At 34.4% G+C, this 142166-nt stretch overlaps 1 protein-coding gene and 1 long non-coding RNA gene across 2 annotated transcripts; both read left to right on the top strand.

Annotated features, from left to right (window-relative positions):
- The first annotated feature begins 47063 nt into the window (after positions 1-47063).
- ZNF292 (zinc finger protein 292) lies at positions 47064-139990 on the top strand. Its single transcript, XM_031964550.1, has 8 exons — positions 47064-47364; positions 105141-105295; positions 105465-105543; positions 108158-108293; positions 114692-114894; positions 120821-120957; positions 124298-124439; positions 127759-139990. Exons 1-8 carry the CDS (start codon positions 47197-47199, stop codon positions 135037-135039), a joined length of 8301 nt encoding a protein of 2766 aa, XP_031820410.1. The 5' UTR covers positions 47064-47196; the 3' UTR covers positions 135040-139990.
- LOC111720654 lies at positions 80444-83622 on the top strand. The gene is made up of 2 exons (XR_004233649.1): positions 80444-80869; positions 82367-83622. It is a non-coding gene; the product is annotated as an uncharacterized LOC111720654 (long non-coding RNA).
- Positions 139991-142166: the final 2176 nt, after the last annotated feature.

Below are 142166 nucleotides of genomic sequence, written 5' to 3'. Positions count from 1 at the left end.
GTATTTTCATCTTAGGACACCTCTGTGGCCCAACCAAATTGTGATAGTTGTTTTTCTCTGTAGTTATAATAATAGCTTCAGCACAAATAAATCAGCCGCATGGAAATCTATCTATTGTTAAGATCATCTGGAACACTCAATTATACTATGGCCACAACACCTAAAGTATATAATTACCTCTTCATCATAGAGATATCATTTTAATCAGCATCACCAGGTAAGAAGGTTAATCATAGAAGAAGGCTCCAATGTTTTTCCAAGACATCAACTTAATTATTCTCACAAACTTAATATCTTTAATGAAAAACTCATGAATATGAAGGGGAACAGAGTGACATGTAAATCAGTCCAGAGATTTTTCTGTCATTTCAGTCAAAACAGTAAATCCTGATAAATCCTGCAAACATCCTGTTTTTCAGGCTAACAATCTCTGTCACTTTAACCCACACAAAGAGAGGAACTGCTGTTCCAATTATATATAATCTGCCTGCAGTCTAAAATGTCAGTAGCCTAAGCAAATAAGACTGGGAGAAGACAAAGAAAATTCTTGAGTTAAAAATAATTTGCTTAGCCTTTTTCAGTTTCTTTTTTTTCCCCCAATGTTCATACAAAGCTCTTCCTACTTCCACTTCATAAAGTCTTCAGTAATGGAATCTCAATGAATGGCTTCACAGAAGAAATGGGTTTTCTGGAAAAACAAAAAGGGAAGCAGGCTCATAATGGAATAATTCCTATGTGTAGTAGTACATAAGAGGAGACAATAATGATCTCACCTCCAATGTAGTAAGAAAAGAGCTGTGAGAGATTAGAAGTCTCCCAGGGGTAGATTCATCAAATGTCTCTCCTTTCTAAAAGGGGAATAGCTGGTCACTTTAAAGAGGCAAGTAAAGATGCTATCATAAGGAGACTCCATGTATTTTCCCTTTATGTCTACATAGTGAAAAGATGGGACTAGAAGTGTGAAAGTTAGGCAGCTGCCTGGGGGAGGGAGAGGAGAAGTTAAACAAGGAATGGTTTTTAATACTATATTTTATATCTGTACATATTTTTAATACCAGAAAATTCTATCTATTTCCCAAGGCATGTGGGTATTTATTTTGTAACAATTTGCATGTGTTACAGTGACAATCCAAATCCTCCCATATGGCCAGAAGCACAATTTTCAAATGCAGAAGGAGCTACCATTTTCTATCTTTACCCAGGGTATACAAACATTTTATCTGGGCTGTAGTATAAAGGGTTATGATTTTCAATTTCATAAAAATTTTCACCATCACAAAATTTCAACAGTAACTCCACTACCTCCCAAGATTTATAAAAGAATCATTTCCTCTTTCTTTTTCTTCTTGATTTTTGCAGGTGTCTTTTCTTCTCACTCCTAGTGTCCTCCATTGACCTTCAAGGACCTCTCAAATATACCTTGTCACGAAGGGGGAAAAATTCTGAATAGTCAACATTTACATAAAGCATTAAAATTTGCAAGGTTCTTTACAAATATTAGCTCATTTTATCTTCACAACAATGTTACCCTCATTTTTCAGATGAGTAAATTGAGGAAGCCAGGAGTTAAGTGATTTGCCCAGAATCACACAGTTAAAAATATCTGAATATAGATTTGACTTAGTAATATGCTTTGTACCATGGAAAGAATACTGGCTCTGGAGTCAAAAGACCCGAATTAAAATTCTATCTATAATACTATCTTTGCCTCCTCAGGGCAAATCATTTAATCTCTCTGGACTTCAGTTTCCTTATGTGTAGAAATGAAGCATAGGGAACTAAGTGACTTCAGATCTTTTCTACTTTTAGAGCTATGTTTTTATAAATTCCTTTAATGAGAAGCCATATTCCCCGATCTCCAGTTCTCAATATTCTATTTGTTGTTTATATAGTGGGAAGACCCCAGCCTTCACAAAGATACCACCTACCCTTTCCCAGTATTATAAAGATGGTATGAATTTACAATCCCTGAATAGATCCCAAACCCTATTCCTAATGTTAAAAACACAGTAATACTCTTAATATCTCTGAGTTTCCTTTTCCTCAGTGATAACAGCACTTATGTCCCAAGGGGTTTGTGAAAATTGTATGAGAGGATATACCAAAAATGCTGTGCAAACTTCAAAGAGCTATAGAAATATGAACTATTATTATACTGTGTATCATTATTTTCATTGCCTATCTTATGCATAATCATATTATTTTTGCCACAGAATTCAAATCTAGAAGGGATCTTATAGTTTAACTACAAAAATCAACTGCATTTAGGAAAATCCAAAGTGATTTTCCTAAAACACTGGTCTAATCCTCTCTCTCTCTCTCTCTCTCTCTCTCTCTCTCTCTCTCTTTCTCTCTCTCTCTCACACACACACACACACACACACATATTTCCCATGGTTTCCTATTACTTCCAGGATCCAATCGGATTTTAAAGCCCTTGAGGTATATGAAGTGTTCAGGGAGGATTAGTACCTCTGGTATGAGGGCTTGCCAAGCCCTTTTCAGGGCTGTTCATCCACCTTTGGGGACAATCTGACACTCAACTTTCATCTTGTTGTAACAGCATGAGCAGTGGCCATACCCTGATAAATCACCTTGACAGACAGGTTAATTCCCCTAAGGTTGAGGGTGACCAAAAGGCCTCAAATCCATTGATGAGTTAAGGTGATGTCTAGCCAAAGCAGGTGAAGACTTGGTGAAAAAGGTAGATGAGAATAATTTATTCCAAAACCCATAAAGATAGTTGAAATAGGTACAAGTAGAATTCTTAGAGATTGGTCAGATATTAAAGATGTCAAGGTCATTCTCTGTCTCCCAGGTCATCAATTGTCTTAGCTTTTAGCTTGCCACTGAACTTCTATGACTCAGGAAGAGAGAGTGAGACTGATGACTGTGCAATTCTAGCTCAATTAAATCCAATTCACACACAAATCAGGATGTCACCGGTGATGTCATTGGTCCTCTTCAAAAATGAAGGAAAAATAACAAAAGACTTTCTTCTGCAAGGGTGCCCTTCTAGCTCATTTCAAATCCTAACTGCTAATGCCTTCCCTCTGAGATTACATCCCATTTACCCTGTACATAGGTCAAAGGTACATAGCTGTTTATATATTTTTTTCTTTCACTGAAGTGTGAGCTCCTTGAGTACAATGCCTGTGATTTTGTACTTAGCACAGTATATGGCCCATAATAAACACAACTGAAGCTTATTGATAATGATCATAGTGATGAGACCTAAAAAATTTAAGTAACTTGCCTACTAGCTCCAGGATTCAAACTCAAGTCCTCTGACCCCTTTACTAGAGTTTTGCTATTGTTTATCATACAGTGTCTAACACTTAGAAATTATTCTCTTCTATATTATGTGTGGTAAATATGCTACAGAGATAAAAAGGACTCAGAGAAGCATAAAATAAATTGATTTATTTACAGTTCTGGCAAAAAATGAGCAATCCACCCAGGCCCTAGGTAGAACTGTCCCTGTAGACACAGGAATGAACCTTTTATTTCCTATCCTAAAGTGCAAAGTCCTTCCTTTGTCCCTTCAATTAGCTGGGAATGATGAAATTAACAGATTTCATGGTCCTACCATTAAATGTTCCTCTTTGACATGTTTCTCCTCCCTTATCATACAACCCACGTTCAAAAATGACTGAGAACTCCTCCTCTGGGGGAAAGTTAATATTAATTAACTCATTAAGCATGTACACTCAGTGCTTGCACTTACCTTTAATCCATTTCTTGTTTTAGAATTTTTATCAGTTCAATGTCTCAATATCTTGTTTTGTACAACTAACTTAATCAGCTGACATGACCTTTCTCTAAGTCCTTGTCCTTATATGGAAATACAACTCTATAGGTTGCTCACATTATGGTGGCTACAAAATAAAATCAGATGAAAGGTTGGGATGAGCAAGGTAGACCTAAGAAAGTGATGAAGAAGACTCAAGGAAAGAAAGATATATTAGATAGGCTTAAGGAAAGATTGTTCTGTTTCTTCCTTTCTTTGTGCTTTGTATATAATCCCAGATATAGATTACTGATTTTCTAAGACTAAAATGAACTGAATTAACAAAGTATTGAAAAAAGCCTTAGAAAAAGATTGTGACAATTAAGAATTACAGCTATTCAAGATTATATGATGATCAATTCTGAGAGAGATGGAGAGCCATCTGCACCCAGAGACAGAACTGTGGGAACTGAGTGTGGATCACAAAATAATATTTTCACTTTTTTTGTTATTTGCTTGTATTTTGTTTTCTTTCTCCTTTTTCCCTTTTTATCTGGTTTTTTTATGCAGAACTATAATTGTGGAAATATGTTTAGAAGAATTGCACGTTTAACATATATTGCATTACTTGTCATCCAAGGAAAGTGGTAGGGAAAAGGGAGGGAAAAATTTTTGGAGCACAAGGTCTTGCAAGGATGAATGTTGACAATTATCTATACATGTGTTTTGAAAATAAAAAAGCTTTGAGAAAAAAATTATTTTGCAAAGAGAATGGGGGGGGAAACTATTGAAAAGAAATAAATGGAAATTTGAAACCCAGTTTGAAATGCATTATAATAAACCTGTGGATTAAGGTTCTTATGTGGTAATGGTACTGTCCAATACAACCTTTGGTATCTTACTAACACAGGGGGCTTCTATACACAAAACAGAATAATGCTGTGAAGAAGACCTGAATAAGAAGATGTTTGTGTTCAAGGGAAAGAGTGGTTAGAAAGGCTGTCAGGGTTTCTCTGGATTCTGTATCTGACTCAGTTGCCATTGCTGCTATTGGCCAGTCAGGATAGTGAGTTTGCCAATCATAGACATAGATATAGATGTAGATATAGAGATAGATATAAAATTTTATCAATAAAATTCTGAACCCCCCACTCGAATCTAATAGTCTGCCTCTATCTCATGATAGTCAAAGCTGTTCAGCTGAAGTTTAATAGGCTTTATAACATTTTAGTATGGTGAACAGTATGAAAAAAAAGAGAAGATCCAGTCTCCATTCTCTGAAAGGATATTCTAGGAAATATGTAGGCTATACATGCTGATCTTGGTAAGAAATAAAAATATAGAGGAGCCCATTTTGGGTTTTTGGCCTGACATGAAAGGCTCTTAAAGAATAGACAGAGAATTTTTGCTTCCCTAAGGGGAGGAATACTCCAAAAGGAAGAGAAAGGGGCCTGGTTGCCAGGCTAATGTTTTGTCTTTGGAGACCTTTGATCTCAAAGTCAAAAGAATTGTCTGGAAGATCTTAGAGAATGGGTTATGTAGGCTTGCTACTATAACAAGAAACCTCAAAGAGGAAAGGGAAAGTATTCTGGTTATGGGAATCAGTGAGATGGATGACTATGAGCAGTTATTTTTGAAATTCAGAGGTTGCAAGAACTATCTAGAGGGTATGTATGGTAAGGGTGTTGATAGCAAGAATATTAGGAAATGGACAAAGGGGTTGTCTACAAACCTAATATGCAGTCCCAAAGGAGGATAATTGAATTGTTTTATAGGTTCTATCAGGGACAGGAGTATTATACTTCAGAACAGTGATCTATTTATCATTCATTCACCCATCTCTGAGAGCACACGTATAATAAGCTGTTGTATCTTAGAAAAGAGGTAGAGAGATTTTATAAACTTTTCATAAAGGTGAGAGCAAACCCCAAAGGGGAAAAAGAAGAGAATCTCATTAGAGATCCTAGTAGGGAATAATTGTTTCTTCCATGAGAACTGCAGATATAAGCTAGAGGACTAAAGAATAGATGGAGAAAATCTTACCCAAAGGGAAGAAAAAAGTAATTTTCTTACCAGCCATAAGAGGTGAAAGGAGTTGAAGAAGGCAGTGCTTTGTGGCAAGAGATCCTGGCCAAATCTCTGAGACTATAGTTATAGGCTGGAAAACACAGGTGAGCAACATATTCTCACATATCATTAGATTATAGAGATCACAGGGAACTCTGGGTACTATCAGAAACTGACCCAGGTAGAAGAGGAAAATGAACTGGAGTTTGGTAAGGCTGGCTATCCTTACATTCTGAGTGAGACTCAGAAAGTCTTATATAGTATGCTATAAAATTCATACAGCTAACTAAAAAAGAGGTGTATAAAGTAGTGAGAGAAATCTTGGAAACCTGCAAGATTTCTTAATCTAAACGGACATTACTGGGATGGTGGTAAGATCCCTAAGGAAAAATTCTGATGGATGTATCTAGGCTTCCAGGGATTAGCACATCCCTGAAAAAGGGAAGTATCTAATTCTTAAATAAGATAATGTAGGTAAAATGCTTTGTAAATTGTAAAGTGTTTAGACAAATGCCTGACACATAGTAAGTTCTCAATGGATGCTTACTGACTGACTGACTAAAGTGTTATATAAATGTCAGTAATTATTAGTATTAAATTAAATTACTATTAAAAGATGTTGGTAGGATTGGTAGTGATGGTTGTATGAACCTGTGAACTCTATCTCATAGAGTAGAGGAGACTGAGGACCTAGACTTAATTAGTGGAAAGAGCTCCCTATTCTCCACCAATTGAAATTAGAATTTTCTCTGCAACTTCTAGATTTTTGAGAAGCCAAAAAAATTGAGAAGTTAAAAGACTTGTTCAGGATAACATAGCCAATGTGTGTTAGAATCTTGACCTCAGGTATATATTCTGAAAGTTTTATGTGATTAAGTGGTAAATCTCTTTTGTGTGTAAATGTGCTTTATGTATATATGCTTAAATGTTTATACATAACATTGGTATATTTGGGGTTAATGTGGTTTGGAGAGAGCATTTTGTTTTTCTTTAACAATGATAAAGTAGGAGTGAATTTAGGGGAGTTAGAAATCACATCAGGCTCTCTGTGGGGGATAGAGGAGAGTGAGTAATGTTGACACTTTCGGGAAACAGGAGGAAAGCAAAATCCATCATGAAATTCCACCAGGTTTAGTTCGGGTGGAGAGAGGAAAATGACCATTGATTTAAATTGAAATTCGTGATTCCTGTGAATTTAGTGATGATGCAATTAGTTTTTAATTATAAAATTTTAGTCAGTTATGATTCATATAGTATTCTATTTCAGACCCTAAATTAAAAGAAGTCAAAGGCTCCACGGATTAAGTAAATTTGAATGTCACAATGTTTATCTGTGGGGAGCATTTCTCTTTATAGTATAGGAGAATAAGACATACCTGAACCTTCTTTTTCTGATGATAGGAAAGTTTGGTAAATGGTAAAATGCTGTTTTAATCTTTATTTTATATTTTACATTTTGTCTTTAATTGTATTTCTTTACAGACTAAATTTGGTTGAATTTGTACTTAGAGAATTACAAATTATAATGAGATAAGCATTGGGCTTATTAATGTGGTTTTAATTAAACATATTTTATCATGAAACCAATTATCAGGGGAACATTTGGTAGGTGTCCTTGGTGGAAAAAAAAGTCTTACCTATGCAGAGGAGGTCAACACTGAATTTTTAGCCATTCTTTGAAGAAGCTTTCTGGACAACCAATTTGGACAATACAGACATGGAACAATTATTGAATGTACACTCTATACATTTGATATTAAAATGCAATGTAGTTGAGGCAATAAATTGGGGGTCTGGAAAGAAAGAGAAAGAATAAGTATCTGCTGCCTATAATGAATTCTGCATTTTCTACTAACATGTTAGTTGAGTCACTCAGCAATTGGGGAATGGCTGAACAAATTATGGTCTATAAATGTAAAAAAGAGTGTGTCTTAAAAATATGAATTTAAAGAATTTGAAGAAACATAGGAAGACATATATGCATTGCATTGGACAAATAACAAATGCAATGACTGCAGTAATGTAGCTGGTAAGAACTACTTTTATGATAATTATCAAACCTGCTTAGGAAATGAAGAAAGGTTCTCCTTTTTCTTAGAGAAGTGGTAGACTATAGATGTGGAATGTTAAAATATACTGCCATGCAATAGCTGTGTTGATAGGTTTAACTTAAATGTTTTACTTTGTTTCAAGGAAAGGCTCACTGTGTAGTAGAGATTAATAATGGTAGTATTATATAGCTACAAATGACTGAAATAAAAAAAGACATCAACAAAATCTTAAAGTAAAATAAAATGCTAGTTTAAAATATTAAGTAGACCAAATCGAGAAACAGTGGTGGAAACTGTCAGGTAGATGGAATTTTGAATAACCTGTGTGCTCAGATTAATTTTGGGTTTCCAGAGGATTGATTGAGGATCACTTCTGAGTCGGACTGAGACTTGGATAGTCCAGGCCTGAAGTAATATTATAAGATAGAGTACTATCTGGAGTACCAAATGAGTAAATAAGGTAGGAAAACATCAAAAAGTAATAAACAAAAGCCATTTGATCTTGAACATACTGGGCTTTCCTTCTCCTCCCTCTCATGCTATAGTACAATGAAGATGCATATAGATTTATGATGGCTTGAAGGCTGGTCTAGTAAATTGTGAATTATTTTTAGAGACCTTATTTTTTGTCTAAGAGCTATTCAAGAAGGTATTACTGAGTATTAAGCAAGAGCATATGGATATGGATACCAGATCAAGTCAGATGGCCAGGAGAAAAGGCAATGATCCTTACACAGTTGTTTGCATGGATTCAAAAGGTCTGGCCATCAATAGAGGAAGAAATAATTTCATGCACCTTTAAATTATTTGGTGACCATACTTGAAATGAAATGAAATGAGACCATTTTTACCAGGGTACTCAGTATAGGCACAAAGCTCCAAATTAATTTGGGTCTTTGAAAAGGCATAAATATAGAAAAACTGGAAACTAGTTATAAGTAGGCTATAGTAGTCTCCTCTCCCAAAATCAAAAATGATAAGTGGTTCCTCTTGGGTTTTTTTGCAGATTCTTATGCCCAAGGAATAAAGATGGTCCTGAAAGATATGGAGGGTAAGATTACTACTACTCAAGTTTTTAGTAAACTTTTTTACCTGTGTCAGAGCTTCTCATGTCATAATTTACCTAAGAACTACATTCCACTGCAAAGATGACACAGAAACTTTCAGAAAACATAGTATTTAGGTAGCAGCTTTGTGTGGACTAACCATCCATATTCATCCTGCATATATCTCAATAGATGATTGCTTAAGGAGAGCTTCTTCTGGAATTGGACAAGGCAAGTACATGGAGGATTATGTGAAAACAGTAGTTTATTTGTGATATATCTATGAGGAGTTCTTAACTACATTGTGTTACAATCTCCTGTTGAAGTTTGTGGACTCCTTCTAAGAAAAGTACATATGCATAAAATAAAATTACCAAGGAAACAAATTACACCAAAATTTTAAAATATATGATTTATTTAGTTCACGGACCCCATGTTAAGAACTCTGATTTAGACACATCCTCTTTCTTTGGTCAAAGAGGAGGGACTCCATGTGATTATGTTTCATCTAGGGACAGAGCATTATAGTCTAGAAAATCTTAGATGGAAAACCATCCTTCCTTAGGAGGAAGAAAAATAATCAGGCTCCACCAGTTATAATGGTTGAAATTTCCCTGGTAAAGATGGATGGGTGTACAGTAAACAAACAGCTGTCTTTGATTCTTAATTGTTCCCTAATTAATAAAAGAGGATAAAATTATTAATTTTATTTGGTTTCCAGGCACAGTTTGTATCTGCAGCCACTATTGAAGAAGAATGTACATGAAAAAGTACATACATTGAACCTGGATGTATTTGTGATGAAGTTAGTACTGATTTTAGCAATTCCTGATATATAAGAAGAATTAATAGAGGGAGGCCACTGAAGTCAAGAAGAATTAATGAAGGCTTCCCGTAGAAAATGTGATTTTACTTGAAACATAAAGGAAGCAATATAATTACTAGTGGGTACAGGGATCCCCAAGGCAGGGATGCTTAGGATCTGACCAGAGAAAATGATCACAGCAGAGACATGGATTATTTTATTTGTGGAATAACCAAGAGACCAGTGGATCAAAGAGTACATGTTGTAAAATAAAGTATAAGAAGACTGGAAAGGTAGGAGGGAGCTAGGTTATGAAGGAGTTTGAATGCCAAACAGAGTACTTTGTATTTAATCCTAGAAGCAATAGGGAGTCATTGAAGTTTATTGAATAATGGAGTGATAATGGACTTTAGGAAAAGTTTAAGGGAGAAAGAATTGGAGAAGGAAGAGGTTTGAGGCAGGCACACTATTGCAATAATCCAAGTGAGGTACATTTTAAAAGTCTAAAAACAGATGCAATATGCAACATCTGTGGACCTCCTACCTCCACAAAGTGATAGGTTGGGGATGTCTTCTCATATTTCTTTATTTGAGTAATAGTTAATCTTTATATTTTGTTAAATTAACTTTGGGTTTTTTGTCTGGTATTTCTTTCCACTGAATTGTTGTAGAGGTGTATGGGTTGTTCAAATAGGACTAGCACCTCTGAAGTAAGGGCTTGCTAAATACTTTTCAGGGCTGTTCATCCACCTTAAGTGTCTACCTTTCACTCAACTTTCATTTGTGGCTCCAAGAAGCTGTAGTCCCAATAAAACTGTCTTAGCAGAAGGGCTAAACCAGCTGGAGGGGAACCAACAAGCTTTAAACCTCTAGGTGAGTAAGGGGGATATCTACCCCAAGCAGGCAAAGACTTCCTCAGGTAATGGACATTGTGAGAACATTTTGTTCCAACAGCCATGAAAGACTGAAAGCAGGTGTTATGGAGTTCCTACATCTTGGTCAAGTATCATAAACGCCACTACCATACACTGAATCTCAGACCATCTCCAGTCATTTTTACTTTTGTCTTGACACTGACCTTCAGTTATTCTGGAACAGAATAAGGCTGATGACTTTGTGCAATTCTGCCTAGCTTAAATCTAATTCACATACAAGTCAAGACATCATCCTATAATATCATTGATCCTTATTAAAAACAAAGGACAAACAACAGCACTATTATGCTTATTGTATGGGGCAGGTAGATGATACAGTCAGGCACCAGGCCTGGAGCCAAGACGATCTGAGTTCAAATCTGAACATTACTAGCTATGGAACCCTAGGTAAGTCACTTAACCTCTATTTGTCTCATTTCTTTGTCTGTAAAATGAACTAGAGAAGGAAAGGACAAACTACTCTAGTATATTTTCCAAGAAAACCCTATGAACAAAAATCCATGGGATCATAAACAGAACAACAATTATTACATATACTGTCTTATTGGTTCTGCTTACTTGCTTACTTCATTCTGCATTAGTTCCTATAGATTTTACCAAGTTTAAATATATATATATATATATATATATATATAATTTCTTATATTCCATTACCTTCACATACCAGCCATTCCCCAAGTCAGTTTCCTAATTTGGAAAATGAAAAGGTTGAATTAGAGGACTCTTCTAGGTCCCTTCTAGCTCTAAAGCTATGGTCCCCAAATCTAGTATTCTTTCCACTGCATCAAATCATTTTCCTTCCCTAAAATCATGTAGCTAATAAGTGGCAGAACCAAGATTTGAAGCAAGATCTACTTTTCCAAATCTTAAAATCATGAATCTAGGGATAGCTGTGCTTGATCTAGGAGCAAAAAGAAAATATCAATAGTCAATGTTGGAGGGGTTATAGGAGGGGTTATATACTTTCATATTGTCAGTGGAACTATACTATGGTTCAACCATTTTGGAAAGTAATTTTGAATCATGCAAATAAATTTAGTAAGATGTTCATACCATTTGAATCAGAGACTCTGTTATTGAGTGCCAAAAAAAAAAAAAAAAGATGACTTAATTAGTCCAAGGTCACACAAATAGTAAGCAGCAGAACTATGATTCAAACTCAGCTTCCCTACCTCCAAATCCAGCATCCTCTCCAACTCACACCTCTCCCTAGATATGTATATGATTGGGAATTGAATAAGGAATAAGAGAGCAGTAGAGAATTTTAAAAGAGGCAGTTGTAAAGGCAGCATCTACAACACAAATTAAGGCAACATCTGATGACTCCAAAGCTAGGGCAGCCCATTGATATCCTCCAAATAATAAATAGCATGGGGGAATTCTAAATATAATGATCTTCAGGCAAAGGCAGAAGAAGGGAGTCCTTCAAAATCTGAGAAGCTGCTCCCAGAACTTGTTGCATTGTTACACATTTTCCCCAGAACTCTTGGCTCCTTTTTCATGTCATGCCTTAGGAAAGCACAGGATGCAAACAACTCAGGGATCAGGACAAGTCAAGTGTTTCACAGAGAGAGAGATGAAATTCCTCTCTGGCAGGTCTCATTGGTTTCCTACCACTGAGGTCAAAGGCAAAGAAGCAGCAATCAGTTAAGGAGCTAGCTAGTTTGAAGTCTCAAACCTGAAAGTTTTGAGATGGGGCAGAGAGGGGCACCAGAAAGGCATAGGACAGGAAGGTGATATACCAAGCAGGAAAAAGGACTGTGACTAGGACATAGATGGCTTTTTTTGAACAGAAAGAATTTAAATGTAAATTTAAGAAAGGATTTAAATGTAAAAAAAAAAAAGAAAAAAAAAAGAAAAGAAAAGAAAAGAAAAGAAAAAGAAACCCTTAAATCATAGAAGAATCTGGATTCATAAGGTCATAAATGAAGAGCTGGGAAAGACCTTATCTTACCCAGTCTCCTTATTTTACAAATGAGGAAATCACTGAAGTTCCTGTATTGCCCAAAGTCATACAAATAGTGAGGGTCAGGTTTTTTGTTTTTTGGGGTTTTTTTTAATTTTAGCTTTTGATATTTCCACTGTATATTTAAGGCAATCACATAATTAACAGTGCGTTGGCTATTTTTTCTTATATGCATGCTTAATCTGTTAGATTGTATGTTCCTTGTGGGTGAGAACCAAATCTTAGTCTCCTTTTTTATCTCCACGGGGTCTGGCACAATTGTATGAATAAATGAAAAGGGAGCAGGGTCGTTGGCGTAAGATTGGCTTGCTATATAACAGCAGGATCTAGCCTTCAATTGACAAGTACAGCTTGCATTACAGTCTTGCCTCTAGGGAAGATTTTCCTGCATTCACCAAAGGGCAGAATTTTACCTAAGCAGCCAGCCCAGCAAACCAACAATAAGGGCACAGCTGGGAAGCTCTGCTCTCAGCACGTACATGTTGCCATTGCTGCTGTTAAGAGCTGCCTGTGTGGGAGAGCACACTGCTGGGTAAAACGGGGAGTTAAAAAAGCATTTATGCATATTTTTAGAGAAAAAGAACAATTAGTACTAAATGTAACTCAAAATCTAGTTAGTAGAGTTGGCATTTAAATTGGTTGTTTAATTAGTCAAATTCTATATGATTAAAGTACTCACTTCAGAATATTTTTTTTAAAGTTAGGAATTTGAATATGCTCCAGTTCTTAGATGAACCAAATAACTTAATCCTTCTGTTTCCCCCTGGAATTGCCTTGTATGCAGTTCCAGTTAACAAGCCCCTGAGCCAGGATGCTGAAAGAAGCTTATTCTGTCAGAATAAGGACAGCAGATGACTATTGAGGGTTGTTAGCAGTTTAAAAAAATACTAGGCCTATATATGCATGTGTGTAGGGGGGGTTATATATATATATATATACATATATACATATATATTCATCTGTGTATTGTGTATGTGTGTATGTATATAATATACAAAATATATATTCAAGTATACTATTTTAATGTTTTATCAGTGCTTTTGGTTTTTTACAACAGTCATTTTCTAATAATCTCATTTCCCCATGACAGGCTAGTTTTTCCCATACATATCTATAAAATATGAGAGAAAAGTAAGGGGGAAAACACAAAAACTTAGAAACCAATTCCTCACATCCTCATAATTGCTTCTCAAAAAATTCATCCACTAGAAAACAGAAAAACTATGATGTATGTGGATGGAGGACAAAAATCACTGATCTTTATATCTATTGGAATAGAATAGGTCTGGTCCCCATCTAAAGGCAAAAGAAGAAAAATTTTCTAGACTCTAGACAACCTGATACAAGGTTTAGTCTGTTGCTGTACATCTATGGTTATCAAAGGAGATTCTATGTTAAAAAAAATCCATAAAGGACAATGTGGGAAAATTATCCCAAAAGGTTCTTAAATTCTTTGTTATTAAACTCAAGGGTAATTATGGAGCCAATTACTCAAAATAAATAGATGCAAGATTGGAATCGTAGACTTCAACTTGAGGGGAGGTTGTTCATTCCCACACTTGGCTATCAAATATAACAGCAACAAAAATTTGGAAGCTAAATGAGTATCCATTGAATGAGGAATAGTTGAATAAATTGTACCATATGAATGTAATATTATTGTGTCATAAGAAATAATCATAGATTCAGAACTGGAAGGATCATAGAGGCTATCGAGTCCATTTTATTTTTAAAGAAAGTAAGACATAGAGAGGCTAAATGAAGTTCTCACAGTTGATATATAAAGCAGGATGTATCTTCATCTTCTTGACTCCAACTCTAGTGTCCTATCATATTATATCCTGCTGCCCTTCGTGAAGAATACAGAGAACCATGGAATGACATACATGAAGTGATATAGAGTGAATAAAGTAAGACCATAAAAACATTCTGTACAATGACCACAATAATGTAGATGAAAACAATCTAAATGACTCCAAAAATTATATTGGATGCAATAATCAAAGCTCAGTTCAAGAACTAATTCTTGCAAGAGTTCTTCTTTCCTAATTGCTGCCAGTTGGTCATGCTTCTCCCCACACCTAAAATTACTTTGAATTTTGGATGAATTTATCTGTGAATCTTTCATTTCTTCCAGCAAAATATAAGCTTCTGGAGAGTACTGACTTTCATTTTTGTCACTGAGTCTTTGGCATCTAGTGGTAGTAAGTGCATAATGAAATGAATTGAATTGAATTTTGTGCCAATTCCCTCTTAACCATGTTTGTTTCATCCTTTTCATTTTATAGATCATTCTCCTTTACAGAAGATGAAATTAAAAAAAACACGAATTAAATGTTCTGCTTTCTTTCTGTGATATCTATTTCTGAATGATATGACATTCATCTTTAGCCATCCTATAGCTTCATTCCTTCTTGTTCTGGTCATCAATCCTATATGCAGTTTGTGTCCTGGAAATATAATTGTTCCCTGCCTAAGCATTTAAAACTCTCTTCCTTCTTTGATATTCTCCCTGGCCCCAAGAGAAATTATGAAAACATCCATATATTTCTGCTCTTTAGGTAAAAATATTTAACTTTTTGACATTGTTTTTCATTTTCAAGACAAAGATGCTAAGATTTCTAATATATTTCTAGTGTCCCTCCCCATCTTTTTCTACATGAAACAATAAGACCAAGCAGAATTAAAGTTAAGTTCAAGATTTTATTTTCCCATGGCAGAGTGAGATGGGGTAAGTGTTTTAGGAAGAGAGAGAGAGAGACCAACAAACTTGATTCTTTTTCCCTTTATGCAAAACAAGGATTTCATTTTCTTGTCAGGATTTGAAAGGGAAAACAATTAAGTGTAGGAGTAATGAATACATAGACCACTGCAGCTATTCAGTGCATTCATACATCCCTCATGTCTCCAAGGTGGTTCCATCTTTTTCAGTTCTTCATCAGCATGTTAAACACACACACACACACACACACACACACACACACACTTCACAATTTCAAAGCTACAATATTGTTTCAACTTCTATCTTTCAAAAATCCCTTGATTTAACAATAGGGAGTATTCTCATAGATGTGGATCACAACTTTTCCACACCTTCGTTGATATTTTCATTCATTAGCTACCTGATAGTCAACCTTGTAAGAAACACTTCCAAATTTAGTGAAGCTGATACTCAAAAATCAGTCACAGATTATATTGCTCAAAGCTCATACTTGAAGTCTTTTCAGTTTGGTGGAACTGGCCAGTTCTTGAGCTCTATTGGAATAAACTTTGAAAACTTATGAGAGTTTTTTGCTTTAAAAGAAAATTTTTAAACATTGCCTCACTTTCCCTGCAAGTTTCATGAAATACTGCTAAATTTAAGTCCCGAGTTTACCTAAGGAAAAAGATTTTCCCCCTACCTGTCTGAAAACCCTATTTGTATCATGTATAAATATAAAGCAAATGGTTTTTGAACCAAATACTAAAATTTATACATCAAAATGAAGGTTATGCTCTTCAAAGTAGTCACCTTGAAGGCTATACATAAATCTCAATGGTGCTGCCATTGCGCAAAATCCTGTTTTGTGATTGCTTTCAGTGTCAATTTATGACCTACACAACTCTTGCTTTATTACTCTAATTACTTTATCATCACATTGCATTTTAAACCCAAGCTTGATTGAATTTGTTTAGTAGATTCACTTCAAATGGGTTCTGTCTCTCCAAAAATCAAATTCAGTTTCAAAAGATTAACAAGCTATTGATGTTTTTATGATTTTCTTTTTTATTTGAACTTAAAAATCATTAATACAAATATTTCAATACATAAACAAGAAAGGGAATTGTATAAGGAAATGTGAACTTCTGTTATATGTAGTTTGTTTTTAAAAGTCTATTTATATATTAAATAATAAGACCATTCTGTGCTGCTTCTCTACTTTTTTTATCTGTGAATTTTTAAAAGTTTCATTAATGCTCTTTTTAAAACATATTTATCACTATCTACTAATTACTATTAATGGATCCCTCGGTAGAAATAGTAGCTTATGTCAAATAATGTGTGAAGCAAAGGCTCTATAGCAAATCACACTACAAAATCAGGTCCTCGGATTGGGCTATTATATCTCCTCAGGGCTCTTGGGATATCCATGAGATATAGGTATGGCTTTTCTAGTGATCACAAACTCCCAGAAATGTACTTCCCCAAGATTAGTTGAGAATCAATTTAGTTAGCTAGATTTAAGTGGCTTTTAAAAAGGGTATTACTAAATTGATACCATAATAACAGTTTGTATCAAACATCCCCCAAACATCTAAAATGTATTCTCTCTAAAGTATATACCAAGTCTAGGAGAAGGTAGGATCAAGTTTTGTTTTGTTTTTTTTAATTAAAGCTTTTTATTTGCAAAACATATGCATAGATAATTTTCTTTTTTTTTAATAATAACTTTTTATTGACAGAACCCATGCCAGGGTAATTTTTTTTTACAACATTATCCCTTGCACTCACTTCTGTTCTGATTTTTCCCTCCCACCCTCCACCCCCTCCCCTAGATGGCAAGCAGTCTTATATACGTGTTGAATATGTTGTAGTATATCCTAGATACAATGTATGTGTGCATATCCAAACAGTTTTCTCGTTGCACAGGGAGAATTGGATTCAGAAGGTAAAAATAACCCGGGAAGAAAAACAAAAAATACAAACAGTTTACATTCATTTCCCAGTGTTTTTTCTTTGGAAATTTTTTTTTTTTTTTGCTTTTGGAAGCAGGAACTTTCATCTTCTGTCCATCATTGATCAATTGAAACTGAATTAGGTCTCTTTGTCAAAGTAATCCACTTCCATCAGTCTACATACAGTATCATTGTTGACATATATAATGATCTCCTGGTTCTGCTCATTTCACTTAGCATCAGTTCATGTAAGTCTCTCCAAGCCTCTCTGTATTCATCCTGCTGGTCATTTCTTACAGAACAATAATACTCCATAACATTCATATACCACAATTTACCCAACCATTCTCCAATTGATGGCATCCATTCATTTTCCAGTCTTTAGCCACTACAAACAGGGCTGCCACAAACATTTTGGCACATACAGGTCCCTTTCCCTTCTTTAGTATCTCCTTGGGGTATAAGCCCAGTAGAAATACTGCTGGATCAAAGGGTATGCACAGTTTGATAGCTTTTGGGGCATAATTCCAGATATGCATAGATAATTTTAATGTTCACTGTTGCGAAACCTTATGTTCCAAGTTTTTTCTTCCTCCCTTTTCCCCCATTTCCTCCCCTACATAGCAAGTACTCCATTATACATTAAACATGTGCAATTCTTATATACGTATTTCCACAAAAATAATGCTACACAAGAAAAATCAGCTCAAAAAGGAAAAAGACGAGAAAAAATAAAATGCAAGCAAACCATAGCAAAATGCTATGTTGTGATCCACACTCAGTCCTCACAGTTCTCTCTCCTGGGCTGTAGATGGCTCTCTTCATCACAAAATCATTAAAACTGGCCTGAATTACCTCATTGTTGTAAAGAGCCATATCCATCAGAATTAACCATCATATAATCTTGCTATTGCTATATACAATGTTCTCTTCACTTCACTTAGCATCAGTTCATGTAAGTCTCTCCAGGCCTCTCCTGTTAATTGTTTCTTATAGAACAATAATATTCCATAACATTCATGTACCATAATTTAATCAGCCATTCTCCAACTGATGGGAATCCACTCAGTTTCCAGTTTCTTGCCACTACAAAAAAGGGCTGCCACAAACATTTTTGCACATATGGGTTCCTTTCCTTTCTTTAAAATCTCTTTGGGATATAACCCCAGTAGAAATACTGCTGGATCAAAGATTTTGCACAGTTTGATAGCCCTTTGTAGATTCCATATTGTCCTCCAGAATGGTTGGATCAGTTCACAATTCCACCAATAATGCATCAGTGTCCCAGTTTTCCCACATTCCCTTCATCATTCATTATCTTTTCCTATCATCTTAGCCAATCTGAGAGGTGGGTAGTGGTACCTTAGGTTCAAGTTTAAAGATCACATGTGACAAAGGATAACTTATAGCTCCTGGTTTCTGGTAGTAGTATTGATGAGGTACAAATGATGAGGTTAGTGGCAGTGAAGAGGTGCGAGAATTGGGGTGAGGAATCCCTCTGGTCAGCACAGGTCCAATGTGAAAGAATTTGCAAACCCAAAATCTGAATGGCAAAAGGGATTTTTATTGGCACTGAGAAGCCAGCCTGTTAGGAAGACAGACTTCTCAGTCAAAAGGTCCTGTTAGGGAGATAGCAAAGATTAACCCTGAGAAGAGAATATCTTCACAGTGAGCAAAAGTCCTGGCAGGCAGCTTTGCCAAGAAGAGAGCTTCATTGATAAGCATAATCCTATTTAGGACTTCTGCAAAGGTCTGGGATTCAGAGTTATCTTTTATTAACCATTTGAGGCTTGGGCTTCCATTCAAAATTGAATGAAATTCCCTAGATTGTTGACAATGTCCTGGGTGTAGATCTCTAATAGAAAAGAAATCACTTATCTTAGGAGTTTGAGCTACTGGGAGTGGTCCCAAACTAATCTTCAACTCAATAGAGGGTGCCATCATATCTCTGGCCAGATCTCCAACTGAATGAGACCACTTAACTGGGAATTTGCAAGGTTTTCCCAGGGTCTGGGAGATCCCCAGAAGGGGATCTGGGACCCCTAAAAGATCTCATTTTATTTCAGTATTCCCCCCTTCATAGAATACTCAAGAAGTTCCTTTCTTTGAGCATAGTGTAGTTTTTATTTTATTTTATTTTTTTGTAGAGTTGTGAATCTAAAGTGATTGTTGTTGGCTCCACACTACTGGAAGCCACTATTGTTCCAGTGGGACAATGATAGGACATCTATGAGAACATGAGACATGTAAAATCCTCTATACCCTTTGAAACTTTGAAGGCTTCTCTAGACTTACTTTAAAGATGAGTGGAGGGACAAGGATGTAGGTCTAGACCCAAGACCTCTCCTTGCCTCCCAACATGGTTATTCCTCAGGGAATGAATGGATAAACTGAATGTAGACTTCTCATGGGAATGTGGCCTTGACCTATTCCCTAATTGTGAATAGAGACTTTGTAATAACAATTAACCTATAGCTAAAAACTGCAGGTATTTGATTATCTTAGATAAACAAACATTTCCCTCTTGCCTCCCCACCTGTTAATTAGTATTTAAGTGCTTATTGGGTAAAGAATTTGTTTTTTATTAGTATTATTTTGCTTCTGTGATAGATTTCTGCATTTAGGATGTAAACCTGGATTCCCCCAGACAATGGGAGAAAAGGTGTGGGGGTGGAGGGACAGGATTCGGGTTAGGGTCTATATAATCTTGTGCTTTGCACTTTGCACTTTGCATTTCTCTATTGACACCTTGTCCATTGGGAGTTGCCTTTTTCTTGAGATTGTAATAAATTCCTTTTTGCTTTTTACCTTGACAATCTGTCCTACACAGGGATTATACTAGAGTGTCACACTTGCTCTAGAATGACTCAGGTTCTCAACTAGCTTGAAAATTTATAGATGATCCCTGGGGCAAAGACAAGTTTTTTTGACCTATCTAAATATTCTTCCATTGCAAGGTCATTCTGGTTTCAAGTATCAAAGTATATGATTGATTAATTGAGACTTGTCCTTATCTCCATTGATGTTCATCCTTCATTCTTGAACATGACCAATGACATCATAAGGGATTTTTATTTTTGAGTGAATTGAATTTAAATGAGGCAGATTTGGGCAAAGTCATCAGCCTCACTCTTTCCTCCAGTTATCGGAGGCAAGTGAAAAGTGGCAAGACAAAAGTTAACATAACAGACTAAGAACCAGAATGCAATAAGTAACCTGAATCTTTCTAAGGTAAGGATTTTCCCAGGTCTCAGTTTGTCTGAAGCAACACCCGTTCAATGACTAAGGGCTAAATAAGAATTGAGATACAATATCTCCTAGTTTACCATGGCAAAAGTGTCAGAGGAGAAAAATCATATAAGTTTTGGACCAGACAGAAAAGAATTGCTATTTAGATTCATTCTAAGCCAGCAAAACCATCAATGAGCAACCAAGGCTTGGGCTGGGGGCTATTGTTGGTTATTTATTGAAAGCTAGAGGGATTTGGGTTTAAAGGTATAGTCATGTAACTTTATTTGAATCAAAATGGGATTTTTTAGAGCCTGTTTCTTTTTCAGAGGTATATTTTAAGAAATAATAAATGAAAACTGTGCAGAACATAAAGTAAATTATCCCAACTATTTAAAAACAAAGTAATAAATAAATACTTTTTAAATCTAGCCCTCAACCCCCAAAATGTGTTATAAAATATAATCAACCAAAACTTATATTCCTATGGAGAAAGCAGCCACATATAAGGGTATAGCATTCCTAATGGGAAGAGGATAACAGATAATATATTATTAGTCTTTCATTCTTGAAGATGCTAAACAATGATGTCATGATGTGATAGGTAAAGTCTTCATTTGAGAGTGAATTGGATTTAAGTAAGGCAGAATTGCACAAATTCATCAGCTTCACCCCCTAGATCACCATTGGATCAAAATCCAATGAAAAGACAAAAGTCAAGACAACTGGTTATGACTTGAGATGCAATGCATGATAATTCTGTTTTCAATGTCTGACCAAGCACTAAACACTCTGTAGAGCCTGCTTCAGCTGCCTTTATGACTACTGGAACAAATTGTTCTCATCTGCCCATTCTATCAGGAAAGTCTTTATATGCTTGGGGTAGATATCCACCTAATTAAATGGGTTTGAGAATTATAGAAAATCCAGAACCTGGCTTAAGTCTCCCTGTTGAGATGAGCTTTACCAAGGTGCAGCCACAGAACATACTACAATTTCTTGGAGCCACAAATGAAAGTCAGATGACAAGTGAACACCAAAGGTGGATGAGCAGACCTGAGAAGGCTTAGAAAGCCCTCCCTAAGAAGCCCATATAATCCTATTAAGCACTCTATTAAGCATCTGGATATATTTCCCATATTGTTGTTGTTTCTCCTTCTTTCTTCTCCTTTCTTCTTTTTTTAGGTAAGGCAATGAAGTTAAGTGATTTGCTCAGGGTCACACAGCTAGTGTTAAGTGTCTGAGGTTGGATTTGAACTTAGGTCCTCCTGACTCCAGAGCCAGTGCTCTATCCACTGGACCATTTAGCTGCCCCTTAGGAGTACCCAAGGACATTCTCAAGGTCTCTTTTAAGAACTTTAGAATTAATTTTATGCCATGGGAGATACTGGCACAAGACTGCCATGTCATGCCTTCATCAGAGAAGGTGCTATGCTCTATGAGCAATGCAGAATTGAATTAGCTCAGAAGAAACACAAATGTTTGTAGGGACTATTTGTGTCCAACCTATTTTGTGTCCAAACCCATATTGTTCTGATCAGCCCCAGTCCAACACACTATAACTTGACTCTAATATAGTGATATCGTTTTGGTCCTCTTGGAGAACAAAGGATCCAAACATTTAGGCATTTAACCACCTGATATTAAGTAAAGTGGAGTGACTTTGTCAAGTAAATCATTTTTGCTGTAAGTACCCAAAAGAAACTAATGTGAAACAAAACTAGAAAGATAGAATGGAATAAGGTCCCAAAGTGAGCAAAATCATGTAACCATAAAAACGTTAGGTCAAGGTGTAGCATATGAAGGGGGAAGCAATGGGCTACATTTTCTATATTAGAATACAACGGATTGTCTATTGAAACAAAGACATGAAGGAGGATTTAGTAGTAAATTAAGAATAGAGAGCTTAATTGAAATAGGCAATAGGGTGCGTACACACCGCCCGTCACCCTCCTCAATAAAGTAACCTTTAATATCTAATTAGAATACACCAAAAAGAGGAGAAAAGTCGTAACATGGAGAATAGCATGGTGAGGAATTTTCATTTTATGCTAGAGGTAATAGGAAGCTTTGAAAGGTTTTTTAAACCATTGGTTGGGTTAGGAGACTCACATTAGTCTTGTGACAGTTTTGATCAATATTGGAAACCTCTATGGCATTAGCAATTAATAAAAGTAGATTTACTATCTATACCTACCATAGTAGGAAAAGGAGATTCAACAAAGATAAGTAGTGAAGATGCCCAAAATTGATTCAACTGAGCAAGCCCTTTTACCTGAATTGCTTTTTAGGGTAGGCTAGTCAAGCCTTGGGGAACACCTGAGGTTCTCCATAGATGCTTTGTATTCAGGGGAAAAGGAAGTGATGTCAACAATCTGAGACTTTAGTTTCCAGAACAAATCAAGTCTGGAACATGTTTTCATCACCTATACAGTGAAAGTCACTGAGATTGCTGATAGGAAGGTAAAGATAAAAATAAATGACAAGCAATTTGTAATCTAGTGGAAAAGAAAAAATTACAAATAGTTATACAAATTAAAATTTGCTAAGTAGTCCAAGGAGAATGTATGTTGAAAAGGTCACTTTGGCTTAAAGAACAAGAGATCATGCAGAAGCTAGATTTTCAGAGATTGCTAAATTTTTAGCTGGTAGAAATAAGCATGTTGGATAGAATGTGTCAAATCAGTATTTAGTGATATATATGTAGCATTCCTTTAATAGAATGTAAACTCTTTGAGAGCAGTAATTTTTTTTTTTTCTTTTCTCAGGGCCAGTATATAGTAGATACTTGTTAAACTGAATTTTTTTTAATTGAATTGTTCAATTGGGTTTTAAATCCAGGAGATATTTTGTACAGAATGGCATTAGGAATTTTGAAGCAAGTGATGAGGTCCTGAGTAACTAGGCATGGTTGGTGGAAAAAGCCTGAAATATGATAAAAGTATTCCCTGGAGCAAGGAGTGAAAGGCACTGGTGGGGATTAGTTCAGCTTTACAATTCCACCCCTATAAAGGTCTTGTGTAACCCCACCTTACTTTATCCAGTAAAATAGCCAAGGTTTGTCAAACTCCTAAGGTTAAATTTCTCTTATAAATCTGGGTATGGCCCACACTATCTTTGCTGAATCCCTTTTGGATTAATCCCCAGTTCTGCCTTGTAGTATCTTCCCCTTTGCCTTATGGTATCTTTCCTCTCCACTCCCCACCCTACATGGCTAATTCTTTTAGAGTGCTAAATCTCTCTTAGGATTTAGCCTAGTCAATGGCATTCTCCAACCTCATCTCCTGTTCCCTTTCTCCTGGTTAATCGTGAGTTCCAAGAAGGAACTTGTCTTTTTCATAGTAAATTGTTAAAACCCCTTTTCTTGCTAACTATCTGCTCTCCCAACCTATTTCATGTTTACCACTCCTAGTGCATATTTTACCTCTTCATTTTGTCTGTAACCTCTATCATAAAAAAGGTAGGTTTACCTTTTGTCAAAGAGAAAGGCCATTGTGATTTCTTCACAAGCTTGAACTCCAACATTTGGTGCCATTTGCTCTCCTAAATCCTATCACTTGGTGTCTGAAAAGCACATCATTTGATGCTGAACCCCAAACACATCTCGGGAACTCAGAAATAGATTGAGAGAAAAAAAGAATGAAGTTTCAGCACCACTTATTAGTGAAGAGAGAAGAGGATATTGCAGACTTGTAGCTATTATAATAATAAGGGAAGACTGATTTAGGGAAAGTGAACCTTAAATAGAAAAAATGTAAAAGAAGCCCAAGAAACTTAGTTAAATATTAAAGAAGTTTTATAATATTTTTTTAAAAAACTAAAAGAATCAATGGGGAAAGTTTAAGAGTTATCTGGGATGCCAAAATAAATTTCACTGGTTTCTAAAATTATTTTTCATGTCAGCAAACTCATTTCTCTTTTTTCCCTTTAATCTCCTTCTCCCAATCCACCCCTAAGCTGCTCCCACCTTCCCTACACACACATACAATGAAAAGTCATTAAATAACTTTGCCTGTGGTATGAAATTTTGGACATATGATTGCTCTGCAAAGCACAAGCTTGCTTTCAGCAATAGTGACATTTTGCCCCTAATCAAATGTAAGAATAGCTGTGTTAGGAGCTGTTATCTCAGTGTTTAAAAAAAAATTGAAGCTGTATGCCTCTGACAAAGAATATGTTTTATGAGTTGTTAGTCTCAGGAGGAATATAAAGAAGGAAGTTAATATTTTCTTACAAGACTCTCCATCACTGTAATGCCAGTAGATTAATTGTAAATAATGCCAGGTTTTGTGCAAGAGAAAATTGGCCACATAATGAGAGGTTAAGGAAAGTAAAAGTTGGCGGCTAGAAGAGAGGTATATGTTATAATGCATTTTATTAAGCATCAGTTAATATAATATTCTTTTTTTTCATTCTCACCATTATTCTTCAATTTTATGTTACACAAGAAATTTACTCTTTGTTCTATAGTATTCCCACAAATCTTTTTTAAATCAAAATATTTATTGCTTTTCCATTTTTTTTTTTATTTTGACTGCTAGTGTTTGTATTCTCCCCTCCCCTATGCAATGATTTCACCATCTGACTGAAATCAATATTCTAGTAACAGGGAGTATATACATCATTCATTATCAGTCAGAACAGTAAAGACTAACTCAACTCTTAGGAAAACTGAACCTGAAAGCCATCTTGTACTGAACATTATTTGTTTAGGGTTGATTTTTTTTATTGTTTTTTTTCAAGGACACTAATATTTCTCCAATTTCAAGAGTATCATATAATTTTCAATACCAATTGGCCAAAAATTTCAAGGGTAACATCACATTGATGGTAAATAAATATTCTGAAGATATTTTGTCCCTGCACTAATCTTCTTTATGGGCCATTGATGTTTCAAGTTTTCTAGTGCATTCAATTATTTGGGGAAGATCATGCTTAAATTTTCAAGTATTCAGAACTCAATGTGAATATTCCTATAAGTAATGTAGATTACACACTTGCTGTGCTTGGGGAAGGTAATCCTTGTCTTCTCATAATTCACAACAGCCTGGCAAACATTTTGTGAGCCATCCTAGCTTTCTCATGATATAAGAGGTGGCAGCAGTAGTAGCATAGCTCTCAAAAAGTTATCAAACTGTGCATACCCTTTGATCCAGCAGTGTTACTACTGGGCTTATATCCCAAAGAGATTATAAAGAAGGGAAAGGGACCTGTATGTGCACGAATGTTTGTGGCAGCCCTTTTTGTAGTGGCTAGAAACTGGAAACTGAATGGATGTCCATCAGTTGGAGAATGGCTGAATAAATTGTGGTATATGAATATTATGGAATATTACTATTCTGTAAGAAATGACCAACAGGATGATTTCAGAAAGGCCTGGAGAGACTTACACAAACTGATGCTGAGTGAAATGAGTAGGACCAGGAGATCATTATATACTTCAACAACAATACTATATGATGACCAGTTCTGATGGACCAGGCCATCCTCAGCAACGAGATCAACCAAATCATTTCCAATGGAGCAGTAATGAACTGAACCAGCTATGCCCAGAAAAAGAACTCTGGGAGATGACTAAAAACCATTACATTGAATTCCCAATCCCTATATTTATGCACACCTGCATTTTTGATTTCCTTCACAAGCTAATTGTACAATATTTCAGAGTCTGATTCTTTTTGTACAGCAAAATAACGTTTTGGTCATGTATACTTATTGTGTATCTAATTTATATTTTAATGTATTTAACATCTACTGGTCATCCTGCCATCTAGGGGAGAGGGTGGGGGGTAAGAGGTGAAAAATTGGAACAAGAGGTTTGGCAATTGTTAATGCTGTAAAGTTACCCATGCATATAACCTGTAAATAAAAGGCTATTAACTAAAAATAAATAAATAAATAAAAAAGTAGTAGCATAGCTAATATTTATATAGCACTTATTATGTGCTAGGTACTATGTTAAACACTCTAATTATCTCATTCCATCCTCACAACAACATTGGGAGGTAGTGCTATTATTATCATCCCCATTTTACAGATGAGGAAACTGAGGCAAACAGACCTCCCCTCACCCCCTCGCCACACAGTACATATATATATATATATATATATATATATATATATATATATATATATATATATATATATATATATATACTGTATATGCAGTGTATATATATATATATATATATATATATGTCTGAGGCTGGTTTTGAATTCAGCTTCCTGACCTACAAGTCTTGCATGCTATTCACTCCATCTAACTGCCTTTTATCTGGTTCAACAGAGCCTAAGGTTTACTGCAGTTCAATCCTTCGCATTCAGGTCAAAAGTCAAATTTTGTCAGGTAAAAATTCAAGTGGGTCTCTGAAATACATAACACACTAAAAATTTCTCCAGTAGATTCCTACAATACTTTAGGCTTTCCAAATGGAGTTTTAAACCCATCCAGATAGGTAGCCTAGCTTTAAAAGATTTCAAAAAAATTCAAAAGAGTTTAGGTGTCCCAAATAGTTGTGTGATTCTTCAAGAGGGATTAAGCACTTGGTGTTGATTATTCAAGAGTTTAAGGCCATTAGGCAAACTTCATTCTACAAACCCTAAATTCATATGAACCGCTAGGCTTTGAGACAAGTTGTCTGGACTGAGACTCCAATGAGGCAAGCAGTCTAGATCTATTAAAAAGAAAAAAAAAAAAAAAAACCATCATGAATTCTCATAGTTTGCTCTAAATACATTATTAGGTGCCAGAATTCTAGAAATGTGGCACCTGTACTTCTTATATAGGCTTCCATACTTGTTGTGAGCTTTCTCAGTTGAAAACTTGATTGTCCAAATACAATCTAAAAACAAAATTACTAATTTTTTCAAATGGTCCCTGCAAATACATAAGACTCCACAAATATACCTACATGATCCTCCACAATGTGATACCTTATGGATCTATGAAATTGAAAATTGATTTTAATTCTATTAAGATTTAGTCAAGTTAGATTTAATATTCCCTTTCAAAATTTCTTTCCCTTGTAAATTTTGCCCGCCATCCACATTCAGGGTTCTGAAAGATCAAGGTTTTGTCTTGTAATTAATTAAAATCAATTTTCAATTTTATAGATCCATATTCCTAAAACTATAGCACATTAGATCTAGTGATATTTTAATAGACAGTCCATTGACAGCTCAAAGCAAAGGAATTTAATAAAATGAAATGGTAAGAACAGTAGCAATACAAAACATTCTCCCTTAATCCTGGACTTTACTCTTCCAAAGCCTGTTTAACTCCTTGGCATTCAGGGTTAGTTCTGTCTTGACTCTTTTCACTAGTTTTCTTTAATCACACCTGTATTCTACTCTACCAGGTACACACAGGTAATGTCTCCCTAGAAATATTTCTAAAAGCTGTTGTCTCATTTCCATAGAATCTATTTTGCTTTTTAAAAGCCACTTTGAGTATAGCTGATCTTAAGTCAGCTAGCTATCCTATTATTCCATCAAGTTTGATTGAAGGACTTCACATTTAAATGTGCTCAGTAATGGTGACTAGGAAGACATGGAGACCTCTCTTAGGCAAGATATGGTATAAGCTCATCTTATCTCAGAGAAATTTTTAAGGACAGAGACCAGAAACCCTGGAAGCTCACTCAACCTTGGGATTCCACATACTGGAAGTACCCTTTGCCCCTAGGGCCTCCCCCTTTGGCTAATTCCTCCCAGAATACCCATTTTAAAGAGGAAGCTCAGCCCAATCATGTTTTCATTCCTCTCCAGGCTGTACTCATGATTCTCCTGGACTGTCTTTATACTGACACTTCACTGGGTACCTTCATCCTTCCCCACTCTTTTTAGCTTCTTTTGGTTATTATATTCCCCCAATGGAATATAAATTTCTAGAGGGCAGGATCTTTTTTTCTGCTTGTATTTATATTCCCAGCACTTAGCACTATGTGTGAAGCACATAGTAAGTATTTAATAAAGGCTTATTAGCTTAACTTGACTTGGTAACAGTGAAAAGAAGGTGAGGCAATTAAGGACATATATCAAGTCTTTTCATGTCAGTTCAAATACAATCAATTTCATTTTGGGTGATATGATTCATTTCTTACCATATCCTGTGACTTCTAATTCCTTTATCAAAGCAAGTATTTGTGATATATGTATGAGACCTCTGTAAAGTATACAAGTTTTGGGCCTCTAATTTTTATTTTTGAGTCATATTTTCCAATATTTTCACCAATTTAATCAATTCTTAACTCTGCATTGAAATCACCAAGGATTAAATTACATATTAATTTAGTTTAAAGAATCTTAAAGAGTTCTCAATAAAATTTCTCTAACTTTTGTCCTTTGCATCAGAAACGGGTATATAAGATGCATCCATGTCCTTGTTAACTTTTTGTAAATACTGATCATGAGCATTATAATATGAGATGACCAAATGTCCCATGAAGTTATATGTTTTATTATCTTTGAACATCATAAAACCAATTCTGCTAACTCTTTTATTTGCTTCTTCTAGGGTAATTTTTCCTTCATTTAGCTTCATTCTTTTTTCATTTACAACCATATACAATTCAGTCCCTACAGTAGCATGAGTTGCTGTTGGTTTAATATCATATTTAGAGTACCAACAGTTGTCAATGTTTGTTGTGGGTGACAAAAAGATATAATTCTTGGCACTTGCTACGATTATTTTTATACCTGTGTCATCTTCGCTGCAGAAGTAGCAGGGAGCCATATGAGACTGAAGTCCAGTTTATTTATATATTTCACTGTTTGAAGGTTACTATGTACAAAGAAATCATCACCAAGTTACCAATCTCCCAGTCATGAGCCTTTCCATATTTACTGAGGCAGCTCCACAGAAAGTAGACAGTTTGCCGCTGGACTGTATTCAAGGCTTTCCAGCATAAAAGAATGTGCTGGAGTGGTTGGTTCATTGATTTAGACTTTAAGAACCCACGATTATTACCCAGGAAGTCATAGCATGACAAATTTAGAGCTGAAAAGAGCTATAGGCTATTTGGGCCAACCCCCTCATTTGACAAATAAGGAAAAATGATGTCTCAAGGGGTTAAGTAAGTGATCTGCCTAAAGTTACACAGGTAGGAAAAAACAGTCAGGATTTGAATTCATGTTCTCTGACTACAAATTCAGCACTTTCTCAAGACTACTTTATTTTTGGTACTTTTTTTATTATAGCTTTTTATTCACAAGATATATGCATGGGCAATTTTTCAGCATTGACAGTTGCAAAAGCTTTTGTTCCAATTTTTCCCCTCCTTCCCCCCACCTCCTCCCTCAGATGACAGGTAAACCAACACATGTTAAATATGTCAAATACAATATATGTATATATGTCCATACAATTATTTTGCTGTACGAAAAGAATTGGACTTTGAAATAGTGTACAATTAACCTGTGAAGGAAATCAAAAATGCAGGCAGACAAAAATAGAGGGATTGAGAATTCTATGTAGTGGTTCACACTCATTTCCCAGAGTTCTTTTGCTGGGTGTAGCTGGTTCTATTCATTATTGAACAAACGGAACTGATTTGGTTTATCTCGTTGAAGAGACCCACGTCCATCAGAATTGATCATCATATAGTATTGCTGTTGAAGTGTATAATGATCTCCTGGTCCTGCTCATTTCACTCAACATCAGTTCATGTAAGTCTCTCCAGGCCTTTCTAAAACCATTCCGCTGATCATTTCCTACAAAACAATAATATTTTTGGTACATTTTTACAAACAAAAGCTCTACTCAAAAAAATAACATGTAGTTTCAAGTGGATGGTTACAGATTTTCCCTTGAGACACACACATAATAAACATTTAAAAACCTCTTTGGCCCAATTGTTACAGCCAGTATATCATCTAGGTTGGCTAGTGCTTCTAATAATTTTTAGAAGCAATTAGTCACAGGCAGGGAGAGGAAAGCCATATGCTGTAGAACAAAATTAAATAGGGAGGGTCCTTTTCTGTCTTGTACAAATTATGGAAGTTTGTGTCTGTTGGTGTTTAAAGGAGGAGGGCATGGCCTTTCAGAGGCCATACTGATTGCCTTAGATGCCAGATTGAGCTATTCAGCAGTTCTGGGTATGTCAAAATGCAGGCAGAGGTAAACCAGTTCTTCAGATAATTTAATGTGCCTTTTCTGTCTTTTCATCACTGAAAAGTCTTGAAGGCTCTAGCAGATCATTGAGAGGACTATGATTGCACAAGTCTTACATATGAAGTGAGTGCAATGTCTGGCAAAGGAATCACTGCAAATCTTTCATAGAAGTGAGAGTCCCTTTAGTGCTGTGACACCTGCCCTTGGGTGGGTTCATGCAGACAACCCTTAGCCTAACATTTGGCTCAGAAATTCTGCTTCCTTCTGCTCAGATTAGCATTTCTCCACTTTATCAAATAATTAGTGTTGGCATAAGTCTGGGGGGATTGTTCTGACAAAAGGAGGAGATGCATTCCAGACATTCAAGACAGACTGTGCAAATGGACAGAGATGGGAGATGGACTGTCAAGTACATGGAACAGCTAATAGGCCAGTTTGGTTGAAACTGGGAGTACATGAAGGGGAATGATAAAATAAGCATGGGTTAATGGCAGATCCTTAGGCTTTAAATGACAGGCTAAAGACTTTATATGTTATTCTAGAAGCAGTGGGAAGCTACAGAATATTTCTGAGTAAGGGATTAATGTAGCAATATATGTGTTTAAGGAATATCATGGCCATGGCCATGTAAATGGATTGAAGAGAAAGACAAAAGGTGAAAAAAACAATAGGGAGGGATTGGAAAGAAAGACAAAAGGTGTAAAAAACAATACAGAGCCTGCTGCAACAGTTCATCTCTGAGAAGCTGCACCAGGATAATGTCAATGTGAGCAGAAAGATATAAGGTTAAAATCAACTGGACTTGCCAATTTATTGGATAAGGGGAAAAGATGAAACTAGATATTTTGAAGGAGAAGTAAGAATCAAAGACTGAGATTAATCTGAGAGCATTTCTAGATGACCCTGGAAGAAAGCAAATAAGTATAAAATGGAATTAATTTTTATATGTATATAGTCTCCTTTCACCAATAATCACATTGAATTAACCACAATTGGATTCCACATCTTCAGAGCAACAGCCAGGAACTAGGATGGCCTAGAATGCTGTGGAGTAAAGGGCTGGGGGGTGGAGGGAAAAAGATGGAGACATATAATATAGTGGGAAAAGTAGAATCTGTCACAAACTAAGCATGTGGCATTTGGTCTCTCTAGGCCTCAGTTTGCTTCTTCATAAAATAAGGGAAATAAAATAAGTTGATCTTTTAAGTCCCTTCAAGCTTTGACATTCTCTGATTTCAAGTGAGCATCAGGGAGCCTAGGTTCCTCATCTTGGCCTTACTGTGAAAGAAGGACCAGAAAAAAAGACTAAATCAGAAAGTGTGAGGAGATTAAGGTACAGAGGTAGTTCTGCTTGCAATTCATAAACCAATTCAATCCAGAGAGCTAGATCTCAACTGGGAACTGGGAAGCCTCTGGAATTATTTCCAATGAAATGAATGACTCAAAATCTCCAGATGTTACCTAAAAAGGTGGAATATGATAAAGAAGATAAAGGCAAAGATCTACCTCACTGCTTTCTAAGGCACTGGTGCTTTATCCCCTTTTGCTTGGATCCTTGATAGATTGACTTTCAGCACCTTATTCCTTCCCTTGCTTCCTGATTCTCTTCCCTTAGCTTAAAAAGGCCAAGGTTTCCCCTTGCATCCAGAATCATCTCCAGTCATCTTGATCTATATTTTGCACTGGATCCAGATGGCTCTGGAGGGAAAAGTGAGGCAAGGGACCTTGCACAGTCCTTTCTCACTTAAATCCAATCCACTTGCATGCCAGGGCATCACTTCCCTGATGTCATGGTCCTTTTCAAGAACAAAGAAAGGACAAACGACTCTTTTCCCAGTATCTTATCCTGGCCCCCAACCTCCTGGCTCTATGCCTACTTTAATCTAGAACTTCAATAATCACCTCTATATGCAATAATATAATAGAAAGAGCAGGATATTTGAAATCAGGATACCAGAATTTGAGAAATCGGTTCTGATCATTAATAGCTTTATGACTATGAACGAGTCATTAATCATTCTGAGATTCAGTTTCCTCATCTGTAAAATGTGAATAATAATATTGCTACTTACTCTACAAAATTGCTGTGGGGAAAGTGCTTCATAAAACTTAAGACTCTAGTTGAATGTAAATTATTATTACTATCCTAGTTTTGCTACCTCTGAGATTCCAAAAATTTATGAAATATCTCCATTTGGATGTCTTGCCAACACCTGAAACATGACCTATAAAAAATGAACTCAACTTCCCTCTAATCCCTGACCTTATTGCTAATCTTCAAATTTCTGATGATGACACCATTTCTCCATGCAGTTAGGTTCTTGATCTTGAAGTTTTCAACTTATCCACAGATAGCCACTATTTTCAAGTCTTCATTATCCTTTCTCCATAAAAGATTTTTCATTAGCTCCTTCTTTTCTTCTTTCAATGAAATCACCCTAGTTCAGAACCTTCTCTCTTATCCTAGAGGAGGGTTTCTTTACCTGGGATCCTGAACTAATTTTGTTTAAAAACAACAACAAAAAAGATTATTATCAGATTCCTCTGTAATTCTCTATCTTATTTTATGTAATTAAAAGCAACATTCTGAGGAGTCCATAAACTTTATGTCAAAAGGGTTTATAATAAAAAAAAATTAAGACTCTCTTACCTAAAGTATTGTAATAGTTTTCTGCCTCTATTCTCTATGCCCCTCCATACGTTATAATAAAATCAATACATTGTTGTCAAGATGATGTTAATTTCATCACTTTAATCATAACAGTCATTTACTCAAAAATCTTAAATTATTACTAAATGTCAGCTGGTTAAAATATGTACTCTGAACTCAGGGATTACAATCTTTTTGACAAACTGTCTCTAGACTGCTTTTCTAGTTTTTTATCACACCACGCCCTACAATATAGTCTATATAAGCTACTGTCTCTTTAAGGATTATTGATGACTTAAGCCTGTTCAGAATTCTAAGCAAAACAGTTTTTGAAGCAGTTACTCTGTCTCATGTTTCTGAGTCAGTTCCTTTTGAGTTTATGACAAGCTGCTATAAACTGGGGCAATATGGACACCAAAATTATGATTATAGGACAAACATACTTTATCTGATTGTAGTTCAAACCCAGAAACAGAAATATAAGAGAGGTGAAAGGACAGATATCAGAACTGTAACACCTAAGCTTGAAACTGGAAATATGGATACAATTGCTTTTAAGGAGTAAATTAAATGAGCAGAAAAATCAGAGACGCTGACCGGAGAATTAACTAATCTTAGCTTTGATATCATAATCAGTGAGATATTACTCAAGTATAGCATAGGTCAATTCATCTAACCAGTGGAAATGTTTATTCAATGCATAAACTACACTCATCATAGAATCTTTATAAACAATTCCTAAAAATAGAGGATAATGAAGCTTATATTCCAGAGTTATGAATTATCCTGAACATGACTTTTCCTCACTTGTGTACTTCCCAGTCAAGTTTCTATTCACGTATACCCACTTTCCTCCAAAAATATTGAGTATATTGGTAGGAGAGGAATCAGATTTATATGTGAATTGAAATGTACTTACTATTACTATACTTTCCATTAACTTACAATTTACTTTTCTTTATTATTAAATGATTATGTTTAAGATGTAAATATGTTGTTGGGTTTTTCTGTGTGAGTGGCTGGTGGTGCACATAGAAACACATAGAATCAGTGTGGGTTCAAAGCTCTAAAATGACATAGAAGAAACTTATTTCTTCATGGCAAGATTATCCCTAAGATACTGAAATAAATTGAATATAATTGCTTATTATTCTTTCTATGAGAATCAACCATCTGGTATGAGAACAAAGTGAAATAAGCAAACTAGCTTAGAGAATAAGAGATATCCACAAACTTAGGTGAAAGGTGGGAAGTGCTACAGTGTGGTGTCTACCTATCCACTCATTACATTCATAATTCTACCAGTCTGTGTAATACAATTGTCTCCATTCACTTCCTATCCTTTCATAGACTGAATGAATTTTTATTCTGTCTCTTATGGCTAGAATGGCCCCCACCCTGTTTATATCCATTGAAATCCTTTTCTTCCTCCAAGGCCAAATTTAGATGCCAATTTGTCCTAAAAGTCTGTCCCATAATTGACACAACTAGAAATGATCCTTCTTTCTTCCAATTCCTTTTGCCACATTCTTTGATATTCCTATGCATTTACATTTTAATGAGTAATGTGACTATTTATAAATATTTTTTAATCAATTCTATTTCACAAATACTTGGTTAATGTTTACTATGTATGAAGCTATATAGGGACAAAAATGGCAAAGGTCAAATAGTGTCTACCCTCAAAAAGCTTTTATTTTATTTTTATTATTATTATTATGAAGGCACGGTCTGTGTCTTTTATTTTTCATCCTTTGTATCCCCAGTTCCTAGATACATAATGTTAGTTTGCACATTATGAAATGCTTAATATTTATTTAACTTAAAAATTTGAATCTATATAATCTCTACTCTTGAAGCCTCATCAGTTTCAGGGTAATTGAGGTACATCCCTATGTCCCAGAGGCATTTTTCTTGCACATAAATAGGCACCTGTCCCTTATTTTTATCATCCTCTTCTTCCAATATAAGTCATCCTGTCCTTCTCCCTTGGATTCTATGGCCCTTAATAGATCTATCTGTGAAGTAGAACTATATGTCTTGGTTTGTGCTGAAGAATTGTGCCAGAACAGCACTCCACAGAGATGGAGAACTTCTCTGCACCCTAAATAAACTTATAGAGGTCTTTTCTCTCAATGGTAACTTACAATCAATCTGTGTTTAGTATTACTTGAAATGACAAATAATGCATGAATATATACAAGGAAACAAAGGAAAATTTTGTGCAGCTGTTTTCAAAGCTCCTTTTAGGGACCTGTAAGATTTCAGTTCTTTGAAGGTATAATCCAAGGAGAAGTGTATTTGAGTGAGCATAAGTATTCTTTTCTGCCCAGAAACTGTGAGAAGAGTCCCCACTCCACTGTGGCTGTAAGTTCTAGTGCACTAAAGCAACAGAGCCCTTCCTCGGTGCTAGGAAAGAGACCTTCTTGTGACCAGTTTGATGCCCTCCGGAAGCTACTACCACAACTGTTACCACTCATCCTAGTGAGACAAACCTTTCATTCTGATCTTCCAAGTTGTCTTTGGTATCTCTGGACTGAAGTCTGGAAACTGCCAGTGCTGCTGCTGATTCAGAGGCTCTAAAACTGGCTCCTGGTTTGTTAGAACTAGGGCTAGGACTGTGCTGGTAAGGTCTATGTTGAAGACCACATTGGACCCTCATTCTGGTGCAATATACCTTATGCGCAAAATATAAATTGTCTATATTTATAATTCTTTAGGAGATATTAAATGCAAAATTTGAGGGGAAAATGTCACACCATAAATTATTTCATATTATTCCCTTTGAGGGAAGTAGTTTGTAGAGTTCTAAATGCTAGCAAAAGAATATAGCTTTTTATGAATAAAAATAAGATGGATTCTTCCTAGATCAATACTTTGTTTTCAAGAGACTAGGTTCTCATTTTATGTAACTATGGAAATCAAATTACATAGGAAGACAATGTGCCCCAGGGGGAGCTGGTTACACAGTTGAAATTTCTGATATTGCTAGTGAAATTGGAATTCTGTATGCAACTGTGTCGATCGAAGTCCACACAAGCTAATGGACACACATACACTCACACAATTTTAGTAAGATGTGCACTCACAGAAGGAACTGAAGCATAAATGATAGGTTTAAAAAAGGCTTATTGAATTTGCTAGCATATACCAAGCCCTAGTGCAAAAATCTCCTCTGTACCAATAACTTTTTTTCTGTTTAATTTAATAAAACTTTAAATGCTTTTAGCATTGACACTTCAGCTATTTTTGATAAATTCTTATGTTATCCATGTCTCCTTATTGATACTTTTTCTTCTATATGAATCTTAAATTTAAACATTTTTAAAGTAAGGTAAGGAATATACCTTACTTTATTCCTTTATATTCCTTTATTCCATATATTCCTTACCATGCCATCTTTGAGTAGCTGAAGTAATTATTTTCCCCCTTTCATTATATTAGCAAGTAAATACCAAGTATTTATAGTCATTTATCTCTCCCTCCCTTTTCTTTCTTTCATCTGTTTATCAAGTTTTGCTTAAGACCAGTTCATATGGGAAATGAGTGTGGACCACAATATAGCATTTCCACTCTTTCTGTTATTGTGTACTTGCATTTTTTTTCCTTCTCATGCTTTTTTTTCTTTCTTTCTAGATCCGATTTTTCTTGTGTAGCAATATAATTGTATAAATATGTATACATATATTGGGTTTAACATATATTTTAACATATTTAACATGTATTGGACAACCTGCCATCTAGGAGGGGGATGGGAGGAAGGAGGGGAAAAGTTGGAACAGAAGGTTTTGCAAAGGTCAATGCTGAAAAATTACCCATGCATATGTTTTGTAAAGAAAAAACTAAAATAAAAAAGACCAGTTCATAGGGCTTATAATCTAACTTGTTTGGGGTTTTTTTTAAAAACCTTCTTCACTGCCAATTTTGGGACTCTTTCCAAATCATCAGGCTCCCACAGGACATAGAGGGTTTACTACCAAAGCTGCAGTATCATGCCTTGTCATTTCTTTTTCTCAGTTCCCTTGTTTAGAAAAATTCTCAAGAATTGCTTTTTCTTTGGCAAAATACTCCATCACATTGTGAATGCTTGTCTAGCTTTTGTCAAGTCTGGATCTCTGCAGACTGAGGAGATTGTAAATTAACCTTCACAGTTGATATCAGGCTTGTTTTCCAGCAATCTCCCATTTTAAAATATTTAGATCGTTTTACTATCTCTAATTTCCATTATCTTATAGATCTGAAATCCTGGTGTCCAGGGAAACAAAAGACAATTTAAAAAATGAAAATTTAAAAAGTATGATTATTTTCTATGTGCATTATAAGGGAAGAAAAATATGATATAATCCTTATCCTTAGCAAGCTTACAATTTAGTAAAGAAACAAGAAATAAGTACATTAAAAATGATAACATGAGATTTAAGCAAGACAATAATTGGGAGATTGCATAAGTATGTGATTAATAAGCAAATGACACGTATAGACGATAATTGCTACAGGGGATTAGCAGAGGGAGACTTCATTTTTAGCTAGATTGGCCAGAAAAGGAATGAAGCATGATAATACCCATGTTATAGATTTTTCTGACAATACTGTAGTAAAAGAGTTGCTCTGTTTAGCCCAGAGGACATGGCGTTATTATCAGTATAATCTAATCCATTGTGCCATAAGGCATGAATTTACAAAAAAGGTTTAACTATGATTTTGTGGTTGGTTTTGGAAGGAGCAGTGTAAAGTGTCCAAGCTTGCACTTTTAGAAAGAGAAAAGATCCTGAAAATGGGGACCAAGCAATGATATGCTAGAGTCAATTCAAACTGTGTCACAAGAGCTGATTGCTAATTGTTCAGTGTGGTCTTAATGCCTCCAAATTGACAAATGCTATAAATCAGGGCTTCATTTATTGTTTGTTGATTGTCTAGTCTTAACAAATGGAGGAAAATTAATAATGCACATTAAATTTAAAAGTGTGTCCAGAATACAATTTTAATTACTAGAGAGTCAGCTGTTAAACGTTTGTTAACATATCCCTGAAACAAAGGAAGGAATTCCAGTCCTGCTATTTAATACCTGAGCAACCTTGGACAACTATATAACTAGACAACAGTTTCCTCATATGTACAATCGGCTATTTTGATGTAAGGCAGGATCTCTTCACCTTTTATGTATATGTCATGGGTACCACTCCTTTAGTCTGGTGAAGTCTGTGGATTCCTTCTCAGAATAATGTTTTTATATGAATAAAATAAAATGCATAGAACTACAAAGGAAACCAATTATATTGAACTAGTTATTGAAATAATTTTCTAAATAAATTTGCTGACCTACAGTTAAAAAGTCCTGCTAAGGTCCCCTTTGCTTCTAAATCTGTGTTCCTGTGCATAATGGTTATACCCTTTTGCTTAACCATTAAATCTTCATAAAAGTAATGGTTAACATAAAATATTCAAAATATTCTACAAGACTGAATATGTCAGAAATTGACCTTCATTGTCAGGATCAGTCTTGTTAACTAAAACAGATAATTTCATAAATCACTGGTATTAAATTCTATGAAAAGCAGCTAAAACACTTCACGGATCATTTACAGGAGCTTCTTGTGAATTGCTTTTCTTCTATCCTTAAGATTTCACTAATCCTTTTCTAAGCAATATTTAATTAATTTCAAAATATTCAATTCATTTAAAAGTTCTAGGACTTTCGGCATTGGACAGAAAAAAAAAACAAACAAACATAAATCTCATGGTTTTTCTTTTAGCATTTCTCTCCTGCTGAGTTTTACCACTTAGTGTTTTCCAGAGATAGAATTCTTGCTTTCTAAATGATGCACCAAGGCTGCAGACAGTTAAGTGCTTATAAACATTGTTACTGTTAGTACATGAAGCAGAGCAAGGGTGATAAAGAAGGAAATCCTTCAATGGAATAGAAATGACATAAAGACATAGAGAGTTTGCCTGTTGCAAATAAGAAGACAGTCTTTTTCTATCTCCCTTCTTTGGCTCACTGTGTCCTCACTGAGCAAAAAAAAAAAAAAAAAAAAAAAAAAATTAAAATACTATAAATCTACTCATTTTGCAGACTCCCCCCCTCCCAAATCAAAGGAAGAAAGTATTTCTGGAAAGATAATTTATAAACAGAAACATTATTAAGTGAGAAATAACTTACTTTAAAGGCAGGGTTGCTCTTCCTTTCTTTTCCCCCAACTCCTCTGCTCCCCATATTCATACTTTAATTTGAATTATTAGGAACACAGATGTTAAAAAAAAATTTTTCCCCTTAAATCTCCTAGCAAGATGCTGGCAAATGGATCTTGATTAATAACTGCTTATCAGTTGAGTGATTTGAGGTTAAGTATGAATGGAAGTGATATATGATTTCAATTATGGTATTATTATAAGAAAGAGGAAGAAAGAGAAGAAGAAAAAGAGGAAAATAATAATAAATAATCAACTCCCTAATTCTTGGAGAATAATGTTGTGTCTATATTTCTAATTTTTTTTCTTTTCCTAGAACTATTCTTAACTCTAATAATTCAGAAGCCTAGATAATTAGGCTTAGAAATTGAGGTTCTACAGACAATTTTCAGATGATGAAACTGAAATTATTTCTATCCATATGAAAAGGTGTTCCAGATCACTATTGAGCAGAAAAATGCAAATTAAGACAACTCTGAGATACCACTACACACCTCTCAGATTGGCTAAGATGACAAGAAAAGATAGTAACGAATATTGGAGGGGATGTGGGGAAACCGGGACACTGATGCATTGTTGGTGGAGTTATGAATGGATCCATCCATTCTGGAGAGCAATTTGGAACTATGCTCAAAAAGTTATCAAACTGTGCATACCCTTTGATCCAGCAATGTTACTACTGGGCTTCTATCCCAAAGAGACATTAAAGAAGAGAAAGGGACCTGTATGTACAAAAATGTTTGTGGCAACCCTTTTTGTAGTGGCAAGAAACTGGAAACTGAGTGGATTCCCATCAGTTGAAGAATGGCTAGATGAGTTATGGTATATGAATGTTATGGAATATTATTATTCTATAAGAAATAATTAACATTTATATTTTAATATATTTAACATCTACTGGTCATCCTGGCATCTGGGGGAGGGGGTGGGGGGTAAGAGGTGAAAAATTGGGAACAAGAGGTTTGGCAATTGTTAATGCTGTGAAGTTACCCATACATATAACCTGTAAATAAAAGGCTATTAAATAAATTTTTAAAAATTAAAAAAAAAGAAATAATTAACAGGAGAGGCCTGGAGAGACTTACATGAACTGATGTTAAGTGTAATGAGCAGAGCCAGGAGATCATTATACACTTCAACAACAGTACTATATGAGGATCAATTCTGATGGAAGTGGCTATCTTCAACAATGAGAGTATCCACATCAGTTCCAATTGATCAGTAATGAACAGAACCAGCTCCACCCAGTGAAAGAACACTGGGAAATGAGTATGGACCACAACATAGCATTTACATTCTTTCTGTTATTGTTTGCTTACATTTTTATTTTTCTTCCCAGGTTATTTTTACCTTCCTTCTAAATCCGATTTCTCTTGTGTAGCAATACAACTGTATAAATATGTGTACATATGTTGTATTTAACACATATTTTAACATATTTAACATGTATGGGACTACCTGCCATCTAGGGGAAGGGGTGGAGGAAAGGAGGGAAAAAGTTGCAACAGTGGAAACAAACAGTGGAAAAAGTTTTTGCAAGGGTCAATGTTGAACAATTACCCATGTATAGGTTTTGTCAATAAAAAACTATAATAAAAAAATTGAGGTTCTATTGACTCAAATTTATAAGAATAAAAGCCATTCTCCAGTCAATAAATGGTCAAAGAATATGAACAATTTTCAGATGAAGAAATTAAAACCATTTCTAGTGAACATATGAAAAAATGCTCTAAATCACTATTGATGAGAGAAGTGCAAATTAAGACAACTCTGAGGTGTCACTACACACCTCTCAGATTGACTCAGATGATAGGAAAAGACAATGATAAATGTTGGAGGGAATGTGGGAAAACTGGCATACTAATGCATTGTTGGTGGAGTTGTGAACTGATTCAACCATTCTGGAGAGCAATATGGAACTATACTCAAAGAGCTATCAATCTACATAGCCTTTGATCCATCAATGTGTACTGGGCCTGTATCCCAAAGAGATCATTAAAAAAAAAAAAAAAAAAAAAAAGGGAAAAGACCCACATGTGCAAAAAATGTTTGTAGTAGCACTTTTTGTAGTAGCAGGAACTGGAAATTGAGTGGATGCCCATCAGTTGAAGAATGGTTGAATAAGTTATGGTATATAAATGTTGTGGAATGTTATATTTCCAACAATGTTATATTATTGTTCTATAAGAAATGATCAGTAGACTGATTTAAGAAAGGCCTAGAGAGCCATACATGAATTGATGCTAAGTGAAGTGAGTAGAATCAAGAGAACATTGTACATAGCAACAAGATTATATGATGATCAATTCTGGTGGATATGGTTCTTTGGTTCTTTTCAACAGTGAGGTAATATAAGCCAGTTCCAATAAACTTGTGATGGATCACAACACAATATTTTCACCTTTTTTTGTTATTTGCTTGCTTTTTATTTTCTTTCTCATTTTTTTTCCCTTTTTGATCTGATTTTTCTTGTGCAGCATGATAGTTGTGGAACTATGTATAGAAAAATTGCACATGTTTAATATATATTGGGTTACTTGCTATTTAAGGGAAGAGGTGAGGACAAGGGAGGGAGAAAAAATTTGGAACATAAGGTTTTGCAAGGGTGAATGTTGAAAACTACATATATTTTGAAAATAAAAAGCTAAAAAAAAAGAAAGAAATTGAGGTTCTATTTAATATAGTTTCTCTGAACGTACTAATTGGCTGTTAATTGTTCTCAGTATTATTTGCTTTTGCATGACGATTTTCAAATGGAAACTGAGGAAACCTATTTTCCGTGAGGCTAAGTGGAAGTTAATGACAGCACCTCATCCTATTTTCTCAGTTATATATATATGCTATGGAATCTACTCAGAGAAATTAAGGACTTTAGCCTTTAGAAATTAAGAATTTTTCAAAATCCCTTTGTGCTATTCCAATACAAATCAAGACATTTCTGTTGGTGAGCAGGAGGCAGCCATATAACTTTTACCTATTTAACATTTTATTTATCACCCTATTTTTCCTCTTTGTTTCCTTATATGTCTTTCTCAGAAAGTACAATGCAATGTTTCTTTCCAAGAGTTTCTTTAACATGCGCCTCCCTCTTTGATCGGGTGGACAAAATACTGGTTCCTTAATATCTTTGGTGGCCTTCTCCCGGACTCCAGAACATTACTGTCACCAGAAAAGGAAAGATGGAGTCACAAGGATTTAAATCGTCTTTCCCTGTCCTTTGGAAGCTTGATGTTCATGCCTGCCCCAAAAGATGAGGCAGCTGAGTGCCTCGGCCCCAGTTTGCAACTGAGCCAACTTTGGAATGCTATCTGCCCCAGCTGCTCCCACTCTTCCTGGGGCCGAGCCGGATCCGGAATCTAGAGGCCGAGGAAGCCCTCTCTTAATCCAGAGCCAGCCCCTCCTTACCGCTTTCAGGTTCGATTCCAGGTTTTAGGAAAGACGCTATATTCGAACGAGACTGCAGTGAACATAGAATGCTCTGCAGTCGATGCCTTGTGCCGGCATCTGCAACCTGGATACGTGGGCCCCTGCTAGAGCCGCGGATGCTGTGAGTCGCTGGACGAGGCCCACTCAGGCCAATCTAGGGCTGCTGACGCTGCGGCGACTCCGAGACAGCCGCAGAACTACAGGCCGACAGCTATCTGGGCATCCCCCAGACCTGAAGCATTCGGCTTTCCGCGCTGGTGGAGAGATACTAAGGGCAGTGGAATGGAAAGGCCAGCGAATTCTGGAATAATATGCCCAAGCCTCTCTGACACCTGTTACCCAGAGGAATTTGTCCAGCTCCCACCCTCGGAGCAGCTGACAAAGGAGATTTGTCTCCTCCCCTTCCCTCCACCCAGTCCGGGACAATATTCGTATCCGACCCCTTAACCCTGCCTGATTTCCAGGGAGCGGGAGGCATCTTCTGTGGCCTGTAAATGGATGTGGAAGAATTTATCTGGCCGTATTTTAGCTTAAGCTGGAATTATCTTCACAGTTTGATTATTATCATCATTTTTCTGCACTGCATTGTATCTGGAAACTTCGTGCTTGGTGCTTTCAGGTACCTCACCAAGATACAGGGCCTTCCTTGCCAAGCAAACATTCAGAGTGAGCTACTCCCTTTATTTGGATCTGTTCCTCTCCCTGTGTAGGAAAGAACCAGCGAGAGGAAAATTCCTGGGATCAACCCCTCTTGCACTTCAGAAAGCAGGCGCTGTCCGAGGTGCAAGAACTTTCTCCTTTTCCCTTCACTATATTACTATCCCCTACCACTACACCTTTAGCTCTCCAAATGCATCTTTAATGCAGTGAATAACTTTAGGATTGGTGAAGGAGAAGGCTCAGTGTTTCCTTCTGCTTGGTAATGTCGGAGATGGATTCCATCTATGGAAAGGCGCCTTAACATTCTTGAGGAACATGACCAATAGGTAGGTGTGTACCTGTGTTTATTGATCATTTAAAATTAAAAACAACAGGGGCTCAATTGGGGCATAGGTGTCAGAGGTCCAGCAAACCTGATTATCCATCTTTATTGTGGGATAGAAATCTGTTTTATATTATTATCAAATAAAAGGTTAGATAACCCAATTACAAGGTCATGGGATTGGTCATAATTTAAAGCTTAGGGGTCTTAATGACACTTCAACATTCTGAAAATCAGTGCTTTTTTTCCATTTCACTTCACACCACTTCCTCCTACATTTTTTCCTCCTTTAGATTAAGATGTCCTACACTGTTCTCATTTAGATTCCTATCCAATCAGAAATTCTCTATATGTTGTAGACCTCTGGTTGGAATGCTTAGTCACACTTTATCGAGATTTATTTGCTTGTTTTGATTAAAAGCTTTTATCTCTTTCCTCCTCACCCAAGTGTGTTTTTTACATGGGAGGACAGGTAAATTAGTATGTGACTGGCAATGTTGTTTTTGTTGTTCTTAAAGAAGCACAAAGTTGTGGAAAGATTGCTCCACTTGTAGTCAGAAAAACTGGGTTAAGTCAGATTGTAACATTTGCTAGCTGTATGACCTTTAAAAAAAAAATCACTTTGTCCCTTTGGGCCTCAGTCTCATCTTAAAAATAGAAACAACATAACTTGTACTCCCTAAATGTTGTTTTGAGGATCAAATGAGACATTCTTTGTAAAATTCTTTACGAAAGGAAGCTATCATGAAATCCTTTGGATATCCATCAATCTATATATTGGTTCAACATCCTCAGTACTACATACTACTACATACTATACTATACAGTACTACCTACACTCTTTCTTCATATTACTCATTTAAAGCAAATATAAGTCATCACCCAAAATGCTTTCTTAAGCCTTTGGTTTATTGATACATATAACATTTGACAATGCTTATATTTGTTACTAGATGTCTAGACAAATGAAACAAATTTGGAAGAACTGGTTTTGGTTAGAAAACTGAATTACTAACAAATTTCATTAGCTGTATTAGACATTTCTAACTTGAATTTCCAAAGGGACACCATAATTTTGCTCTACATTTATTTCCCCTGCCAAACCATTTGTTTGACTCAATATTTGAATTTGCAGTCTTATTGGTATTATCTATTTATAATATGCTAATCATACTTCTTTGTTATTCTGCAGATTGATGCTTAACCTATACTAAAAATTGGTACCCTATTCCCAGAAATGGTTTAGTTGTCATCTAATCTATATATGCTGATTCACTGTCATAATTTGTTGACTTCTCTTTAGTACTTAATTCTATTGTCCTATAATTTCCAACAATTCTGACAGTCACGGGAAACCAGAAACTTCTTAAGATCCAGGCAAAGCAACAATGGAACTAATTTTTATTTTTAGATATTTGTGTTGAAATAATGGTTGACATTTGGAAAATGAACGTAAAAAACATTTTTCTAGATATCTTGATCAAAATTTTGCTAATGAATCACTTGACAAATAAAATTGAAGTCTTGTGGTGAAATGACTTGACCAAGGTCACTTTAGAACTCAGTATCTTCTCAAATTTGTGTTGGACCCAAAATTCTACAACTCTTCTGTGGCTGCCTTGGCTTGTAGATTGACATATTACCTGATTATGACAATATTATCTGATGATGACAATCAAATTAGTTTATCCTAATTTAGACTGGAAGATTATAAATCAACATTTTTGGAATATCATTTTGTGAAAATACTGGATAGTGTTGGGAATAGTGCTATTATTATTTATATTCCGTTCAAGAATGTATTTCTTTTACCTTCTCCATAATTCCATTCCCATCACTGTTTTATTCTACAATAGTACGTTGATTGATAGGTTTTCTTAAACTTTCTTTACATTCAAGAAATTCCTTTATATCTATTGTCAGAGATGAACTTTGTACAACTTTATGAAATTTAAAGGGCCAAAGCAGAGTATGTTATAATTATTTCTTAAAATGTCCAAGAAAAGATTTACTACCGCTATTAATTCTAAGTGCATTCAGAATCTCACAGTGCCTTTTGAATTTTTTATCCACCTTTTTGGGATCTTGAGTATACCATATTCACTCTAAATATTGTGTTTTAGCTTCGTTTCCTTCTTCCCTTGCTGTGACATCGAATTGCGATCATACTGTGACTATGCCCTTCGGGGTTGTGGGCAATGTGCTTTTCAGAGGATATGTGTATGTTTTTATGTGTTTTGGGAAAGGCAACAGAGATAAGGAGCCTGAGCCAACTCTACACCTGCTCCTGGAAGTTAGCTTTTCAGTTGGAGCATTTATTTATACCACTGATATGCAAATGCTACCAATTAGAGTTCGATTTGTTTTGTTTATCTCCAGACTTAGAAAAGTAACATAGAAAATTAATTATGCAGGTTATTCTTGTTTCCAGCCTAAGGAAGGCCAGTTGTTAAAACATTTACACTCTAAACATTCTAGAATAATGTTCAGAATTATTTGGAATGAATAGAATAAAACAGTGATGTTCCCATGGAATTATGGAGAAGGTAAAAGAAATACATTCTTGAAGGGACTATAAATAACAATAGCACTATTCCCAACACTATCCAGTATTTTCACAAAATGATATTTCCAAAAATGTTGATTTGATTGACCCGGAATTTTCATTGCCGCTCATTCCTTCCCCTTCCTGTCCCAGGGCAATGTGTGGTGGGCATTGTCAGACATTAGTTCATTTGATCTGGGCCTCAGTTTTCTACTCTTTAAAATGGGAGGCCTGGACTAGCCAGCCTCCAAGGCCCCTTGGAGCTCTACACCTGTGCTCCTATGATGCTAAAGGGTCTGACTCCTGCACCACGCGGTTCGCGCCTTGGGGTGCTAGCCAAGGGCTGTTTCCCTTTGTTTATCTTCTTTGCCCCTGGCTTGCACATCATTAAACCGAACCCGGAGGCTGCGCACAAAACCCTCTCGGACCTCGGTGGCCCCCTGGGCCTTCGGGGAGGACAAGAAAGCGAAGCCCAGCTCGTGGAGCTAGCGAGGCAGGCTCTTTCCCCCTTGGGGCGATCACGTGGTAGAGACGCGCGCCAAGCCCAGCTCGGCCCCTCCCCATTCCGGCCTTCAGGCCCCGTCAGCTAGAAGAGCGCGGGGTAAATCAACCGCCATCCTCAGCCTCCTCCCCCGCCCTTTCGCTTTCCCCTTCTCTTCACCTCCCGGCTCCCCCGCGGCTCCCCCGCCTCCTTCCTGCCAGAGTACGTGCTCGGCAGCGTGCAAGCGCGCCCGGCACGTGACCCCGCCGAACGTGGCATTGTGTTATCACGTGACCCAGGTGCGTACGCGACGGAGCGGGGTGTGAAGATGGCGGACGAGGAGGCCGACCAGGAGAGCCTCAGCCGAGGCGGCGGGGGCTGCGCCGCGGAGCTGCAGCGCCTCGGCGAGCGGCTCCAGGAGCTGGAGCGGCAGCTGAGGGAGAGCTGCGGGACAGCCGTGGAGGCAGCCACCGAGTATTGCCAGCAGCTGTGCCAGGTGAGAGTGCCCCGAGGGCCCCCTCCCCCTTCTCCCCGCCCACCCCCCGGGCTGGTGGGGAAGCGGGTGAGCGAGAGGCGGGCTCGGAGCGATCCGCACTGCCCGGGCATCTCCGTGGCTGCCGCCGCGGCTTGAGGGGGAGGCGAGGCGGGAGTGAAGCTGTGGGGAGAGCGCCTTTGTGTGGCGGTGGCGGTGACGGTGGCGACGAGGGCTCGCGGCCGTGTGCTGATGCCTGGGGCGGGGGGGAGGGGGGGAAGGGGGCTGAGGTCCTGGCGGAAAACGTTTCCCGCTCCCTCCCCCCCAGAGTTCGGGAGTGCGCGGCGGGCTGGGCGGGAGGTATTGGGACCGCGACGGTGGGGCTTTGCCCGCCTCTGAAAGGGAGAAAGAGGCAGGGAGAACGGGCTGGGATGCCTCCGCCGCTGCCGCCTCTCCCGCGACCACTATAGCGCTGCTCTTATTGTGCTCCGGGGATTACGGCGCCCCCCGTTTCGGTTTCCCTCCCTCCCGGGCCTCCGCCCCCTCGGTCTGATGGGCGCCTCCACCCCCCACTCCCCTCCCCGGCCCGCCCCCGGCCCAGTCCTCGCCCGCCGTCTCGGGGGCCTTTGTTGTGGGAGTTTCGCCTGCGGACTGAAGGGGCCTTTGTTGCTGGTCTGAGGAGCTGTCCCCACCGACCCCTTTCAGCTCGGCCTCCTGTTGGGTGAGCCGGTGAGAGGGGCGGGGGTTGGCCCTCCCGCCCTGACTGGCTGTGCTGCTGCTGCTGCTGCTGCTGCTTAGCGCTGCATCCCCTTTCTTGGACTGGGGCACGTAGGGGAATGGAGGTGTCCCAGAATGGGCTTTATCCGGGGAGAAAACGGGAAATCCCCCTGCGGGTTTTACCCTTTGGAATAAATAGCCCGCTTTCCCGACCGTTCCCTTATGGATTCTGCTAGATGCTTTATCCTATTTGTACTCTTGGTAGAGTGAGTGGCCGTTGTTGTGTACTTTTTATCTTGGACCGTTTAAGCTTTTCTCTTCCTCTTACAAATGAAAAACTGCTCTCCAGTAACTGCTTTCTAACTAGGATTGGAAATGCAGCAGCATTGTGTGTTTATGCTAGTTATCCATGCGGGGACAGAATTCTCGATTAAGGATGGGGTTTCCAAATACAGACCTTCTCTGCCATCTCGGTGAAATATTTAAAATATTCCCTGTGGGCAAGTAATGGTTTGCTAGATTAAGATTTTTAATTTTAAAGTTAAAAAAAAAATTAGAAGTCAAGTCCCATGTAAAATGGATGACTTTGAAAATGTTTTTAGAATGTCTGAGATTGTATAATGTGATGGGAAAACCTTATAAATTTAAGAAACAATCATTTCTGTCTTGAAAGCCTTTGCATTTAGCATTTAAAATAGATGTTTTTTTTTTCAATTTTTCTTTTTACATGCTATAAATTGAAGGGTCTAGACCATGTCCATGTCCACAAGCGTTTATTAATTGCCTACTATTTGCTAGATACTGCCCTAGCTTCTGGGGATAAAAAGAAAGGTAAAAACGGGGAACAGTCTCTGACCTCAGAGAGCTCAGTTTCATGGATAAAGACATTAAAACAACTAGGTTCAAACTAGACACAGCATTAAGAGGAACTTGCAGATTGTTGGATATCCAAAACCAGTGTTGCTACATAGACATAAGGTCACAAAATAATTGGGTGACTAAATCTTTGTTAAAGCATTCTGAGCTCAACTTAACTTGTACCTAGATACCCAAAGCCGTTATCCTCCTCCCTACATTTAGCCTTACATGCCAGATGTTGACATACATGAATGATAAAATCAGATTGAAACCTGGATTTTTTTTTAATTATTCCTGTTGCTGAACTTGGCATTTTTACTTAACTGCATTACTTATTTCAGCATTAAAATTTAGAAAGAAATTGCTAAGAGGAAGAATCTAATGGTAAATTTAGTGCTGAAATGGGCCTTAACTGGTGTTGTAATCCATCACATAGCTGAGGAAATGTTGACAACTCTCCCTGCTCCCCCCTCCCCCCCCAAAAAAGGTTAAATGACTTACTTAAGATCTACAGACAGAATCTGACTCCAAATCCAGTCTTTTTCCTCACAGCATCACTGTTTGTGTAGGATGAACAGCTATATTAGATGGTATTCTTACCAAGTACTGTGCTTCCTCTTTGTGTGTACCTATTAAGTAACACAATTATATTATTATAAAACTGGACAAAGAATGTAAGCATGAAAATTAAATGAAAATTTTTAAATTCTGCCTTCCAAATTAAAAAAAAAAATTCTTGCTTTTATGAGGGACTTTTTCCTCAGCAGAAGAAAATTGAATCCCTAACTCCAAATTGTATCCCAACTAAATTATTTAGATTTGATTTTGAATGGTATTAGTGTTTGGATTGTGCCATTTGTTGTAATCCTTGTTTTGAAGATAAAGCTGCTGTCCAGAGAGGTTAAGTGCTGTATCCAGGGTCACAACTGTAACTAGAACTGAGGTCTCCAGAGTTCCATTAAGCAGTCATGAAATATTTGATGTTCCTTCAGAGTTTGTGGGTTTAAAAAGGGGGGGGGGGAACCCTTGTACGCCGTGTTTTTTTTCCCCCCAGTGTACTTAAATGGTAATCTACATTATTTGAACAGTCAGAAAGTGTTTCTGATTCTTGATTGTAGCTCAGATATTTTCAAGATTCAATCTAGAATAAAAATTTCTGGCTTGGTCTTTATTGGTTCCATTAAGTGAATGAAAACAATACAATAAATTCCATAGTTGCCTCTAGCCATTATTAAATTATTAAATGACTATTTGGCTATGAAATTAAGCAATGTGGTTAACAGGTCTAGAATTTATTGAAGAGCAAAACTAAGGAGACACTAGCTGGTATTTTGCTTTCTAAAAATCTTGAGAGTTTCATTTAAATTTTTTAGTTGAGCTTTCCTTGCTAAACTGAGCCACTTTGTGAATGTCAAAAATGAATGTTTTCAAAATGCAATGGGGTGCTGGATTAACACCTTGTTTCTTGCCATTGATGCTTAGTGCTATTGTTTAATTGTCATCATTGCACTTGATAAATTCTGCATTTTATCTGAAATGTTTTGGGAGATTCTGGGGAATCTAAGAGGAAAAAAACAGGGAAATCCCTAATCTTCAAATTTTCTCATCTATCATGATAAACAAATGAATAATGGTGATTCTTTGATTTCTGAAGTAATAGAAATTCCACAGATACTAAAAAAATTTTGTTGCTCAATTATCATTTGACAGCTAATCCTATATTTTCACATTAAAAACATGTCCTACTTTTTTCTTGTTTTAGATGATGCCTTAAACTTGGTGAGAATGTGGGGAAGGGAAGGAAAGGAGTACTCTATAACAGCTTATATTTCTATTTAAAGGTAGCTTGTCTGGATATATAGAATTTAGAGCTGGAAGAGACCTACCAAACAGCATGTGCTCAGTAAGAATTTGTTGAAATTGATCTGACCTTGTTATTAATGCCATTAAAAAATGGAATCATGGGGAAGCTAAGGGTGATCAAAATTAATTGTATTTATTTGTCTTGTCGGGATAAAAATTTTCAGCAAAGAGAAACTGAAGTACAAAAGTTCCAAACATAAAATATTTATTGGCAAAGCTAGCAGTTGCCAGCATTAGAAATCTGTGATCCATCAGTGACCAGAAACACATTATAGTAGACAGAGCCATCTTATATATAGTTAGTTACAACTAGAATTGCGATTAATCTATATTAGAGGTGTAGTAAAGGTGTAGGATGGACTTATATGCAACATCATCATGGTGATTTGCAAAAGGGAATTTCCAAAGTTATATCTCATAATCAGGTCCCATATGGGTCACCAATTAATTGTCTTGCTAAAAACTGAGATGAAGAGAAACTGAGGTACAAAAGTTACAGGCATAATCTATTTATTGGCAAGGCAAGGAGTTGCCAATAATAGAGATCTGTGATCCCTCACTGGTCAGAAATATTTTACAACTGACAGAGCAATCTTTTATATAGTTGGTTACATAAGGGTCAGCAATACTAAACTAAGATTGTGATTGGTATATAGTAGAAGTGGAATAAAGGTTTAGGGTGAACTTACATATGATGTAATCATGCTGATTTGCATACAAGCCCAAAGTAAGGGGAAAACAGCATCTTCTCTGGAAAATCCTATCACACTCAGCAACCTCTTATACCACAGTGGTGCCCTTTTAGGCAGATAGAGCATCTTATGACCATAAGTCTAAGCTGTAGCCTAGAGAGATGGGGAAGATAACTCTTAGAAGGTCGCACCTCCTATTGTTTAGTCAATTTGTCTTTTAAAGCAAATTAATTCCTAAATCTCAATAATTATTTTAGAACAAAATGGGATTAGTTTTCAATTTCATAGTCTTGAGGTAATGAATGTCATTGAACTTCCCTGAAGTTTCAGTAAAAGTTTAGAGCATTTTGAACTAGGCTTGTTGAGAGATACTAGACACTTGTTTCATTGCTTTAGTCATGTCTGACTTTATATCCCCATTTGGAGTTTTCTTGGCACAGAAACTGGAGCCTATTTTACAGATGAGGAAACTGAGGCAAACGGGGTAAGTAACTTGGATAATGTCTGAGGCCAAATTTGAACTCAGGAAAATGTGTTTTCTGACTCTAGACCCATCACTCTATCCTCCAGCTGCCCTCATCAGACACCTAGATCTGAATTCAAATTTTAGAATAGCAGCAGATTAAAATCCCAAGAAACTTCTCAAGCAGCAGAATTTCACTAATTATAGTTTAGAGCTTGATTATTGTTATTTTTCTTACATCTTAACAAATATCAGGACCTTCTATTGAGCTTTTATGTAAGACATTTGGATATGATTGGGAAATAAAGACTAGAGGAATCAAGTGAGTTAAAGAAAGTAAGAAGGTTCTTATCTCACTGAAATTTTTTAAAAATTGAATAATTTTTAGAGAAACACCTCTTAGACAAGTACTGCATGTATTCCCTTCCTCAATGTAAGATTACTAAAGAAATTTCCTAAAACTTTGAAGGGCTAAGTGGAAGTTCACCAAATACATATTAATTAATCAACTGATAGAGAAAGAATAGTTTCTTTGATCTAGTTGAAATAGTTTTAAATAAAAATTGCTATTTTAAAATTTAACTTGTAAATTTCTAGACTTTGGCTATAAGAGGTCCTAATTCCTTAAACTGCAGCACTACAGCTTCACAACATGCTGTCAGCAGAATTGGTGAAATCTTAACCTTCCAGAGAAAGATCTAAGAGGATATTGCTACTCTTCTCTGACCAATGAATCATTAATAACATTTTCTAATTTAAAACAAGACATACCCTATTAAACAATTTGCAGTTTTCAAACAATAATGTATAACAAAATTATAATCTTAATAGCATTCAGGTAAAAAAGGAAAGAAAAGTAACTTGCCTTTACAGTTTTTTTTCAATTTTCATAATACAAAAGAAAATTTTCCGTGCCTAATATCATGCATTTAAAATATGAAACTTATTACTAGTCAGGTGACAATAATTCAGTAATGCATTTTTAAATTATCTTACAGAGAAAATAACTCTGCTCCTTTGAAATTTTACTAATATCCAGTGACTTCTTTAAAACAGTATAGAACGATACAATATGGAGTAAAGTCAATTAAAGAAGTGACAATTAATTTACCTGTTACCTTATAGGCTTTTTTCTAATTCTTAAAAAATACTAAGGAATTGTAGAGACTTATTTTCTGCAGTATTTTGTAACGTTTAAATTTTGATTTCTCAGTTAATATTTATTACACAAGACCAATCAATTATCACAATATTGTCCCTTTTTTGGGGGGGGGGTGTTAAAGGCTTATAAATTCATAGTTCATTCCAATTTCTTTCAAGATTTTTGGGCAATTAGAATTGTTTTACAGTCAACAGTTTTTGTAACCAATAATCAGATACACCCAAATAGCACTCACTCAGCAGAACTTCAAGTTTAAAATTTTTCCTGATTTCTAATTGTAAAGTCACAGATTTCATTAAGCAGGATGACTAGAGAAAAAGGTATCCATCTTCTCGAAGTTAACCTCTTTTATTCTAGAAAAGCATTTATCCACTCATTTTACAAAGGGGTTTACTTGGCAATGAAGAGAGGGAACAGCCACAGCCCAACTGTGGTTTTTCAGTTATGGTCTTTTTGTATGAAAGCAATTTTCTCTTTGATGATGGTATTTAAATGTGTAAAGAAATTTGTAAAGACTTTAATTTGACTTTGAAAGTTCTTAATTCCCAATTACCTTTCCTTTTACAAAGTTTGTAATATTTTCTAATTAATCTAAACATAGATTAAGTTATTGTATGTAATTGAGAAATTATGAATTTCAAATTTGTCTCATCTAAAGAATTAATTTTCTAATGGTTGTAAATTAACAGAACTTTTCATCATACAATTAATTTTTGTTTTGTTAGCATTTTAAATTTTATTTATATTAATAGCGTTTTATTTTTCAAATACATGCAAAGATAATTTCCAACATTCACCTTGACAAAATCTTGTCTTCCAAATTTTTCTCCCTTCCTTTCTTCCCTGAAGCCGAGACAGAAAGCAATCCAATAATAGGTGTATCAAGACATTTGATTTTTTTTCATTCAATGAAATCAAATATAACTATGTGATCACTAGTGTTAACAATATAAAATGTCAAGGATCATTACTTACTAGTATTTTAAGTTTCAAAGCCAACTTTTTTCATTTTTGTGCTTTAATTTTTCAAATTTACCTCATGTTGAAAAGTAATGGTGAGACAGCATTCTATTGATTCACTTACATGTAAATTAAACAAAAATACCTTTTGACAGTATGCTTATACAAATCCTTTAATTTTTAAAGAAACTAATATAGACTTATCTAATAAACTTTATATCACTTTCCCTGACTCTTTGATAATATAATAAATTATTGTCCTTCATAATCTGTTGCAAAATTAGCCTCATTGTCAAAGGTCAACAGTAGTTTACATTAGGAATATCCTTTGTTTTGTAGCATAATTTCTTTATAAATTTTCTGCTTTTATTAAAAACACAGAAATATTTATTAGCAGTAATAGCTAATAAAATGGTCTGATGTGAGTATAATTTTCGGAAGATTTCTAGTTATAGCTTTTTATTTCTGATAAAATCACTTAGAGGCTAAATCCATTTGTTCTACCTTATCCTAATCCTTTATAACCTTCACAGAAAAACATTAAGTTTACTTATTTTTCAGTTGTTTCCTGATTTTAATACAAGGTGTTCTCTCTGGGAACACTTTGGCATTTCACCCTCAATTTGGGAGTCCCATTGTAACTTATCAGTTCCTATCAGTTATCTGGGCTTGCTTAGGGGTTTTCAAGTTGTTTAAAAGTAGTAAGAAACCCAAGAGTAAATAAATTTCATTTTATTCCTTTGAAATCTAGAGATGGTCTAAAACTTTTCCTGTTCTCTCTTCTATTTAAAAAAAAAAAAAAATCACATTTCCATCCTGCCTAGGGGAAGAAGAAAAAAAAAAAAAAAAAAAACTGACATTCCCTTTAAGTATAGTTTTAAAGTATATCTTTTGAAATTTTTGTAATTTACTCTAGAGTTAAAACCACTTCCACAGACTGACATCCAAAAACTCCAGACTCAGACTAAAAAACTGAGATTGCTTTGGAATTATTTTGAAAAAATGGAAGTGATTGATTGTTCTTATTAAATTGTTGAGGCTCAAGCAATTAGCCAACTAACCTCAATCTTTAATTCTCCAAATATATTGCTTTAATTTTAAAATAAAAAATTTATTTCTCTAATTAGTGGAATTATTTAAAATTAGAGTTTATTGATTCTCCAAAAACTTATCACAATACTCAAACATCTAAATTCTAATTTAGAAATTTTCAGTAGAAAAGTTAACTTTTTCCCCCTATTCTATAGCTTTTGTATTTGTGTTTCAGCTCTGCAACTTTCTATACAGCCAGTGTTGGAACTATGGAGAGAAAAGAGAGAGTTGTATTTTTCTGAAGACTTGAAACTTTCAGTTTTTTACAGCCTTCTCTAATTGATCAAAACTGAAGAAAAAGCTAGGTTAAATTATCAGGACAATCTGAATTCTTGAAAAAACCTGCTAGTATGGATTAGGACTAGGAACGGATAAGATAGCACAGATAAAACCCAAAAACTTCCATCCCCTCAGGAAAACTACCATCAGCCAGTCCCTCTTATTCTAAAGAGGTTAGATGTCTTAGATTTACCTCAGATTCACATGGAGGAATAGGGTGGAAGTGTAAAATAAAAGGATACAATCAACAGGGAGCTGTAGACATGTCTTTAGATCATTTGTTTTGGGTAAGATTGTTCAGGGGCAGCTAGGTGGACCAGTGGATAGAGTACCACCCTGAAGTCAGGAGGACTTGAGTTTAAATCTGGCTGGCCTCAGACAATTAACACTCCTATCTGTGTGACTCTGGGCAAATCACTTAACCCCCAATTGCCATAGCCAAAAAAAAAAAAAAAAAAAAATTGTTTAGTGGCTATTCTTTATTTCTCTGATTCGAAAAGACAGGAGAAATGAAAGATGATGAGCAGCCCTGCTTTTACAATAAAGAGGAAATTACTATTATTCCAGTCTTCACCCCTTGAATTGTGCTTTCTTTTAAAAAGTTTTGCTAAGTTAAAAATAACAAAAACTTAGTAAATGCATTCAGTTTTAAGACTCACATAGAAACAGATATACTTTAGCAAAATCTTCCTCTCTAATTTATAACCTCCAAAAAAAGGAATGAAAACTGAACCCCACTGCTAGATAGAAGAGCTAGTTAAAGCACTATCCCTTCATTCCATTTTTGCTAATGTATATACACAGAAAAGAAAAAATAAATACAAGAACTGACAAAAACTGAAATTTAAAGTACCTTTTGCCTAAAAATGACCTTATCTTATCACCTCCCCCTGAGAAGAACAAAAGGGAATTAATATATCCCTTAAAAAGTGGATACTATTCTAATCTCAATTTAGTGGAGGTTTATCTTTGAGAAAAAATTTAGCTGGAAGAGGAATCTAGCTTCTGGGAAAATGCTGCTACTGGATTTCTTCTGGGAGCAAGTCCTGGGGACTGGAAGTCCTTGCTCAGGTCCCATCTGGGTCACCAATTAATTGTCTTGCTAAAAACTGAGATGAAGAGAAACTGAGGTACAAAGCATAATCTATTTATTAGCAAGGATGGCAGTTGTCAATAATAGAGATCTGTGATCTCTCACTGGTCAGAAATATTTTACAACTGACAGAGCAATCTTTTATAAAGTTGGTACATAAGGGTCAGCAGTACTAAACTAAGATTGTGATTGGTATATAATAGAAGTAATACAGGTTTAGGGTGAACTTACATATGATGTAATCATGCTGATTTGTATACAAGCCCAAGGTAAGGGGAAAACAGCATCTTCTCTGGGAAGTCCTGTCTCACTCAGCAACCTCTTATACCACAGTGGTGCCCTTTAAGGCAGAAAGAGCATCTTATGACCATAAGTCTAAGTTGTAGCCTAGAGAAATGGGGAAGATAACTCTTAGAAGGTCTCACCTCCTATTGTTTAGTCAATTTGTCTTTTAAAGCAAATTAATTCCTAAATCTCAATAATTGTTTTAGAACAAAGTGGGATTAGTTTTCATTTTCATAGTCTTGAGGTGATGAATGTCATTGAACTTCCCTGAAGCTTCAGTAAAAGTTTAGACTATTAGGTATGGTGTTCAATTGGAACTATTTACTTAGTTTTATCATTGTTTTATCAAAGCTAGTACACTCATGTGTCTGGGGGGAGGGGGAAGTAGATGCTGTGTTTAAAAATAAATCATAGTGATTCTGAGCTCTAAAATATATTCTATTCTAAGGAATATATGACTTAATACAAATAAAGTTCCATTGAAAATGACAGCATTCAGAGAAATGTTTAAATATTTCATTTTTTACTTTAGTAGGTTAAAAGACACACTGAGGCAAGATAGCCTAATTTAGCATGTTACATTTAAACCAAGCTTTGGACCTGTGAATGAAAATGCTGCATATCTTATTTTTAAAACAAAAATAGCAAATTCACCACATATAAATTACTGTGTGAAATTTTATAAAAAGAAGAATGGCAAGTCCATGCCTTAAGGAATATGTTATAGTTAAAAGACAAGCATGAAAATTCATTTGAAATTAAAGTAATTACAAGATGCTCAAATAAATGACAAGTGCATTTGATTTCAGAAAAACTTGCAAAGACTGGCATGAACTGATAAAAGTGAAGTGAGCAGAACCAGGATAAAAGTTGTAGAGAGTAACAGAAATATTATATGATGAAGAACTGCGAATAACAGCTGTTCTCAGCAATACAGTGACCAAGACAATCTCAAAAGACTCATGATAATCACTTCTAGAGAAAGAGCAGTTTCTCAATACAGCCTGGAGCCTACTATTTTTCACTTTTCTTTTTCACCTAGGTACAATCAAAAAATAAGGAATAAATGTTGATGGAGAACAGTGAGAATGTTAAATGTTAGAATACCTAAAAGAAGGTCATTAGCAGATTGATGGATTATTTATGGAAGATTTGTGGGTAGACCTTGATAAAAACATGACTGGATAAGAAAAATTGGATGTGGCTTTATCTATCCACTCCAATCCAGTAAACATTTATTAGGAGTCTACTTTGTGCCAGGCACAGTGCTAAGCTCTGAGGTACAGTTATTAAAAAGGAAAGACAGACTTACAATATAAGGGGAGGAGACTACACATCAGGGAGTCAGGGCAGAAAACTGGACAGTAGTGGCTATCTTGTTCATATACCTGAGCCAGGCAGAGCAGCAGATGTAAAGTGGAGTGTGCTGGCTCCAGTTTTTGCTCTCTGTAAAGGAAGGCATTGGGAGGAGTTTGATAGTGGAACTCTTGACTTTACATTAAATGCTCTGCCCTAAAGCCATGTGTGATCTAAGGACTTCAGGTTCTCTGCTTGTTTTGAAAGTGAAGCTTAAAACTACTTGATCGTTCAAATTCATAGGGCTACTGTTGGTTTTAATTGAAAGAAGATAAATAAATCACTTTGCTAAGGGTGCAGCCTGGGCTGTTTGTGTATATATGATTGCTCCTACATCCTGTTTTGTGTTTTGCTACATAAAAATTAGTTGTCAATTAGAATAAAGACTGGACCTGTGATTTCATTAAAAGAAAATTCCAAGAGGAAAAAACTCCCTCCTCCAACTTAACCAGGTTTGGAAAAGGAGAGGGTTAAGACTTTACATGCCAATCTACAGTGAGGTCAGCCCAGAAGTGGCTACTGCACTTCCAGTCTGGACAAGATTGGAAAATCTAATCTTCCCTGCCACTTAAAATTGGCATTTAGTTCTTACTGTAAACCTTTTCCCTAATCTACGTCAACAAGCTATTTTTTTATGCCTTACATACCTTACATTTGATGGATTCTATATAGGATTTATAGAATTTGATAAAACTGCTTTGAATCTAGAAGCCAGATTAAAAAATTTACCAAGGGAACAATTTCCCCAAGACAATCTACTACACTCTTCCTCTGACTTCAGGGCTGATGAATCTACCTATACTCTCTTAGAAAAAGAAGTTTATAATATATTTATAAGCTTTCTAACCAACTGTTATCTGGAGAACAGACAATCTGACATACTTTCCCCATGTGAATGATAAGGTCAACTCGTCAGTGATTACACATCGAGTAAAAGTGGAAATGGACAAGAACTACACATTGGATGGGCACACATTAATCAGTTGTAATGTGCATTGTACAATGTCCAGATCAGTTGAGGTCATAGAGCAAAGAAAAGTTCCTTTTAATACATTTTAACTTTCAGTGTAGATTTATGCTTTTTTTCAGATTAGTTGATTCCCAAGGCAAGAACTTTATTTTTTTTTTAATTTATTATAGGTTTTTATTGACAGAACATATGCATGGGTAATTTTTCAACATTATCCCTTGAAATCACTTCTGTTCCAACTTTTCCATTCCTTCCCTCCACCCCCTCCCCTAGATGGCAGGCAGTCTTATGCAAGTTAAACATGTTAAAGTATATCTTAAATACAATATATGTGTACATATTTATACGGTTCTCTTGTTGCACAAGAAAAATCATTTTTAGAAAGGTAAAAATAAACTGGAAAGAAAAACAAAAATGAAAGCAGTCCACATTCATATTTCCCAGTGTTCTTTTTCTGGGTGTAGCTGGTTCTGTTCATCACTGATCAATTGGATCCTCTCATTGCTGAAGATATACACTTCCATCAGAATTGATCCTCATGTAGTATTGTTATTGAAATGTGTAATGATCTCCTGGTTCTGCTCATTTCACTTAGCATCAGTTCATGTAAGTCTCTCCAAGCCTCTCTGTATTCATTCTGCTGGTCATTTCTTACAGAACAATAATATTCCATAACTTTCATATATCACAATTTACCCAGCCATTCTCCAATTGATGGGAATCAATTCCATTTCCAGTTTCTAGCCACTACAAAAAGGGCTGCCACAAACATTTTAGGCAAGAACTTTCTACAAAAAAGTTGGTGATCTCAAAGAGCTGCCTTTATTAAGAACTATCATGTCAGACCAAGCCATTTCCTTCCTTTTCCCTCCCCTCCTTCCTTTCTCTCTCTCCCCTCTTCTCTACTCTTTCATGATGAATCCCAACACCCAAGGCCACAGTATGATCTGTTTTTGCCTATTCCCCAACAATTGTACTAACTTCACTAAATTACTCTCCTTTGTTGAACTTTATAGTAATTGTTTCATTGAAAAAAGTATGTGTGTGAATTGCTTATACTAAAGCTATCAAGTACTTTTGGCTACTGTTTTTGTGTCTTCTCTCAATATCCTACAATTTAGAAAACTATCATGGAAGTATCCAGGGAGTATGGCAGGGGTTCTGTACTGAATCCTTTTTTGTTTACTACAGTATTTATCAATGACTTGGATAAAGGTATGTAATAATAATAATAATGACCAAATTACTTATGACAGAAAATAATTTGATATGTTGCATTTTGTGACAGTAATGGTAATACACGTGTGTTTCTAATACTAGGTTAATTCAGAACTTTTTACTTTAGATAAAACCAGATTGAGCTAGTTTCCCACCCTTAGCTTCTCTGTCCTTTTAGTACCATATGTGTTATGTACATGCCATACATGTAGTTCATTTCTCTCCTCTTTTGTTGTGCTTTTATTTTTTTCCTGGTAGTATTTTTTTTACAAATACAACATTCATTTTTGTAAAACTTTGTATTCTAAATTTTTCTTCCTCCATCCCCAAGATGGCAAGCAATCTGATATAGGTTAAATATGTGCAGTACTTTTAAAACATTTTATTTGTCATGTACAAGAAAATCAGACAAAAGGGGAAAAAACCATGAGAAAGAAAAAACAAACATACAAACAAAAAAAGGTGAAAATATTAAGCTTTGATGCACATTCATTCTCCATAGTTCTCTCTGAATGTGATTGGCATTTTTCCATCCATGTCTATTGAAAATGCCTTGGATCATCGCATTGTTGAAAAGAACCAAATACATCATAGTTGATCATCATATCTTCTTGCTACTGTGTATGATGTTTTCCTAGTTCTGCTTACCTTATCACCTACTCATGTAGGTCTTTCCAGCTTTTCTGAAATCAGCCTACTCATCATTTCTTATAGAACAATAATATTCCATAATGTTCACATACCATACTTATTCAGCCATTCTCCAACTGATAGGCATCCATTTCCTTACCACAACAAAAAGAGTTGCTGCACAGATTTTTGCACATATGGCTCCTTTTCCCTTTTTTATATTTCTTTGGGGTATAGACCTAGTAGTAGTAAGACTGCTGGATCAAAGGGTATACATCATTTTAGAACCCTTTAAGCATTATTCCAAATTGCTCTCCAAAATGGTTGGATCATTTCTTTTTCTGTGTTTTTATAAAAAATAAGTATTTCTCTGTAGAGATGTATAAAAGTTGAATACTTCACTGACTGTAAATTTCAGTGAATTGTAATTTCAATGACTATAAAATTCATTGAAGTATGTGAAAGTCAAACTTATCAAGGATCAATCTCATAAAATAGGAATTAAAAATATATATATACCAAAGAGACAAACTGTTGCAGCATAGCCTAATATGTCATTAGAAAACAAGCCAAAGACCCTTAAGTTCCAGGAAATGGGAGGAATTTGGTATTGATTGTTCCATATTGTGGCTTAGACTTCTTGAAGTTGGAAAAGCAGTGCACAGGCAGGTGGTTAAAAAAACAGCCCAATGCTATGATGAAAAGATGTTTGACATTCCAAAGATCAGAATATTGAAAATTGCGGGGGGGGGGGGAAGTAATTTTTCTAATTGAACTTTTTTTTTTAAAATAAGCTGTACAAAGCTGTCAGAATCCCAGATGAGGCTATTAAGATTTGCATCTCTTCATCAGACTATGAAATATCAACCAAAAAAGTTGGTTGTACAATTAGTGGCTAGGAAGTCTTATCCCCTTTGAGAGAATGAGGAACATCCAATTGTTTTGGAATTATAGAAATTTCCAAATGAAAATAAAATAATGTAATAATACTTTGTACCATGCCACATGATCTTTTACTATAATTACAAGACCATATATCGTGCCCAGAGCACATGAAAACTTAAGAACTTTATCCAAAAGATAAAGATAATATGTTTCAAAGGCCTGGTGAATCACCTACTTTTTCAATTCCATTGAAAACTACAGGGTGTAATCAAGAATAGATTCGCAAAAATGAACTTTGGTCTAAAGCAGGGGTCCTCAGACTATGGCCCGCGGGCCAGATGCAGCAGTTGAGGATGGTTATCCCCCTCACCCAGGGCTATGAAGTTTCTTTATTTAAAGGCCCATAAAACAAAGTTTTTGTTTTTACTATAGCCCGGCCCTCCAACAGTCTGAGGGACAGTGAACTGTCCCCCTATTTAAAAAGTTTGAGGATTCCTGGTCTAAAGTATGTAATCTAAAGTAAGTCTTGTAATCAGTGTGCAGTTTCATGGTGAATAATTAAGACTGCATCAAAGTCTTGTGAACCCAGTGCAGAATTATATGAAACAAGTGATTGCTGCAAAAGAAGGATATAATGAACGTTTTTTAAAAATGTTTTGAAAAAGCAAAAAGTTATAAGCTTTATTGCATGTTAATAATTTTAATTATTTCACTTTGTTCCAAGTAATTTGCCTACCACTGTAGCTGATATGCTTATCATCTGCAGATCACCCAAAGATAAAAGAAATGGCTTATATACTAGGTTATCCTAGGTTTAGCATTTAAAGATTGTCAGGCTAGAACTTTGGACCAAATATAATAATAACTCATTTGTTCAAGTTCAAGTCTAGCACTCAATATACTATGCCCTCTAGCTGTCCATTTTTCTTGGTACTTAATAAATGTAACTGAGAAGTGAGAGAAAGGGGAGATGCATTAAGTCTCCACTAATACTGAAATTCAGCCCCAAACAACTTTTTTTTTTTTTTTTTTTTTTTTTTTTTTTTTTCAAAAAGAAAGGGTTTTTCTTCTCAGACATGCATGACATGTCCAGGGCACCTAGAGGATTGGACTTTATTACATGAAATAAATGACAGGGAAATGGGACAGAGTGTGAAGGAGCAAGGCATGATAGGGTTTGTAATTAATTGTGGTGGATCTCTGATTGAAGAAAGTGTGTTATGATTTTTAGAGATAAACAGATTATCAAGTTTAATTTTTGAGGTAAGGAAAAAATTGGTTACCTTATTTAAAAATTCACTTTCCTTTGCCCTTTCCTCCCAAACGAGATTATGACTCAGTGAATAGATAAGAATAGTCCCATTGTTATACCTACCCAATAATAAGCACTTATTGGATGAATTTATTTGATTAGAGCACTAAATGCCCATCACTGAACAGGAAAACTTCTGATTGGCTAGAATTATAAGTGGACAAATGAATTTTGTCAAGAATAACCATCTAGGCTAATAACAAATTGGCAGAGGTAGTATTTTGGGTGAGAAATTTTGTTGTAGGGTCAAATTTGAGTGTGGACTTCTGGGGTCCTAAATAAGAGATTAGTAAACTGGAGTTCAATTCATAATTTACTAGATAAATAATTAGGTTTTCTTTAACCTAGTATATATGCATTTAGTTTGTCTTATGAATCAACTCCCTGGAAATATGCAGAGTATCAGTTGTGTGTTAAAAATGGAAACTCCTGGAAAGATGGTGTGAATTGTTGGCAGCAAGCCTTCAAAGTATGGTAGTAGTAGCAGAGAGAGGCCTTCAGATTTCTGAATTCAAAAACCAAAGTGGATGATTTGATTTCTCAACCTGGGACATATAGATCAACTTAGCGTAAACTAAGAGGGATGCTTGTGGTTTTTATGATCGTGATCATTTAATCTCTCTGGGCCTCAGTTTCCTCATCATCTATAAAATGATATTCATGTTCAACTAAATATAAAGTTTCTTGCATCTCTGGCATTGTGTGATTCTGGAAATCTGGTTAGTAGGCCAAATAATGCATTAAGATCTAGAACATTCACTATGATTCTTCTTTCCCTCTCCTCCCTCTCCCATACCCAATTATATTTCCTCATCCCTAAAATAGTTCTAATACTCATCTACCCTTTCTGATGATTTAGTTTCCTTTTCAGCTTATTATAGACATTTTTGGTAGTAGTTCTTTTACAGGAATTGTATTCCTATCCATTGGTTGAGAAAATTACATGCTGATAGAAAGCTACTTTGTATTCAGTAACACTTTTTTAGTGAGTGTATTTTATCAACTACAATTGTATCCATATACATTTGGGGAGGGCTGGAAGTTTGGTTGTTGAGGCAAAAATTTCAACTTTAGATTTGATTCCTCCTCTAAATTTCTTCATTATTTAGACAACCAATGCAGCAAGTGCCCCCCCCCCAATTTTTTTTCCCCACTTTACACTAATACATGTAGTGAGAAAAGGCAAGAAGTTTTTTCATTTTATTGAACAAGTTTTAGGAATTCCAAACAAATATGTAACCAGAAGTCAATTAGAAATTTCACAGTTTTTTGTTTTTGTTTTTGTTTTTTTAGTATCAGACATCAGGGAAACCTTTTTAAAAGGTTAAAACCCCCAGTGTTTCATGCTTTATTGAAATTACAGTTATACAACAGTGCTTTATGTGAACATGTATTTGCAAATTCCTTGAAATAACTGCACAGCTTCCTCGTGAATATGCAGCACACTGATTGGGAGTCCCTCTGCTATTATTATAGAGTAACATTTTTCAGAATTTTCATAGGAAAAAGGGGGGTAAAAAAAGGAAAAAATATTAATAATTTTGTATATACAGATCCTTTTCCTTTTTTTTCTTAAATCTCTCTAAGATATAGCCAAAGTAGCAATATCACTGGGTATATGCAGTTCAAATTTTGGGGCATAGTTTGAAATTGCTTTCCAGAATCTTTGGACTAGTTTACAATTTCAACAGCACATTAGTATCCCTATTTTCCCACATACTCCCAAGCATCTTAGCCAATCTAATGGATGTGAGATGGTACCTTGGAGTTGTTTTCATTTGCATTTCTCTATCAATAATTTAAAGCATTTTTCACTTGACTATTGATAGCTTGGATTTCTTGCTTTAAAAACTGTTCATAGTTTTGAACATTTGAAAAATTATCAGGGAATGACCCATAAATTTGAATTAATTACCTATATATATTCTTGAATTAAGACCTTTAATATGAACAGACAATTTTCAGGTGATGAAATTGAAACTCTTACCACTCATGTGAAAGAGTGTTCCAAATCATTATTAATCAGAGAAATGCAAATTAAGACAACTCTGAGATACCACTACACACCTGTCAGATTGGCTAAGATGACAGGAAAAAATAATGATGATTGTTGGAGGAGATGCAGGAAAACTGGGACACTGATACATTGTTGGTGGAGTTGTGAATGAATCCAACCATTCTGGAGAGCAATCTGGAATTATGCCCAAAAAGTTATCAAACTATGCATACCCTTTGATCCAGCAGTGTTTCTATTGGGCTTATACCCCAAGGAGATACTAAAGAAGGGAGAAGGACCAGTATGTGCCAAAATGTTTGTGGCAATCCTGTTCGTAATGGCTAGAAACTGGAAAATGAATGGATGCCCATCAATTGGAGAATGGGTTGGGTAAATTGTGGCATATGAATATTATGGAATATTATTGTTCTATAAGAAATGACCAGCAGGATGAATACAGAGAGGCTTGGAAAGACTTACATGAACTGATGCTAAGTGAAATGAGCAGAACCAAGAGATCATTATATACGTCAACAACGATACTGTATGAAGATGTAATCTGATAGAAGTGGATTTCTTTGACAAAGAGACCTAATTCAGCTTCAATTGATCAATGATGGACAGAAGCAGCTACACCCAAAGAAAAAAAACACTGGGAAATGAATGTAAACTGTTTGCGTTTTTGTTTTTCTTCCCGGGTTATTTTTACCTTCTGAATCCAATTCTCCCTGTGCAACAAGAAAACTGTTTGGATCTGCACACATACATTGTATCTAGGATATACTACAACATACTCAACATATATAGGACTGCTTGCCATCTAGGTGAGGGGGTGGAGAGTGGGAGTGAAAAATCGGAACAGAAGTGAGTGCAAGGGATAATGTAAAAAAAATTACCCTGGCATGGGTTCTGTCAATAAAAAGTTATTAAAAAAAAAAAGAAGAATTAAGACCTTTATCAGAGAAAATATCTGCCAAGATTTTTTTAAATAAAAAAATAATGTTGAAATATGAAAATAGGAATGAACAAAATGAAAAAAATTTCCCCAGTTTCCTGTTTCTTTTATAATTTAGCAGAATTGATTTTATTTATATACAAACTTTTTAATTATATACAACCAAAATTGTCTACTTTATCTTTTGTGAAAATCTGGCTCTGATTTTATTGTGAATTCTTCCCCATGTGACAGTTAATTTCTTCCATGGTCCTCTAATTTGTTAATGTTGTTATCCTTTGTTTCCAAATCATGAATCATGTACCCGTTTGGAACTTTCTTGGTGTAACACATATGACATTGGTTTATATCTAGTTTCAGCTGGACTGCTTTCTAGTTTTCCCAACAGTTTGGTCAAATAGTGAGTTCTCAACCCCAGTAGCTGGCATTTGAGTCTGTCAAATACTGGACCATTAACTCTTATGTTCTACATATTGTGCCTAATTTATACCATTTTCCTCTTTATTTCTTATTCTGTACCAAATTGTTTTGGGATTATGGTTTTATAGTATAGGTTGAAATCTGAAACTGCTAGAATTTTTTTTTCCCCTTTTTTTCCTCACTGATTCTCTTGATATTGCTAACCTTTTGTTCCTCTGGATAAATGCTAATATTTCTTTTACTTTCTGTATATAATATAATCCCTTGGTAATTTGACTGGTATGGCACTGAATAATAAGCAAATTAATTTTGGTAATTGGTAATAAATAAATCTACCTTTATGTATAGAGTATTTTACAAATATATTTATTTAGCTCCTGTATGTATTTTGGCAGATAGTCTCCAAATTTTTTTATTTTATAAGTAGTTATTTTAAGTGGGATTTTTCTGTCTCTTTATTGGGTGATGTTTGTTAATAAATAAAAATGTTCATGTTTTGAATGGGTTTGTTTTATATTCTGCAGCTTGATTGATTTATTAGTTCTTTTACATAGTTTTTAGTTGACTCTGGATTTTCTAAGTTAACCATTATATTATCTCCAAAAAAATGATCATCATGTTTTCCTTTTTGTCTGTGCTTTCCCTTCCTCTTATTTATTTTTCTTGTCTTATTGCTATAGCTAGGATTTATTTCCAGCACTGTATTGAATAGTAATAGGGATAATGAGCATCTTTTCTTTATTCCTGATCTTGCTGGAAAGGTCTTTAACTTTTCTCCATTACAGGTGATGCTTGCTTTTGGTTTTAGGTAGGTACTGTTAATCATTTTAAGGAAAGGTCCATTTATTCCTATGTTTCTTTAAACAGGAATCAGTGTTTCATTTTGTCAAAAGCTTCCCCCCCCCCCATTTATTGATGTAATTATATGGGTCTGATTGGTTTTGTTCTTAATAATGTCAATTTTCCTAATATTGAACTAGTCTTGCATTCCTGTTATAAATCCAGCCAGGTCATAATGTATCATCTTTATGTTTCTTAAACTTACTTGCCAATAGTTTTTTCCCCTCTGTCTTGATTCTCCTTGTTTTAAACCAGTAAGACCACATTTGAACTGTAGAAGGAATTTGGAAGGTTCCTTTTTCTTTTTTCCCCCCAAATTAGTTGTTTTTTTAACTGTTTCATAAATTTGCTTGTTTAGTACTGGTCTCCCTACCCCCTCTTTAGGAGTTCATTTATGATTTGTTCAATTTCTTTTTTCTAAAATGGGATTGTTTCAGGACTCTTTTTGGTTGTATTCATCTAGACAATTTGTTGTAAATAATCATCCATTTAATTTAGTTTGTCAATTTTGGTGGCATATTTTGGGAGAAATAGCTTCTACTTATTTATATTAATTCTTTATTGTGAATTTACCCTTTTTCATCTTTATGCTAGTAATTTGATTTTCTTTTTTAAAATCAAAAGTTAGGTATTGGCTTATTATTTTTCAGAAACAAGATACTGGTTTTATTTATTTGATGCATTTCTCTCTTTTCCCCTCTTGCTTTCAGTTTTGTTAGTCATTTCATTGTTTACTTGGGGATTTCAAATTTGTTAAACATTTTTTAGGTTGCTTTTTAGTTATATGCCTAATTTATTAATCTATTCCTTCTTTCTTTTACTGATAAAGGGATGTAGTGATATAAATATAAGTTTCACCCTAAGTACTGTCATAGCTGCATTCCAGACATTTTGCTGTATTGGTCTCATTTTCTTTAATGAAATTATTAATTGCTTCTATAATTTATTCTTTGATCTATTCATTCTCTGGGATTAAGTTAGTTTCCAATTAATTTGAAATTCTTGCTTCAAAGAGCCGTTTCAATATTTTTTATTACATTATGTTTGATAAAAGATTCATAATATAGGAAGGCTTTAATTAGTGAATATTGTTATGAAGAAACAATGTGCACTGAGCAGTAGGTTTATTCCATTCTTTTCCCATTCGTTATTCTTCAAAGATTATCATATCTAATTTTTCCAAACTTTTTCTTTAGGTACTTCATTTCTTTCTCATATTGTTATTGTTCTTTCTCAGATTGTTATTGTTGCTGTTATCTTTATGTCAGAGATAAATTGAAGCTCTTCTTCCTCTCCCCCCACAATTAAAGTTTAACCATTTTTTCTTGAAACTCATTTAACTTTTCCTTTAAGAATTTAGACGCTAAGCCATTTTGATGCCTATATATTTGATATTGACATTAGTTGCTCTCTGTGGTACCTTTAAGCAAAATGTAAATTTCTTTTTATTTCTAAAATTAGGTCTATTTTTGATATTGCTTTGTCTGAGATTATTATTGCTTCTTTTTTTTTTTAAATTTCAGATGAAGTATAATAGATTCTGCCCCAGCTCCTCATTTTAACTCTTTGTATAGTTTTCTGTTTCATGTGTTTTTGTAAATGTATTGTTAGATTTCCAATACTATCTAATGCTAATTATATCCATTTTATGGGCGAATTCTTCCCATTCACATATACAGTTATGATCAATACGTATTTCCCTGCATTCTGTTCTTATACTTTTTCTTTTTTTTTTTTTTTTCCATCTACTCCTACCCCTTCATTAGGTTCCACTCACATTTCTGTTTACTTCTTGCCTCTCACTCTTCTTCTCTATACCTCTACCTTCTATTTCCCTGTTTGGTGAAATATATTTCTGTACCCAGATGTGTTTATGTGTATATATATTATTTTCTCCTTCAACTAGTTTAGATGACAATGGTAACAATAAGGTCCACAGCCCTCCTCCTTTTCCTTATTGCATAAACTTTTGCTTATGAGATAGTTTTCCCATTCTTCCCTTCTTCCATCCAGTCTTCCCTGACCTCTTCTGCTTTGTTTTATTCTCTTCACATTGTCAGAACATCACATTCATTCCAAGGCCTTCTTTCTAATTATAGTTCCTCCCTTATCCCTGATTATAATAGAATTCTTAGGGGATATAGGTGGTATCTCCCCATATAAGAATATAAGCAGTTTAGCTTTTGTTTAGTCCCTTGTGGTTGCACTCTCATGTTTATTTTTATGTGTCTCTTAATTCATGAGTTAGTATATCAAATTTTCTGTTCAATTCTATTTTTGTTTGTTTTCATTAAGAATGCATAGAATTTCTCTGTTTTGTTCAAGTTCCCCGTTTTATTCTCTGGGATTATGCTCAGTTTTACTTAGTTTTTCTTGGTAGTAAGCCCAGTAAAGTATTGCATTCCAATTTTTTTGTTTCTTTATAGTAGAAGCTCCTAATTCTTCTGTGATTCTGATTGTGACTTGAATTCTTTCTTTCTGTTTTGAAATGTTTTTCCTTGGATCTGGGAAATCTAGATTATAACTTTAGTATTCCTGGGAATTATTTGTTTTTCAAGTCATCTGTTTTTCACTATGACATCTTATGTTACTATTATTTTGTTCTTTTAATTCTATTCTGATATTTTTTCATTTTGGTTTAAGTCATTAGCTTCTCTTTGGTTGATTCTATAGTTCATGGTGTTGAGTAATTTTATTTTGTTAGGTAAGATTTTGTACCATTTCCAAGCTATTAATTCTTTTAATGTTTATTTCATAGCTTCATTTGCTTAATCATTTTCCTCCACTCTCATTTTGTTTTAAAAATAATTTTCAAACAATTAAAAAATAAACCTCTTGTCTTATCTCTTTTAGGATTTATATTTGCACTTGTGCCCAAGCTACAGTTTTCTTTGAGGCTTTGCTTTTAGATATTTTGAAGTAATTTTTTTTTATTTCCTTATCAAGATTTGGTATAATACATTTTCTATATCTTTTTCAAGGATTTAGAAGTAGGAAGCATGGAGCTGGGATAGATAGCTATATTTTTCCTTTTTGCTTTGCTGTATTGATTCCATTTCTTTCTCCTAATTTTATTTTTGGGTGTGCTGTTGTCTCTTTCGCAGAGTAGAGAATGTGATAATTTAGCTACCATCTCCATTGTAGATTGATGGCCTTAAAATGCCAATTGATCTATTCTGTTTTGCATTCATTTCTTCTCTATCTACATATGATTTCAAGATGATTTGGGTTAGCTGAATCTCTTGCTAATAACTCTATACATTTCTCCTCCAACTTTTCAGTTTATGAGGTAATAGTGCCATTCAATTATCCAACTAACCTTTTCAGACTTTATTTCCTATCATACCTCATTCATACACTGTATTTTGAAGTCAAATGGTACTCCTGGTTGTTCTCTATCTTGATTTTCTACCATAGCTGGTGGTATGCTTCAAAAAAACTTTTTTCCAGGGGTCCTCAAACTACTGCGGGCCAGATGCAGCAGCTGAGGGCGTTTATTCCCCTCACTCAAGACCATGAAGTTTCTTTATTTAAAGGCCCACAAAACAAAGTTTTTGTTTTTACTATAGTCCCACCCTCCAACAGTCTGAGGGACAGTGAACTGGCCCCCTATTTAAAAAGTTTGAGGACCCCTGGACTCTAGACCATTCCTAGTATTGTAAGACCTGCTAGAAGACTTGGCATGCATTTCACTAGGATAGTCTTCAAGGATCTGTGAAGATGAGGCATCAGTAACTTTTTATGTGATATGTTAATCAAAAAAGCTAGTGCAACTTAAACCTTTATTTAAAAAAATATATTCTGAAGGAAGGAGGTTATCTATACTTTTTCCCAGATTATACTACATTTGGAGTATTATGTACAGTTTGGGGTACTTCACACTAGGAAGGTCATTGACAAGCTAAAATACATACATATATATATATTAATCTGGAGAAGAATTGAGGTTCATGACATGAGGTTCATGAATTTAAACCCTGCATTAAACCCTAGAAATTGCCTAATATATTATAATATATAATTATTACATGTAATTATATATTATATATCACATATAATATAATTCTTTCATTTTACAGATAAGGAAACTAAGACCCAAAGAGATTAAATATGTCTATCATGTCAGAGTTAAGCAAAAGAGCTGGTATTTGAAGTTGTTTTTCTTAAAATCCAGTCCTGTTTCCACAACACTGATTTTTTTTGTTTTTTGGTTTTTTTAATTTCAGATTTTGGCATTAGTAGTATTTGGTGAAAGGCAGAAGAATATTTCAGCTTCTTAGAAAAGGTGATCGGACTAAGAGCTGCCAAATCTTCCAGTGAAGGTTTAATGAATGCTTATCTCAGATTCCACAAAGGATTCCACAGATAGTGGCAATTAAATGATCTCTGAGGTCCATTATAAAATTGATGTTCTTTATATTTTCTGTGATATTTTTCAGCAAAGAAGGTACATATTGAGGTTAATTCATGAGGAAAATCACCCAACTTTTTGGGGGGAGAAAGGGAAGTTGGGGAGGGGATGTAAGAAGACTAGTAAGATAGTTCAGAAGCAGGGGAGAGGAGGGCAGGTTATAGAGGGATATGTATCAAGATCAGACTTGCACTGTAAGATCTGTTTGACTAGATGGTATCTAACCAAACAAACAGACCTCCTAGCAAAGTGGGGCTGACTTGACACTCTGAAAGCTTGTATGTGTCCTCTGATATTCACAAGTAAAACAACCTTAAACAAGAGATAGCAGCAAAACCCAAAAGAATTACCTGAATATCTGACAGGGCCCAGACATTTCTTTAAAAATGTTCAGTCTCCCCCTAACACAAAGCTTGAAATTGGAAAGTAACACTGGAAGAATGAACAGACAATTCCATTGTGATTTTTACATAGTGAAAGTTATATCCAAGACATAAATTTAGAAGATGATTCAAAACATCCAATATCAAAGTCACAAAGAAAAATTACAGTTTGTACACAATACTCAACTGCAACTCCTGGAAATAATGAAACAAAGTTTTGTTGTTATTTTGTATTTTAAGTTTTTATTGACTCCATGAAAATACAAGAAATATTAAAACCAGAAGTTGGGGGGAAAGGGGAGAGTAGAAGTAATTATCTTTTAATTATTTTTTTCCCCTGAGGCAGTTGGGGTTAAGTGATTTGCTGGAAGTCACACAGGTAGGAAGTATTAAGTGTCTGGAGTCAAATTTGAACTCGGGTCCTCCTGACCTTAGGGCCGGTGCTCTATCCACTTCGCCATCTAACTGACCCAAGAAGTAATTATCACCAAAAACAAAATAAAAACAACAACTCATCTGGGGAATAAAATATGAGAGAGAATTTAAGAATCATTAAATAACCTGGTGGTGCAATGAACAAATGTCAAGGTACTTTGGAGTTCATCGATTAATCCTGCCTTAGACTCTTGTCAGTGTAATCTTATGCAAGTCATTTAACCTGGTTGTCTCAGTTTCCTCATCTGTAAAATGGAGATAATAGTGGTACCTACTTCCCAGGATGATTGTAAAGAATCAGAAAGGATAATATTTGTAAAATGCTTACTCAGCACAGTGGCTGGCACATAATAACCACTATAAATTATTATGACTGTTCTTATAAATTGACTATCACCACTCCCCTTAAAAAAGAGAGAGAGAGCTTTGACATCATTTTCACAGAAATCATAAAATTATCCATTTCTTGTAGTAGAATCAAAGAACAAAGTAGAAATAGAATCCATAAGTCACTTTCTGAAACCCCAAAATGAAAACTTCCAGGAATGTTATAACCAAAATTCCCAAACCTTCAGATCAAAGAAAAACATATTTAAGCCAGAAAGAATTCAAGTGCTGAGGATCACACAAAATTTAGGAGTGTGTGGAATTTAGCTAGCAAAACAAGATTATAATCCTAAAGGACAAAAATATACTTGAAATAAATAACTTTTAAGGATTCTTTCTGTATAGGAAAAACTAAGGCTAAGTAAAAAAAAAAAACTTTTAAACACTGGAGTCCAGAAAAAATAAAAAAGTAAGATTGAGAATGAGGCCTTTACATTCTAATGGGGGAAGATTTTTGTAAACTGATCTTAAGATCTCAGATCACAGCAATGATCAGCTATGATTCGAGAAACAGTTAATGGACTGAGGGTACAGATTGAGACATTTTTGGACATGACTAGTGTGGGAGTTTATAATATTAAAGGATTTTACTTTTCTTTTTCATTGAGAGGTTGGGGTAGACATGGAAAGGGAAAAAGTGAATTTTATTAATTGGAGGGGAATTTTTTTTTTTTTTTAAATTAAGGACAATGCTTCCTGAAAAGAATTAAACAGTACATTAGAAAGATAATCAATTGGTAGAGACCACTTGAGATATTCTATAGTGTGGTCTAAGACAGAAGTCTCTACTGCACTAGATTAAATATGTAGCTTGTAGGCATTCTTATTTTTGTTTTAGTGGCCTTTTTTTTTAATTGTTTGATAACCACTAGCCTAAGGTATGACTTTACTGGTATGTAGTTGGTGTGGATTATGAAAAACTGTTGAATTAAGGAAATTGAAGAATGCATGTTTAGAATATTGGAGTGTTCAAAAACATGAATATTGAAGGTCCCAGAGAAAATATCATATAGAATAGCCTTCAAAGGAGGAATGATTATTTTAGTTCATTGAGATGGAGGATTATCTGGAATTAGCAATGGAAAATTTGGCATCCTCAGGAGAAATATGGACATATTGAAACAATAGTTTCAATTTTTTTTAATGAATGACTTGTTTAGAAGAATGAATAACAAAGTAGAATGATGCTAAAAAATGATGATAGTATTTATGTAAGTTTTTAAGATTGGTAGAGTGCTTTAATCTATTATCTCATTTGATCCTAACAAAACCTTTTTGAAACTAATGCTATTACTATTCTCATTTTACAGTGAAACTGGCTGAGAGTGTTTTGTCAGTTGTCCAGGGTCATACATTTAGTAAAGTGAGTCATGATTTTAGCTCATATCTTTCTAATTCTGAGACCGCTTCTGTACACTGTCTCACTGAATAAATAGGTTACATCTAAGATGATGAGACTAGATGCCTTTAATTAACGAAACCAGTACAATGTTGGAGAACGGAGGGAGATGAGATTGATTGAATTGAGTTGCAGGTAATGGGGAAGGGTGATAGCTCAATAAGAACTTTAGACTTAAAGGAAATTTGAGGAATTAACTGACAACAGGGTTTGAAGTGGAATCTGGAGAAATTCTACAGATGTACTTAATATACTATTTTGGACTGGTTTTGCTACTATTTATAAAGCATTTCAATGAATCTCTAATCTTATTAATATATACAAGTACTCTCTCCAGGTGATGGATCCAGATTGCAACTCATTGGATCTTATCATATACAGCTCTTTCTCATATTCTCCTTGTAAATCTTCCAAAGGAAACCTAACCAAAATCCCAGGAAATTTCTGTTAAGACTCTTAAATTGTATTGAGAACATTAAAATAAAGGCTGTCTATCATACCTCATGCATGGCTGTGATTCATTACATTTTCTAGCCATAGATCTATGAAGGCTGTTTTCTTTAGTAATGTACTTCCCCCTAAAGTAGGAATTTTCAATTTCAAAAGACTGGGAACTGCTACTAAACTTTTCTGTAAGGGAAAGAAAGAAATATAGGAATTTGGGTTTTGTGCTGTTACTAATGTTCTAGTTTGAATGGCTAAATAAAGTGCTGAGGGTTTATATCACACTGTTAAAAAAAATGTTGTTTGGATAAGTGCTCATATGAATTTTCTTAGGTTTCAAAAAGAGCTAATAAATTTAGTTAAAAATTGAATAATCTGTTTGAATTTTAAGCTTAAAAACTTGAAGCAATTTCTTTACATTGCTCTGTTTGGCTTTTTGATCTATAAAGTCTTCATAGAATATCTACTTGCTGTTCCTGGAATGATAAACATCTACATAAGGATATAATAGCATAGTAGCATATAAATACTTATCCTGGAAATTATTGCAGGTATTATGGAACCATCATAGGGTCTTGAGAGTATTGATTTTTAATTTGTAGAAACATTTTTGCTAGGAAGCCAAAAACTAAAAAAAAGGTTAAAGTTACATATGTAAAATTAGCACACAGCAATATTCTACCATCCATAATGAACTGAAGTATGTTGGACTTGTGTGTTTAATATTTTGTAGGTGTTACATTTTATACTTGTGAAATTGTGGCTAATTTTAAAGAAAAATTTAAGGATTATGCTAGAGTGGAAAGCTTTTAATACATTGCATATGTTCTTTCTCATTTATTATGTATTTTGTGCTAGGAAACTGAAAGTAAATTCCCTAAACTCTAGGGTGTGGTGGGGAACAGATAACATGTAATGTGTCTCCATCTTTTTCTTAATTCTCTTTGTTTCCCCATCTCTAAAATAAAACAAGATGACCTTTTAAGTTTTTGTTTGTTTTGTTTTGTTTTTCCAGTGCTCTTAATTTCTGATCCATATTTTAAATCTTTATATTTGGCTTCCATACCAGTAGCATACTCTCACTTTGAAATGATTCACATGTAACACTTATCTAGTCATATCATGACTTCAACTAAAGTCTGTTGCATTATTGATCCCCTGTAATATCAAAGATATTGATGGTCCCTGGCACTAACTTTATAAAGTGATTCTACTATATTTTATACTAAACTCAGGGTGCCAGGGGATATTTATTAAACCCTCTTGTTGTGATAGTAAGTCTAGTAGGCTCAGGAGTCAAAAACTCTCTTTAATAACCAAAAAAAAGTAAGTGAATGCATTTGTTCCAATGTTGGTGTTATGTGGTCTGTAACATTTTGAATTTACTGTATGTAGAGAGAATTGTGATAAAGAAGATCAGTAACCAAGGTAGTTATGTGTGATATATGACCAAATATAAAAATAGGTACATAATAGGAAAGGAATGCATTTTGCAAGTCTTAACGAAAAACCAACAGGGTTTAATTATAAGTAAAAACTCAGATCACTTCATGGATGCCTACTTTAAGGAAAACAAGGCTGTTTCCAAAAATGACAAATATTGGTGTCGTTTGGAGTAGAAAAGAAGAATTTAACAAAGATGGAGTTTATTTTCATGAACTTATTTTTATATATTGTTGTCATTGGGCAATAACAATGTCATAAGACTTACGAGAAAACCAAGTTTATTACTAGAGAAATGGATTCCTGTTTTTACAGTTGTTTACAGGGAAGAGGGGATATCAGGGAGAGGTATGACATGAGAAGGGGGGCTGTGCAACAAACTTGAGAAAGACTAGACCATTGGGTTGGGGGGGCGGGCTCAGAGAGGGAGGAGCAAGGTGATAGCAAAAGTCTTATTATTATTCCCTTGGGAACTGCCAAGACTGCTCAAGCATTATCCTAGCTTGTCTCAAACTGACTGGCACCTGTCTTGCCTCTCAAGGACACATAGGGAGTTCAGTTTGGGGTGCATAACTACAAATTGTAGTAGTTGGTCACAGATTCAGCTGGTAGGTGGATTCATCCTTGACACATTCAGGACCCTCTGCGTGATCTATGTCCAGTGTTTCTGAAAAATAATGACTTAACAAGTTCAGGAGACCCCCTTGATAGCCCATATATAGTAGTATAATCTGAGAAAAAACTTTGTGATATAGAAGAACACAGTAACTGCAAAGGTAAGCCTAAAAATTGCTTTCTCAGACAGCATCAAAAAGTGGGAGATAGGAAAGTGTTTCATCCAAAAAAATAAGTAAGACATTTCAAATAAAATAGTAAAGGGACATTTGAAAGTTATTTCAAGGACACCTTGTTCAAAGAATAATTTCCTATCTCAAAAGAAATAGCGATAGCAAGACTTTTTCATTGGCAGAGATTTTTTTTCCCCAAGGAATATATATTATCCACCATGGCCAGCCTCTCTATAGTGATTAATAAATGCAAATTCAACAGTCATTTATTAATTATATACTTTGTGCTAGGAACTGAAAATAGATCCCCTAAACTTACTGGGGTAAGGAGCAGGTAATATGTCTTTCTGTTTTTTTAAGTTTCTGAATTTTTGTTATGTTGGGGAATTGTCTTTTTTTTTTTTTTTTCTGAGAAAAATGTGGTTAGAATGTTTGCTTTGGTGAGTAAAACAATGATTTAAACAAATTTTAAAAAAAAGCTTATGACAGATTTGAGTTTTTCCCACCCTGTTCATTGTTCTCTAAAGTTCTTATTTTTGTAATAATAGTAGTAAAAGATAAGTATATTTTGAGGTCTTTGAAGAAAGTATGGGGCAGCATTATCTTTTTTAAATTTGTTGTAACATCAACAAAGTATTAGTTTAGTTGATGAGCACAAAGTAGTTGATGAGGTCCGGATTATGGTTCATTTCCTACATAGATCATCTCTCTCTCTCTCTCTGCGGTGCCACAGCTTTGATTTCTAATGTAGCAATCAGCCTTCCAAGTGTGTGCTGTTGGTCCCAAAAGACTCCAGGTAAGAGCATAAGCTAAATCACCAGAGGAAGTTTCATATGTGAAAATCTAACCTAAAATCAGAAATGAAAATGCATCAAGGTACTTAAAGATAAATATCTTAATAATTGAAATTTCAGGTAGTAATGTAAGGTAAATGTCTACAAAAAATTCAGGTTGCTTGTTTGTTCAGTTAGATTTCTATTCTTAGCTTAAACTTAAAATCTCAGAGTACATAGGAGAATTGACAATAATCTGTTCTTTCCAGACACAACTGCTGTTTCTGCTTTCTTTTGTTTTCCTATCTATCAGTCATTCTTAATTAAATTTGCATTTCCTATAGAAAAAGCACAGTTTTGATTTGGTGCTACTTTTATTGTTAAGTTTCCTGAATATTATGTTAAAATAACATATTAGAGTATGTCATGTAAGAGAGTGTCATTTTAATGCAAAAGTCATTATTAGTAATCTGATTTGTTGGTATCACATGAAATAGTTTTAATGCAAAAAATGCATTGTTTTAATGAAATTTTATCTGTGGAGCTGGTGATTTTTATCAGGAAATACTAGTAAGATTCCAAACATATATATTGGGGTTAAAGAAATACTTAACAATATCCGACAATTTAAATAGCTTTCTATTGTATTTTAATTTTAGTATTTAGTAAACACAGTAGTAAATTCCTCCAAAATAGTATTATTGTTTTGTTTACTTATTAATAAAACTATAGCTTTGAAAACTTCCCTTTTAGCTTGAGTAAATTTGCAGATGACACAATTTTATGATTTAAGACATTTTTTTGAGGGGAAAAGGCTGAAAAAGACAAAAGTTGCTTATTACATTTTGAATGATTAATCAACAGTACTAACTTACCAAAATCTGCTTAGCCATCTTGATTTGCTTGAATATTTTTCATTTTGATATTTGGTTTTCCTATTGTTTCCTGTTAGTACATTATTATCCTTAATAACCTGTTGAAATTATTGTAGGATTCCTTTAACAAGTTTGATTATAATCTCCAAGTAAGTTATTTCTGTAGAGGAAACCTTTTAATTGTGGGTATTCTGTTAATACCCAGGTAAACCCTGGTAAAATTTTCAGATTGGGCAATTACTGGCCTTAGTACTTTTAGTTATTTTAACATTCCCCATTTAAAATTTTTTCTACAAAGTTACGTGTCATAAAACTAGCTTTGTTGTCTTAAGAAGAATTAGAATTCAAGAGAAGAATCATTTCACCACTAGAATTGTTTTGACATTTTAGGTTTTGCTGAACTGATGAGAATAGATTTCCTTCATAACAATAGTAGATTGATCGCAGTTAACTTTTTTCCCATGTATTCTATCCTTAGACCTCCAGGGGCAATAAAAGTCTATGAAGGAGTAAAGCAAATCTGCCTACTTAATTTTTTAAACAATTCTACATACTATTTTTTTTTTGGGGGGGGGGGCAAAAATAGTCTTTATTGCTTTACTTTGTTAGATGTTCAGATATAACATTGCTAAGTTTTGCTTTAGTCGAAGAGGAGAGGAACCTGGAACCAGAGGCTAGTGAAGAGAGTCATCTGAAAGCCCATTCATTATTTGAAGGTATTGTACTTAATACAGATCCTATATTTACTTTAACATTTTGGGGGGCAAACATCTCTGATTTTGATTTTCTTTTAATGGGAATACCATTTGGTATCACTATGTTATGTGTCAACACTTGCTTTGGCAGGGTTATAGAAATGATGGAGACATTTTGAACTAAAGGCTAATGTTATTAAACTGGCTGATAACCCTAAAATTAGTGAATGAATAGAATATATCTGTGTTGGTACTTAGCAAGAGTAGTTTGTTTTAAAGTAACAGTTGTCCTCATGATGCTTTTAGTCTATCAAAATGATTAAATTTTGATGATAAATTTTGCCTATTTACTTACCTTTTCCCAAAGCCAATCTTTGTACATGTATTAGTTATATTTAATCCTTGCTTGGTTAGGAAGCTTGCATGTTCCTAATGGAAGTATCGGAATAGACATAATATATTTATTTGTTAATCATTAATAAAAAGATTAGCAGTGACACAATTCATGATATTTCTGAACTTGATTCAAGGTCCAAAAAACAGCCATCAGTAAATGCATTAGGGTTTGTTGTGGAAAATAAAGATATGTGTAGCTTTTAGACTTGTACCTTACTGAGAACCTTGGGGGGAGTGGGGAGGGGGGGAGATTGCTCCTCTTAGAAATTCAAGCATAAGATCTCTTACTGAGATGTCTAATAAACTAAAGACATTTCCACTAGAGATAGCTGGTAGCGAAAAGGCTTTGAGCAGGGATTCCCGGAACTTGGGTTTAAATCCTAGTTTGTTAGTCTTGTGACCTTGAGCAAGTCATTTTACCTTTGTAATCTCAGTTGCAAGATGAAGAAGTTGAACTAGGTAATGTCTTCCGTTTCTCATTGTTCAGTCATTTTAGTTGTGTTCAACTCTTAGTGACCTAATTTGGGATTTTCTTGGCAAAGACATTGGAGTGCTTTGTTATTTCCTTTTCCGGTTCATTTTTTAGATGAGGAAACTGAGGCAAACCAGGATTAAGTGACTTGCCCAGGGTCACACAGCTAGTGTCAGGCCAGATTGGAACTGAGGAAGAAAATTCTTTCTGACTCCAGGTCTGGTACTCATCTATTGTCCCTTTAGCTGTCCTCTTGTACTTTTATAGTAATATAAATATCTAAGAAATAGGATTATAATTGACAAAATTACAACTAGATGACTATCAGTTTGCTAAAGAGAAATGGCCCTCAATTTATAGAATGTGTTCCAAAAGTTTGTGTTATTCTGTCAGTAGAAAAAATATCTGAAATTATTGGTAGGAGACCTGGCCAGACCTCAAAAATCTTATCTCGAATTTATAATATACCAGAACTAACTCAAATTGTTAATCCCTTAGAACAGTCATGGAGTATAAGAATAAGAAGTTTTTTCCTACCTCATTCCTGGTTGAAAGATCAGCTCTATTTAGAAAAAGTTACTAGTAGGTAACATTTCTTTTTAGCATTTTCCCACTTCCCTTTCTGGACTACTATTGCCACTAGTAAGTGGTACCAATTAAGTCCAGTAGGACTACTAGTTGTGTCATACTTCCTCCCCTCCCACTTCAGCATTTTACTTAGACTTCCTTTGTTCCATAAGTAGCTGTCTTAGCCTAATTGTCATATTTGTTCTACATTTATAGTACTTTTAATATAAGATTAAGGTTTTTATAAACTGTCCCTGTGACTCAATTTGAGATTTTATCTCTCTAGGCTATATATATATATATATATTCTGCTTTCTCCCTCCTCCAGTTCTAGTGAGGTTTTTTACTTTTCAGGAGGGAAATAGTCTGAACTGTTTTGTCTTTAAAAAATGAATGACATGCCCTTAGCCGGGGATTATTACTTAGTTTTGGTTTTTTAAGATACTTATCAATATAAATGAATAATAACTGGTAGAATTTCTAATAATATAACAAAATTACTTATTTTTTCATTTCATTTTGGGGGAAATTATTTTTTTGGGTATGAGGCCAGTAGGCCTGCCCTACTGTATGTACTGTGAGCTATAAAGTACTTTTCACAGCTTGGTTTCTTCCTTTTCCAAACTCAAGAGATTCTCCAGGTTTTTTAATCGGAACTCCCACTGCATAAACTCTGGCAGTGAAGAGGGTGGAGCAAAGAAAAACAAAGCATTCATAATGAATGTTTTGAGTGTGATTGGTGGGCTGCTTTTATTTCCTATAGAGAGAGATATTAACCTTAGTAATCTAACCTAAGTTTCTCCTGTTGCAATAGGAATAGATTATTACAGTGAATATCATTAATCCACTCAGCAAAAAGTATACTTGACCAAATTATTAAAACAAACAAATTATTTACATGCCTCATTAAACATTTAACAGCAGATATTGCTAATTCCATTTGATTTCTTAACCTTTAACCTTAGTGTCTATTAACTGTGGCCCCTGATCAAGCAAGGGTTTTTTGTTGTTTTCCAGCAGTTTACCAGTGTTTTCAATCTAGTAAATTATGGCAGCTGTGCTGTCTGTTAACCAAAGAACTCACCCGGCCACATGTAGTTCCAGATCTAGTAACCTTGCTACTCAGTCCCTTGAAATAGCATATAATAATGTATTTATATTGTAGCAAGTCATCTGGTAATCTTAAAGAATAAAATGCATGTGAATATGTTGGGATTTTATTTTTGGTGAGCGCTTCCTGAGTTTTATCTCAGAATTCATATTTTTAAATCTTCCCTTTTCCCCCCCCAAATTCTTAATATTGAAATAAATTGCCTGCCGTTTCTCATTGATGACCTCATTTTCTGTTGTTTGTGGAATGTTTCACAACTATTTCCCAGAGATGAAGAACCCCTAGAGGAAATATTTATTACTCCATCTTCTAATAATTATAATTTTTATTTTAAATTTATATAGTATAAGTACACATAATTGATATCCTAGTAATTTGGTTTTCTTTTTCTGTCTTTGCAGGATTCATTGTGATCCACAACCCAAAGGAGAGGCTTCATCCATTAAGTTCCTAGTCATAGCATTAATAAATAATAGTGTACACTCCAGAATCAACTTTCTGCAGCACCATCAGAAAAGACTATTACCATCTTTAGGTTATCATTAAGGAAGAACAACTTTTAGAGAACAATGTAATTTTGATAGTAAAATGATAATGAATAGAAAAGGTAGAATTAGCTGTTTTGTAGTATTATGAAAGGAGTTCATAATATGAAAGAATTCAATTTAAAATCATTTTCCTGTTTGCTTGCTCTAAAATTTTGCAGAATTAATTATAATGGTCAGAATATTTTGAAGTTCTAAAGCTTCTCCAGGATAATAGCACTTCAGATCAAGTTTGTGCAGCATACCAGTTGAGTTACCTTCAGTGAGAGAGAATTATATTATTTGTTAAATCCTCCTACTTAGTTGAGAAACAACTGCTTTTGTGATGTTGGGGAAATGGCATCTATTCCATAAAAGACAATTTTTTTTTACATATGCCTCATTTATTTTGTCTTTCAATAAAGTATTAATTTACAAATAACTAAATTTTGTGTTCAAGTTTATCTTTAAATGTTTTTGTAACATGTGTGTTGACATTTTTGGGAAGCTCTTAGAGCTTAGAGGCGGTAAAGATCTTGGAAATCATAGCCTCAGCTTTCCTTTTTTAAACCGAATGGGATCCAAGAGTAAAGAGACCTTACCACAGTCATAAAACAAGACTGTAGTTGCCAAGATTTATGGCCACCAACCCAGTAGGTTCTTCTGTATAGCTGTATGATAGAAAAGAAGAAAACAGGAATGGTGAATATCTTCAATGTATGCAAATATATGCCTATCCAAAGAGTGAAAGTCACTGTTCTTTTTGGACTAGGGATTAATATTCTTTTGGGGCTCAGGTCTGTGGAATATAAACATAATGTCTTTCCTTTTTTTTGCCTCAAGAAAGGTATTGAGTTCTGTCACTGGAAATGTTCATTTAAAGATTCTGCAAGCTTGTCTTATGTACTTTAAGTAATTCACATATTAAATAAGCAAATGGACTTGACTTTAAGGATACCTTCTTACTGAGATTATGATGCTTTGGATACCTCACAATTCTCCCATGGTGCTTGACTACAGTCTACTCATTACCATTCTTCATACTTTAAAAACTCCATACATAAGTCCATGGTTCTTGCTGGTATCAACTTCATTCAGAAATTGTAAACAAAAATGAAAAAAAAAAAAAAAAATGCCAAAGACTAGGCATTCAAAGCATGTATTTCCATTTAAATATTATTTCATCTTCAATTAGAATAAACTTGTCCTAGTATTATTTAAGGATTAAAGTTATTTTGAGGATTTAAATGGAGAAAAGAATTTTATTAAAAGAAACATTTCCTTTATAAAACACTTTAAAAACATGTATTTTTTTTAAAGAAAGGGATTAGAGATGTGGCCTCTATGTTGTGTTAAATTGACTTTGTGTTATAGGACTGATCCTATTTAGTTGGTTGTATTTTCTTGTCTTTGCTTTGATGGGGAAAGTGAAGTTCCAGAACTAATTGAGTTTATGAATTTATAGGTAGATCACTAACACTAAGGTCATTATACCATTAGGAGGCCTTCTGGTTGGCTGAGAGGAAAATTCGATTTGACATTAAGTCAGTAAGCATTTATTTAGTCCCTAATACATGCCAAGCATTGGAGGTGCAAAAACAAAAAATGAAATAATTCCTATCCTCTTGGAGCTAGCTCTGTTGTTGAAGGGGTAGGGAATCATGTACACATATGTTAATATATGTAAAATAAGTAAAAGGGGAAAATTTTAATTTGAAATGGGTGTCTTTTGCTGGGATAATCTTATTATCTGAACCTTCAAAGTAGAAGACCCAGTGGCATTACTATGGCTGGAATATTGGGTGCAAAGGTTTAGAACTTAATTTAGAACCAAATAGCTTTCTCTGTTCTCCCTACCTGTTCCCCTTGCTTTGAAAGTTCGTTCCTCCTTACTTCTGTCATATTTAAGCTAGGCTTAAAAACCTCTTCCTATACTAGGCCTTCCCTAATCCACTCTTCTTTTCTTTCCTTCTCCTCTAGTGCTGCCAGCCCCCATACCATGGATCATGTATATATGTATGCATGTGTATGTTGTGTGTGTGTATTTTATATCTTTTCCTCTAATAGAATCTAAGCTTCTTGGGGGACAGATAACTGGTTTTTGTATTTATATCCCTAGCCTATATAGCATGATGTCTAGTGCAAAATTGGTCCTTAATAAATGTGTTGATTTGTTGTTCTGGGACTTAGAAGAATCCTACCCTGCTATTCTATTTCTGAATTGCATACTTTTTTCCCTTGTAAAATATACCCTGGGAATGAATATATTGTATATAGATGATATAAAAGGAGAAAGAAAAAGTAGCTAGGAAATGACACTGACTGTGAATGTGACAGAAAATGTGTCCAGGGGAAATAACTTGTTTGGTTTCTGGTATTGCATGTCTTTGAACTTTGGGTATCACATTAGCTCAGAATTCAGAAAGGTCCAGTAGATTTATACTTTAGATTGGGGGCCAGGCATCAGGGAAATAAAAAGTACAGACAAAAGAGCCTGGACCTGAAGGCAATGTTCTCTGATGGTCTAAGGTAAACTTTAACACTTAAATAAACTACTTGCCACCTTCTTTTTCCACCATCCACTCATTCAGCCTCTCATAATTGGTCTTCTAATTTCACTGCTGTGCTCAAACAGCTTTCTAAACTCATGGAATTAGCAGCTCTGACACCTGGGCAGGCACCTCAAAATGTGTCTTCAGATCAGGTTAGGAATCAAGTATTTAAAAGACACAAGTTCTTTTGGGTCTCAGGGAGGAAACCCTGGGATAAAATAGCTTACTAGCTACTACCAGAAAGGGATATCAGAAAAACAGAACCAAACCAGATACACTTAATAGATTACAAAATAATCTTTCAGCTTTCAGATTCAGTGGCCTTTTTTAAATCTTGATTATCATTGATTGGCCTCCTGTAACTTTTGCCATAGTTTACTACTATTTCCTCCTTCCTTACAACACTATATTGTACTGCTTCTCCTACCAACATGACTACCATCCCAGAGATCTTTGCTGCTGTCTCCATTTTCCTCCTGCAGGAGGAGGGGATGTTGTTCCCCCAAGCCTCCATCCTGAGCCCTTTATATATTCTGCTTTTGTGAATTTATCTTCTTTCATCTCTCCATCTTCACAATCTTGAAGTTCATTTCTAATCTCCTGAACTCTACTTCCATACCTCCAACTATAGAGCAGCTCCATCTGATGTCCCACTTGCATCTCAAGTTCAGCATGTCTCACAGCTTTTCAGAGGGATCAGTTTTAGTCTTGGTATCATACTTGGGAGGCAGTATAGTTCAGTGAATAGCATGTTAGATTTGGATTTTGGAAGCTCTGGATTCAAATCTTGCCTCTGATTCTGACTGTATTATCCTGATTTAGTCATTTAACTTCTCTAAGTCTCAATCTCCTCATCTTTAAAATGGGGATGATAATATCTCAGGGTTGTTAGGCTATATATAGTTCAATAATGTATAAATATCAGCTATCATCACTCTTGACTCCCTTACTCTTTAGAACAAGTTTGTTCCCAAGGTCTGTTTGTTCTGCCTCCACAAGTTAGGGGGTTGGACTTGATGGTTTTTCGAATCCTTTATAGTCCTAAAAGGCTATATTTTGTGCTACATCTCTTGCATTTGTCCCTTTCTTTTCAATGACCACAATCACCCTACCTCATGTTCTTTTTGCCTTTCTCCTGAAGTAGTATTAGCCACCTGTTCCTCACTTCAACAATTCAGCATGTTCATAGCTGCCAAAATAATTTTAAGATGCAGATCTGACCTTGTCTTGCCTCTCCTCAAAAACCTTCAGTGGCTCCCTCTTGTCTCTGTGATTTTATAATAAAAGAGTGAATTACATATATATATATATATATATATATATATATATATATATATACATACACACACACACACACAAAGAGAGAGAAAGTCCTTTGAGATTTGCAAAGTATTTTTATATATCTTCATTTGATTAGATATGAATTCCTGAGCCCCATCATTTAAATCCTTTCATAATCTGTTGCCAACTTACTTTCCAGCCTTATTTCATGTCATTCCTTATTATAGTGTTCTAGCTTAACTAGTTTACAAACCTGTTCCCCAACTGATGTGCAGTCTCCTGTCAAGTATTTGTATGAGGTCTCTTCCCTCACACTTTCACACTTTTTTTCCCCTCTCTCCCCCCAATGCTTTGAATGAATTCCATTTTTTCCACTTCTATGAATCCTTGTATTATTTTCAAGGGTTAACTCGAGTACCACACCTACAAAATCTGCCTGTTGTTAATTTTCTCTTCTTGCTCTTACCTTGTATTATACTTATCTGTATATATGTTCTGTCTTGTTAATAAAAATCTAAGTCCCCTAAAGATAGGGATTCTTATTTTCTGTCATTGTAGACACATTGCCTTAACACACAGTAAGTTTTAATAACTATTTTCAGTGTTAGTGGAAAGGCTTTCCCTAATTTTACTAACGTCATATGAACTATTTCTTATGGTCTCTCCTCAATAGAAGTATCTCCTTCTGCAACCATAACAACAAGTCATAGAGTTACATGTACTTTGTGTGATGACTTTTACTTGGAAATTTCTCTGCCACGTATAATTTAGGGAATACCTTATGAATCTATAACCGTAGAATAAAAAGCAACCAAGACTCCATTGGCCATTAGAACAGATTTATTTGAGTAGAGGGGTCATGTGGTAAGGTTGGAAGAACATTTGGACTTGGGAGTTTAGAGACCTTTTTTCTGGTCTTGGTTATACCACTGTTTAACTATGTGACCTCAGACAAGTCATTTAGCCAATTATTGCCCAAGTTTCTTTATAAAATGAGGTTGTGTTAAGTCCTGGCTAGCTCCCTGGAGGCCTCCGGATCAGCCAGCATCAGGATAAGCAAAAGTCCTTGGTTTTTAGGGGGGAAAGGGAAAAAAGCAGGCAAACTGCCAGAAGTTTTGCCAAAGATTTCTTTTCGAATCTGGAGTCCAGAATCACACCTTTCTCCTCCTCTTCCTGCTGCCTCGTGAGTCTGGCTTGTCTCACTCCACCTTCTTATCCTTCCTACAATTATTTGTATACACCAAACATTGAGCCAGCACCAAACAGTGAGAAGGGCCATTTTTTCCAAATATATGCTAATAGAGTCATTGTCAAATAGGTTATTAGCCTTAGTTCTTGGTTGATACAAGCATACCTTTTAAGAGATTCAGCCCCTTTACAAGATTGGACTGTATGGCTTTTCTTTTTTGCCTTTAGAAATATAATTCAATATTTTGTGTCCTTTTCAATGATTTGGCATACAATCTAAATTGACATCCTGTTTTTAAAAGTATTTTTTTCTCAAACTAATTAAAATATTGATTCTGAATATTCTGAATTGTCTTTCTTTTCTCCAGAGTCACCACTATTCTATCAGAGTGGTCCTATTATCTAGTTCCATTTAGCACCATCTTTGTAAAGTATGTTATATAACTCCTTATGGTGTTCTACATCATGCAATCCAAGACACCAAAAATTCCCAGAATTTCTATACCATTTGAATGGGTGCTAATTATAATGTAACTTTTATTTATTTTAGAAATATTTAGATGTTGACCATATTATTTTATCTTAAGTGTCAGCATTGAATTCATTGATTTTTATACTGTTTTGCATATAGACTGCACCCATCAAAGAAAATTTTGGGGAGAAAAATGGCTATTTGAAATACTAATTATAGATTACATATATGTAGAAAAAAGGCCTATGTTTGGACCATCACAGAATAAAAATAATTTGTATACTCCTATAGAATTTATCACTATGATAAGAATAAGAGGTTTTATTTCAGAAATCATAGATGACTCTATTGTAGAATAAATAAATGTCATTTTAAAAAAAACCAAATCAACTTCCATCACTGCTTTTTTCAGAGGTAATCTGAGTAATATGGGCAAATCCTTTCCAAATCTTGAATCATCTATAACTATGCTATGGTTGTTTTTTATCCCATATGGTTGTTTTGAGTCTTAAGTAAGATTTGAATATGCTAAGTAAGCATTAATGAAATTGATTATATGGATCTTTTATGTACTTAAGAACCTATAATAATTGTCTTTTTCCTGTTATGTCAAATCCATTTGAATCTAGTCCAAAATGCCTTCCCTGATTGTCACAAATATTTTTGAGCATTTTCCCATTTTGCCTTCTTAGCCACAGTATTTTGAAAAATCACCTCTATTTGCATTTATTCAGAAGTCGCATAGGATCTTAACATAGTCATAAAAGATCCCTTGTTAGAAGGAAACTTCTAAAGAAAATGTGTTCTTAACCTTTTTTTGTGTGTGCTGTGGATGACTTCTCTGAATGCTGTTTTATTGCCTATATTCATAAGGAAAATTCTATATTTCAATCAGTTATTAGCAAAAAAAAGAAAAAAATAAACTTGTATTTTTGCCCAACCAATTTCATTATCCTTTGAAATCTATTCACAAATTTCTTTTGAGGTCCATCTTACTCTAAGATTATTTTTTAAATTGTCCTGACTATAAAACTGCGTGGATGTAGTCTTCTATAGAGAATCATTTGTAAAGACTTGTATTATTCTCTAATTTTCCTAGAGAATGCCTTTAATAAGCATATTTCTCTAATCTTTTTTTGTTAAGATTTCATTTAAGTGAGAATAAGTCATATGGATTAATAATGAATTAGTGATTACTTATGTGCAAGGAATTACATAAGAGGAACCATTGAAGAAATGTATGACTGGAAAAGGAGGTGGGCTAGAAATAAAATGAAAACTAGTGATTGAACAAATAGACAATCTGATCATTAAAATGTGTGAAATTTTAGACCAAGAAAAAGGCCTCCATCATGTTGTGTATGTTCTTTGTGAAGAGTTTAGTGGAAAACATGAGTAGTCCAGTATGACAAAACATAATGGGTTTTTAGTCTAAACTGATAGAATGTGCTCTAGTGGATAAAAGTCATTTTCACTGAATTATCAAACCTAAAGTCCTAACTCAGTTTTCAAGAGCCTTTAAAAATTGGTACTTTTTCATCTCCTATAAAACCTATTAACTTTGGTTATTTTATTATCTTTAGCACAAGTTGAGCACTTTCTACCTGTGCTCTAGTTAATGGTTTCCACACCCCACCCCATTTTCCATCCCTTATCCACCTATACCTCATTTCCAACTACAAAAGCTACTCTGATTCCTCAGGGCCACAATGATTACATTTTTGTTGAATTCTTGTATGTGTAATCTTTTTTTTTTTTTTTTAATCTCGTCAATGAAAAAATATTACACATATAGCTTGTGCATCATATAGCTGTAAGCAATGGAAACAAAAAGACAGTAAAAGTCTTTTAAAAGAGCTTGTATTGAGACAACTAGATGGCATAATGAATAGAGCACCAGCTCTGAAGTCAGGAGGACCTGAGTTCCAATTTGACCTCAGACACTTAACACTTTTCCTAGCTGTGTGACCTTGGACAAGTCACTTAACCCCAATTGCCTCAGGAAAAGAAAAAGAGATAGATAGCTTGTATTGTGCATCCTATTACTGTAAGCAATGGAAACAAAAAGACAAAAAAGTAAAAGGTCCTTTTAAGGTGCTCACATTGTAGTAGGATAATGAGAACATACATAAACACACATGTGCACATGTATACCCAAATGAAAGATAGTTTTTGAGGATGTGCTAGCATCTGGGAGAATCAGTCTTCATGGGAGAAGAAAGTCTTCATATAAAAGTTGGGAAGTTAAAAGCTGAGTCTTTTTGTGTGTGTGTGTGTGTGTGTGTGTGTGTGCGCGCGCCCGTGCTGAGGCAATTGGGATTAAGTGATTTGCCCAGGGACACACAGCTAGGAAGTGTTGTGTCTGAGATCAAATTTGAACTCAGGTCCTTCTAACTCCAGAATTAAGCTGAGTCTTGAAGGAAACCAGGGATTATGAGAGGTGTAGGTGAAAGAGTGCATTCTGGGCATAGGCAACAAACCATACAAAGGTATGGAAATAGAATACTATGCTTGCAGAACAGTGAGTAAGATCTTAGTATACAAGAAGCTAGAAAGAGACCAGGTAATGAAAAGTTTAAATCCAGGAAAGTTTATATTTTATCCTGGGAATAATAAGGATCTGGGAGATGGGGGAGCAAATTGTTTGACATGTTCATACCTGAGTTTCAGGGAAATTCATTTAGTGGCTGTATACATAATGGATTGATGTGGAGAGAGATTTTAAGGAAAGAGAGCAGAAAGATGTAACGTTACAAGTTCAGGCAAAAAAAAGTGATGTGGTCTTGAATTAGTTTGGTGGCCATATGAGTGGAAAGGAGGGAGATGCATATGAAAGATGTGAAAAATAAGATGTGGTTGATTGCTAAGTTAAGGAATGAAAGATGATACCAGTGTTGCAAAGCTTGGATTGCTGAAAGGATATTGGTGTCTGAGTAATGGAGAAGTTTGGAGGGAGGGAGGGATGGGTTTGAGAGAAAAGATGAGTTCAGTTTTGTACATCTTTAGTTTGAAGTATCTGTGGGACATTCAACTAGAAATGTTCCAATACACAGTTTGTCATGATGAATTGGAGCTCAGGAGAGACCAAGGCTTGTCTAGCTCTAGAGTCATGGAGGTGGTCACTGAAAACACAGTAGCTCATGAAGTCATTGATCTAGTGTAGAGATAAAAGAAAAAATGGCCCAAAACAATGATGTACCCACCAGATGGGTGTGATATATGGTGAATCAGTAAAGGAGAATCAAGAGAGCAAAATGGCATGAACAACACAGAGAAGAGAGGCAGTCAGCAATGTCAGATTCTCCAGAGAGGTGAAGGAGGATGAAGATTGAGAATTAAATTTGGGGATTAAGAGATCATTGGTAACTAGAGAGAACAATTTCAATTGAGTGATGAAGTGTGTGTGGGGAGGGCAGAAAAGGGAAAAATAGAGGCACTAATTGCATTTGAGATTTTCAAGGAATTTGGCCTGAAAAGGAGTAGAACTATAGGATGATAGTGAAAATGACAAGATCAAATGAGGAATTTTTAAAGGGGGAGAGGTGAAAATATTTGTACATGGCAAGGGAGGAATAAGGGAAACATTTAAGATAGGGTTGGGAGAGCTAATAGTGGAGGCAACCCTCTGGAGAAGATGGGAGATGGGAATCAAGGATGCATTGAGAAGTCCTGCCATTGATTAATAGAAGGGCCACTCTTTCATCGGAGACAAGAGTAAAGAAGAAACTGAAGGAGGATGTCAAGGAAGAAAGGAAATTTTTTAATGGATTTGATTATAAAGTCCTATATTAACGGTAATGTATATCAGCTGAGAAGGTGGGGGGGTTGTTGGAAGCTTTCAGAGAGAAGAGAATGTTTGGAACATTCATTGCAGAGAGTAGTATAAAGAATAATTTGAAGGAAGTAAAAGGATTACTTTGTTGAAGTGAAGGCCCAGTTGATATTATACTAAGTACTTTCAAAGATTACAAAGAAGGGAAATAAAATTATAACATGATAAATTCCATGCAAAAGAACAGAGAAGGTGATATTGGAATTCTGAAGGGAAGGAAGGCAGTGATGGCAATGTTGTTAGAGAATTCTGTATAAAAACTGTGGAAATAAGGTCATTTGAGCTAACTCTGTGAGGGGTAAGAACTATCTTGTTTAAATTTGTATCCTCCATGGCTTGTAGAATGATGCTTTTTGTGTTTCAGGCTTTTAATAAATGGCTGTTGAATTCTTTATTGCCTTTTTTTTTTATTCTATAGTTTTTGAATATATAGACACATATCCTATCTTGTTAGAAGATGAGCGACATTCAAAGAGTAATTATTACCATAGCAATTTTATAAATGGTGGATGTGTTTGTGGACAGCTGCAATTCTTACATCTTTTTCTTATTTTTCTTTTAAAATTTTAAGTTCCAAATTTTATTCCATCTTTCCTCTTCCATCCTCCCTCTCTGAGATAGTAAGCAATTATATACAGGCTGTACATAGATATTAAATTAAAACATTTCCATATTAGTCATTTTGTACAAGAAGATTTGAGTAAAAGAGAAATAAAGTTTAAAAAAAAAAAAAAAGATCATGCTTTAGTCTGTATTCAATCAATATCACTAACCAGAATCTTAAAATTAATTCCTTACAAGAATCTGGGATAATAATGTTAGGGAACTTGGACTGGGCTGCATGAGATTGGTGTGAAGGTTTTAAATTAAGTCATTGGAAGGTATATAGTTTGAGCTATGTAGCTTAGTTGGCAGTTCCATAGAGCAATAGTGTCAAACTCTGTAGAAATGTAAGCTATATTGGCTCTGAAAACCAAAAATTATGTTATCTATATTATATTTGTTAAACATTTCCCAATAACATTTTAATTTATTTCAAGCTACACTTGGGAGTTTTAAAAGGTGCTGGCCGCAAAGTAAGGGGCCTAGGATTTCTGACAGTTAGCAGAAAATAGAAGTGAGAGTGGACTTGTGTGACTTGTGTGAACATACCTTTCCAGTCTTGTTAGGCAATATATTGAGCTAAACCAGCCTTCACAGCCCCTCACTCAATAATATTCCATCTCCCATCTCTGCTTTTGCTGTGGTTGTTCTCATATTTAGAATGCATTCTCTTCTTACTTTTGACTCGTATTTCCCTCCTAGTGCTTTCCCTCCTAAACTACTTATATTCCACTTTGTACGTGTGTGAGAGAGAAAGACAGAGAGAGAGAGGTCTCCTTCGGGGGCAATTGCTATCATTATCTCTTCACAGTTGGTATATTTGAGATGAGATTTGACTCTCTTCCTAATTTTTAAGTCTGGTGTTATATCCACTACAGTAGGTTGCCTGTCCAGAGACTTAAGGGGGGGAGAGATAAAGAATTATTTGCCATCCCGAAAGGCAGAAACTTTTTTTTCCTACTCAGGTATCCCCACAGAATTTAGACTTGGGAAGTACCTCAGTGACTATGCAACCCACACCCCCAAAATAATTCCCTTACAGTCACTTCACTGCTTACTTGTGAAGTTTTTCCTGACAAGCCTGGTATATTTTGAAGCAGCTTCTTCTTATTCTTCTTAGTTTTACCTTTAGTGGCCTAACAGATTAAATCTAAAACCTAGTGTATATGACAGCCTTAAAACAACTGTCTTATTACCCTAAACCTTGACAAACCCTAAGCAATACCATTTTCTCCTATTCTAATGCTTATATAATATGTATTCAAAGTTATTTTCACCATTCCAGTTGTCTTATGGATATCCTTTAAGCTTATCGATGTCTTTGCTATATTATGGCAATTAGAATCCCTCAATAACTGTACTTCAATATGATTGGTTTCCTTGTAAGTATATATTTTATTTTATGTATTTTAAAACAACATTTTGAGCATTCACTAAGCCTCACTGAACTACCAAAGAGAGGTCCACGACACAGATATTAAAAATTCTTATTCTTACCTATTAAAAAAATCTTGGGGTCCCAGCCCTAGCATACTAACTATAACTTATTAACTATGCAAATTTGATAAGCATATTATTTCTGCTTTTATTCACACTAGTGAAAAAAATTCTGTACAGCATAGGACCATTGATTACTCTTTGAAGCTGGCTAAAACCATTTAATTTTATCTCTATCTGGCCAACATTTGTTTTTTTCCTACAAAATTAGTATGGGATAGGTTATCAAATGGTTTGCTAATAATTGAGAGGCCCAGTGTTCTTAATTCAAAGAAAAAATGTTCAAGATCCCAGTTTAAAAATACCTGTTCTAGGCAAACTATATCTACAACATTCTCCTATCATCTTGTTTAGTAATTATTTTTAAAAGGGAAAATAAGGTTAGTTTGGAATGATGTTCTTAAAGAACAAATATTGGCTCTTTGAAAACACCTCTACCTTATTTAGAGGTTCACTAATCATATTTTAAATAATCCATTCTAAAGTTGTCCTGGGTATTGAAATCATGCTTACCAGTTTGTAATTTTCTGACTACATTTGCTTCCTTTGGGGAGAAATTGAGACATTTAGAGTCCTGCAACACCTCTTCTATTTCCTATCACAGCGATCATATCTGTATCCACTTTTTTCAGTGCCCCTGGAAGCATTTCATCTGGACTAAAGTGTCAAGGACACTGGACAAGGACCCCTTTTTTTTTGGGGGGGAGGTATCAGCTTGCTGTTTCTCTTGTCATCCTTGACAAAGAAGACAAAAACAAAGAATTGAATTCTAGATTCAAAGCTAGAACGAACATCAGAGACTATTCAGTGCAGGTCCCTTGTTTAAAAAATGAAGAAAATACAACTCAAAAGGTCTGCTCTCCCTTTTGTAGGTGGTTATTATACACACCAAGTACTGGTCCTATTTATTTATATTCTTCCTGATATAAAATAAACAAAATAAGAAAACTTTTCAATTTTTTTTTTTTTTTTTTGTTATTCTGGCTTGCTAACTAGTTCCTTTTGCTTCTCCAATCCTGTTAAGGTCTTTACTGCTTTATCCTTTTTTTTTTTCTTCTAATTGACGTATGATTTAACACGTAGCCTGAGATATAAGAACTGTCAGATAAAGTTGAACACTGATTCTCAGAAAAGGAATGGGTGTAATGTGTGTTTATATTGTCTGTAGCTCAAAAAAAAAAAAAAAAACCCTCAAAATCTTTCTTTTAAGCAGGGATTCTTTTGCAATTGATCCCTTTTGGCAATCTGGTAAAATCTGTGGACCCTCAAATCAAAATGTTTTTAAATAAAATATTCAGGGTTATAAAGGAAATCAACTTTATTAAAATAACAGCTTTGAAAGTATATTTCAAAAACAGCTTCCTGGGTCCCAAGTTAAAAACAACTTTTGTAAAGAAATTAAGTAGTGAAAAAGTTTTGAGCATTTGTAATGTCTGGAAAGGGCAAAGTAATTATTAAGAACTAAAGACTAGGGGTTCAGGAACTATATCTCCATATTGTTCTCTTCTGCAAGAGACTGGAAATATGGCACAACTAGTGGGTAGTAGTATTGAATTTGTAGAAATTATGATTTTAAAAAATTTAGGTATTTGATTTTCCTTTTGTCTTTCAAATGGAAACATTTGTTTCTTTCCAACTCCGTCTTTTCTGTCTGTCTCTCTCTTCCTTGGAATGGGACTACTAATTTTAAATCCTATTTCCTTTATTAATGAACCTTTTGTTTCCAGACCCTTATGAAGAAGACCCAATCTGAGCTGATTAGCTGGTCTTTGCAGTTTTTAGAAAGAGCACATTAGTAGTATAAATCCTGAGGCTATCTTGTTTTTATTTATTCTAAAAGGAGCAACAAGTATTCAGTGATGCTTCTATGTGTAATCTTTATGTCTGGCACTTTGTGGCATAGTGAGAATGGTGTGGGGTGACGCTTCCCTTAAACCTTTACCCAGAAACTGGGAGAAATATTTCCACTGTATAGTCCTCCTAAAGTTGCTTTGATCTCATTTCTGCCAGCTTGCAGGCTGCATGCGTTTATTAATATTTTAGAGAAAAGAAAAATAAGCAAACAGCATTGATAACCACAGATCCTAAAGAGCACAGCATGATTATTCTCTGGTTGTCCCTGTCACATTCCCAGCATCAAGAATCTTTCCATATCTGGACCTTTTGTTTGACATTTCCATTCATGGTATTCCTATTGTTATATCCACTGTGCAAAGTGCTTTTACATTTCAACTGATGAGTGACAGATGAAGTCTTCTAGTGTGGATCCTCATTCAGGATACTGAGCCCTCTTTGGAACACACAAGTCTTATGGAAGGTCCAATAGTTTTGCTTCTAATTTGACTAATTCTGCACAAATTTCACAACTCTGATAGTGAGATAGTAGAGTAAAAATTTCTTTTCATTAAGAATTAATTGATAAGTCTACCTCTTCACACCTGTGTATACCTATGTTATTTCTCTATAATTTTGTCACTTACAACAGCAGAATTTTACTATCATCTTCATATATCAAAATGTTTTCACTATCTAAGTTGCTTTCTAACACTTAGTCATCCAGTCCTCCTGTTCCGGGAACATATTCATCAACTTGCCTTCATTTCTTTATCTTTCTTCATGACACATTTCCAGTTCTCTCTCATCTAATTACCTTATATTCATTTGTAGATATACTAGGTAGTCATCCAGTAGAAAATTATCTCTTTAAAAGCCAGGACGGTTTCATTTTTGACATACCCGGAGTACTTGAGATATAGCATGACTTAATGCCATGGAAAGCAACCTTTGCCAGCCTTGGAATCAGAAAGATAAACTTGAGTTCAAGTTCTTCATGTAATCTATTTTTCCTGTTTGAGTACTGCAGGCCACTTAACTTCTCAGTGCCCTATTTCCCTGGGAGTTGGATCCTGCCTTTCCTTATCTATGAAATAAGTGAGTTGGACTAGATGGCACTGGGTTATTCAACAGTCTACAATATTTAGCACACACACACACCCCCCCCAAAAAAAAAAAAAACAGACGCCAGGTATATATTTAAAAACAGCATGAATAAACTTTTAAGACAGCCTTTTCCTGTAAGGAGCTTACATTCCAGAGATTAATTGATATAGTTAAGTAAATGCAAAATAATACAAAACAAATATACCATGATTTAAAAATCAGGCTTAAAATGTTAATATTAAAGAAAGTGTTATTTTAACAAAACTATGAAGGAAGCTGGAGGTTTATTGAAATGGAGAAAAGAAAAGGAAAGCATCATAGGCTTAAGGAAAAGCCTGTGAAAAAGACAGAACGGGACCAGGAGATCTATATGGCCTCTTTGGATGAAGTCTAGATTGTTTAAGGGAAGTGTATAACTTGGAAAGACAAACCAGGAGCCAAGTTTTCAAGGGTTTTGAATGCCAAAGAAACACATTAATGTTTTATCTTGAAGTCATTGGACAATCAATATTCTTAAGCAGAAAAGTGAACTTAGGCATACTTCTATTTTTAAAACAACAATTTGGGAGCTATATAAGACAACAGTTTGGAGAGAGGAAAAACTAGATATAGGGAACCCACATAGGAAGCTGAGATGACCAAACTACAGTGTGAATCAAGAGAAGGGATAGGTGTTAAAAACAATCAGGAGACTTAGAAACTATTGGGTGTGAGGGATAAGGATGTGAAACAGAATAGGCCCTCAATTAAAATGGGGAAATTGGGAGGATTGCGTGTAGGGGGAAAAGATAAGTTATTTTGTATATTTTGAGTTTCAGGTGCTTTTGAGACATCCAGGTGAAGTACTGGATTTGTAGTTCCTGCTCTTCCAACTCCTGCCTATATAGGATTTTAAACTTTTAGTCTCACTGGGGTTCAATTTTCCCACCTATAAGCAAGAGAGTTGGGTCTATGATTCTGTGTCTTTCAGGTATTTAGAGATTCAGAATTTGACTTTAGGAGAGAAGTGAAGACTAGCAATATAAAAAGTCATCTGTATAGAGTTAGTCACCAATTAACAAGTATTTTATTCTTTTTAGGTGCCAGGGATAGTCGAATTGATGGGAATTGGTAAGGTGACCAAGGGAATATAGAAAAGAGTAGGCCTAGAGTAAAGCTCTGGAGTATACTCATGTTAACATGTAGGATATGAGTAATGGTCCTCAAAGGAGATCTTTCACAAGTAAAAAGAGAACCCCAAAAAGTAACATGAAAACCCAAAAGTGAGGAAATGATCAACAGTGTCAGGTGTTGTTTGTTAAAAGGTCAAAAAGGATGAAGATTCAGAAGTTTCTTCAAGTTAGAGAATAGCAGTCTTCTTGATAGAAGGAGTTTGTATAGTAACATCAAATCACAAATGCACTCTCCAAAAAAAATAAACATTCCCAACCCTTCCTTTAAGATAGTAGGCAAGCATAATTTATTGAATGCTTGACAAAGTAATTTACTAGATTAATTCAGTCTCTTGAAAAACACTTTAGTTTTCTTTCACTTGGTGCCCATCTTACCTTTCTTTGCTCCACAGTTACTAGAAATAACTTTTTTGGATTGTACCTGTGATTTTATTGTTATGGAAATTCATAGTGAGTATATTCTTTCTACTAGTGGAGATCACTCACTGTTGTGCTTTTTATAGTTTTAGCTGATAAACTGATAGAGCAAAATGTTCTCTGGGACATAAAGCCAGGATATATCAGAACTTGTACCCAGGTTTTGCTGACATTGAAACTGGTTTTCTGTCATAACAACATGCCACACTACTTCATTTAGAAACATTAGAAATTAGTAACTTGCATTACATTTCATATATATTAACATCCTGATGGCCCATATAAGAAAGGGGATATCCCCAGGTCTCAAAATCCTCATCTCAACTCAGTTGTCACTTCAAGAATTTACCCTTCCCATCCCTCTTCTGTCAGTGCTATCATTTTTCCCATCTTCCCTTATACAGATGAACTGCTTACTTTCTTCTCTCTTTACTTGTAGGTATTGAATATAATAAGTGCTAAATAATATATGATGATGTGAATCAAGGACCAGATTTTAGGTTGTGTTATGCAAAATTAAGAGGGATATAGACCTGCCATAGTTTAGCAGTTTAATTGCCAGACACTAAAATGAACTCTGGGAATACAAAAAAAGGTGAGGTAGTGGTAGGGAAATAATCCTTGCCCTCACTGAGTTTAGTTACAATTCAGAACAAACAAATAAGAAAGTGTACAGATTATGATTAAAGAAGGAAGGTAAAAGGGGAAGGGGAAAATTTGAGTGACTTGGGTTTAGAGAGGCCTCCTACAGAAGTGATGTATGAACTCTTTTGGAAGAAATTAAGAATGTCAAGAGATGAAGGTGAAGAGGGAAAGCATTGCAATCGTGGGGAACAGCCAGTGAAAAAGTATGCAGATGGAAGGAGTGTCATATTCAGAGAATAGCAAGTATGCTTGTATTGTCAAAACTGGAGGTCCATGAGGAGGGGCTAAGTTGTCTTAAAAGCTAGAGTGCTTTATATTTAATTATCTGAATGTAGGGCAACTAGTGGATAAAGAAGAAATGAATATCAGAGTCAGACATATTTTTTTTTTTTTTTTTTTTGGCAAGACAGTTGTGGTTAAATGACTTGCCCAAGGTCACACACATACTAAGTGTTAGAGGTTGAATTTGAATTCGGGTCCTCCTGACTTCAGGGCCAGTTACCCTATTTAGCTGCCCTTAGGCCTAATTTTTGAAATATATTTTTATTGATATCTTCTGTTTTTACATTATCTAGATTTTCCTAATATCTTTCCTTTTTTCTTTAAAGAACAAGTAAGAGGGAAAATATAAGCAAAAAATCAGCAAAAACCAACTTGTGTGGAATACAACTGACATATATATAGGACCATTCTTTTTTGTCATTAACTTTCCTGGAGTATATATATCTGTCAGTGGAATCTTTGGATCAAAAGTTGGAGACATTTTAGACACTTTTAAAAATTTTGTGTTCATTTTGAACTTAAAAAGATCAAAAACATTTCTATGTATACACATGACATAAAAAGAGGATTCAGTATAAAATGATGGATTTCTATAACATAATTTACTTTTTAAAAACTATGTAGCAAATATTACACATTTTTTTCAAAGCTGTGCTGATTTTTCTGTGGTTCCTTCTGTTTTCTTGTTTTCTGTGTACTTTTTTTTTCTCTTCTCCCCCATCCCACCCTTGAAAAAGCTACCCTTACACACAAGTGTGTGTGTGTGTGTGTGTGTGTGTGTGTGTAGAGAATATTCTCAGAATAATATTGCTTTTATTGTGTACCATGTTCTCGTGGTTCTGCTCATTTCACTTAATTATTTCATGCAACAATTTTCCATGTTTTTCTAAACTCCACCAGGTCATCATTTCTTATAACAGACTAGTAGTCAATCAAAATCATATATCACACTTTCTTTAGCCATGCCTCAGTTAATGGGCATCTCCTCAATTTCCATCTTTTTTGCCACCACTTAGAGCTGCTCTAAATATTTTAGAACATATAAGTTCTTTTCCTTTTTCCCTAATCATTTTGGAAAACAGGTCTAATAGTGCTATTACTGTGTCAAAGGGTATACATATTGGCGTAATTCCAGATTTTTCTCCAAAATAGTTGGATCAATTTCACCAACAGTGTTATTAGTATCCCAGTTTTTTTTTTTTATATCTCCTCCAACATTTGTCACTTTCCCCTTCTATCATTTTAACCAATCTGTTAGATGTTAGATGATACCTGAATTGTTCTAATTTATATTTCTCTAGTCAGTAGTGATTTAGAGCGTTTTTTCAAATGACTATATATAGTTTTGATTTCTTCATCAAAAAAAATGGCTGCTTCATATCCTTTGACCATTTATTTATCAATTGGGGAATTTCATCATATTTTTAAGAATTTGACAAAGTTCTTTAATTCAAATGAGATCTTATTCTGAGAAACTGTCTATTAAAATTTTCCCCCACTTTCCTATTTTCCTTTTAATTTTGGCTACATTGGTTTTATTTGTACAAAACCTTTTTATTCTTTGTAATAGAAATTATCTCTTTTTATACCTCACTTGTATCTTACACCTCTGTTCTTTATTCATAAATTATTCTCTTACCATTAATCTGATAAGTAATATGTTCTATGTTCTTTTACTTTTCTTGTGATAATTCTTTTTAATTCTAGGTCAATTATCCATTTTGATTTTATCATGGCAAATAATTTAAGAAATTGATCTATGCCTAGTTTCTATTAGGCTGCTTTCCAGCTTTCCCAGCAATGTTTACCATATAATAAATTTTTATTCAGAAAACAGCATTTGGATTGGGATACTGAGGAAATAGCTCAGTGTTGTCCAACCAGTTGTCCAGATCCCTTTAACTCCTAGTAATGCAAGAGATAGTGGTGGAAGAAGCCTTTATTTCCATTCAATCTACCTTTTGTGTTTTATTCAGCAAACTGACTAAATACTGTTTACAAGGACACTTGTATAGAAGGGCAGAACAGATAATAGAAGTCTGTCAGGAATTTTGCCCTAGTCTTCATGAATAGAGCTATTCTTGGCACACAAAAAAATTATCTTTCCTGCTGTTGTCAGTATATATTGAATTCCTACTTTTCTATCATTTTTTCACCTATTAAATGTATCATACAATAAATGCTTTAATAACAAGTAGTCCTTTATTTTTCTAACTTATACTGTCTATATCGACTACATAGTTTAATGCCATATCATTGGCTTTTTAAACTTACATACACATATACACATGCACACATGGCATTTGTTTGTTTACTGTCACGTGTATGTTTCTTATCATCATATGTTCAAACTGAGACTTGTTAAAGATCTTGGCTTAAAAAAGCCAAGCTCAAACAAGGACAGATAACAATTAACTATAATAATTTCCTGCTGCATATTGTATGCCTACTCTGTTTCACTGATATACCTTCCTTTTTCTTAAGATAGTTTTGATAATTACTTTTTTTATAATTTTAAGATCTGATACTGTCGACAGTTTCTTTTAGTTTAAAAAATGTTAATTAAAATTTTCTCTTAGTACTATTTTTACATTATCCAGATTTCCCTCTTTATCATTCTTTCTCCCAGATACAATATTTTTAAAAGGAAAAAGAGAAAAAACAATCAATAAAGCTTACTAAATATTGGGGGGGGGGGAAATTGCAAATTATTTCCAAGGTTTCCAAAATGTGTGGACCTCCAACTTCAGCAAAGATTTGGAGAAGCTGTCTTTTTATACTTATTCTTTGGAGGCATGCTTGTTCTTTGTAATTTTACAATATTCACTTTCATATGATTTGTAGTGCTTCCTTCATTTACAAAATGATATTATTGCTTATATTCTTTTCCTGGCCCTGCTTACTTGACTTTCTTACTTCATGTTCACTTCATGTTCTTATAAGTTTCTGCTAATTTGTAGGCTATGAGATGAAACCTCAAAGTTGTTTTGATTTTTCATTTCTTCATTTTTAGCAATCTGGAATATTATTTCATATTATCACAGCTTATAGTTCTTTTGAGAACTATTTCTTCCTATTTTTTGCCCATTTATCTATTTGGGGATGACTTTCAGTGGCTATAGTAATTTTTAACATTGAGTAGACAATTTGATAGTTGTAAAAAAGTAAACTTAGCTTTTCCTGTTTTCTTAGGTAATAAAAGGCTGTTATCTTACAACTGAAGAGAATTTTTTTTTTAATTTAGATATAAACAATTTATTTCAATTCAACAAGCATTTATTAAGCCTCCAGGGGTCCGGTTTTATATCAGAGATCTTAAGGATCTTGTATATTATGGTCTAGTTACTGTGTTAGGATCTAGAAGTACAAAGACAATTAATTAGTCCCTGCTCTTAGGGATGTTAGATTTGACAGAACAAAATAGACTATTCTACCTAAGTTTATGTTCTTTATTCATACTTAAAAGAGGATTTAAATCAAAGTTGAGAGTTGGTATCAAGTTGTATGTTAATAACTATAATATAGCCTTTATTTTCAGTGTGGAGTTTATTTGAAGGGTTTTGTTTTTGTTGCTTTTCTATGCTATAGAGTATAATAAAATTAATTACACTTTTTTACCTAACTTTGGACATTTATAGTCTTAAGTACTTTTCTCACTTTAAAATTCAAACTGATAACTTAATGCTGCTACAATTTAGTTCAAATTGTAATCTTTCAATCTCATTGCCAAACTGTACTTTGAAAACCAATCTAAAACTTGTTAATTAAGGTTTTATGTGTATTTTTCTTATCATGGCTTCATGAAAACTTAATAATATTTACCGTAAGTATCTAATTAAATATAATTGATTGGTATCTCTAGATTAGAATGAAACTATAATTTTAGACAAAATTGATAGATAAATGCAAATTTATTCTACTGACTTAACTATTACTTGTATTAAAAGTGTAATTTAGCCTAAATTAGGCTAAATATTAGCCTAATATTATTCCTATTTTCTTGCTACAGGATATATATTCAGTTCTCTGGTTTGGTTATTAAAAACCAAATACAGAGTAAACTTATTATGGATTTCCATGAGGATATTTTTCAGATACCTTTTACTTTCTGTTTGTTCTTTTATTCCTTCTGTTAACAGTTCTTTTTATTAGATGTCCTGGTAAAAGTATGGGACTGAGTATTAGAACAGTTTTTCTAGTACTGGCTCCATCATTACTATATGATCTTGGAAAATCATCCACTCAACAGACATTTATTAATAATCCACTAGGCATGAGTGATACAACAACAAAAATTATGTGTTTAGATGCAGTGAGCCTGTTTTTATTGAGGAGACAAGAACAACATACCTGATAATAGGACAAGGTGACAGGAAAAATGTAATTTCATATTTAGCACCAATACATCTCCTTTCTTGGGAGGCTGCAGTTTAGACTTGACCATGATGAGTCCAGTAGTCTGCCAAGCATATTTATGAGTGCTTTCAGGGATATTTATTACCATGTAAGAATATCTAAAGCCCCAATACATTCAGAATAACCCATGGAAACTTAAAATAGTAATTGTGGGAGAATTAATTACATCTGGAAGTCTATATCCACTATTACCAATTCCTTCATTTGTTCAATTTCTTAAAAGTATTGTAAATTTTTATTGGCTCTGATATAACTTATTTATGGATTTGTAACACATTTATACTTAATTTTTTTAAGGGTTATTTTGGATATTTAAAAAGTTGGAAATTTTTAAGAAATGCCTTGATCATCCTATAAAGGGTTTTAAATTTTTGACTCATTTTTATATAATAAAAACTTGTTTTATAACTGAAGATCATAGTTTTAATTTTAATCATAAGATCAACTTAATGATAGATTTGAAGTAGCACAGCCAAGGAGAGCACTAGGATGATCCCATTTTCTACCTTTTGCAATAATAATATTTGAATTTATTGAGTGGAAGAACCAGCTTCAAAACCAGGAAAGACTTATATTTTGGTCCTATCTCTAAATATCTCTTGGCTATGTGACCTGGGTAAGACACATTCTCAGTGCTCAAAGACCTCTCTCTAGATTACAGAGAAGATGCTATTGACTTGCATTGGTAGAAAGAATTCTCTGCACAAATGAAATCAAAGGACCAATTTATATCCTTAACTTGAGATTATAAGATTAAAAGTACTATTTAGCTTAGAATTATTCCATTTAGGCTAAACATTAATTATTTAAGCATCTTATGATTTGAAACTTCTCTTAAATTAGCTGAGACATCATTTAATCTTTTTTAAACGAGAGGAAGGTAAAACCATCACATACATATCTTGATGACAGTTTACTTTTGATTGAACTAAAAATAAGGCTTTTGTCTAATTAAAGTACAAAATTAAAGATAATCATTTAGGAGGACTCATTTCTTGCATTTTTCAGAAAGTTCTACTTCTATTACAGTCTCAGAAAAACAGCAGAACTAGCAGCAGCTATCCAGTAGTGAGATAAGCTGCCTCTGAAGATAGAGGGTTCATAATAGAAATCTTCAAACAGACACTGAATAGTCCCTATGAGTATGTTATCAAAGACATTCCAACTCTGGTTAAAGTTGAACTTTTAGTTTTCTTTTTTTCTCCTGAGATTTTGTGAATTACCTGAATTTTTAAAAACTAAGATTTCTCTCTGATAAATAAAATTTCTCTTTTTGGAAACAAATTATAAAACTAAGAATCGGCTTTTAAGATTTGTTTTATTTTTAGCATTGCTTATTATTTCTTCTGAATAGACACTCCTTGAATATGCTGAGAAATGGAAAGCCTCAGAAGATCCTTTACCTTTGTTGGAGGTTTACACAGTGGCTATTCAAAGCTATGCTAAAGCACGACCTTATCTTACCTCTGAGTGCGAAAATGTAGCGTTGGTCCTGGAACGATTGGCACTGTAAGTATATTTTTCAGTAAATCAAATCATGGATTTAAATTTTCATGATCTTTTAGATGTTATATTAAGAAAGCTTAATGTTAAATAGATTTGTTAAGTCTGTCAATACAAAAATCACTCAATTTTATTTGACTCATTGGTATATCCTCACCAACCTTTTGCTTTTCAGAAGCTGTGTAGAGCTGTTATTGTGTCTGCCCTTTGAATTATCAGATAATCAATGGAAAGAATTTCAAGCATTGGTGCAGGTAAGAATTTGTAATAGTTATGTTCCAAGTGGTTTTGCTTCATATTATAAAATACAAAATTTCAATTTGTATTAGGTAGCAAAATAAGCACATACATTTCAATAGGCTCATTAGCTCTTGCACTACTCCTTGACAGTCAACCAACTTTGGTTTTTCAAAGGAAGGCAACTACCCATGTCTGAATTTAGAAATGACCAGTTTACTAACTTGGCTTTGTTAAGTCAATTAATTTAAACTTTTCTAAAGCTGATATTATATTTAATTCATTCAACAGGCATGTATTAAGTGTTCATTATTTTCAAAAAACAACTCTATAGACAGTGGGGATTAAAGACAAAACAAAAAAGAGTATCTGTTCTTAAAAAATCTATATTCTTTGGAGAAGAAAGTACACATGTACCAGAAAAGCTATGTAAGTGTTTCCTGTTACCAAAATATATTTGAAAAAATATATACAAAGTATTTGGAGAAAATGCAGAGTGATTTTAAGGATTAAAAAATAACATTTGCAACTAGTGGAAGTGGAGGTATCAGGATAGGTCTATAAGAAGGGATACTTCAGCTGGTGCTTGAAGGAAGCTAGAAAGTCTCATTTAGTTTTTTTATTGCACTTGCAGTCATCATATCGTTAAGGCAGCACTTACTTTTCTCTAATTTTTGTATTGTTTGATAGCTTTGATTTAGGAACAAGAATATAAAGTCTTTTAGTGTGGGACACAGCTTATATTCCCTTATATATTCTTCAGAACCAAGCACAGAGCATGGCACATTGTAGGTGATTTTTAAAGTATGTTGGTTGTATAATTTAGTTAATTGAATTAATAACACATTTTTCTAATGGCTGGGCAAAATCCTCCTACAAGCTGTCATAGTATGTCTATGAAGAGTTCTAAAAATACCTTTTTAGTTTTATCAGTTTTTATTACTGTATAACCCTTATTAGGGAATGACAAATAAAAATAGTGATGAAGTAAAAGAATATTAGTTAGCCTGAGAAATAATATATTTTTGAAATTTGCTTATAAGTCTATCTTTGCCTAAAGTAAAATAAGATCTTACAGTATTTCATAGTAAAATACATATTTATTCATTTGTTTTTTTTCCCCATTTCCTATTCATCACGGAGCTCAGATTGTGATGAATATTATGTTTTCCAAATATACTTACTAACAAAAGACAGTTTGTAGATTTTTATATGCAGATGTAGTATTAAGTTACTTTGCACATTTTGTTATTACCTTTGTTTTTTGTTTTTGTTTTTGTTTTTTTGATGAGGCAATTGAGTTACAAGTGACTTGCCCAGGGTCACATAGCTAGGAAGTGTTAAGTGTCTGGAGCCGCAATTGACCTCAAGTCCTTCTGACTTCAGGGCCTGCACTCATAAGTATTATCTTTTGTACAAGGGTGAAATAATAAAAATGTGTGTGTGTGTGTGTGTGTGTGTGTCTTGTTTTGTTATTTTTCTAAAACTCCAGGTATTTTATTTAATCTTTAATGGAGAGTTATTAACCAGATTTCTTTATATTTGTTATTTAAAAAGAAAAAAAAAGACGTACACATATACTTCAGAATTTAATTTATAATTTGTGGGCAAAATTAAATGAGCAACATTTGAAAACATTTGTGTGTGTGTGTGTGTGTGTGTGTGTGTGTGTATTTCAGAATAAAATTTGAAGTAAAAATACAAAAGATTAGTTTTTCCCTTTGGGGATTTTATTCAAAACCATATTATTCATTCAAATGGTGCAGTGAGTAGAATGCTGACCCTGAAGTCAGGAAGACTTGGGTTCAAATCCAGCCTCAGAGACTTAACAATTACCCAGTTATTATGTTATCCTAAACAAGTCATTTAACCTCAATTGCCTAACCCCCCCCCAAAAAAAAAAATTAAAAATATACCTATTGGGGTGTGTGTGTGTGTGTGTGTGTGTGTGTAATTAGAGAGGGGGAAGGAGGAAGAGAGGGAGAGAAAAGGAGATGAAGGAGAGATATGTACAACACACAATTTAGAATGAATTTAAAGTCAGTTTTGTAGAGTGGCAATTCTGATCACTTCCATGAAATACAGATTTAATGAACTGTATTCAGATGTTTATATTTGTTTTATAATAGCAATTCTCTCTGTAAATAATAGAAATTAAGTTTTATATTTGCTTTATTGCTGTTTTGGATTGATTATTTAAAATCAGAAATGAAAGCATTAAGCATCTTGTAATATAAGGTTTTGTGTTTGTTTTTTCAGATAAAACTTTATAAGCTATTTCAAAAGTTGATGTGTTGTTGTTTAATCATTCAGTCAGGTTCAACTCTTCATGACCCTATTTTGGGGTTTTCTTTGCAAATATTTTGGAGTAGTGTGTAATTTTCTTCTCTAGTAGATTAAAGCAAATAAGATATTAAATGATTTTACCTTGGTCACAAAACTTACTTAATAAACTTCTGAGTCCAGATTTGAACTGAAGTCTTACTGACTCCAGGCCTGTTGCTCTATCCACTAAGCCACTTAGCTGTTTTTATTTTAAAATTATAAAATTTAATATATATATATATCAGAATGCTTTAGTGTTGCTTTTAAAAATATAATTCGAACTCTTCTGGTTTCTGATGTTTATAGGTAGCTCATCAAAAGCTGATGGAGAATGGAAGCTGTGAATTGCATTTTTTAGCTACTCTTGCCCAAGAGACTGGTGTGTGGAAAAATCCAGTATTGCATGCGATTCTTTCCCAAGAATCATTGGATAAGGAAAAAGGTAAAAATTTTAGAAAGAGAAAATATATTTGTTAATATACAAAAATAAATATAGAATATTTTATGAAATCTTATTTTAAAATTTCGTTTTTAAAAGACCTTTTAAGATAATCTTTCCTTTGAAGTTCTCAAAGCATTTATATTTAATCTCATTCATTCTCAAGGCTTTCTTATCTGTCAAGAAGGTTAGGAGGGCGCATTCAGAGAACCTTTCAGTCAGAAAGTCATCATCTTTTACAGGAGTAAGTGGTTTCAGTGTCAGTTTTTCTTGAATATTTTGAGGGATGGACAGCTCATTTTACAGATTGGGAAACTTAAACCTAGTGGAAAATTATTTCTCCAGACTTTGACAATAAATCATTAATAGAGATGATAATAAAAACATAGGTCTCAATTTACATTTCAGTACTCTTACTGCTAGAACTCATTGCCCCATTCTAGATTTTCTGGCTAATTTATAATCATAGCATTTTGTAGATACAGAGTTAGAAAGGAACTTTACAGGTCTTGCAGTCTAATCCTCTTATTTTACAGATGAGAAAACTGAGACTCAGAGGGGAGATGACTTTACCAAGGTTGTACACGCAGTAAATGACATACCTGGGAATTGTACAGAGACCCACTGACTTTAAATCTGTACTCAACTGCCTTTGTCTTAAATGTTATTAGCTTTAAAGCTGTCCCAACTAGATTTAATTAATAATGAAACTATTTGCAAGGAAATTGATTGGCATCATGCTGAAGTAGACTACAGTACTACTCTGTTAATATGAATGATTTAGCCATCTCACAATTGCAAAGAAGATACTGATGATCTTGGATAAAATTTTCCCTTAAAGTTCCCTATATGCGTGGAATTAGTTTTGTGAGAAAAATATGAATGTGAACACACAATATTCATGTTTACATGCAGACCATATAAAGCAATGTAGAAAAAAAAAAAAACAGCTTTTCATTTTTGCGTCCTTAAGGATTTTGCATTTTAATGAGTTTAATAGGGCTTTTATCAAAGGTTGGGGATGGGGAAGAGGAGAAGTACCTAGATTCCTCTCAGAGTAGTGAAACTATGAAGAATTTAGGCTTTTCTGTTTTTGTTTTCTGAGGGCTGGGATTTTTTTTCCCCTTCTTTTAGGGGGGAAAAATCCTAATCTTCTTTTTGGATTCAGCATAATAAATGTTGATTTTGGTGCTATATTCAAATATTTGAATGACAGGCCCTATTCTGTTAACAATAGTCTTTGACTATTAAAGGTAAATAAAGTAGTAGTTATGAAATTGATATAGAAAATCTTCAAAATTCTAAAGCCTTTACTTTTTAAAAACAGAATATTTGTGAAGTTTAAGAGTAAAACTAGAAACACTTTTTTCCACTTAAAAAAAGGTGATTGGAGCAGGGTTTAAAGGACAAATTATAATTGACTGTGACACTCCTGAATAGGGTGACCTTATTTCCTAAAAGCCAGTCAGTTGGTCTGACAGAAAAAAATTATCTTCCTTTTGCAGTCTCATTATAAAGTTTGCTTCATTTTCCCAAATTCAGAAATGGTCAAGAAGATTTTGAAAATAGATTCCCCCCCTCCCCCCCACGAATTTAGGACATAAGGGTGATGTAGTGGAATGAGTCCTAACTTGTAGTTAAAGGTCATGGGCTGAAATCCTGGTTCTTTCACTTAATATGTGTGATTTTGGACAAGTGAGTTACTCCCTCTGAGAGTTTTGTTTTCTTCATTTGAAAAACGAATGGTCTCACATGATTTATGAAGTCCCTTCTAGTTCTAAATCTGAACCAAAGCAATTTAATTTATAAATTTACCTTAATTTGAATACCTTTCTGTTTCTCTTTTGCTCTGTGCTTTAACTTTGTGTGTATATTTGCCTTTCTTAAATGTTAAGTCAGGGTATCTTTTGGGAACTTTAGGTATTCACTCAACCTACTTGGGGAAATATTTTTCCTGGAGTAATCACTCCAAAGAACACCTACTGCATTATCTCCTCCTAATTCTTAAATTTTTCAAATTTCATATATAAATGGCACATGATTCTAAGTGGAGAAGCATATTTTGGAACCCTGTAGTTATTTTAACTATATGGTAACATTGAAAGAATCATTAGTTATTGTCATTAGAATCAGTAGTTATTGTCATTCAAATGTTGGTTTCTCTTCTCTTTCCTTGTTTCTTGCCTTCTTTTTGTCTGTGGACCATGATATAGAATTGAGTATTTTTCATTGTATTTCTTAAGTTTCATAGTTACTCTTCTTCATAATAGCTGTTATTTATGTAGCATTTAAAGTTTTGCCAAATACTTTTATAATACGTTGTATTTTGAGCTTCACAAAAGCTTTATGAAGTAGGTATTATAGATATTATTGTCAGCTAACTTCCTTCTACCCCTCACATGATCATCAAATATTGTAATGATAACAACTCTCATTTTTATACAGCACTTGAAAGTTTGTTATTAAAGTATTTTTCTTACAACAAGCCCATATGGCTTATCAGCAATCCTTATAAAAATTTCTAGTATGAGCATTATTATTTCCATTTTAGAAATGAGGAAACTAAGCTTATGTGTGATAACTTCTTTAAAGTCATAGACAACTAATTTAATTCAACAGACATTTTAACATTGAGGATACAGAGACACAAAAATGAGAAGTAATCTGCTTACTTTCTTGTAGTCATTTCAAAACCAGAATTAGAAACTAGGTCTCTTGATTCTAGGTTCATTGTTCTACCAATGGACAAATATCAGAATCTGGTATAAAAAGTTGTAAATACTAATTATCATCATTTTTGTAGCCAACTATCTTATTCCCCAAACTCTGAATTCTTCTTTCCTCAGATTTAACCAAAACAAGTCATAACTCCCTGTAGTAAAAAAGGAGTATGATCAAGAACTATTTTATTGAAATGTGTTTTTAAAAAAAAAAAAAAAAAAAAAAAAAACCTTTACATATTGAAGTATTAAAATGGTGTCGTTTAAGTTTTATGGATTATTAGATATGACTAAAATAAAAACATTTCTTTCCATTAATTCAAATAATAGTTTTAAAGCTATAAGATACACTTCATGATAATCAAACTTTGTGGTTTTAATGGGTTCTAATGTGTCAGAAAAGTTTCTTCCCTCAGCATAATAGTTAGACTGTTGGACTTAGAGTTAGGAAGACTTTTAAGCTCAAACCTCACATTTAATATTTTGTAATTGTGTGCTTAAAAACATCATTACTTAACTTCTCAGCCTCATTTTCCTCATCTGAAAAATGGAGGTGATTCTGGTAGGACTTCAACAAGTTTTATGTGAAGCTCAAAACTATTTTTTGCTTGTAAAATATTCTGAAAACAAAAGTTCTAAATATTCTGTTGTGATTTGATTCAGAGAAAAAGACTAAGGGGTCTCACTTAAGTAAAAGTTTAACTTAATTTTTTAGGGAACCTTCTTTTATAATACATGACATATTCAATTTCCTTATCTTAATTTTAGGAAATATGATACATTCATTTACTATTTTTTTTTTATTTTTCTTTGACAAATGTCATTAAACATGATCATTTTCATGTACACAAAGAAAAGGACTTTATATGAATACATTTGTATTTAGTATAGTTCAGCTTACTTTAAAACTAGGAACAGGGAGCACAAAACCTTGTTGAAAACAGAAAAAACTATAAAATATATTTAAGTCCTATTTTATAGCAGTTAAGGAAAAGAGTAATTGCATATATAAAGTAAGAAGAGAACTCCTGGCAAGGAAGTAAAGGAACAGAGAACAGAGAGGCATAGGTAAGTTCTAGTGGTATTATCACACACATTCTTATACTTTACTTAGATTTGTAATTAGGTTATCACTTTTTCTCTCTCTTTTTTGAGAGCTGATTACTTGCTAATTAATAGCTTAGTAGCTCCTTAACTGCTTCATCTTTAGAAATACCAATTTGCATGGTAATTTTTGCCAGTTTATATCCAGGATGGAACTTTGTCATTTCCCTAAGAGTTAGATTTGTCCTATAACCTTGGGGTTCTTTTTCTTCTTTTCTTCAAAACCTTTCATTAATAACTTTAATTTTGCCTTTATATTTAAATCTGCTTTTCTGACATTAATTTTTCATTGTAACAATTCCTCTTTGCTCACTTTCCCAATCTATTTTTTTTTTCAACTTAGGATATTAGGAAGTCAAGCCATCTGTTTGGTTAACATATTTGCCATATCTCAAAATTATTTCTTTACAACAATCTCATCTTGAGTCTTTGAAAGATTATTTTGATATAATTCCTGTTTTTTGGTATCTTTCTAGTTTGCCTTTCCGAAGAAGATAGATTTAGAAGCAAGAAGCTAATTTAATACCTTTGACTTGTTTATAATCAGAATAGCCATATTTTTATTTCATATTTTCTTGCATATTTTACATGTGATTTAAAATCACGTGTAGTTTTTTCCATGTGACACTAAACTAAACACACTGCAGAAATTAATGAGTTTTCTTCTTACAGACATTTGAAAAAAATCTTGGCCTGTATACCTATTTTTTGATCAAGTTAGATATATTAGCATTTGTTTTATCTGTGTTTTGATGTTTTAATTTCTTGAATAGTTTAATAAGGGAAATAGGGTCAAAAAACTTAAAAAGAGCAATAAAAGAAAAAAGACCAGGAAAAAAGTGACACCTGTATAATTTGTTTTTATATGTTGACATTGTTTACTAAAAACTACGTAAATATTTGGATCCAAGACAATCAGTGACTTATAGGTGGGACTTTGACTTGTGCAACTTAATATTTTTATCAGTGTTATGAATAATATCCCCAGTGGAATTATTATCAAATTTTAAGTTGAAACAAAGCCAGAATAGGTTATATATTGTGTCATGGAGTTAGGTTACAGAAATATCTGAATAGACCAGAGCAATGGGATATATTTATTATAATACTAAATTAAACAGAAAAAAATGTAAAATGAGATTTATTTTAGAAGAACTTCTTATTAAGATATAGTTGAGCTGATAGACATTACAATACTTCCTTAGGTGAAGATTCTTTTATTCTTTGTGATTACTAACAATTCATAAATCAAACACATGAAAAATGCCCTTTGTCCAGATCAAAATAAGAGAATTGAATGGTCAGTCTCCTAAGTTATCACATTACATACACCTGGGAAGAGCACTGCAGATAAGCCAATGAGTTAGGCTCGGAATTGAATAAAGGAAAACAGTAATTGGCATTTGTTAAATTGCACGATGCTTTCAACAATCCCAAGGTGTGCCCAAGTACAAAACCACATCTTTTTTTTAAACACAAATGTTCTCCAGGTGATATGCTGTAGGTGACAAATCTTGGAACACCACAATCTTTAAAGAATCAAAGTTGCAGGTTGCCCAAAGGACATTGGAGAGCTGCCTAGTGTTGCCGGGTATGTTGTAGAGGGAATTCTCATTCTGGTACTTTTATACACAGATTGGACTAGAGAGCCTCAATGGTACCTTCCAAATCTGAGATTTCTGTGATTCACATTATCTTTGAAATATTAAATGATCAAAACATTTGGAACTTAGTCATTCTAGCAGAGTGTTACAGGTACTTCACAAAATAATGAGAAAAGTAAAGAGTAAATATCTAAAGGGAAAAAAACAAAATTAATACTAGGTAAGTATTATACTTCATTTGCAAATAGGAAAAACAGTATGATTTAAGGGATATTGTCATTAGATTAAAAAAAAAAAACCTTTCATGTTATTACCATATAAAATTTTAAATATTAAGGGAAAAAGTTCCTCTTTGTAGATGATGGAACACACTACTGTGAAACCAGAATGTTAGAAAGATACTTCAAATAGTTTGTCAACTGAAAAATAAAATATACAAAGATTAATGGTATATAGGCACTATTCTTCAGGAAATATAAGACTTGAGTTCTTAGGAAGAAAAACACTTCATCCATGTAAATTAAAAGCTTTTGAAATACCATATCCACATTTATATGGCTGACCATTGGGAATCTCCAAAGATTCCAACCCATAGGGCTAGGGAGTTAATTATGCAAATAAAAAGAACTTAGTATGTTTTTGGACAACTTTGAATATTACCATTTAAAGCAATATTATTTCTACCCCTGTTGAATTATTTCAGAATTTATTATGATACCTCTTCTAATATTTTGTAACTTTAGTGGCCAGAAATTACTAGAGAGTTTTTGAAAATATAGCTGCTTCATCAGGTCAGGAACTTTTGGGGGGAAAGGGGAACAAAACAGCCTAACAATACAATAGCAATTGCAAAAAATTTTGGTGCTGTCTGCCCTTTTGGCTTTTAAATTCCTTGGGAATATTTGTATTTCAGTTATAGTATTGTTAAATTAGAATTTTCTGTTAATAATGTGTTATGTTTTATCTTTCAAAGTGAATGAATTTTTAGCCTTTGAGGGTCCCATCTTGTTGGATATGAGAATTAAACATCTAATCAAAACAAATCAGTTAACCCAAGCCACTGCCTTAGCAAAGCTGTGTTCTGACCATCCAGAGCTTGGTATAAAGGGCAGTTTTAAGCAAACCTACCTTGTCTGTCTCAGTACAGCATCACCAAATGACAAGTTAATTGAAGAGGTAAGTATATTTTCTTTACTGAGATTGCTTCTAAAATTTATAAGTATATAGCTAAAAATTCTATAAGTATGAATTTTTAGCTGACTTGTTAATTCAAGGGAAGAAAGGTCATAATGTTTTTGTTTCTTATCCTTCAAGTTAGTCAAGTTATAGATGGAATTCTCTTTGTTCTTTCTACTGTAAATAAATTTCTCTGATCTGCTATTTTAGCTAGTAGTGTTATCTTAAAGAAGCAGTTAAAGGACAGCTAGGTAGTACAGAGTTTAGAGTACCAGTCCTAAAATCAGGAGGACCTGAGTTCAAATGTGGCCTCAGACACTTAACACTTCCTCGCTGTCTAATCTTGAGCAAGTCAAAGTCACTTAACCCCAATTGTCTCAGCCAAAAAAAAAAAATGCAGTTAAATTATAGGAAATATGTAATAGTTAAAAATTATCATTTTATATCAGACTTTAAAGTTATCTTCAGCTACAAGCCATTTATCATGAATTTAATATTCAAAAACATTTAAGTGTCTGCTATATGCAGAGCAATATGCTAGTACTGAGGAGAATGAAGAGGTAAGTAATATACAATTTATTTAGTTTTTTACATCTCTGTCCATTCTTTAACATTTTCAAAGTCATTATGTAGAACTTAAAAGATCATTTCTCCCATAAAAGATGTTTTTCTTTTTTTTAAATCAAAAACATAATTATTTGTACCTATTCTGAATATTTTGTGAGTTTTATCACTCTGATGTAAATTATTATCAACTTCCCATTGGTACAAAAATTACTTTAAGTCATTTTAGTTCTCTTCAGCTTTCATGTGTAAAATGAAAGGGTTGGACTAAATAATCTCTATTCCCTTCAAGCTTTAAATCCTATAATCCAAAGACAAGTGCTTAAGGGTGAGGAGGGGAGTTATTTTGCAGAATAATTAGGATCTTTATTTGAAGTGGAAATTTTTTTCAGTCATCAGATAATGTACCCAATTCTTAGGTAAAATTGAGGGAAGTAAAAATTCAGGGAATTCCAGTACTTTAAAATTTGTTTAAACCACAGGAAAAGCATATTAAAGCGGTTATTAAATGGTAATGACAAGTATTTGTGGCATAGTGAAATAGAGAGCCTGTCTCAGAACCAAAAAGACTTGATTTAAATTCTTTCTTTTCTGGCTCATCATCCTTATCACACACTTTCCCCACTTATGGGTGTTCTCCAAGATTTTGTCCTAGGCTCCCCTCTCTTGGTAACCTTATTGGCATCTTCAATTCAGTATGTCCAGAACTAAGTTCACTGCTTTTTCCCTAAATTCTTCCCTTTTATAATTTCTGTGTTTCCATTGAAGGTCCTTTCAGTATCTTAAGTTTAAAGTTTATAATCTCGGTGTTATCCTAGACTCCCTGCTCTCCCTTGCCTATATATTTAATCAGTTCCTAAATCTTGCTATTTCTATCTCTGCATCTCTTCTATCTGACCCCTTCTTTCCATTCCCACAAATACCAAGCCATTATTACCACTTGCTTTGTTAATTGCAGCAGTTTCCTTATTGATTCCATCTTTAAGTACATATCTGACCATATATGTGACCCCATCTTGTCGCTTTTAGGATAAAATATAACTTATTCCATTTAACTTTTTCCTCATGACTATGCCTATCCTATCCAGTCTCACTAGACATCCCTCCAGCTGCATCTGCTATTCAGCCAAACTGGCCTTTTCTCCATTTTGCATACATGACACTCCCATGCCCCATCCTATCCCACATGCCTGAAATGCCTCAGAGAGTCCCTGTTTCCTTTGAAGATATTGCTCTGGTACCATCTCCTACATAAAGACTTTCTGGATTCCCCCACACTGCCACTGTTTTCCACCTTGTATTTAACTACTTTGTGTATACTTAATATTTATGCTGTAATAAATCAATGTATGTTCTTGTCCCTCTCGTTAGAATGTAAACCTCTTGGGAGTAGGGATTGTTTCATTTTTATCCTTATATCCCTGGTACCTAGCCTATAATAGACATTTAAATAGATGCTTTCTGACTTAATTTTGTGATCCTAGGCAAACCATTTAAATTCTCAGTAACACAGGCAACTCTCTTAAGACTAAGTTACAGAATTTCCTGCTACTGAGATGCTCTTAAGTATTGAAATCACAGGTCCAATTTATGCCTTTTAAAGGATCAAGAATAATTTGAATTGTACCACTTTGACCAGATTCTGCACTTTGATTTGTTTGAATAAGTTTCTTAAACACCTTTAGGTTCCTAAATAGCATTCTTTCTTACTCATTCTTAGAAATGAATTTTTGTCTAATAGTTCTTCCTTTATGAAGGGTAATTGTGAACCTTTTTGAGTTGACAGCTCTTAAAATCCTTTCCCCATAAACCATTTAGTACTGTTTATCTTCAACTGAAAGAAAGTGTAATTTTAATCTCGGTCTTTCTCCTTCTTCCTCCCTCTTCCTTCTTCCCTCTTCTGCTGCTCCTTTTTTTATTATTTATTTATTTGTTTGTTTGTTTATTTATTCATTCATTTATTTATTTGTTTGTTTATTTATTTATTTATTTATTTTTGCTGAGGCCATTGGAGATAAGTGACTTGCACAGGGTCACAAAGCCAGGAAGTGGTAAGTGTTAGGTCAGAATTGGACTCAGGTCCTCCTGACTTCAGGGCTGGTGCCACTGCGCCACCTAGCTTCCCCTCATATAATTTATTTTCTGATAGAATTTAAGCTCCTTCAGGATAGGGATTGTTTCATGTCCCTAGTTCCTTGCATAGTATTTAGCTTATAGTATAGACACATAATAAAGATCTGTTCAGTGATTATCATGTGTTTTCTTTTTCTTTTACCTGGAATATCCCTCTCTCTCTCTCTCTCTTTGCCTTTTAAATCCCAATCTCTTAAAGCCTAATTCAAATTTACTTTTTTCAAAAATTCCTTAAATACCTATATTTTGAGGTAGAAAAAAACACATAAATCTTTATGAAATTTGTGACATCTTTTATCATCTTTTTATGATTTTTTTAATCATCTATTAATATATACCCTAATTAGTATTATATGTGCTTTTAACTTCACAAGTATATGCCTTTTTTTCTTCAAGTCTATTACAATGCACTGTATCCAATAAACTCACAGTATCCTATGTAAGTCTTTTAACCATAAACACAGCTTAATACAGCAGGGACAAAGAGAAGTTTGAGATAATCTTAATCCTTAATTTCTAAAGGCCATGAAAGTGATTAACTTTATTACATCATCCCTCAGCTTTAGTGTATTCCCCAGCCTATGTCATTTCATGAAATGTACCTTGTTAATTTACCTACACATTATAGTATTCCATCTAGCATACTTATCCATCTCCCCATCCTAGTTAACCATCAAGATAAACTATGGTCTGAATTGTTCTCCTAATGGGAACAGGACACCATGGGATGACCTCCAGGATAAAGTCATCCATGTGAGAAGGAAAGAAAAAAATTCCCAGATTTTCCAGTGCCCATTATTCTGGGACTTGCATGATCCTACCATTGGTGCATTATACAGGACCTAATTATGTAACAGTTTTTGTTGTGATTGTCATTCTGACTGGAAGCCCTTACCCCGACCACCTGGTAGACTCTAGTTTTGCACTAAGTGAATATTTAATCCAACAGTCACCAGATTTATACTGGAAAGAGCATTAACACAGTAGTTATGAATTCTTAGACCTTTAAAAAAGATAATCTAATGATTAGTCTTGGAGTTATTGAGGTGGGTAAAGGACTTTCTATCTGTGTTACATTTGTTACAGAACTTTGTCAGTCTCGGTTGCCCCATGTATTCAGTCTCTGTCCTGTGCCTATATTTGTTAATATATGTGTATACACCTAAAAGACAAACAAGACCTAAGTACAAAGGCTGATAGAGGACACATAGAGGAGGTAGCCCATTCTGCTTTGACCTCTCAACCAAAGTATCCATAGATTGGTATTCCAATGTGTCCCTTATTTCCTGGATTCTAATGCATTGTAGCTTCCCTATAGAATCAAAACCTTTTCATGCTGTATTTTAAAAAACAAAACTTTAAAAAAAAACAAAGACAGAAACAAAATGAAGAAGATGTCATACAGCAGGGACATTTTAGTGATAATTCAAGGTGACAGTAGCTGTTGGATTTTAATAGTATATTTTCTATAGAATTTCAGGAATTTTTCCCTTCCTTTTACTCTTTAGGAACAATGCAAAATTGTTCTTTTCTATCCTTCACTTTGATTAGGTCACTACATATCTTGTGTGAGGCTCTGATTTCTTATATAAAGATGGAATTCTTATCCCTCAAATCCTTAATTTATGTCTTCAGCTTCATTGTTGCCTTTCTTTACCTTGCCTAATTATATTTTTGTTCTTCTGCTTCTAGCCTTTCCCTTCTAATGTTTTAGTTATCCCTGTTCATTACCTGGCTCTTTTCTTCATCTGTTTACCAGTCACTTCTACCTTCAGAATTCAGACAGATCTTGAATTTGTCTTTTTCATGAACTTGTCTCAACCTCTGTACTAAGTACAACTACTTAGATCTCACATATCATTTTCAACTGCTACATATAAGGGAAATCTATTAATAGATGATGAAGGATATAAAGAAATGTTTAGTTTATGTATTATAGAATATATGAAAATCTTTGTCTACCCTACAGCATAAGCAGGAGGGTAGGGAGAAGCAGGGGAAGACAACAGCAAGGTAGTCAATGCTATAACAGTTCTAACAAGGCCTTCATTTCTTCCTTCTACAATTGGCTATCTCTTTCTTTGGTATCCCTTCTCTGTCCACTGCAGCTACTACAGCCACCTAGAACCAGAGTAATATCTAGTAGTTCTTGTTTTCTTCTTTTACCGGCCTAATTGCTAGGATATTCAGCACTGCTTCCTTTTAGGGAGGCAGGAGGAAATATAAATCGCTATTACTCTTGTGCTTGCTTTTTTCTCTCCAGAGGTAGCAGAAGTTAGAAAAGAAAAGATCTAACTGACAATAAGAGAAAACAGAATCTAGAGGAATGATTATTTCAGAAACCTAAAATTTCTGGGTCTACCATGGGGAGAAATATTTTTTCCACAGATCATTTGCAATGACCACAAACTCAGTGGCAATTTGTTGGAATTCTCTTATTGTCTGTGATAATACAATTATCTATGTGGTTCTGTGTCATCAGTCTTCATAAACTTGTTACAAGTAGGATTATATATACTTACCTGATTTTGTTTGTGGTCACCATAGTACCAAATATGGCCAAGATGAGAAAGATTTGTGGATTAAGTAAATTTTAAAAACTATATAACTGCCAACATCATCATTATTTAAATTTGAATCTGATTGTCTATTATGCCTTAACCCTTAGGGTATGTGTTCATGAACATTATGATTTTGAAATGGAGGTAGGTAAATATCTGTGAAGATCTCTGAGAGAAACTGTCAGCAGAACCTCAGAAAAGTTTTTAAGTCACTCTGTCCTTTCCATCAAAAAGCAGACAACTTATTAAAATATTTATTGAGGTTTTGATGATATACTTTGCACCTAATAAATAATTGGGAACTTAATGACTTAAAATCCTTTGGCATGTCAAAGAAAATATTGTAACTTTTAAATGTATATATTTCCTTTCAAATTATTACCTATTAGAGGTCCTTGATGTACCTGTTTTAATGAGTTTATAAGTATATGATTAGAATGTGCAATTGAAAACAATTGACTTTTCTTAAGTGTTTTTAATATTGGCCTCAAGATCAGTAAATTAAATTCAATGCCCCTTTCCCTTGAGAACCAGTTCTAATTAGTAGCATCTGAAATTTTACTTTTGGATGCTAAGCAATACATTTCTAATAGAAATTCTGTAATGGTAGATTAGGTCAACATGTATCCAAATATAAAATAAATCATGTGTGTATCTTTTTTCTTTAGATCTCAGCAGTTGATTGCAAAGATGCTCTAGAAATGATATGTAACTTAGAATCTGATGGAGATGAAAAAAGTGCTCTCGTTTTATGTACTGCATTTTTATCCCGCCAGTTACAACAAGGAGATATGTATTGTGCCTGGTGAGTTAATTATTTTTTAAAGATTGATTTCATTAATTAAAAAAAAAAAAAGAAAGAAAGAAAAAAGCATGGCAGCAGTGATTTAGAAGATATATTAACTATGAACTGTATTTTTACTTTTAAAGTTTTTAGGGTTTTTTTTTTTCAGTATTGATGACTTAAAAGTTATTACATGCTTTCTTGGCATTGGTTATTAAGCCCTTCATCTTAAAATTGCTTAAATTTTGTTTCATCTTAACAAATATTTATTACTTATCTATTTCAAAGTATTGTGCAAGGATGCTGAGGTAAATGCAAAAGTTAATAGGATATGTTCTTGGATTCACAAAGCTTATAGTTTTCTGGAAAGGAATTTTCATTCAAAAAGGTACACAGAATTGTTGTTGACCTCTTTCTCCTCCTGTCAGTAATCTTTGTCTTTCCTCTTGACAATCCTGGGTTTTTGTTGTGATACAGGAGCCACCTGCCAGTGGCTGCTGGAGGTCTAACTCAGACCTGTAGAATGGATCTCTTCATGTGAGAGGAGGAGGAGGAGGATGATACAAGGAGACTGAGAGACAGTTGCTCTTCTCTGACCTTTATACTAAGAGGCAGTTATGTTCTCTGACTCCCTCCTCTTCCCTCTTGCTTCCAATTTATTCCATTCCCAATCCACAAGGAACATCTGCAAAGGCTGCTTTGCAACTCCTGCAAGTTTATGATTCATAGCTGTGGAGGTTCTCAGAGAATTGATCTGCCCCTTCACCTAGGAATGGTCCTTAACAGGTTTTCTCCATCCTCTGCAGGCTTTGTTGCTATAGAGAAGACAAAAAAAAAAAATTAGAAGACATGTTTTCCTTCTTTAAAATATAGGATATAATAAAATCTTCATAATATTTATAAAGTAGATTTGAATATATACAGTACGAATGGAAAGAAAAAATCCTCAGACATATTAAATATCAGACATAGCAAATAACCAGTAAATAATCTTCCCCTGATGGATTATTTCAATCCAAATCTTTAAGAATTGCAAAGGAAGCATGGTCTGACAAGATAGGAAAACAACTACATGTGGGAGAATGGGTTCTGCTTTTGGTAGAACAGATGAAAATATTTGCTGATGTTGAAGCACAGTACATACACACACACACACACACCCATGTGTGTGTGTGTGTGTGTGTGTGTGTAATATATAATAGCTTTTTATTTTTTAAAATACATGAAAAGATAATTTTCAACATTCTCCCTTGCAAAACTCTTGAGTTCCATATTTTTCTTCCTTCCTCCCCACCTCCCTCTTCCCCTAGACAGCAAATAATCCAATGTATGTTAAACATGCAATTTCTCTAAACATATTTCTGCATTTATCATACAAGCAAAGTACTTTTGATGGAAAGTTTTAAGATGGATGATATATTGTTTACCTTGAAAAAAGACCTCGACACCAGATTTTGAATTCAGTATCCAAAGAGATACCATATTATGCAAATGATGTTTGAGGAAAATTGTCGTAGGAGTACAAAATTAATTAAGGGGATGGAGAAGTTAGATGAAGGAATATGAAAGTGACAAATAGAACAACTAAGTTGAATTATAGAATCTTAGCATTGGAAAAGGCTTTAGAAATTTAGTTCTAGCTCCTACCCAAAAGTATATTTGTGATATCAAGCTCTTCTGGTGCTTGTTGGAAAGGAACAGATCAAAAAGATGTTGCAGAAACAAAAGTGATACCCTTACTGTAGTAGATTGTGTAAAGGCTAGTGAAATCAAACTCAGATAGAATGGATGTCAGTCTCAAATTAACTTGTCTTAAGATGTAACTTTATTCTATGTTTTATTGGACTTTTATTTTGTTAAATATTTCCCAGTTACATCTTAATGTGGTTCTTCCCATACCTGGAAGTATTGAGGAAGGCATAATATGTTTAACATCTTTGGTTTAAGATATACAAGAGAATAGGGTTTGGAGAAAATATAGGGAAAGGAGTCTCTCAACCAAGAAGGAACAGGATATAATTCAGTGCAGTGAGTTAATTAGGAATTAAGCATGTTAACTGAGGTTATTAACTTACTAAGTTTAACATTTTCAGTTTCAGGTGGAAAAGGATACCCAAATAAAGGCAAACAGTAGAAAAATTAGAATTAGGGAACTAAGGAGAAGTCAGAACCAGATATGTAGATTTTAGACTAATCTGTTAATGCATTGAAACTATTAATGGATCCTTACGGGAATTAATTTAGAGAGAAATTAGCAAAGAATCTAGAATTGACTCTTGTGAAATACCAAGAAATAATACATAATTGTGGGTAGAATACCTGGCAAGGAAATGGAAACAAGGAGATTGACCAGAAGTTTTGTCCTGCAGGGGAAAAATATAAAGCAGTTAGCCCCAGACAGGAAAGAAAATAGCACTCAGAACCAAACCTCTACCAAAGGCTACTCAAACTTTCTCTAAATAAACCTTCTCTTCACAGTCACTGTCATAGCTGCCCCTCTACCACTGTTAGGACTTCTGAGGACTCTTGCTTTTCCAGAGTTTCAGGCACAAATACAGATCTTTCATTATCTTTCATCTAAGATAAAATTTGAGTTGCAAAAACAGCTGTACTAACAATTAAAGAGAAAGAATGAACTAAAACACTTATCAATTGACTAGTTACAGAAGACAGATATATTTACCTTAATTAGCTATTGCAGGCTTTCCTACTGTAGGTCATTGCTCTCACAGGAGAATAAAATGGGACAATAGTTTAAAAGAATAAGTATAAGTCTTACCTTCAGAAGAATCTATTTACTTCTGACAGATGTAATTATTTCATTCAAGATGAAATTAAGTAAAACCAGAATTCTACTTCAGTTTTGTTTTTAGAATAAGATTTAATTTTCTCATTTTGTAGCATATTTCTATGTAAAATTATTCTGTTTTTCATTGTGTTCTACATTATTACTGGTTCTTCTAATAGAGGTACCTCAATAATGGATCTAATGGAGTAGTCTATTTGTACTTTAAAATGTAAGAAACAACATAACATTGATGACTATCAGCATGTTTAAACATATTGCCCGTTGAAATAGGGATTATGAATTCACTGGTTTTATTTGAAAAAATAGCAAATATTTCTTTGTAGAAAATAGTATCTTTTTGTCTGAATTGAAAGAATATTATAGACAGGCTGTTTACAAATTCTTAAAGATATATCTTTGAAAAAATAGTGGCTATTCAAATAATTTCAAATAGAGAAAGTGAAAGATGAAACTAATTTTATATTTGACTTCATAAACTCAATTATTATGGCTTCTGATTGCTACATTCTTGCATCATCTTGGTGTTTTGTTGTTTTTTAAACTTTCTTTTAGGGAACTGACTCTTTTTTGGAGTAAATTACAACAAAGAGTAGAACCATCTGTGCAAGTGTATCTAGAGAGGTGTCGTCAACTTTCTTTGTTAACCAAGACTGTCTATCACATTTTCTTCCTGATTAAAGTTATTAATTCAGAGGTAAGAATAATTAACTGTCTTTAAAATTACATAAATTATATTTAATGGATGACTTTTATTATTGGCACCTGTTTTCTCCTGTTAATATTTTTAAGGTACTTTGAGTCTTATGTTCTAAGCATCATTTTTAAGGTACTTTGAGTCTTATGTTCTAAGCATCCTAATAAAGCTGTTTGACACTTGAAACTTGGGAACACAAAGGAGAAAAACTATGCTTTAACAAGAAGATCATATGAAAGCCCTATTTTGGTAACTTTTCTCATTGGATGATCCCAGCCTTTTAAAAATAAAACAGAAGGAATAAGAAAGATTATTCTTGTTCTTTTCATTTGAGAATATTCAGGGTGGAAATTTTCTAACCTAAAAGTATTTAAATAATTTGAAATTTGTTTAAAAGATTACCCAGTATACAGCTATTATAAAACCAGCTTATTTTAGATTATTTTGTAGAATACTATTTTAGTTAGGAATGCAGTTGCTATCATCCCCCCTCCCCAATATAAGGAAACTATCTTCTAGAGATGCTGATATTGCGTAGAATCAATGACCAGATTACAAGAAGATTAGTGTTTGTAATTTACCTGATAGGGGAAAATAACAAAATCAACCTCAAACCATTCAACTTCTTTACCATCACCACCACCCAAAAAAAAAAAAAATCATAATTCTTATTCTTAAACACCATAAATGAGGAGAAGAGACCTTCATTTTTCAATTCTAATGTCATTTACATTCCTTTTTAAGAAATTAAGAGAGGGATAATTAATATTTCTGTTTCCTGTAAATCATTATTATACAAAGTAGAAATTTTTAATATGTGGGATATCCTGTATTATTCTTTAACTTATTCCAAATTTTTCCTCCATAAGATTCATAATATGATTTATAATATTCTTTCTTTTAGTTGGTGTAGTAACCAAAGTAAACCTAATTTCTAAAACATTTAACATGCTCTTTTAATGTTATAATCCATTCCTAGCTTACAAAAGACCCAACTTAGAAGCAGCATATATAGTAAAAATATGGGAAGAGCACTGGTTCAGGCACTCAAGTCATTTAACTTCCTTGGCCCTTAAATTTCTTCATTCATATGATGACTGTTGGACGAGTGATTCCCTTCTACTCTGATACTCTCTTAGCCATAATTTACAAGTGATACACATATAAAAACAACTCTAACTTCTATATGGCCCTTTATTTTCATTCTTTTCCTTTTCTTCCTCTACAAAAAAAAAAAAATGAAAACAGTATAACTGGAGAATGATACTGATAATGAATCTAAAGAAATGTATCAATATCATTTAAGGTTAGCAGAAGGAAGGAAAAAAGACAGACAGATTAAAAGATCCAAGAGAAGTAAAATAGCTGAGAAAGAAATCCAGTTACATGGTTTATCAATATCACGTATCATCTGGACATTATTGTTTTTATTGTTAATTTGTTTTTTATTTGAAGAACCTCTAAATAGACTTGTTTTTGTGACATTTTTAAGAGACAACTTTGTCAAATTGCTTTTGCACTAATAGTGGATATTTGGCATTCAACTTTGTATATATACAATTTTGTCAGTCTGCTGAGATCAGTGGCAGGCAATCATATCTCTATTCCAAGATAAATTTACTGAAACAAGATTATAGGCCCATTTGAAGTCATATAGTACCTACTATGTGCTAGCACTATGCTAATCATTTTACAGTTATCTCATTTATCTCCAAAATCCTGTGAGGTGTAGGTACTATTATTATCATCCCTATTTTGTAGTTGAGGAAACAGGCACAGTGTGATCAATTTACCTAAAATCACATAGTAAGTTTCTGAGACCAGATTTAAATTCTAGATTTCCTGACTCTAGAGGTCCAATATTTTGTTCTACCCAGAACCATTAGGTATCTCACTGGATATATATATTCTTCTCTTCAGAGCAGGAGGGTTGGGAAAAAGTCCCTACATGCCCAGCATTGCCCAAAGATCAGTTAGATTTGCAAGAATTGTCATTACCTCAAAGATAAACAATTATTAGATCAACTCTTCTACTGTTCCTTGATGGACTGTTTATGAGGGGGGAAGGAATTTCCCTATTCTTCCATTTTGTAATTTTCTGGACCAAATATATGTCTCCCTGTCCATCACTCTCTTTAAAGTGTTGTCTTCTCTGTTTGGATGTATCTTCCTGAAGGGCAGGTCTTGTCTTTTCTGTGATGATTTTATAGTTTCAAAATTTAGGGAATAAAGTAGCATAACCCATGTTTCATGATCAATACCTTAGTCTGGATAGTAAGAGAAGGATTGCACTTACAATCACAAAAGGAGCTATTGTGAAAAATGTATAAGAAAATAGATGAGGATTTGTATAGATTTGTATACCTAAAATTTAGTATAGTATCATTTATATAAGCACTTAGTAAACATTTTGATGCAATTTAATTCAACAAATTTTTATTGAACACCTGCTTTGTGCCAAGCATGTGATAGGTTCAAGTTTTACAAAGACCCAAAAAAAAAAAAAAAAAATCACACCTATCCTTTAAGAGCTTTCATTCTTCTGGTATGGTTGAGGGGAAAATATGCAATAGGAGACTGGGAATTTTAAATAAAGGAACTCACTTATCTTAGATAATTTATAAAAAAGTATATGTAGAGAATATCTTAGAGATTATTAAATGTAGAAAAAAAGTGAGGAACAATAGAAGTAGCAGAAGAAACAAGAAAGGGAAGTGTCAGGATATATATATCATGCAGAAAAAAAGTACTGGCTGGATCCTGATGAGTCCCAAAGAATCTTCTCCCAACTGTGTTATATAGCCAGAGATCCTACATCTTCTTGATTAAAAAATAGCATAAGTTTCACTGTCTAGTCTTCCATCTCTTCAGCTACCAAAATCTGCATTTCTTTTTCAAACTTTGCTTATAGCTTCTCTATCTTTCTTCTGCTTCTGTGCCATACCGTCTTTTTTCCCCACTGTCTGCTTTTTTTTTTCCTGTTGGTGTGCCTATATCCTTTTGCCCTGTTATAATTAATTCCATGATTCCCCCATATATTCTTTCCTCATCTGATCTCCCATCCAGCTTTTAGAATTTGCTCCTTTTATGAATGTTTCTACTTTCCACTTACCCTTGGATTAAGTTGACTTCAGTTTCCTCAAACCGAATCTTAAGAGTTTGAATTCATGAGTTCTGTAAAAGATGGCTCTCTCTTTCTCCCCATCTTCTCCCCCATCATCTCTGGTTTCAGATATAGTAATCATAACATAGCATTTAGTTTGTAAATTTCTATTATGTAGGTCATTAAGTGTTTATATTTATTCCTTTGTTTTTACAGACTGAAGGTGCTGGACTTGCTACCTGCATTGAACTCTGTGTGAAAGCTCTTCGATTGGATTCTGCTGAAAACACTGAAGTAAAAATATCTATTTGCAAAACCATTTCGTGCTTGTTGCCTGAAGATCTGGAGGTCAAGCGTGCTTGTCAGTTGAGTGAATTTCTTCTAGAACCTACAGTGGATGCATACTATGCTGTTGAAATGTTGTATAACCAGCCTGACCAGAAATATGATGAAGAGAATCTTCCAATACCAAATTCACTGCGCTGTGAACTCTTACTCGTGTTAAAAACACAGTGGCCCTTTGATCCAGAGTTTTGGGACTGGAAAACTTTAAAACGACAGTGTCTTGCTTTAATGGGAGAGGAGGCATCTATTGTCTCTTCAATAGATGAACTAAATGACAGTGAAGTGTATGAAAAAGTAGAAGACTACCAAGGAGAGAGGAAAGAAACTTCCATGAATGGACTTTCTGGCTGTTTTGATGAAGCTACAAGCCTTCTTAAAGGCATACATGATGAAAAAGAAAAGAAGAAGGAAATTAAAAAATTAAGAGAAAGAGGATTTATATCAGCTAGGTTTAGAAATTGGCAAGCCTATATGCAGTATTGTGTTCTATGTGACAAAGAGTTTCTTGGTCATAGAATAGTAAGACATGCACAGAAGCATTATAAAGATGGGGTTTACAGTTGCCCTATCTGTGCAAAAAACTTTAATTCTAAAGAAACTTTTGTTCCTCATGTGACTTTGCATGTCAAACAGTCTAGTAAAGAGAGACTGGCTGCTATGAAACCATTGAGGAGATTAGGAAGACCACCTAAAGTACCAGCCACCAACCAGAATCAAAAGACTGTTACTATAACCAAACAAGAGCAGCGACCCATAAAGAAGAACAGCCTTTATTCTGCTGATTTCATTCTGTTCAATGACAATGATGGCTCAGATGATGAAAATGATGACAAAGATAAATCTTATGAACCTGATGCGATTCCCATTCAAAAGCCAATACCTGTCAATGAATTCACTTGCCCTGTAGCTTTCTGTAAGAAGGGTTTTAAATACTTCAAAAATTTAATTGCTCATGTCAAGGCTCACAAAGATAATGAAGAAGCTAAACGTTTCCTTGAAATGCAAAGTAAAAAAGTTATTTGCCAGTATTGTCGGAGGCATTTTGTGAGTGTTACTCACCTCAATGATCATTTACAAATGCACTGTGGCAGTAAACCTTATATATGTATACAAATAAAATGTAAGGCAGGTTTTAACAGTTATGCAGAGCTTTTGACACACAGAAAAGAGCACCAAGTCTTTAGAGCAAAATGTATGTTTCCTAAGTGTGGCAGAATATTTTCAGAAGCTTATCTACTTTATGATCATGAAGCACAGCACTATAATACCTATACCTGCAAATTCACAACTTGTGGGAAAGTTTATCGTTCTCAGACTGAGCTAGAAAAGCATTTGGATGATCATAATACTGAAAAAGTTCTGCCTTCTGAAAGCCAAAACAATACAGCTGATGAGTCAGTTCAGCTTTCAAAAGTGAATGAAAACACAGATGAAAATATAAAAAATGAGAAATCTGTGCTTCCTTTAGAAAATAACACTAGTAACAACTTAGCAATAGATGGAAACAGGGCTTGGGATCAGAACAAAACCGAATCAATTGTGACTGAGCAAGCCAAAATTTCTACCACTGAGCTTGGGCAGGCTGAAACACTGCTGTCTGATGGTTCAGAAAACCCCACCATCCCTTTTCTTTCAACAAATGAAGCAACTACATTAACCCACAGCATTAAAGTATCCCTCAGCCCAGGACTCCAGGATAATACTGTGAAGCAAGAAAAGTTGGCTGCGACAGGCTGTATGATGAACGTTAATAAATCTGTGGGTACACAATTATGTACAAATGTTAAAGATGCTTGTAATGATTCTTGTCTTCCAGGTTTGCAGGAAAAAAAGGAGAGTAATAATTGCTTGAGTCAGGGTCAGCATGTTCAGAATATTTCAACAACTTCAGATACCCTTAAAATAGGTGATCTTGCACCTCAAAATTTAGAAAGACAAGTTAACAATCTTATGTCCTTTACCTTGCAAAATCAGGCAGTATTTCAAAACAATTTACCTATTTCCAAACTTGAATTTGAAGGTAATGCTAAAACTACATCTAATCTTTATAATTTACCACTTAAGACATTAGAAGGTATCACATTTGTTCCACAACAACCTAATCTGAGTAGCCCTTTAGTGACTCCACCTGTTCCTCCACCTGGTCCCCCACCTGTTCCCCCACCTGGTCCCCCACCTGTTCCTCCACCTGTTCCCCCATCTGTTCCACCACCTATTCCCCAACCTGTTCCTCCACCAGTTCCAGTTCAGAAATTCTGCTGTCAGGTTGAAGGATGTACTCGATCTTACAATTCTTCACAAAGTATTGGGAAACACATGAAAACAGCACATCCTGACCAATATGCTGCCTTTAAAATGCAGCGTAAAAGCAAAGGAAGACAGAGATCCAGCAACGTAAATATGCCAAATGATGGGAAGTGTGTATATTTTTTGCCATCACAGGTAAACAGTTCCAGCAATGCTGTTTTTACACCTCAGAACAAAACCAGTGTGAAACCTGCTTGTTCAACCCAGTTGCCACATGTTTCAACTCCTCTTTTTCCAACTCATCTAGAAAATTTATCAAACCCAATGTTGCCCTCAATGGAAAGTGTCATGAATGCAAATATGCCTTCTCTTGTTAAAAGTGAGCCAGGTGTTGTGTTATGTTCCCCAATGGAAAATTTGTCAAATGCAGCATTGCCATCACAATTGGAAGATATAGCAAAAACAGTTTTGCCATTGAATATTGACAGTGGTTCAGATCCTTTTCTTCCTTTGCCTGCAGAAAGTAGTTCAATATCTCTTTTTCCTTCACCAGCAGATAATGGGACTAATTCAGTCTTTTCTCAACTGGAAAACAATACAAATCACTTCTCACAAATTGAAGGAAATACTAATTCTGCCTATATAAAGGAAGAAAATGCTCAAAATAGAGTTTTTCCTTCAGAAGTAAACACTACAAATAGCTTCAATGCCACTGTGACCCCTCAACATCCAGCACCAGAAAAAAATAAAAAAGACCGTGGACGGGGTCCAAATGGTAAAGAAAGAAAACCAAAACATAATAAAAGGGCTAAGTGGCCAGCAATAATTAGAGATGGTAAATTTATCTGTAGCAGGTGTTATAGGGTTTTTACTAATCCCAGATCTCTGGGTGGACATTTATCTAAACGGTCCTATTGTAAGCCATTGGAAGGATCAGAAATTTCTCAAGAAGCTTTGCAGAGTAACAGTCAGCAGCCCTCTCTTCTTGCCAACATGATACTCTCTACAAATGCAATAAATGTCCAACAACCACAACAACCTACCTTCAATTCAGAAACATGTTTTAAAGATCCATCATTTCTTCAGCTGCTTACATCTGAAAATAGATCATCAACATTTTTACAAAATACATTTCCTCGTTCTGGTGTGGCTAATTTTAATGCCACTGTAAATGAGGAAGGAAGTGAAATTATTAAACAAGCCTTGGAGACTGCTGGCATTACCAGTACCTTTGAGAATTCAGAGATTCTTTCACATATGGTTCCAGCAACTTGTGTCACTGATACAACTCAAGTAAATGCAGCAGTTATACCCAATCCCGATGTTTCTCCTTTATTGCAGACTGTCTGTCACCCAAATACTCTGCTAACAGACCAAAACAGGACACTAAGCACTAAAACTCCTTCTATAGATGACTGCAACAACTTACCAGTATTTCCACCAGATGAATTACTACTGAAGACGGTTGAAAATGGGTTATGCTCTGGCTCATTTCCCAGTTCTGTTGGATCTTCACAAAATTTTACCACTAATACTTCTCGGGCTTCAGTGATAAGTAGCCCCCAGAATGCAAGAGCTAGTCATTTAAATAAAAAGGGAAACTGTGCTTCTAAGAGAAAGAGGAAAGCTGCTCCACCATTACTTGAAAATAGTCCTCAAAACTTAGTAACAAATGATCTAACAGCAATGGGACTATTAGCAAAGAGCATTGAAGAAAATGCACAGATGCCAACTGATAATCTCCAGCCTCAGGCATTAGTGGAAAATCTCACACAGAAGTTAAATAACGTTGACAATCAATTGTTTATGGCCAGTATCAAAGAAAACTTCAAAACAAATCTTGAGAACCATGCTGCATTAACTCCTTTAACAATAAAAACTGAAAATGGAGATTCCCAAATGATGGCTATGAATTCGTGCACTGCCTCAGTAAATTCCGACTTGCAAATTTCTGAAGACAGTGTTATACAGAATTTTGAAAAGACTCTTGAAATTATTAAAACTGCTATGAGTTCTCAAATACTCGAAGTTAAAAGTGAAATACAAGATGTTATTGGAGCATCACAAAATTCACAGATCACTTATAGCACTCAGATCCCTTCTTCAGTAAATGTAATGCAGAATTCTAAAATGCCTGATATGTCTCAGTTTTCATTGCACAGAGATGTGACTACTACAAATGACAACTCTCCTAAGCCTGAAATGCCTCTTAAGGATGATTTTCAAGTATTAGAGATTTTGGAAGGCTTACAGAAATTAAAGTTAGAAAATGACATATCTATTCCTCTTTCTGATAAGGTTCCCCCATGTCTACCAGTAAATACAACTGCTGCTTTGACTTCCACACCTGTTAAAGCCATCTCAAATACTGTAGTCATTCAGCAAACTTCTGAAATGGGAAACAACATTCAATTTAGTGATAAAGTTAATAAACCTTTTGTATGCCAAGACCCAGGCTGTAGCTACAGTGCTATGACAAAGGATGCCTTATTTAAACACTATGGTAAAATTCATCACTATACTGCAGAGATGGTTATGGAAATAAAGAAACATCAACTCAAGTATGCTCCATTCAAATGTGTAGTAACTACCTGTCCAAAAACATTTACAAGAAATTCCAATCTCCGGGCACATTGTCAATTGGTACATCACTTCACAACAGAAGAAATGGTCAAATTAAAAATTAAAAGACCTTATGGAAAAAAATCTCAAAATGAAAATGTAGCAGCAGCCCCACAAGTTGTGGAAATAAAAAAACAAACAACTTTAACAGTGGAAAATAAAAATGAAGTACAGCCTCCCATAGAAGTTGAGACACAAAAAGAAATTGCCATAAATAATGTGGCAGTGACTGCAGAAGCACCTCTTATAGAAAAAAAAATTCCTGAAAAAACAGAAATTTCTCTCCCAACAAGTTCAGCTGCTCCAGAGCAGTGTGACTCACATTCTTGCAATAACATACAGACAAAAGGACGAAAAAATAGGAGGCATAAAAAAGAAAAGGAGGAGATAAAGCGTAAGAAACCAGAAACACAGTCCCCTGAGGTGCCAACAAGATACAGTCCCTATAGACCATATAGGTGTGTGCATCAGGGTTGTTTTGCAGCTTTTACAATACAGCAAAACTTGATTCTTCATTACCAGGCTGTGCATAAATCAGATCTACCAGTATTCCCTGTGGAGATTGAAGAAGAAAGTGAAGCTTGTAAAGAAAGTGAAGAAACTGAAACTAAGCACACTGTGAAAGAGTTTCGATGTCAGGTGAGTGACTGCTCTCGAATTTTTCAAGAGATTACTAGTTTGATACAGCACTACATGAAACTTCATGAGATGACTGCTGAAGAAATTGCAAGTATGCCTTCCTCTGTAGATTGTGGAAGATTTCCTTGTGATCAGTCCCATTGTAAATCTTCATTTACCACATGTTTGAACTATGTTCTTCATCTTGAAATGGACCATGGAATCAAGTTCAGACCCAAAAAAATGGAGGATGATGGTATATACAAATGTGACTGTGAAGGTTGTGACCGCATTTATGCAACTAGATCTAATCTGCTGCGACACATTTTTAATAAGCATAATGACAAACATAAAGCTCACTTAATTAGGCCGAGAAGACTTACACCTGGTCAGGAAAACATATCAAGTAAAGCAAATCAGGAGAAGTCAAGACCTAAACATCGAGGAGTAAAGCATAACAGGTCTGGGAAAGAGGGAAGCAAATCTAAAAGTAAACGAAAGAAAAATGTTATTTCAGAAAATAAAAATTCAAAAACTGAGCAGGTTGAAGAAAATAAACCTTATTCTTTGAAACGTGGGAAGCATGTGTATTCTATAAAATCTAGGAATGACGCTTTATCAGAGTGTACAAGCAGATTTGTCACACAATATCCATGTATGATAAAAGGATGTACATCAGTTGTGACAAGTGAGAACAATATAATTAGACATTATAAATGCCACAAGTTATCAAAATCATTTACTTCACAACACCGTGATCTTCTCATTGTCTTCAAACAGTGTTGTCCCTCCCAAGTAAAAGATACTTCTTCTGAACAAGAAGTCGATAAAAAAAGTGATACGAAAGAATCTGATGCGTGTATATCAGAGAGCAGTAATGACTCAAGTACAACAACAGTACCACAAAGTGAGGTTGAAAAAGATGAAATGGATGAACTAACTGAATTGTTTATTACGAAACTGATTAATGAAGACAGCACAACTGTAGAGAACCAAGAAGATAACTCAGCTTCATGTATAAATAATGACATTCAGGAAAATACCACCTGCCAATCTGAAAAACAACAGTCAAATAATTTAAAGAGAGCAAATAAAGAGAAAACTGTCTCACAAAACAAAAAGAAAAAAATTGAAAAATCTGAAGAAATTTTGGCAGTTGATTTAAGTAGCATGCATAAAGAAGAAGAAACAGCAGTTGCAATTCAGACCACAGAAGAACAGCCTACAACTTTTGACTGGAGTTCATTTAAACCAATGGGATTTGAAGTATCATTTCTCAAGTTTCTTGAGGAATCTGCAGTGAAGCAAAAGAAAAATGCTGACAAGGATCATCAAAACCATAATGGAGCTAAAAAAGGCGGCTCTCACTCAAACACAAAGAAATCCACTGACAAGACTTCTTTGGCAAGTGGTGATCACATATGGACATGTTCTGAAAGTGAGACTTTTGTCCAGTTTGCCAATCCATCACAACTTCAGTGCAGTGAAAATGTAAAAATTGTTTTAGACAAGACTCTTAAAGATTGCACTGAGCTTGTGTTAAAGCAGCTTCAGGAAATGAAACCCACTGTCACTCTGAAAAAACTTGAAGTACATTCAAAAGACACAGATGTTTCAGTCACAAAAGAAATAAGTAGGGGTAATGACAATGGAGAATTGCAGTAGTGATAACTACTATGTGCTGAATACAACATACATAATTTTATTTTGAATAGGAAGCCATCAAGCATGCTAGTAATTGTGAAGTTTTTTTAGTTGTTTTTTTGTTGTTGTTTGTTGTTGTTGTCGTCATCGTTGTTGTCGTTGATGTTGATGTGAATTAACCTGGAAAAAAAAAAATCATGACATAAGTCATGTAAAATTCTTCGGTTTTTATCCCTATGGGACTTGAGGAACATAATCATTGCTTCAGTTTTTGTAAATAGTTGAGCTAAACCTCAGATTTCTATCAAAACAAAACAAAGCTGTCCTTTCCATGAATTAAATCTTTGTGAATTGTCTGTGATTGGTATCTTTCACCAGGTCACTGCTCATGTATAACAGTACTCTTCATTTGTAGATACCTTTTTTGTATATATTTATTATTGTAAATCATTTGCTGCCACCAGCAGTCTGTAAGTCTAAACTATTAAATGACACATTTATATTCGGAATTTTAATTTGTAACTAAGTGATCAAGTTTTTAAAATTGTCTTTGATTGTTTTAAATTAAGAACTTTTTGAACAAAAGCTAGAAAATTTGCCATATCCAGTTTATTTTGCATATAGCATTTATTCACCAGAGGAATTTGATGAAATCACATTTCATTGGGTAAACACATTATATTGACAACACTCATATTTGTAAATTTAGCATCCATTATCTTACTAGATGGATGACATTCATGTGTAGTTAATTCAAATTCTTTTAACAATTTCTTAAAGCTACACTTTTTTTTTCCCTCAGTGCTTCTATTTGGACGTTAGAGTTAAATACAATGGAAATATGAATAAAGAATTTACATCAGAGATTTTTAAACAATTGGTATTAAAAGATCCATTGTGAATGTGATAGAAAATTTAGTAGTGTGGAGCAGTGTATATATATATATGAGGTGGTAAATTGTGAAGTAGCCCAGTATTGCCTTAAATAAAATCACATTTCATTTCTTCTTTTATACATGTTATCTTATAAAAGGTTTTTTTTTAATTTTCTGAATTTACAAATTGGTGTATAGCTTTAAAATTTATAATCTCCTATGGGAAGATATTTTTCAGACATTTTTATATACCTTAAAAATAGGTAAAATAAAAATAAATCCATCTTGAATCTGTAAAATGTAAGAGTCCTAACATTTAAAATACTGTTTAAAAAATTTCCTGTAACAGAAATAGAATGCTATGATTTTACAATTTAAATTCTTACATTCTATAATCTGTCTATTTTTCTACCATATTCACAGGGTTTTGTTGTTTTTTTTTTTTCTCCTTTTAGAGTAGACTTCAAAAGCAGTATTCAAAAGCAGTATAACTTGGTTTTAATGAATAACAGTATTCATTTACAATTTAATTTAGCTTTACATTATGTTCATGGTATTGTTTTAAAATAATTTGTACCCACAGGTACAAGATAAAAATGATTTTAAAATATTTTATTGATTTCACTTTTGCTCTAAAGTCAATTGTGATTTTTTTAAAAAAAAGTTATTTTCTTGTAAAGCCAATTTCCATTATTTGAAATTGCACTTCTCTTTGTCATAAATAAGATTGATTTCTGTTAGACTGTCTTATGACAGACTAACTTAATAATCATATCATTAGCTAGGATACTCTGATGATGTGAAGGTATCATCCTCTTTGTATCATAACATTCACAAACAAAAAGCACATTAAACATCAACTAGATAGTATTCTGAGCAATCATGATCAACCAGTGAATAGTTTTCTTTTTAAAACTTTTAAAGGACATTTTATCTTTAAAGTACTGTTTTATTTTTATGAAACTGTGGGACATACTGAACAGTTCATTTGTCTCCTTTAAGTTCATTTCTGGAATGCATAAAATGTGACAAATTAAAATTCTTACATGTTGGTAAAGTTATTTATTAAATCATAATTTTTCTTTTATAAATGATTAAAACATGGTGTGTTTTAGATTAGCAATAGTTTTAGGTAGCTTTGAATAATTTTAATATTAAAATTTTGTTAACTGGATTTTTTCATACAGTTTCTTAGAAGTTTGCCAAGTCTTTGACAACAGGAAATTCTGTCTAAATGGCTCTATATAGTGCCTAGCACAGCATCATGTGCAAGTAAGTGCTTAATAAATTATTTTTTATAAATATATCATGGTGATGGCCCTAAATTATACGGTTAAGGTACATAAGTTCTTCCCCTCACCCCACCCCTGCCATAAAATTAGGTTAGGAAAATTGACTAAAATTGCTGTTAACTATAAACCTATATATGCTACATACATGTAAAAGTTTAGTGCCAGTTACTAAATGTAATAGAATGAGACAATATTCTAAAATATAATTGGGGGATCAAAATCTGTTTCTTAGTAAAGACATTTTCTCATGCTATTCTAAATGTTATTTTACTACATCTTAGTTTTTCCAAATTTAATAATCTTGGAAATATATAAATGGGAAATCATGTCATTCATCACCAATACACATTGTCATAAGTTTTGGTAGTTTTAAGCAATATTTTCATAGCATTAAACCTTGTTATTTTAAAATACAAGGGACAGAATAAAATAGACTTGGAAAAAACAACACTTGGATTATCCTATATTTTTATTAGAGGAATAGGGTATCCAATCTCATTGGGGAAATAGCAACAGATTTCAGTTATGCTATTTGCATAGGGGTCTATTCTTCCAGTTTATGGACAGTTTTAAAAATAAGCACTGTTTATATAAAAAGGAAAAGAATTTAGTTGAGAAAAGTGAAATGTGTCTGATGAAGCTAGTTTTTTGCACGGAATATCAAACTTTTCTAAGCAGAATGTTCTCATTTAACTTTCAGTGCCATATTGAATTCCTCATTATATCTATTAGAGAAAAGCACTTAAAAATTATATGATTAGTTGTCAGGTCAACTCATAGTTTCCTAGGATTTGAATTGTGTCTTTTGAGTTATGTTGGTTTTTACCAACTCTTACATTATAGCCTAAGCCTTTCAACTTTTTCCTTTTAAATATCAACTCAGTAAAAAATTTAATTTAATAATTGTGAATACATTTTGACATTTATAAGTAATGTTATAAAATAGGAAAGGATCTTTAAAAAGGAACAACTAAAGGATTGCAGTTTCTCTAGATGCATGTTTTACCTCACTTGTGTACTTGCTTTAAGGATTGTTCTTTCTCTCTGTCAGGGAAGACATTATATTTTTATTTACTAATGTCTTACTAGGCTAAAACCCTAAGAAATTTCTGATTTAAGTAATCCCTTTAACAACATTTGAATTACCACCACCAAGATCAAGAAAGCAGGAGGAGGGATTCAGAATGACAGGATTTTTAAATATGTAGGTACTGTAGAATTTACTATAAAGAAATTATTTGTAAAACTTTTTAGGGAGAAAATATAGAGGTTATGAAATATTAAAGTTCTATATATAGATTTTTTGCTTTCAGTGGATTGTACTTCTACCCCACCCACCCACTGAGAATTTGTGAATTCTCAGTTTAAAGGTAGATATGGAAACAACAAAGGCTCTTTAGAAACTACAAAGGAGGGTATAAATTTCTTTATACTTTCTCTATAATGATTGTTTCTGAACACAACATAGTCACATATTTTTACTGATGCTTTCACTGTAAAAAAAAAAAAAAATGGGGGAGTGTGGAGGAGGGAGGTACAAATTGATATTAAGTAAACCTTCATACCCTTGTCCAGTTTTACCCTTAACAACCTTCGTTAATCTTTAAGGGCTTCACTACTTTATTATTAAAGAAGAGTGACAAGCATAAGTGGATTTGCTTTAAAAAAATTTTTTTTCCCCCCCTCCTCAACTCATTCTTTGCATTCCTGAAAGTCCTACAAAGAACAAAAAATTCTTCAAGGATGCTGTGATAGTTGCTGGCTACATGTGTTAGTTATGAAAAAAGTTCAGGAAGGAATTGGTTTACAGATGCTTGTAATTTAATATATATGTTTAGGATTTGCTTTACTTTTGAGTTTCAGACTTAAGTTTATTACCCTAATTCTAAGGGAGAAAGCACCGGGCAGGTATTGTAACCCAACTCAATGCCTGGTTCTTCACAGAACTGGAAATGGATTTGGGAAATCTTAACAACATCCTCAGCCACAGAAAAGTAGGAAGGAAACATGAGAAACAGGAATGATTAAGAATTATTTCTTTATTCCCTCTCCACAGTCTATGACAAGCAAATGAATGCTCCTCTGACCTTATGTTTTTATAGCAACTTATATTTTCCAGACCAGATTTGTAACATTACATATAGAGACTCACAACAGAACCCAAAAAGTAGGTTAGTTGAACAGATGTTTCATCCATTTCAAAGGTGATGGATATTGATTGATCAGATGACTTGCCAGTCATGTGGCAAGCCAATGAAATAGGAAAATAAAACCATATCTCTTGACAGTATTTTCATATATCCTGCTGTTCTCTGATATGAATTGTTGACAGCAGAAAAGTAGAAACTATGTAGAAAAAATTTCTACATTTTTCATCTCAGGTATAACCATGGGAATGGGAGGGTGGGAAGCCACTAAATGCATGCATAAATACAATATACCTCGTATGACCTAAATTCTTAACATGAAATAATACTGAATTAGCAAAATGAACCCATATGCAATTCTGGATCGAAGACAACAAAGTAGTATGTAATTATAGAGTGGGTTTTTTTAATGGATGAATTTCTCACAGTAAAATGAGAAAACTGCCAATTCTGGTACCTTCCTACTGCCCCCACAAAATAAAAGAACAGGTGACCTGAGCCCAATTTCCCATTAGTGAAAACAGACAAGCCCAAAGTAAGGGAGGACAAAGCTACTTCCCAACCTGAAGTGAAGCAAAGCACCAGTAACAGCCGTCACTGTGTTTTGAATGGCTGTTGTGTAAGAATTTCAAATAAAAAATGTATAGTTTTGATAGAATACTGTGTGTGTGTGATTATGGGTCTTTGGAGTTTTTTGTTAATGTGGTTGTTTTCTGTATTTTTCTTGTATAATGTCAGCGGAACCCACTGCCATTGAAAGAAAGCAGGGGTTATTGGAAACAGATAATCTGTTAGGATTTGTAAAGTCCGTGAACTACCTGGTTCTTCAGGTCAAATTATTGCCACCCTCCCTTTTTAACTGATATGTTAATATTATCTATTAAAATCTGTCCTGATCCTAATCCTGTTTATCTGTTGAGGTGATGATGTGAATACTGTATTATCCTGTTTAATTTTTATTCTTAATGGGTTATAGCAAGTACTTTATCACTTATCCTTAAATCTTTGTTTTGCATGGTTCAGGAATTCACTATAACTGGAAGGCAAAGAAGAGGAATTGGATTCCTAGTAAAGGATTAGGAAGCTAGATTAGAGTCAACATCTCTTGTCCTAGTCTGGACATATATTTGCTTTCAGGTTTATAACTTGACCAGTGTACATTCAGAGTACCAACATGAGTGCTTGCTGGATTCAGGTAACAAATCCAAAATACTGTTTAAAAAATATTTGCATTATAATCAGACCTGAGTGATCTGCCAGTTGGTTTTGCTGAACTATTTTCTTTAGCATAAAGGGTGACTCATTTGGTAAGAGAGAGCAGAAGAATCTTCAGAAATGGTGATGTGCAAATAAAAATTATCAATAAAATATTTTAAGAATTTTAGCATAATGAGGTAGAAAGAACTGTTGTTGGAGTTTGAATACAACTTTGCTGTTTATTAGATGTGTGAGGACCAGGTCACTTAACCACTTTATACTTCATTTCTTTATAAAACGAGAAGCTAATAAGCTGATGACTTCTAAAATCTCTTTTAATTCCTAGTCAAGATACTTCCATACTTTGATACAATATTTAGAACAAGGATAGACTAGATAGATAGATAAAGAGCAGAGTGAAGCCTGGAAAGGGCTGCACGAGGATACCTGGGAAGCTAAAACCAAATCTGAATTTGGAATAAAACCAAGTCCCAAGTTTAGATTTTTTTTTTTTGCCTGCAGTCATATTTTTACTAGATTTAAACATGATTTGTCCCCCTCCCCCACCCAAAAGGAAATAAAGTTCCTTTTTAAACTGCAATCACTAAACATTAAGTGTCCCTCCTCCCACAAAAAAAAAAAAAAAAATAACTGGATTTACAAAAGCCAATAGGAATACAAAAAAAAAGTCCTTGCCCTCAAGGAGTTTATAGTCTAATGGAAGAGATTATATCCAATTAAATAAAGTAAACTATATACAGGTATAAACTATATAATAGTGGGAAGGCACTAGAATTAAGAGGGGTTAGGGAAGCCTTCTTATAAAAGGTGAGATTTTAGTTGGAACTTAAAGGAAGCCAGAGAAGTCAGAGCAGAGGAGAGAAGCATTAGGGTCTTAGCATATAATATGAAATATTAGAAATGGAATAAACCTTAAGATTATCTAATCTGATTCCCCCTTTTCTAATAAAGGAAAAAGGCCAAAAGTGATCAAAGTAAAAAAAAAAAAAAGGCCAAGTAGAACTGAACTCAAAACTTTCATAACTCCTTGTTAGAATTGTAGTTCTTTCGTTTTCTATTGATTGATCTTTATTGATGAAGAATCAGGTTTTTTTTTGGGGGGGGGGGGGAGGAACCAACCTGTATATGCTGAATTGATTTGATAATTTTTTTTTTGTGGTGATACATACTGGGATGTGGCCACTAGGTGGCAAAATAATATTGAAAATAACACTCATCTAAATTGAACTGAGCTTACTTAATTACTGAGATTTTCACAAGTCCCTTGTTCAAGGGATAGGCACAATTCATTTTTAAAGCACTGGCTTGTTAGAATGACATAAGAAGCAAGAAGACATAGTAACATCAGCAATTGAAATATTAGCTTTGTGACCCTGGGCCAGTGTTAATCTCAGTAACCTAAGCAGCTCTCAGATTATAAATTGCAACAAAGGTACCAGCTTGATTTGGTTTTTTTCCTCACCTGGACTTACCTCATAGGTCCAGTCTGTTCTTTTTGTAATAAATTTGAACACATGTTTAGTTTCAAGAATATTACCCCAAGTAAATTGAAGTCTACCTGTTTTTGGTCTGTTTAAGGATGTAAAAGCCAGTAATGAGTACATATAATAGAGTGG

The sequence above is a fragment of the Sarcophilus harrisii genome, chromosome 4 (genome assembly GCF_902635505.1).
Source record: "Sarcophilus harrisii chromosome 4, mSarHar1.11, whole genome shotgun sequence".
Classification (NCBI taxonomy): domain Eukaryota; kingdom Metazoa; phylum Chordata; class Mammalia; order Dasyuromorphia; family Dasyuridae; genus Sarcophilus; species Sarcophilus harrisii.
The sequence above is the reverse complement of the archived record's forward strand: the minus strand, read 5'-3'. Positions and strand labels throughout refer to the sequence as shown.

Excerpts from the sequence above, each read along its gene's own strand:
- ZNF292 (XM_031964550.1), top strand. The coding sequence starts at position 47,197 with ATGGCGGACGAGGAGGCCGACCAGGAGAGCCTCAGCCGAGGCGGCGGG. Across the intron at positions 105,296-105,464 it reads GTCCTGGAACGATTGGCACT|AAGCTGTGTAGAGCTGTTAT; the intron begins GTAAGTATATTT and ends TTTGCTTTTCAG. Across the intron at positions 108,294-114,691 it reads ATCATTGGATAAGGAAAAAG|TGAATGAATTTTTAGCCTTT; the intron begins GTAAAAATTTTA and ends TATCTTTCAAAG.